Source organism: Cygnus atratus, chromosome 13 (genome assembly GCF_013377495.2).
Source record: "Cygnus atratus isolate AKBS03 ecotype Queensland, Australia chromosome 13, CAtr_DNAZoo_HiC_assembly, whole genome shotgun sequence".
NCBI lineage: Eukaryota > Metazoa > Chordata > Aves > Anseriformes > Anatidae > Cygnus > Cygnus atratus.
Genome location: NC_066374.1, coordinates 4131676 through 4275854, shown reverse-complemented (window position 1 = coordinate 4275854; position 144179 = coordinate 4131676). Strand labels below are relative to the sequence as shown.

At 42.5% G+C, this 144179-nt stretch overlaps 3 protein-coding genes across 5 annotated transcripts; 1 reads left to right on the top strand and 2 right to left on the bottom strand.

Moving 5' to 3' along the window:
• Nucleotides 1-42664: 42664 nt before the first annotated feature.
• Nucleotides 42665-86020, bottom strand: ABCB7 (ATP binding cassette subfamily B member 7). The gene is made up of 16 exons (XM_035541756.2): nucleotides 85838-86020; nucleotides 77075-77152; nucleotides 75385-75471; nucleotides 69446-69565; nucleotides 61731-61863; nucleotides 61021-61289; nucleotides 59749-59837; nucleotides 59579-59666; nucleotides 58466-58640; nucleotides 56335-56492; nucleotides 55634-55797; nucleotides 55343-55472; nucleotides 54725-54896; nucleotides 51100-51203; nucleotides 49401-49508; nucleotides 42665-46684 (listed from the first exon to the last, which is right to left on the bottom strand). Exons 1-16 carry the CDS (start codon nucleotides 86003-86005, stop codon nucleotides 46466-46468), a joined length of 2262 nt encoding a protein of 753 aa, XP_035397649.1. The 5' UTR covers nucleotides 86006-86020; the 3' UTR covers nucleotides 42665-46465.
• Nucleotides 86021-98494: 12474 nt separating this feature from the next.
• On the top strand, nucleotides 98495-114088 carry UPRT (uracil phosphoribosyltransferase homolog). The gene is made up of 7 exons (XM_035541598.1): nucleotides 98495-98879; nucleotides 104440-104482; nucleotides 108910-108979; nucleotides 110975-111037; nucleotides 111803-111964; nucleotides 112692-112790; nucleotides 113652-114088. The coding sequence occupies exons 1-7, from the start codon at nucleotides 98578-98580 to the stop codon at nucleotides 113756-113758; spliced, it is 846 nt and encodes a 281-aa protein (XP_035397491.1). The 5' UTR covers nucleotides 98495-98577; the 3' UTR covers nucleotides 113759-114088.
• Nucleotides 114089-115057: 969 nt separating this feature from the next.
• Nucleotides 115058-143448, bottom strand: ZDHHC15 (zinc finger DHHC-type palmitoyltransferase 15). 3 transcript variants are annotated; one of them, XM_035541595.2, is made up of 12 exons: nucleotides 143289-143448; nucleotides 140400-140426; nucleotides 137915-138009; nucleotides 136324-136444; nucleotides 135391-135460; nucleotides 134754-134786; nucleotides 133561-133681; nucleotides 131639-131771; nucleotides 130348-130474; nucleotides 128789-128898; nucleotides 122783-122866; nucleotides 115058-121449 (listed from the first exon to the last, which is right to left on the bottom strand). In XM_035541595.2, the coding sequence occupies exons 1-11, from the start codon at nucleotides 143404-143406 to the stop codon at nucleotides 122823-122825; spliced, it is 999 nt and encodes a 332-aa protein (XP_035397488.1). In that variant the 5' UTR covers nucleotides 143407-143448; the 3' UTR covers nucleotides 115058-121449; nucleotides 122783-122822. The 3 variants fall into 3 exon arrangements, with proteins under 3 accessions (XP_035397488.1, XP_035397489.1, XP_035397490.1); XM_035541596.2 differs by having other exon boundaries at nucleotides 137915-137931; XM_035541597.2 differs by lacking the exons at nucleotides 140400-140426; nucleotides 143289-143448 and adding an exon at nucleotides 138593-138664.
• Between the last annotated feature and the right edge of the window lie 731 nt (nucleotides 143449-144179).

Genomic DNA, 144179 nt, shown 5'->3' with positions numbered 1-144179 from the left:
CTGCTTTCCTCCTACAAACCCGTAGGGACAGCGAATTCCCAGAGCGAGGTCTGTCCCAGCTGCACTGGCGCCGCGCTGACAGTTGAGACGAGGACACTGCCAGAGCCCGCACGTCTGCAGCGTGCAGCCTGCTATTTGGAAAGCTGTCCGCCCCCTGAGGAACAGGCTGTGGGCTGGATTAATTGTGCAAACGATGAACTCGGGAGTCGGCTCTGCCTTCACAAAGGTCTCGGCAAGGTAAACGGAGGCCCCAAAGCGTTTGGGGTTTACCTGTCTAGGGGCGGGAGGTGGGACGATGGTGGCTGCTGATGCAGGAGGGCAGCGGTCTCGTTTCCAGGATCCCAACCAGAAGCGCCACAGCAGCCAAGATCTGTGCTAATTTCGTAAGTACCGACTGGAAGAAAACAACAGCGCGGTCTATAAAGGTCAAAGCCTGCACAATCGGACATTTTGCACGGGTGGAAGAGAGTTCTGCGACACCGCCAACAAAAGAAGAGTGACAGCAACGTGCACCAGCAGGAGCAAGATTTCAGTACCCGAGGTAAAAAGGAAAAATGCTACTCTGTGATCTGCATGTTTTGGGGAAGGTGTTCTCTACAGCAACTTCTATATTTGCACAAGTAACTTTTTTTTTAAAATACCCATTGTTTAGAGAAATCACCTGAAAACGTATTCTAGATTTCCAATATTGTACCTGCAACATTGGCAAATATAGGCTTTGGCAAAAATATACGCTCCAAACATCACCTTTGTGATTGGTTGAAGTCATTTACTCCAGTAACACTGTCATGCTGAGAAAATGATCTTTTGTCTATTACTGGTACATAGCTATTAAGCATTTTAGCGTGTAAGTACAACATTTTTCTTTAGTCCATAGCTCAGCTTAGGCAGAAATACGGTGTGAGGGGGGAAAAAAATAAAATTAAAATAAAAAATCAGCATTTAAGCTTGGATAGGAAGGTCAAAAAAAAATACAATCAGCAATGAAACAGTGTTTGCACCACTGAAAGAGAGGGAATCAAAAAAGTATTTAAGCAAGAGCACAAACGGCCACCCCATTCCAAAACCGACAAGGATGCCACCTCTACAGCACGTACCTCGGGTCACTTGCTGAATCCAAGTGCATGCAGTAAACAAGAAACAAGAACTTGCCCCAGCAATCCCCACACCTGGCAATGCTGCTGAAGTCATAAGGACCAAAGTATGGATTTCTTGATTCACATATTGTCCTTGTCAAGCAAAACTCTGTGCTTGTTTTTTCTTTAAAAAATATAAAGACACAAACTTGAAGAATCTGAGCAAAAAGACAGTTCAAGTGGACACCCACCCATAGCAATGCTCAGCAGGCAGAACGGGAGGGAAAAAGGAAAGGAGGAGGAGCCAGAGACATCCTTCCCTTTACTATTCTGAGGTGTAAAGACTTCTCCATCACGACAGATTTTTTTAAGAAGCTATCACACATTCATAACACTAATTGATTTTCATAGAGAAGAGAGCAGATGAGGTCTCTTTGGGAACTGCCTGCTACGTTTCTGCTTGAAAGGAGATCACTGCTGGTGTGCCTCGGCTCCTTCATAAAAAATTTAATTAACAATATCTCCAAGAAGGAAACCACAGTTAGGTCTCCAGCTATCGTGTGACGACCAGCACTCCGACGCACCATGGCAAATTAAGCCTAAGCAAACGATACCTGTCGCACGTCGAGCAGGTGGCACAGTCTCGTCTGGGTTGATTCTCAGGGAGGAGCAGGGCTGCGATGGGACGCAGGGACGGGCACGAAGGGACTGTGGGACACCTGCATCCGGCCTGGCACTGGCAGGCTGTGCTCCTAGCTGCCCCTTGCCGTGGCTACACATTTATCTGTGATCGGGTGGTGATGTCAGAAAGCAAGTGCCTAGCAAGCCATGATTCCAGCCAATGATCTTCACAGGAATTGCACTTCGGGAAGAGCAGAAGCCGTGTGCACGAGCCCTGTGCTCGGGGATGCAGGGCATGGCTCTGGGCACGGAGAGCCAGGCATCCACAGGAGCAGCAAGGCGCCGCATGCTGGTCCAGGAGCCCAGCGAGGAGAGGAGGGGAGAGGGGATTTCTCTTCCCCGCATCACAGTGGCCACCCTTACGGCCTTCCCCTCGAGGAGTGCTCATCCCTTGGGCAAGCTGGAAGCAGCAGGGGAGAGCTGAAAGCAGAAGCAGTCCGAGGCCCCGAACAGATCTCCAAAGTCACCCGGGTACCATCCATGCTCTGTTTGCAGCGCTTGTTCTGTTATCCTTTAAAACCCTTTACCATTGCAGACACGATACCAACATGCTCGATTTACTACCTATAACGTCAAAATTGAGGCTGTTCATCACCACCATTATCCAGGGGAAATGAGGCAAGTGCCAGGGATCATCGTGGAGCACCGGCACCAACAGCGGGGCAGGGTGGACCCCTGGCGAGCAGCAGGAGCCCCCGCCACGCGAAGGTGGCACCGCAAGTGCAGAACAAGCTTCCGAAAAGACCTGCTTCCTGCAGCCTCAGAAGCACGAGCAAGGTGCTCAGGAATATTTTGTTACTTCACGTAGCAATATCAATATATTTTTTTATTTTTTTGTTTAGCAGTGTTGAGGCTGGAGCCCGAGATGACGCTCTCCAGCCTCGGTGCTGAATCGAGCTGTAACAACTGCTTTGATTCACCTCGGAGGAAGCTGTATGTCACTCCTGGGTAAATTTATCCTTAAGAATGAGCTGCAGACTCCAGCTATGTTCAAGCTCTTCTGAAAGGAAGGCCGGGGGAGGGAAAGAACATCACAAATATACTAACCATCTACCTATCTCATCTCCGCGACAGCTGGCAGCATTAGCTTTTTCTTCAGTAGTTGAAAAAAAAAAAAGAAAAAAGAAAAAAAGCACTAATGGGATGCAAGAAGAACTATCGTTATATGTTAACATAAACACCACAGCTCTGTGTGAAAAGCCCTGTCAAACCAGCAGCCTGGATGAGCCGAGCTACTGAGGCTCTGCCGTCACCAGCAAAGCGACAATGCCACCACCAGCGAGTGCCACCGTTGTCCCACTGCTGGCGGGAGACCGGACCGATGTGTACCAGAGCCGTGTTTGGCTCGATGCACCTGTCATGGGCTCAGATGTGAAAAAATCCCCCAGGTCCCCACATTTCTGGAATAGGAACGTACAGTCTTGGAATAACAAACGCTTGAACACGTTTGCAGAAATGAACAAAACGAAGAAAAGATGACAACAAGTCATTCAGGATTTGAAAGTTAGATCAAGATGGTTTGGGCAGGAAGGTCAGAAACAAAACGAAACTGGTCTGTAACTGCTGTGATAGACATACCATCGATGCCACACTCAGTCACGTTTGTTGCTGTTTCCACAGGAATCCAAACTCGCTGTCCTAGCGCTGGAGGTCTGTTCAGTTTGCAGTACAGCACTGAGAAATCAACTGCCTGGATCTATTTTGGAATCTATTTACGCTGCTTTCCAAAGCGAACAATTGTTAATAACACATGGGTTTTATGGCTTGTACAAAAACTAAATGAGATTTTGCCTTGCAGTTGCTGACCACTGATCCCATGTGTGTCTGTAGGTTGGGGGACACCAAGAAGCAACTTCAAACGAAAAAAAAAACACAAAACAGAACATGTCTATTGACTATTTTCAAGGTACAGGAACATTTTTAAAAATATATATTGTGCAGATTACATGCCAGCTTATGTGCAACAGGCTTTAATTTCACCATTTTCATGCAATCAACAGTGTCTTGGTGATTTATTTTTTTAAACAAACACAAACTTGAAAATACCTGTATTTTAGTCATAAAAAAATTGAGTTCTGCCTAACAAGCAGCTATAGCAACTATTTCTCTGTCTTAATTTATTAAGCAGAGCTGTCCACTGGTAAGTAAGATATGCAGATCCAACTTAAAATATTTATGCTTGGTGCAATATATCCACGAATAAAAATCAGCAACGGACTGGGAAACCTTACTTTGGGAGGTACAGCAATGGCAGAGGTTAGCAAGGAACCTCCGACAGGTAGCACTAACGAGGAAGGGCTAAAAAAATCCCCCACTGCATGCAGAAAGGTCAGAGTCTGGCCTGCAAATAATCCAGAGTTTGAGGGGTTTGTCATTTAAACCGCATGCAAAAGCTTAGCAAAGATAAAATAATGTCATCCCCAAAAGGCCACCTGGCCAATATTTACAGGTGGTATAAAGTATTTTCCCTCTGTCTTGCTCTGAGAAAAGAAAGGTAATAAATAATACAAACCAATGAAACAAATAACAAAAACCCCACAACCACACACACAAAACAAACCAGGAAAAAAAATCAAAAAACCAACCACAACACTGCTGGGGGGGGAAGAACCATATGTTTTCCTGCAATGCTAAGGGATGGAAATCCATCGATTAAAGAGTTAAGAGACGCTCTAAAAGTAACTCACCCTGATATGCTGAGAATTTGCCGGGATCTCACCGAGAAAGGGTGCTTCTTGCACACCATATGTTCTGCAAATGCTTGTAACAACACAGAGGGGAGCTGGGGATGGAAATCCACCTTGGCTGCTGAGTTTCCCTGCTTCCTCCAAAACAAGAGCGGCCAGCGGACAAAAACAGTGCCGGGAGACTTCAAGACCCCGCAAAGCCCCCCGCAGGGGGGCAGCATTGGCTGAAGAAAGGGTGGAAGCACCAGGAGGGAGAGGACCTCAGCAGGAAGGGCCGGGGTGCTCCCACCCAACCCACCTGCCCCAGCTCCTGGGTCCTCCCAAAGGTCCTTGGTCACCTAAGACCTGACCTAAAGATACTGCCGGGCTCTCTTAGTTTGGTTGAGTTGAGTTAAGTTGGGTTGGGTTGTCTTCTCTCGCCCTTGCAACCAACCTCAGATGAGATGCTGACGAAGGCATGGCGGATGGATTTCTACGAAATCAACAAGTCAAGGCAAATCTAGAAATCTCTGTGGGTGCTAGCCTCCACACGCTACACGTAAAATGCCCAACCACCCCAGGCATTTCCCCTCCCTCCACTAATACCAGCAAACACCTAACTCCACCCAGGTGTTAGCACAGCACAGAGACATCTTCAACACCACTAGCTCCACGAAATTGCCTGTTCCAGACCAGCCAAGTGAATTTCTGGCTATGCAACAAGCTTAACACTTCTTATCCCCCATGCTTTTCTGCAAGCAAGACCTCCCTCGCTACTGAGCTAATAAATGCACTGACCAAGACACCTGGGAACCAGAAGAGAAGGAAAGCACTGACCAGGATTAGCACGTACTGCATCACGCGTCCGAGCCCTCCTGAACCTCTCCTCAAGTCGCTGCATCAGGAGTTCATTATCGATGAAAACCACACAGTGAACGCAATCATTTAATTTTATTGTTTATACTGCATGACAGTATCTGGATGAGATTGTAAACTAAAAGGCAAATTGCCTTCTTAAAATCTGTTAGAATTTAAGGGACTTAGAAGTTAATTTACATACCTTGTCTGTCCCAGCTTCCCCGTAAGAATTTAGAAATAATACTTTTTCCAACATAAAACCTTTGTTCTCTGCTGCAGCTATCTGGAAAAAAAATCTATACAAAATAGGAAAAACTCTCTGAATGTATTTATACAGATATCTTCGCAAAAATAGCCTGGAAAAATACAGGAACTCTGATGATCTTTTCTCAGTATTGCTTATTTTAAATGCTACTCGCAACACTGAGAGGTAAAAAAGCATTCTTACAAACAACAAATTTTGAAGGTGATGACATTCCTTTGCAAACACGAGCTGCTGCCAACAACTAGCCACATATTTTTTTCTTCCTCTTCACCATACCTACATTTTTAAGGAACACTCCTTTTAATTAGAGCAAGAACTCATGAAATGGGAGGCCACAGGACTGCATCCTAAAAACCATTTGCACAGTACATAAATGCTGCCTTTCTTGCTGACCAGAAAGCCGATCCTTTCGCTGTCTAAAAACCAAACAAAACATCTGACCCCACAAAGCCCAAACCAAATCCTTCTGCCTGTTCTCCCTCAGCATCCAGAAAGCAAGGTGGGCAGGAGGGGAGCACGATGAACTCAGTCTCCTGCTGTATGGCTCAGCCAGAGCAACTGGATGCCCATGCCAAAATCATTAGCTGCAATTAGTTACCACTGGCATTTGAAACATTTTTAGATAACTTGAGATGCAAAGATCCTGCAATGCATTTCTCACAGAGGTATACAAAAATATGGAGGACGTGAAAGCAAACATCCACTTGAATGTCAAAATGTTCGTTCCAGGATGCTCAAAGTGCTTTTCATGCTAAGTTATCACCTACAAACATAGGCAATATGACATTGGAGAGGTGGAACAGCTTGGGGGTAGGAAGAGGCTGGTTACTTAAAACTGGGCTCGTCTTTCCTTCCCAAATTTGATACTTTAGATTTTTAGAGCTAACGTATCCTTTGAGATGAGCCTCTGAAGCTAATGTCTCACTCTGCCATACATTCAGTACAAAATGAATTAAGAGATTAGTGCACACACTGAAGGTCATATAAATATCTACAAAGACTGGAAACAATTTTATACTGGAAAAAGAGAAAGATTAAACCTAAAAGAACATGAACATGCCACTGGAATATTGCTGCCGAAGAGTGAACCAACCCCACCACCCAAGAGCTACATTAGTTTAGGATTTAATTTAGGATCCCATGCCCTGCCGAATACCCATCACAACCTCAACATCATCAACCACTGCAGATCAGTGCTACAAGAGGGTTCCTTTGAACTCTTGGCCACGAACCGCCCGTGCGTGCCCAAGCACAAAGCGCCAAAGATGGGAAGTTTGGAAGCCGGAGGGCTGCAGAACGAACCGGCTGATCTCAGGCAGCGTGCGAAGCAATCCCCTCAGAGGTGAGGGAGGGCAGCCTGCAAACGTCTCCCCCAGCGCCGCCCCATGCTTGGTGGAGACAAAGCTGGTGGCCACTGAATGCCAGCATGCAGACCATTACGGCGAGATAATGCATGCACACAGCATGCACTCCGCACTCAAACTGTTTATCAGATTGTAACAGCACTGCGGCATCCAGGAGCGTGGATGTGCTGTTTTGTTCACATTTTAATGTGCCATCTTGCAGTAGATGCTTGCACAGCAGAGTAAATACAGTCTCTATATATACCCTGTGTGGGCGTCAGGGGTTATTTCTGACTGTCTTCATTACACTTCATTGCCAATTTAAATGCAAAAAAAATAAAAACCTCAACAATTCTCAGAGTGATTTCAGGCCGGTTTTTTTAATTATTTCCAGGACCTTTTCATTATGCAATTTCAAATTCTTATTGAAAGCTCTTCCTCTTACAAAGTTATCCTTGATGCATGTCAAGCAAACCAGACGCACTAAACCTTCTCCCCCTTCCTCTTTTGTTAATAAACACACATGAATAACATTCGCGATGTTTAGCCTCAAGAACAGTTTAATAATAATGCCGCATCTTGCTTTATATGGAGGGAGCTACAAAGGAAACTCAGAGGCTTAATAGGTACAAATATTGCGCTTCAATTGCAATAAATAAATAGTGCTGAACTGTAGAAACGTACCGACAGCAGCAATCTGAAAGATGTGGGTTCTGGTAACCCTCAAGCTAAAGCCGATTAGGTTTTGTTACATAGGTCCTTTGTGTATTTTTGTGCTGCTATACCAGTTAAATTGACCTCTACAGGAGCAGGCGCTGCTTTCATTGTTTAATGGCTTCACATTTTAAACCCAACTTAGGATACTCAGACGTAAAAAATAACACCAGACCCCCCTCTAGCCTTGCACACGCACTGTGCCTACCTGTGCACTGACACCAGCGCTGCTGCCACCCGAGCAGCTCCTCTACAGCAGCACAAGGATGAGAATGAGCCCAGTAAATAGGCCCCCGGCCTGCCACCAAAGACAGCCTCAAAGATGGAGAGATGGATGTATGGATGGAAGCACTCGGTGTGAGATCTGCTTGTGTGAAGACACCCGTATTTGCTGAGCGCTGCCTGACCGTAGGGAAACACCGTGAAGTAGCCAAAGGGAAGTTTTAGCCAAGTTCTAGGCACGTATATTTTTTTCTGGAGCTCCTAGGAAGCAGGATTAGTCAGTTTGGCTACAGGCTATAAAGCATAATTACTTATGTGAAATATGTTTAAATATGTAACTACAGTTGCTAATAGGAGAGCCCAGCACCATCGCTACAACGGGATTCCATGGACCAGCAGCTCAGACACGGGCACAAAGCTGAAGATCGTTCCCAAAGGAATCGCCTTGTCTTCAAAAAGAGACTTCAGAAATGAAACGGAGGCGGGCAAGGAAGGAGGGCAAAACGGTGCAGTTTTGGAACACGTGGTGTATCAGAAGAGAGAGTTTGGGTACTGCAATGAGAAAGGCAGCAGGGATCTGTTCACACAGCAACAGCCCAAGCCCTTCCTCCAGGAGATCCGGCAGCCAGTGGAAGGCAAACTTCCACTGGAGACATGAGAAAGCCGGAGCTGCAACCCCTGGAAAACTTGGGAGACACTGCTGAGCAGTAACAAACCTTCAAGATATTAAAATAAAAGAATGGTGCATTAAGCGATGTGGTAAATGCAATTTGTCATTTAGCACTGTGAATCTATGGATTTTAATGACAGGGTCTCATTTACATTTAACAATCAGTGTACTAGAACATTTCTTGGAAACTGGGGATATTTTCTTGTCTCAGTAGGAATATATAGAAATTTCTTCTTGATTAACAATGGAGTAAGGGAGTTCTGTGCTGAAACCTTAGGCCCTTGGTTTCTCTCAAGCTGGATGAATATCAACATACCAAAGTGCAATCCTGAAAAGGAAAGCTCTCAAAAATTCAGTTGTTTGTAATAATTATGTATTTAACAATTCTTCTTCAAGAATAATATTATAAGCCACCTTACATTTTATTCTTCATTTATACTACACATCTGCTTTAAAAAAAAAAAAAAAAAAAAAAAAACAGACCATTAACAACATATCTTGTTCTAAATGGTACGTTTTGGATGTGACTTTGAAATGCACTTACAGCAACTTAGGAGCATAAATCCCACTGATACTCAATGGTATTTGTGCCCTTAATGCCTGTAGCCATTACTGAAAACCTCATTCTTTCCCAGAGCTTTGGAATTATTCCAGAGGTCATACTCATAGAAAGAAATGGCAAGCGTCAGAAGGTATTTTATATTTTCCAGCAGTACTATGCAGCTTTAGGACCACAATCAAGAATACTAAACTTGTGTATTTAAAACCATAATGGGGAGTTTAAGAAGAAGGGAAAGACTCGAGTCAAATTGAGCCAGTAAATTTGGGGATAAGATTAATCTTTGTTGCACACAAACTGGCAAAAACGGGATTCTTTTAATTCTCTTGGCTCCTGGGGCTAGCTGCTTTTCCCAGGGACACCACCACCAGTGGCCCTGCTCTGGCACCTATGTACCCAAAACATCTTCTCCTACTCAGACAAGAACAACCAGCACTTCAGGCTTTAGTTAAGGCTGAACTAAACAGTTTAACTAGACCAAATGAAATGTCTGGTTTTTGGCAAATCCTAGCCAGCTTTCCTCAGGTGGAGGAAACCCCAGCATTGCCAACCACCGCCTCCTGGACAGACACTGCTGCCGTCGTCCTACGCTGCTCAAGCATGCGCATCCACCCCTGGGTGGACACGCTGGCGTGGATGTGGTTGGCTTCCTCGTCTGCCATCTCAGGTGGGAGAGGAACAGGTTAATCTCTGAGCAGCCGCGGGGAAGCCGGCTGAATCGTGTGAGTCAACACGAGCACGTGAGCCTCTCTGCTAGATTCACTGACCTCTGTGATGCTCATCGCCCTCGCCCCAACGTCCCTGGGAGCTGAGCACCTACAGCACCTTTGCAAAACTGGGCCACCAGACTCCTGCTCTCACTTCTACCTTCTGTGAAAAGGGGATTCAGAGATTTGTTAAAGAACCTTGCGAGCACCTAACAGGGCCACAGCCCTTGCTTTTACAGACAACGTGGCTGAAAGTTGATGAACACCAAGACTGTTTGGCACTTGTGTGGAGTTACACAGACATTTCATGTTTCTGTGTTAAATTTCTGCAGGTCACAAGAAGAATTTTTATGAAGCGAAGCACACAGGAGATTGTTCATGGCAGACTTGGAAGTGGTGCTGTTATTTTGTCATTAACAAGAAAGAGAAGACTAGAAAGTTTCCAGAACACAAAGTAAAACTCATGCTCCAAACATCTGCTTATAAATTGCTTACAATCAAGCTTTGTAAAAAGCTTTATCGTTTTTATTCCCTCCTCCCCCCTTTCATACCATCACTTTCGGCTTGCCAATTTCATTTCTGTAACATTTGTGCACACTTACTGGTTTGACTGCGTATTTGCTTGAACGAACGACAAACTCCGGGTAACTGCATAAGGAGAGCAGGGCCATAACGCACGTTACAGTGTGCAGTGTCCCAGGCTGTGCTCTGCAGAGGGGCACTGCCAGCAGCACCGCAGTCCTGCCGGAGCTTTGTGACCTTCCCTGCTCCCCAGCCTGCACGCAGCCACGGCCGGCACCTCGCCTGCTCCCACGTCCCCGCTCCCCACCACCATCTGCGTGTGGGAGACAGCCTCGGTGCCAGGAGCGCAGAGGCTACGAGGCAGGGGAAGTCAGAGAGACGGGCAAACAGTGCCCAGGCTTCCCTGCCAGGACAGACCCCGAACAGACACCCGGGCTCTCCTGGTAATGGAAGAGATGACCAGGCTGGGCTGACGGGTAGGAAACTGCAATGAGCCTTGGATGATTGCTGCTAGCATCACTCTGCCCTAAAAGCACCTAAAAAGCCCTAAAAGCCAGTGCAGCACTTGGCTTACCAGATGCCTGGACCCATACCACAATCCTCGAGACATCGTCACCACGGAGTGTCCCAGACTCTAGCCCAGCCAGTTTCCCTTTCCAGTCACCTACAAACAGAGATGGGCGCGTTCCCCCTGTACCTCCATCCCAGGCACGGCATCCAAAAGGCACTGCTGGACCAGCTTCCTGCCAGGAGGGATGGCAAGAAGAAAGGCAGTGCTTCAGCCCTGCAGGGCTGGGACCCGCTAGGGGGGTCCCTAACGAGGAACCAGGAACCCAGCACGCGCCCCGAAGCCCCCACAAACTTGTACATCTCTTAAGACTGCTGATCCAGCACTCAGCGAGCCGCGCGGCACTTCCATGCGGCCTTGAATCCTCCTCTAACAGCATGTTCTTGGTTGTGCCTGAGGTGCAGGCTGAGACTCCCCAGAGAAGGCACCTGAGTGGTCGAATCAGGACCTTGAACAGACTCACGGTAAATACCCTCGCTTGATCCTTAACTAGGTTCCAACTTTTTAACATCAGGCTTCAATAATCAGCTCAGGAGAAGCTGCAGAAGCAGATGCCAGGCCGCTAAGGACCCCTCCACGCACAACAACACCACAACGCTGCTTTTGCAGCCACATCGCCCAGCTAGCGCCCCGGGGGTGAGGCAGCCACACCAGTCTTATGGCAATTACGTGAGCAGAGCCCATAGCACACCCCATAGCTAAACCATGCTGCTCACTGCAACTCTAGGGCAGCACGGGAGGAGCCACCCTCACCAGAACACCTACTACCTACACCTGTGCACAAAGCCAGCTGTCTGCAGACTCCTCCCCTGAGCTAGAGAAGCACGCATCACATCTCCTCCACCCCTCATGCACCTACGCTGCAGACCCAGAGCTTTTGCACAAGAGACTTGAGAGCAGCCCATCAACCCTCCAGGTCTTCAGCGTCTTCCAAAGGCACGTCATTCACACCTTTAGTAAAACTTGCAAGGTTTTTCATCTCCCCAACTATTAACTGAGGTAGGTGAAAACCAGACTAAGGATTAAAGAGGGGTTTTTCAACAGCTCGGGAAGCCCTCAGTAAGCCACCACGACTTCCACGTACAGACAAGGACAGCAGCGGGGCAAGAAAGCGCCCTTTGTGTCTTGGCTTTTTGTGTTTGCTTCCTGTAGTTGTCTGCAGATGGACAAAACATCCATCTGGGATGGACGGGAATCAGCAAAGGCTGAAATTTTAACTCAAAATCTGAGCTTTAAATAGCAATTTTAAAAACTCTCCCATAATATTTTGCCTTCGTAAAAGCCAAACCAAATTTCTTAGATGCGAAAAATTTATAACCACTAAGAACAAAAGCTTTTACAAAAAAAAGAAAGAAAACATTCATCATGTTTTAGGACTAAATCTTCTAGATCATTTAATTATGCTACTAAGTACCCTGCAAGTGCATTTGCTGCTCTGATGGAGCCTGCCAGCAATCCAAGAGCAACTTCAACCCAAGTTGGCCACTAAATTTGTGACCTCGTCCCACTCAAGACCACTCCCAAGCCCGCTGTCCTGGTGTCATCATCCCCACGCCTCCCCCACAGTCACTTGTGGGGCAATCCAGAGCCGTGAGACTTCCCGTTAAATTCTGCAGCAATGGTTACCAGACAGTAATTTTGTGGACTACAAGCTAACGGAGAACAGAAACCCCGTTAACAATTTACATTGAGCTCCCATCAAGTGGCAGGCTGTGGTACTGCTGCTGACCCATCCTGACCCTTCAGGTCAGCCATTTGAAAACTAAAGGCCCCCCAGCATCTACCCTTGGATCTCACTTTGTTCATGTCATCTAAACTGTAAGCATCTTGTATGTATTTATCCAAAGCCCCTCTCCATTGAGCATCCATGAAGCTGTCTCTACATCCTTACTCTTACCATAATTAAGACTTCACAGAATCACAGAATCGTCTAGGTTGGAAGAGACCTCCAAGATCACCCAGTCCAACCTCTGTCCTAACACTAACAAGTCCTCCACTAAACCATATTACTAAGTTCAACATCTAAACGTCTCTTAAAGACCTCCAGGGATGGTGACTCCACCACCTCCCTGGGCAGCCCGTTCCAATGCCCAACAACCCTTTCGGTAAAGAAGTTCTTCCTAACATCCAACCTAAACCTCCCCTGGCGCAACTTTAGCCCCTTCCCCCTCGTCCTGCCACCGGGCACGTGGGAGAACAGACCAACCCCCACCTCACTACAGCCTCCTTTCAGGTACCTGTAGAGAGCGATGAGGTCTCCCCTGAGCCTCCCCTTCTCCAGGCTGAACAACCCCAGCTCCCTCAGCCGCTCCTCGTAAGACTTGTTCTCCAGACCCCTCACCAGCTTCGTTGCCCTTCTCTGGACTCTCTCGAGCACCTCCATGTCCTTCTCGTAGCGAGGGGCCCAAAACTGAACACAGTACTCGAGGTGCGGCCTCACCACAGCCGAGTACAGGGGGACAATCACCTCCCTAGACCTGCTGGCCACACTGTTTCTTATGCAAGCCAGGATGCTGTTGGCCTTCTTGGCCACCTGAGCACACTGCTGGCTCATATTCAGCCGACTATCAACCAGTACTTCCAGGTCCTTCTCTGCCAGGCAGCTTTCCAACTGCTCATCTCCCAGCCTGTAGCGCTGCTTGGGGTTGTTACGCCCCAGGTGCAGGACCCGGCACTTGGCCTTGTTGAACTTCATACAGTTGACCTCAGCCCATCGGTCCAGCCTATCCAGATCCTCCTGCAGAGCCTTCCTGCCCTCAAGCAGATCGACACACGCACTTAGCTTGGTGTCATCTGCAAACTTACTGAGGGTGCACTCGATCCCCTCGTCCAGGTCATCGATACAGATATTAAAGAGGACCGGCCCCAGCACTGAGCCCTGGGGGACTCCGCTAGTGACCGGCCTCCAACTGGATTTGGCTCCATTCACCACAACCCTTTGGGCCCGGCCATCCAGCCAGTTTTTAACCCAACGAAGCGTACGCCAGTCCAAGCCACGAGCAGCCAGTTTCTTGAGGAGAATGTTGTGGGAAACGGTATCAAAAGCCTTACTGAAGTCAAGGTAGACCACATCCACAGCCTTTCCCTCATCCACTAAGCATGTCACTTTGTCACAGAAGGAGATCAGGTTCGTCAAGCAGGACCTGCCTTTCATAAACCCATGCTGACTGGGCCTGATCGCCTGCTTGCCCTGTAAGTGCCGCGTGATGACACTCAAATTAATCTGCTTGTTGCTAACACCAGTTACTCTCAGCCTGTGAAGGCAAACGGGAAGATTTAAATGAAACAACCTAATTTTTTGTTTGATTCCAGTAAGAAGCCTGTTTTCTGTTCCTGCAAAATACAAACACTGGGTAGCCCTGGATATCTAAGGCCATCATGTTCTCAAGGCAAATGTGGAAAAAAAGCCCAAAGAAGTAACTCTGGGGTTTTGAAAAGATGTCAAGAATTCGACAGGAGATTTTGCCAGCCTCGAATAAAAATCCTGAAGATGGTTATTGGTAACACACAGGAACAGTGAACGACAAGAATCAGCAGTTCCTTTTATCCTACTGTCTGTGCCTACACATAAGAAATCATCCACCTAACCAACTTCAAATAGTTCCTCTTTCCAGCACGCACTGCAGGAAAAACAAAGCTGCCTTTGTAGAGATGAACCCCTGCGCCCCAAGGCAGCAGACCTCGCAAACCCCGTGATACCTGGAGCCTTCTCCTTAACCCAAGTCCCGTCTAAACCAACCAGGAAGGAACCTGCACAAACTGACACATCCAAAATAACTTTGTTCTATACAACATACCCTGAGTCAACCAAATACAAATTTAAACCAAAAAAATTACCGATACATAAAACGTAGTGTTTTGTTTGTTTTTTTTTCCCTGAAGCACTGTAAAATCCAAGGCCGCCTGTCGAACAGCATTACCCAACCCAGTCAAACGCTTTCTTTGGTCTGTGACCAAGACAAAGCCTTGTTCCCGTTTCTTCACCCAAATGCACTGGGTGCAGCAGTGCAGCGTATCCCGAGACCACACGAAGGCTACTTCCACGTAATCGAGGCTGACGGACATTTCTGTATTCACTGACACTACAGTCGCCTCTCATGCTGCTGCTTTAGCACCTTTTTGTGTGTTTAAAAGGAAGCATGTGCATAGGGTCCACAGGCATCCGGATTTGCTTTTTGATACACTTAATTCATTTGTTAGCGGTTTGATGCACACTTTCCAGAAGAAAACTCATGTATTTTTAAAAAGAAAGGAACTGCGCTTTTTTCTTACTTAAAAGTTTCTGACGTGTTTGATTAGATGGATAGTCAGTTCGGGACTTTGTATTGTCCAACAGTCCTTAACAACACAGTTGCCTTTCATGCATCATCATCTTGTAATGCAACAAATTTCACTTGAACTATCTTCCTCTGTGCACCAAGACATGTATGTTGCAATACAGAAACTCTGACATAAAAAAAAATTAGTAGTTCAACTATCTTATGACCTGGAAAACACGCTTCCTATGACAGACTCAAGGGGATATTCTTATCTTAGTTTACTGAGAATAAAGTTGGGAGGGATGCCATGTAACCCTACAGGCAGCATGCAGAGGACCACGGTCAGAGGTGTGAGAACCGACAGCCACAGTCCTCACATTTCCAAGTGGAAATGCAGTGAATAAAATGCTGAGACTCTAACCCGAATTAATATTCTACCTCAAATGACTGCAGAGGAGGTTTTGAAGGTGGACCCTGAACACCCAATAATCAGATGTAAAAAAAAAAAAAAAAAAACGAACAACCTAACATTTCTTACTAAAGAATACATCACCATAGTTTTTAATGCTTGTATTTCCATGTGCTTGATTTTTTTGAATTCTCTCCTGATAGAAAGCTGCCTCTCTTTGGTTTTGAGCTAATGGCATTTGCCAAGCTTCCTTTCCATCCTTAGCATCGCAGTTCCCCATTCCACACAGACACTGCTGGAAGAGCTCTTGTTCTCCTTCCCTTCTCACCCTCCCTGACAGACACCCCCTGTACGTGGCTGGACACGTGAACCAACCCAATTATTCGTCCCCTTCCCACCAGGGAATGCCCCCAGCACACGTGTACAGGCGTATTTATAATTCCTAGCACTCCGCCGGCAGTGCTCTCCTGGCCCAGTCCCCTCGGCAGATGGACACGTGCCCACACCTAGGAGTTTGGCCTGACAACCCTAAAGCTGCCAACACCGATTCCCCATACTGTCCACAGATGCTCACAGCCTTCTCGGGAAGGAAAACCAATGTTTTCAATAAAGCACGGTCTCTCCTCTGCAGGATACGGCTCTTCGCATATATCTGCTAACAACATCGCTGTATTTCTCCACCCCCTCCCCGGGTTTCTCCTTTTTGTCAAACTCTCCAGCATTTGTTCTGGATCTAATTAAAGTCCCTTATCACCATGGCGAGAGGGGGGCAAGGTCTAACAAAACAGCACTAATGAACTGATTGTTTTCTCCGGGCACATACGGCACTATAATCCCTAAGACTGGAACATATCTACACTTGGAAAAAAAAATCAAGTGAAGCTTGTGTTGTTTACATTTTTACAAGAGTTTAACTAGAAGCCCACGTAAAATTGGGTTAATCCACCAGCACCTAAGAACTTATTTTAATGGGAGATTTATGCTGGTTGGGACAGCAAACTTCATCCTTTTTCCTCCCCTGAGCATATGCACAAGTCTTGTGTCTACCATCTGACTCTTCTTCAAAGAGATGAGTTTCCCATAAACTTCATTAGTTAGATGCAGTTTTTATAGGTAATTCAGAACCTCTTCCCACCTTTCTGGGTTATTAAATCTATTAACATCCCAGGATATCGTTATGTAAGTACTGCTCATCTCCATTATGCAGCAGAATTAGAAGAGAGCTATTAGAACCGAGTTTGCCATGTTTCATCTCATCCTCTACGTGAACTCAGGCACCAGAAGCAAACTAACCTGCATGGGTTGTGGCTTTGATACTGAAGAGAGCGACAAGAAGGCAAAGAGAAGAGGAGGAGACCAAGCCCACGAGGAAGGTGAGGCTTACACATGTTTCAGGCGAGTGCTGTGAGGAAGGTACGGTGTTTTCTTGCCCTACGAGCACGAATTCTGCACTCCGCCCTCCATTTGTCTCCTTCATCTCTCCTTTCATTTTCAATCCAACTTCCAGTCACATCTGAGTTTTTTAATACCACCTACAGTCAACCTAGACCAACCCTTGGAAGGATCCCCTCCAAGAAATGTCTAGTTTAAACGCTTACAGAAACTGTTCTTCATATTTCTACTCCCTCTTAGTTTAGGTTCAACTGGCTCCCCAGATGCTTTTTGAAGAAACTGCTAAAACAGGTCATTTTTTGACAGGAAACCAGTCCTGGCCAACAGTAATCTTCAGAAAGATCTCTCCACCTTTTACTGGAATAGAAAGCTTCAGAAGAATAGCGTGAGCCTTTTAATTAAGTATGATAGCTCCTCTACGTCATATAAAAAGGAAGAAAAAGTTCTATGTGCAAAACTTTGAAAAATTGCCTCATTTTTTCAGCACTTAAGGAGTATGCAAACTGAAACATGCAGGGTATGCTTACCTTGTTGGCTGGTCCAAAAGGCTTCAGCTGATGCTGCATTGGAGCCACATGTCCCTGAAGGGGATGCCAGTGGCCACTGCCCCATCTCAGTAACAGAGGTAAGGACAGCATCTCTTTTCCCTAAATTTCTTCTCACTGTTCCAGGCCCACCCCTCCTGCCAGCCCGTTTGCTTCTCAGCTTTCTCTAGAGACACAGCCAACATTGTACATGCTGAAGGATCCTCCCCAGCCAAACCAGCCCCGTTAGATAGGTGTAACAGAGCATCCTCACAGGTCCGTCCCAAGGCACGAGGGGCCGCAAGCACTGCTCAGCAAGGAAGGCAGCAACCGTGTCACTGGCATAGGGCCTTCTGCCTCCCGTTCTTATTTTGTGTAGTAATCAAAATTTGAGGCTCAGATACAGGACAAAATAGAAGGTTTTATAAAAAACATCTATATACGAAAAGAGCCAAGGGATACCACACACAAAGAACACTAAAAATACGAGGAGTCAATTCTAGCAAAAGAGGAAATGTTTTTTCTAGAAGAACTAGAGAAGTGTTTTTAAAGCAGTGGTTGTTACAATGATCAGCACCAAGACACTTGGACTCCTTCAACACACACCACATGCTTCAACTAATTTTCACAACACTCCAGGGAAGCAAACACCTCCATATTAACAATCCCATTACACAAGCGGGGCGAGCAGGACAGAAAAACGGCGTCAGCACCCTACATCCAGTAGAGAAATGGCGTGTGTGAGTGTTGGTGTGAGGACTGAGCTCGGGCTTGCTTGGCTCAGACCACTACACAACACCTGCCTTGCATTTTCAGTGCACACCTACCTACGTTCACTGCTTCAGAGCGTGGCTTTGGATCCATCTTCTGTCCCTCCTGTTTGTTAAATGCTCAGCCTGCTTGGTCATCCTGCCCTCTGAACAATCACACATTTCCTAGTGTAAATGGGCTCCTCTGCTGCACACCCGGCCAAGCATTAAATGCTGCTAATGACGCTCGTCATGGGCTGTTTGTTCTCTGTCCTCTCTGCAGGAGAGGAGCATGTGCGCCGGTTGGGATGGTTTTTAATAAATACGTGTTTGCTCTCGGGGTGGCACAACAAGACCACAACCAACACGTGACTGATACAAACACAAATAGTGCATGCTGCTACGCGCTCATGCCGGGTGCCCAAGGTAAAGAAATGGTCCTGGCACCCAAACCAGAGCCAGTCTGGGACCTGTTTACATGACCTGGGTACCGCACCGCTGTCACACGCATACTGACCTCCATGAGATGGGACACAGCACCGCCCAAGGACTGCTACGGCGGGGCTCAGCACCAGCACGAGGATGGCCATGAAATTCGGAAGGCCATTCAATTACCAAACAGTGACTTTTTTCTGATCAAGTTCTCCCCGAATGCAAAGCTACTTAAGTCAACAAACGCCACACAATTATAACGTAGGCCTCTTGGCTTTGTTTAGCCAATGTAATTTGAATTCCAGGAATCCTTTGCTTGCAGGGACGCTGCATATACATTCAGAAAACAAACACAATATAACATGAACGTAGTACACAAGTTTGTGATGAGCATTGCTTGTCCCTGTCAACCGGCTGCGCTGATGAATAACACTTACGATGGATCACATCGCCCACTAACTATGACCGCAGCCTTCCCGTCTCCAAAAGCCACGTGCTTCTCCAATTAATTGCTCAGAACTAATTGTCAGATGTAATTTTCAACCAGCAATTTCTTCTTGCCTTCCTCCTCCTTAATACATTCCTTTCACACGCATTCCCTGCAGCACCTGACTCGCTCAGCAATCTTCCTCCTTCCTCACGCTCATGCATTATGTCCTAGACCTAATCTCTCCTTGCAGCTTCTGAGCAGAGCTCTTCCAGGCAGCTGACATTTAAATAACTTCTGTATTGACTTTCCTCTGCTGTACCTCGAGCCCTCCTTGTTTTCCTTGTGTTCATATTCCAATTCAGCTCCGCACAGCTATTGCAGAGGATATTGGAACGCAGCTTGACTGATAATCAATAAATACCTTTACCCTGCAGTTCCTCGGATGCAAGGCACAGGAGGAGATTCCCCTCTCCGCACATGCATACTGGCTATTTTGGATAAACTTACAAGGGCGGAAGAAGGTTCTTCCCAAACCTGGTTTCAGACACCGCTAAGCCTGTGAACTTTCCTTTAACTCGCATTAAACTGATACAACTTTTAATTAAAAAAGTAATTTTGAAAAATTGCTTGTGCGGTGTGTAAGGTGATGTTCAGACAGCATCACTGATCCCCAGAGTTGTGCAGCCTTGAGTTTAATAAACTGAATTTTCAAAAGTAAACACAGCTTGCATCAAGCACAAGCCCTTCTATTCCAGGCCAGCCTTCCTCGTGCACCCCTCCGCAGCGGGCAGAGGTGGCTTGCACCATGGGGGTTCAACCCGAGGGGTGCTGTCAGGGTGCTCAGCCCTCACCACTGCCCACTGCCTCCATCCCATGGGGATGCCAAGAAGCAGGAATTCACACCCAAGAGCATGTAACCCTGCCACCAGCTGGGTTAGCACACTCCAGCCTTCGATGGCTGTCGCTTGGTATTTATTTTGCCTCGTGCTTTATTTCCCGCAGCAGGCGATCTAGCAGAGGCAGAAGGCAAAGGGGAGAGCAAAACCAAAACAAAAACCAAACTGGGATATGTTGCTGTAGGCAGAAGCAAGCCAAAATCGTTCTCTGGTTTCCTTCTGCTTGCTTTTATAACTGTTCACCTGCTCTTGCTGGCAGAGGTTTTTTAATGGAACCGTTTGACTCATCTCCGACGTGTCAGGAGTTGGGACGTCGATGCTGACATCCCATTGTCCTGTACACGAGGCTCCGCAGCCCCTTGGCCGATGGTGAGCGCCTCCACACAACCAGGACAGGCGAGCCTCAAAAAGCAAACATGTTGAGAAGCAGCACGCACTGCGCTGATCCGAAACAGCAGGCATTTGGTTGTTAAGTCAATGTTATTAAATATAAATACAGCGTTTACCACTTTCATCTTTGCTTACTTGCATTGCTGCTACTGCAAAGCTTCCAAGGTCATTAGAAATGTCAAACGGGGATGGTGGCGTTACCTCCTCTTGCCTGTTCCACCAGGAAATTGTAGGGTTGCACGTGACTTCTTCCTGCCAGCAAAACCCCGTATAGTTCCTCATGTATTTCTTCAGTCAAAGAAAGCAGTTTCAAAGGTTTTGTTGTCCAGTGCAATAACACGAATACTTTAACGCTCAGCAACGCCCAGTGACGCATTTCATTCCTGTGTCCCTCAGCTCTAAGCACGACTTCTGCTTACCCAGTGAGACTGAGCTTTGCCAACACCTCATTTCATTAAACGGACATTCAGATTTGGTCTCAGTTCCACAAGATACTTAAGCATCTGCCCAAACACGATGTGTGCAAATACTTCAGTGAGGTCTGATTTTAGGCTATCTGGCAACAAACACAACAAACTCCAGAAGATACAACACTACTTCTTTATCTGAAGAGCTCTACTCTGCAGATAAGCCTTTCAGAGCTGTGCTAGTTTCAGCTGTAACAAGCTCTTCACACTTTTTGTAACTAATGGGCTCCACATATTCATCTCCAAAGAGATAAATTCCCTTCCTCCCTTTCCCTTTTAAATAAGCCAGGCAACATTACAAAAAATAACATCTGTGCCACAGTTATGCAAGAAGCAGCATGATCACCATTAAGCTGCGCACTACAAAAATAGCTGATTTTTTTTTTTTTTAATGAACAAAGGTTCACCTTTAAGCCTTGGGATCAGAGAGGTTTTCAGCCACCTCTGTTCCTTGCTTACACTAAACTACCTGCTGTGCTGCCCCTCCTTGTTGCCGTCGTGATGGGGAGTTCGAACACAGGTGGTACGAACAGCACGGACGGACCGATTCTGGATGGAAAGGGCTTAAACATACAGTAAGAAGAGGAAGAATCCCCAAAGTGTTGTTAGTACATGTATACATGTTATTGGAGTATGCAAACGGCATTATATATTTTCTTGCAACGCTTAGCAAGCCTTCTCTTTTCATAAATATAGGTCAGCAGAGCTAAACTCTGTTTTTGCCTCAACTCCCACTTTAAATGCATAAAGAATTAGATTTTTAGGGAGCAGAATGAAAGAAATGGTCTATTTCATGCTATTATGCACGCAGCCAAGGATCCCAAAGGGTTTGTTTGGGCTTTAAAAACAAAACAAAAAACCCTTGGCATTTGTCAGGTTAAAACCATTTTTCTTTGGTCTTTGCACAACCATCCTTCCCAGATTTGAATAAATAACATCAAACAAATTCCCCTGAATTCCATTACCATGGCATGCGCAGAAGTTGCTGAAGGACGCAGGGCAAGGCGGGGGCACATCTGATGGCAGAGGAGGAAGGGGGGCATCCTGCACCACCCCACGTCCCACCGCTGCCTCAGCACCCGTAACGCCGAAGCACGGAGCTGTCCAAGGAGCCGCGAAGATCGCGCTCAGCAGCTAAAACACCGCAGGGCATTGCTCTGCCCATAAACACCTTGGGGCATACTGAAAGGTACTGACTAGACCGTGAGCTACTCGGTAGTTTTGTGCCTCGGCTCTTCACGGACTCACACTTGCAAATTCACATGAGATTCCAGCTGGCTCCTCCAGCAAAGGGCCACGTCCCACCACATACGACCTAATACTGTGTCCTTAAATCCTTCTCCTCCCCACCACTGCACTCGCTGGTCCCTGGCTCTCCTGGCTGCCAAGGACCAGGTTGGGATGCCCCGAGGCGATGGCTGCACGTGGGTCTTCTGCTTCCTGCCACCACCGGGGCCAGCTGGGGCACCTGGGAAGCTCACCCACGGCCCCTCTGAAGTCGCCCAGATCCAGCCTTTGGGAGGGGAGAGGAAATCCTTTGCCATGAGCGTGCTGGCAGGTGGCACAGATGGAGGTGAGCACTGCAAACAAGGGAGGAAGGACAGATGTTGCTAACGGGGGAGAAAAACCTGATGGAGGGACTGGGATAGCACAGTTAACACGTTAATCAGAAATCGCTAATTCCATCCCTCCCTCCTACACGCCGGTAACCACCAAAGAGCCAACACGGCTGTCACAAACCAACAAGGTGCTCGCTGTGCCCAGTAGCCACCTCGCCTCCCGAGGGGCAAACCCAGCTCCAGGCCTGACGGCCACAAAGCATCGGGTCCTGGACCCACATGGCTATTAGCCTGGTGCTCTACACATGCACAAACCTCAAACCGAAGGTAAATCCAAGCTGCCAGCTCGCGCTACCTGACGGAGCGATGAATTCTGAGCCAACCAACTCAAGGCCATCAGAAAATTCACCCTTTCAAACCAGAGACCTCTTGTGAACACAGCGGGCTGCCCAGCCTGCTGCTCCCATGCAGAAAGGCTGGCGTTACAGCAGCTAAGACGAGGAAAGGGCCAGCTCAAACAGAGAAAGAAAGCAGGGAAAGAATTAGTCAAATTAAAGAAAGAAGCAGGCACAATAAACAAGAACGCTTTTGCTGCAGTACCGACTCCCCATCAGATGATGAGCTACCCAGACAAATACGACAATTAAGTCAGCGAAGGTTACTGGGTTAGGACAAATTATGCTTTCCGCAGGAGGTTTCAGCTGATGGTTTCTCCGCATTTGCCGTGCCCAACTGGGTTACCCACGTAGCTCCCCTGCTCCAGTTGAACTTGCAGACACCAGGGCCAGTGATGGTCCTAAACGCGCTCCGAACCCAGTGCTGCTCGTCAGCCCGCTGCGCTCTCACAGCGACGTCGAGCTGATGTATCTCAAAACCAATATATCACACCCACCCACAAAGGGTCCGTGACGAGCCGCCGCACGGACAGGTGATTTTGATGTAGTGGATATCCTTGGATAGACATAAACAAACCACAGGAAATTACCGCAAGTCGCTCCCTACAGAGGCAGCGGGGTCACGAAGATCGGGGTTTGCTTGTTTGCTTTAATATGAACTGAAAAATTGTGGTCAGCGGCAGGCTTTCCGTTCTCATGTTCCCAAAAATTCCACCCACCCCTCCACTCTAAAGGCACCTACTGAGCCAACCTGCTCATGCAATGTCTGAAAAATGTGTTTTTTCTTCAGAAAAGTATTCATAGCTAAAACAACCTCTCTCCCCACCAGTCTCGTTCACAGAACCAAGAAGAACCCAAATTATTCCACACCCTACAGGGGGAACACGGGTAATGCCCGGTCCGCGGAGCGCAGTCAGAGCCTGGGTCTGCAGCCAAAGAGTGGGAAATTGGGACCAGCGCAATGGATGGGAAAGAACTTTATATATATATATATATATATATATATACACATATATATATATATTTAAAAAAACTTATAGTTTCAGCTAAAATACTAAAAATTAAAGAAGAGCTTCAGTGGCACTTCTGAAGAATGAAAAAAAAGGCTTTGGAAGCTTTAGATTTGAAGCTTCACAAGCTTCTTATGAAAAATGCAAGCTTTGAAAAACTTGTGAAGATTTAATGTTCTTACTTTGGGCTCTCCTACTGCCAACGAACTATGGATGCTGTAACTAATAAAAAATAATTAATGTCAATAAACAGGCTTTTCAGAAGGCCTCAGCTTCTCTTCTCCATCAAAGACACGAGCCATTCATCGGTACGTTATGCTGGAAACAAAATCCATGGGGCCCCCCTCCTCCCTATGCCCGGTTCTTCTGCCCTAAGACTTGCCATCAAAACCTCTCCTGGATACTTCTAAGCGCAAGGAAAGCAATCAAGACTTGTTTTTCTCAGCATCCAGCTCCAAAGGCAGCCCCCACACCCCTAGAAAGGGTAAGGGTGTTTCGGGAGGCGTTAGAAATGGCTCAGTGCACGAAGCACGGTGGAACAGTGCCAGGCCTTGTGGTCCGGCGTACCACAGTCATACCAAAGGGCAAGAGCAGAAAAGCTGGGAAAGAAGATCAACCCGAAACCCTCTAGTGACACATCCACCCATGCTCTGAAGGCACGGCACAAACAAAATTTATTAAAAAAAGAGAGAGAGAGAAATACAGGATCAGTGAAAGGAAGCAATTAGGCAGCAGAATTTTCTATCACGGAAGGCTATCGAGACGAGAGCTTGGATAAATTAGGCTTTTTGTAATAAAAAAGAGTTCCCAGAGCTTTGTTAAAACCACACAGGACTGTGGGTGTGAGCCCGGGCTGCCGGGCACCAACCACCTCCTGCACCCAGCAGGGTGGGAAGGAAACCAAGCCCTGGCCCCGCGCTCACCCCGCCTGAGAGGGACGCCAGAACGCCTCCTGTATACAAGAAATTCTCCAGATTTAAAGTTTTAACATGAGCTAACAAACGCCAGGGATGAAAGAAATCCCGGGATGAAAGATCTCCATGACACCTGCTTTGAATAAAAAGGCACCACTGCAAAAATATCAGGGACCTGCTGGTCTGGAGCCTTTGCTCCACGCCATTCCCCAGACGTCAATTTGGGAGAGATGCGCACAAAAGCGGCGTTACACAGATTACACGCTATTCCCCGCAAACAAAATCCACCCGGCGCCGCTGCCTCGCTGCCCAAAGCACTGCTGAACCAAAGCCACCTCCTCCATGAGGGGACGTGGTTAGGGATTTAGGGATAAGGCACACAGCCGCGTTCATTGCTGCCTTGCGTGGCTCCTTCCAATGCCTTCGCTGCAGCTCGGCTTTACCGGACACCCCCAAAACCCTAAAAGCCAGGGCTGTGAAACCAACAACGCCAACACTTGGGCACAACAGTGGGGTGGTTTATCCCAAATTTGTGCATCCTTCAGACAAAATCCATGCCCAGCACATGGATGCTTAAACCAAGCAACTGCCTCTGGTGTTCCTAACCTCACCGCTCGGCTTACAGCACCGGGATGCAACCACTACGGGACGTCCACACCACGAGGGCACGCAGGAGCCTTCACCAAATGCACTTGGTTTTACACGACACGCCTTGTCTCCTCACTGACCACCTGCCCGGATGCCCAGGTAGCGATGACAAAGCCAACGCAAACTGCGCTAGCAGGACACAAAGACTCAGCACCAAAAGAAAGGCACAACCCTCGCCCAGGTGAGGAGGCAGGGTCTGGCACATCTCAGGTGGATTGCATCGAAATTATTTTGCTCCCAACTCTCCAAATATCTTTCTGTGAACGCCCTCACAGAGCAAAAAGTGCTGTTATTGAGAGACAACAGCGATTCTGCTGCATTTGATGTTCACTCCACCTGCCTCGCCAGGCCAAGCACAAAGCCGGCGACCACGGCGTCCACGCGGGACTCGGGCGAAGCCCAGAGCTCGCGCCGCTCTCCTCCCTGAGGAAAAGAGTATTTCCCAATGTTGCCTGTGACAGGGCACAAACTTTAAGGGGACCATTCGCTGGGGAAATCAGCGCGGCTGGAATGGAGCCGTTATTGCTCTGGCCACGACGGGCAAGGTGGGTTATCTGAGACGCACTGCTGCCCTACCCGCTGGTGATCGTGTCCTACACCTGGGCTGCCGGCCCGAGCCGCGCTCCTTTGTCTGGCAATACTTCCTCCCCAGGCCTCCTCCCAGTTTTGCAAACTCGTCCAAGTCTTTTCAACACAGAAAGGGAGAAGATACGCCAAAAACATCCACAAGACATCACCCCCTCAGAAGGAGGACTGGGGTCCAAAAGACCGCCCTACGCAGCCGCGCTCGCCGACAACCACCCGGCCACAATTTTCTCCCCTTTTCTATTCCCCCACCCCCCCATCCAAAAGACTTCTCACTGACCATCTGCAAGGGGAGACGGAGCTCTACTCCAAAAGACAGCAAGCACAAAAAAAAAAAGGAAAGACGAAAACGCCCAAAGGCCCCCCCGCGCCCCCTGAAGCAGAACGAGGGGCAGGGGGAGGGAGGGGAGACGCGGGCCGGAGGCTCCCCTTCGCTGCCCGCCTTTCATTTCTGCTGAGCACTCGGACTGGCTCCCTTTATTCGCAGCCGGATACGCGCTTTCAAAGATACTGTACTACTGTGTAGGCCGACCGGGGGACTCTCTTTTCTTCCCTTAGTTAGAGCTTTTGGGAAAATAATTATTCACCAGTACCGCCGTCGCAAACGGAGAGAGCCAAATCAATGCAGCTTTGTACGGGCCGCCGCCAGCGCAGAGCCCAGCGCCGGGGACCCGCAGGCACTGCCCAAGGCCCGTGGCACCGCTCCGCCCTGCGCCCACCCTCCCCGCGGGCTTCACGCGCTCCGACAGCGACATCCGAAAACACACAGCCAGGCTTTAGCCCCTTGAAAGAAAAAAAAATAATAATAATAATAGTAATAACCATCATAGCGTAAAGCGTTGGTGCAGAGCAGGTTTATTCACCAAACAGGTTGATTTATGTAGCGGACTCAAGGCGCATCCAAACCTACTACGGGCTTACATAATTGCCACCCGTTTCACGGGTCCAGTCCTTTTGTCAAATATTTATTTGCCAGAAGTGGTTCACCAGCAATCGCCGTTGCAGCCCCGTAGCTGCACGGCGCCCAGCGCGGGGTGCCAGCCAGCAGCTGGGGGCTGCCTTTGTGTTTTGGGGGGGCTGGGGGTGATGGGTTTTGGTTTATTTTTTTTTTCCTCCGTAATTTCTGTGGTGCTCTGCGAGCCGGCGGCCTGTGGGGCTGAGGATGGAAAGGAAAGGATGGGAAATGGAAAGGAGGGAAGGGAAAGGGAAGGGAAAGGAGGAGAAGGAAAGGGAAGGGATGGGGAAAGGAGGGGAAGGGATGGGGAAAGGAGGGGAAGGGAAGGGAAGGGAAGGGAAGGGAAGGGAAGGGAAGGGAAGGGAAGGGAAGGGAAGGGAAGGGGCCGGCCGGGCAGCTCGCCGCCCGGCCAGATGGCTCATTATCCTCCCGGCAGCCGCATTCAGGAGGGCTAGCAGACAATGAGGCGGGTTTCATCCTGCCCCCCGCTGCCCCCTTCCCCCCCGCGCCGGGGGCCGCTCCCCGGCCCTCCCTTCCCCGCAGGCCCCGCGCAGTGCGGGCAGGCCGCGGCGGCGGCGCCCCCGGCCCCCTCCTTCCCCCCCCTCCGCCCTCCTCCTCCTCCTCCTCCCCGGGGGTCTCTCCCCCTCCTCGCCCACCCCCCACCCCGGGACTCACCTCAGCGCCGGGCCCGCGAGGGAGGAGGCGGCGGCGGCTCCTCAGGGCCCGGCGGCGGCCGCGTCCCCCCCCGCCGCCCCTCTCAGCGCCGCTCCATGCGCGCAGGTGGAGGCGCCCGCCCCTTCCCTCCCCCTCCCTCCCCACCCTTCCCCTCCCCGCTCGGCCGCCGCCATTGTTCCCCCGGCCGCGGGGCCGCGCGGCGCGTCCCCGCGGCCCCTCACGGAGGGCTCGGGAGCGCGCGTGGCGGGCGGGGAAGGACAGGGCGGGACGGGACGGGACAGGGCGGCCTCACCTGGTGGTGTCCGTGCCGCCGCCGCCTCCTCCGGGCCCCGCTGCAGCCGCCGGGGCCCCGCCGGGGAGGGGCAGCATCGCCGCCCGCCGCCGCTCCGCACCGCGGCGGGGCCGCTGTGGAGAGGGAGAGGAGGGAGGAGAGGGAGGGAAGGAGGGAGATGGAGGGAGGGAGGGACCCGGCCCCGCCGCCCCCCCCCCGCACGCCCTCGCCGCCGCTGAGGGGAGCGGGCGGAGCGGGGAAGGCGGCGGCGCCCCGTCAGTGAGGGGGGAGAAAGTTTTGGCTGCCGATCATAAAGCCCCGGCTCCCCTCCCGTCAGGGGAGGAGAAAGTTAAAGGTGATAAAGGCACTGTAGAAATAAAGCAAGTTTTAAGCGCAGCTACGGGAAAGGGAGATGGGTGTGAGCCCGCCGGGTTGGGCACTGGGATGTGGGTGTAAGCATTTCTGGTACAAGCAGGCACCTGTGGCTTACACAAAATACCCTTTTTCCACCTGGGAAACAGGCCAAAAAGTTGCTTTAGGTTTAAGTCACAGTATCACCTGGATGTTATCCTGTGTAACATGCTCTAGGTGGTCCTGCTCTGCTCTTCTGAGGTCCCCTCCAACCTCAGCCACCTTGGGATTCCCTAAGTTAAAATATCAAGCACTGGCCTCGCTCCCAAGAGATGTGGCACACACGCAGGAATGAAGAGGAACAGTGCAGCTCCCCGCACTCAGCACCCTCCACCCCAACCCAGCCCCACATCCCGAGCAATAAACCCCTCTTGTTCCCCAGTAGCAGCAGTGCCCGGGCTGTGCCATGCTCTGTGTACAAACACACAGCTCGTTCGTGCTGCTCCTACTCAAAGCACCGTGCCCCGGTGTAAAGGAGGCAAGCAGTGAGCGATGGTACTAGGGCCAGGGAGCAAGCCCTAAGCCAAGCAGCAGCACCACCCCATCCTACTCACAGTGACGCCTCTCCCCTCCAGTATCAGCCCAGTGCTGTGGAAGGTGCAGAGGTCAGCCCCTGCAGCATTGCACATCTCTACTATAATACCATATTTAATTTCACCCCACGTTATTTTCTTGACAGAAAGATTAAAGTGATATAAGTGAGTAATTAGGGTAAGGTGAGACAGTGACGGTGCATCTGGCAGCACTCAGTAAAATAAACACACTTCAGATGGTGTTCATTACCTGCTTGGCACATTTCAAAATACCCCGAGCTCGGGGCAGGTTTTGCTCTCAGCCACACCTGGGGCAGTACCATTGGAGCTGTTACCTTCAGAAATGCCCCCAAAGGCACCCCACAGTGCCAGGATGAGGGTGGCTGGAAGCACTGAAGCACTGACATGCACCCACCAGCCCTCCCCAGCTCCTCTGAGAGCTTTGGGAAGGAAAGCACAGCAGTACTGTGCGCGGGGACATCCATCGGCAGTACCTAACCGCCTCCATAAGGTTAGATGCAAGGGTGGGAAGAGCCTTTGTGGAGATGGAAAGATACGTTCAATTAAACACACGTTGCACCTGGATCCAGTTTAGAAGACAACAATAGGTATTTAAGTGCCTTCCTTTCTTGAGAACACAAACATAAGGCTTGCTTATAGGTTATCATTGTAGCTGTGGCACAGTATGGCACAGTATAATGTCTTCAGTTTCCTGCATGCTACTCATTTACGATACTTTGTTTACAGAACTACCATAATATCAGTCCATCAGCAGCACAGAATTCTGCACAGCATCTTGGGCAATCTTAAAAATTAACAGTCTGTGCACTGTGATCTTTTTATGTACTGCCACAAACACGTGCAAAATGCGCTGGCTTGATGGAAGTGCAGATACCCACCTCGGCTGGTGGATATTAAATTTCCAGACTGTCAAATAAGAGACTTGCAGGTCTAAGAACAAGGTGCTAAGAAAACTCCTCTTGGCAGGAAGAGATCAACAAAACCCTGAGTGAGGAGAGATTGCAATGCCATCCACCGCCTCGCTCTGCCCTGCCACACACCCTCATTGCTTTCCTGACCTCCCCAATACAGTGCAGCTGCAACGTGCATTGCAATCATTCACTACAACCTGTAAGACGGAGCAGATCAGACACTTACATCTGTCCCATCCTCCCAGCTGTCTTCAGACAAAATCCTTGTGCCCAGGCACGTATGTATGCCTTCAGCCAACGCTTGCTTGTCTGCCTCCTAGGAAGCAGGAGTTAGAGTCCATGATAGCAGAACCCCAATTATGGTAACAGGCCAGATTCACACAACAGAGCCACAGCTTCTCCCCCGTGCGTGACCCACACGCCTGGTGGGGATCTGGAAGGAAGGAGAGAATGTGGGAGGGTGCGAACAGAGCGGAGAAGACGTGCTGCACCAGACCTACTCGTGCTGGGCGAGACAGCCCTAACATCGCAGCGCTTCCCAAACCACGTGGAGGCCCCCTGCACTGCATGGTGCCCACCACATCTGACAGACTCCAATGCTGCCAGCACCACAAGCAAGGCATCTGAGAGGTCTGTTATCCTGAGACAATTGTCTGAAAAAGTTCTGTTTTGGGGATGGAGCCAGGGAACTGCCTGATGAGGAGACAACATCAGATCTCCATCTACAAACTGCTGCATGAAGGAATGAATGATTTTTATGCCATTACGAGCAGAAAAGCAACTGGAACTGGAGGCACTCCATGCAGCAGGGCGCTTCAATTCAGGCAGGCGAGGGAGTCACCCTGTCTCCTCCTTTCCCTGGTCCTGACGTGTGATTCAAACCTGACTGTATGCTGTGGGAAACAATTCTGAGCCTGCAAACAGTGATTCACTCTTACTGAGGCTGAAGCAATTCCTGAAGAACAAAGCTGGGATTATGAACCGCCAGATACTGAATTTCTCCTTGACTGTCACACCTGGCAAGCCTTAGAGCTCTATCAAAAACCTCTGAAATGCTACCCTAAGCAGTCTCTCTCGTTACGTACTCCACCAGTTGCAGAAAGGCTCCCCCAACACTCCCCAGTCTTTTTGCATATCCCTTCCAGTGTGCTGTCTAAGAGGAGCTGGAGAAATGTGTTGCTATTTAGGCCATACCTTCTCTTCGCTCTGACTGGTGATGTTTCAGAAACACTGAGAAAAAAGAAACTCAAGGCTGTTGCTGACCTCTCCGGGCAAGGCAAATTTCTGCTGTGCTTGACAGAACTGTGGAAGGAAAGTGAGGAGGGTCCCAGATTAGTTGTCCAGTCTTCTCCATTCCTTGCTATGTTCCTTGTTCCATGAGCTAAACCTCTCCACCCCTAGAAAGCAAGCCTTCATTGCAACTCCCATCACAAGGCTAAAAAACACATCCATATTCAAGTCAGAAAGTTCCAGCAGATAAATATCCCATGGTGGAATACATTAAAACTGTTTCTAATAGGCTCTGATCCCTAAAATTAGTCCACACACATTTCTCTCTTTTTTTTTTCCCCCAAACATCCCTCCTGAAACTTCAACTTTAAATTTAAAATCTTTGTTCAAATTGTACATTTATCTTACCAGGCTTCCGTGGCCAAACACCTGATTATTGGTGGTTTCTGAACAGGAGGAAATAAAAGCATACATTTGTGCCTTGGCCAAGATGAATACTCTGCAGACAGAAGGCTCTGTGTTCTTTCATTTCCTTGGCAGGACTAACAACTTTGGCCATTTTAGGGGAGGCTACTGTATTAGCAGGAAAAGAAAAAAAAAAAAACAACCCAGCAACAACAAAAAAGGTTTAAGAATGGTCTGGTGTATTTGCAGTAAGCCAGAGCACACTGGCTAGACAAAAAAAAAAAGCACACTGGTTACAAAAAATCCAGAGAAGGCAAAAGGATCAGGATACATACAAAGAAAAAAGATGAAAGAGAGTGAATAACTCTGAATGCTCAATAACACTGAACAACAGTTTGAGACAGCACAACCAACTGCAGCAGCAGAGCTGTTGATCAATTCGCCTCTTGAATAGCCCCCAAGCTGAAACCCCCAATTCCACATCACCACCAGGGAGCCAGTCTCTTCTGCACTCCTACATCCTTTGGCCACTGATGAACGAATGGACGAACACGAGATACAGTGCATAGAAGTTGGCTCCTCTGGCTTAAAGCTTCTGGATTTCTGCACAGAATTTCTGCTCGTGCACCAAGCCCAACACACCCTGCGCTCACTGAACTTACTGCTCAGGCATCGATCCTTGTGCCAGCACGTCTGGAAAGAATCAGACTTGCTGGGGATTCACAATGGATTTGATCTACTCAGAGGCAGTAAATCTAGTGAACCAGATGATGCGGGTCGCCTCTGCTACGTGTGCTAGAGCAATGAACTGCAGATAGGCAGTAGATGCTCCTGGATATTCCACAGGCCAAACCTAGCCACTACTTTGGCCAAGCTGCCACACATCTAAAAATCCTGGATGAGCACAGCAGAGTTGAAAGAGCTGGCGAGAATTCTTTGCCAACAGATGGAAACAAAAATTTTATTTATCCTTGTCATCTTTCATGTTATGCTGTCGTCTCTGTTTGGGGTGGGCTGCATGGAAACAGAAGTTAAGTCCTGTTCATTTTTGTTGGAGTTGTCACGTAGTATTCTAATAAATAATTTGATTTCTTTAGGAAACATTAAGCTCCCTGTGCCTGGAGGCACCTCATACTTCACGCTCTTGCTTAAGTATAGAGGATGTTCCAGTAGTGAATGGATTCTTAACAGCGGAGCTCATGAAAATGGTTGCTCTTCTTGCAGACAGAGCAGCAATGCAACATGGCCACATAGGTCTTGCCATCCCAGTTGCTGCTTGGCCCATCTACAACAGCAAATCCAACCCAAGAGAAACTTGTAAAAGTGAATTCATCTTTCCAGCACGTGTCCTCTAAAACGAATATTCATGAAAATGCTCCCTTCCTCTGAACCTAACTAAACATCCTTCAACTGTTTTCCTGAAACACCAAAGGCTTAAGTTCCACGAGTCACCTTGCAGCTCATCTTTGCATCAGCCTAGAGAATCACTGAACTTAGCTCTCACCTCATTTAAGCCCCATCTAATTATGAAACTTAACTACAGTCAAACAACAGTTTTGCTGCATATGCAAGTCTCGTTATATTTTGATGTGGGGAGAGACAGGAGGAAAAACTTACTTTTTTTTTTTTTTAAATATTCAAGCACTTATACAGGACTTGAGTGATGTGTAAAAGATCGAGTCCTCTCCAATATATTTAAATTCAAAAAGCTTTTTCTTGTGTGTCTTGGATGCATCTACACCTACCTGAATTGGAAGGTATAAATCCTGGTGGGTTTCGTGCTTATTTTTCTTCAGGACCATAGTTTGTGAACTACAAGAACAGCAGTTTCATTAGCATGCATTAACCAGTGACTTGCGCATTACTGCTGCTGTCTCCAATCAAGGAATCATTTATGGAAAACAAGGGCACAGGGAACAAGATGCTTTCGCAGCTTTAAGATTATAAGCCCAAAGCTTTATACCCCTCTGTCTTATATTTTTATGTTAAAGTATCATGAGATATTACCATATTTTTCATTATTATTTGTGGCACTAAAAACTGCAGCACACAGTGCCAGATGGCTAATATTCAGAATAAAAATAATGCAAGGCCAATCTTAGAAAGACTCAATGAGAATGCGACAGCATGTATTCATCCTACTTTCCTAATGCACACAGCTAAAATATTAACAGACTTAAAATCTGTTTTTTCCAATTTGGAAGAACAGCATATTATAGAACTATATGTATGCATATATACAACTAAGTAAGCATGTATAAAAATTTACATGTCTTTCAATTTTATTTGTGTGTTTCAAGGATCTTAACACAATACATAAGCACATCTTCTTTCACCATTTGTAAGGTTATTTTGCCCAGTAAGGAAAACCAAATAGTTTTGAAATACATTAGTAATATAAGCAAAAACCTTTTCCCAGAGACTGCTATTAGTACTTTTTTTTTTTTTTAATATATAAACAGCTTGAGTCCTAAACTTAACCAGATGGAAACGTGCCTACAAAGAGTTGGCTCCAATTCAGAAGAGACTGACAGCCAATAGATGAGCCAATTTAGACCATCTTATGCCAAAATGGTCAATCATGTTATCTTATGTGTGACTCTACCCTGGCAGATGCCAACTCTATCCAAATGACTTTAAGCATCTTTTTGGAAGACAGGATTATTTTACACGCGCTTAAAAACATCACAATAATGCTTGATTTTTCTGGAAATATTCCACTTAGTTTCAGCATTTTCACAAGAGATTTTTATTAATTTATTTTAAGGATAAATCTTTTTTTTTTTTTATATACAGCCTCCTAGCAGAAAAGAAAATGCTTTCCAATCCAACAAAGACTGATTAAAAAACTAAACTGCAGTTCAGTGAGAGTCCCCTATTTATTTTAATATTAATAAAAGGGAGGGCTTACACCTGTACAAACCAATTTAGCTTCTCTCTCCAGGCAAAACATTTACTTTTGAAAACAAAAAGCCAACAGTCAGTGTAGATTAAGTGTGCTTCATGTTACCCTCATCATCTCCCCCCAAAATAAAGACTAAAGTTAAAATTAAAGGACATTTTTATAGTGAAAGTTTTTTTTTTTTTGTAACTCAATTTCTTAGGGAATTATTATTTTTACCTTCTAAGAAGGAATATTGAAGGTATGCTGCTAATCTGCCTCACACTGCAACAGGAAAGGATCTCTTCCTCTGTCTCCACTGTAACATTTACATTCCCCCTCTAGGGAATGTAGTGCTTGTATGCTTACTTTTTTCCTCTCCTTCTTGTACCTAATTTAAATAAAAATAGTAAAAGGGGGAAAAAGACTTATTCAGTCATTAGTCTGTCCTAACGGCATAGGACAGTTCAATTAATTCTCCAACGCATCACATAACCTGTATTTAAGCCCTGTATCTGCTTTCAGCTTGGTCTCTGTTTCAATTCGGTCTGATTTTTTGCTTCATGCTAAAGCCCTAGGAGGTCTCAGGTGATGAGATTTCTATCCATTAGATTGAAAGCTACAGAAACCAGTGTAAACACTTAGTAGATCATCATCTTTCACAGGACACTTTGCAAGGCCACATTTAAAAGAATTAATGTCTTCAAATCTATTGTTTCCCCAGAGAACAATGCAAGCTTTTCCTCCAAAGAGGAGGGCAGCCGTTCTGCTAGATAGCTTGTAGTTTGGGTGTCTTCCTGAAAATCATGTGCAAAGTTGCAATTTCATTTTCCATTTGTACAGCAGGTAATTGCACTGCCTGTGTGAAGTAACCTTACCTCATCTGGCAAAAGGGAGTCAAGGCAATTAATCTATAGGATTTTATACTGAGGTCTCAATTTCCAACCTTTATTCATAGAACCTTTTGTGATAACAGTGATAACTGAGACTTTGAGGTCCATGGACACTAAACATTTAGAAAGGTTTGGACATCTGCCGTATAGGGCAAATACACATTCTCAGTCGTTCCTGCTTCTCTTCAGAAACACAGCAGCAACACACAGAGCTCAGCTGCAGATATTGACTTTGCACTTGAGGCAACTCCAATTGTTGGAGGTTGTTCCAATTGTTGGAGTTGTTCAAGGTGTTTGGTCACCTTGAATGTACACACTCCCTGATCATGCAACCTACAGTCTGTGGCTGATGAAAAGTCCAGGGTATAGGTAACAGAACCCTGCTTGCATCATGCTCTTCCCTAACTAGTCCTAGCTAGTTTGTGGATTATAAACCTTCTAGTACCTTGGCAGCACATTGGGCTCCACTGTAGAATCATTTTAAGATGCTCCTCCTAATTCTTACGGTGCTATAGAACTCCTGGAACTTTTAGGAACAGGCCACGACATCAAAGAGCTCAATCTGCTGCACACTGATCACAAAGATCACTTTCCAATCTGCACCAGAGAACAGATTCAAGGTGACTCATTCAACAGGATCAATGATGCTCTGTCCCAGTCTGACCCAAGCCTGCTGAGAAGGTATGGAGCCCTTGGAAAGAACCACAAACTGCTGGAGAAGCTCTTCGGGAAAAAACAGAAAGCTCAATGATTTTCTTTTTTTAATCACTTGGGCTGATTTTGTTTTAAAATAATTAGTTCATTTCCTGTGTTTATGAACAGCTAGTCAATGGGTAAAGAGATATTAGTGAGCCACAACCAGGCTGATCACAGCTTTTTTTCCTGTTGCGGATTATAAACATCTGGTCAAACAACATCAAGAGGCTTAGAGAGTGCCAAGGGCTTCCTTCACATATTCACTATCTTTATCAATAGCTGTTGCCCACCTCTGTTGTATGATCTCTGACTCAAACTCTGGCGGTAACAGTTGGATGATTCAGCAAGTACACATTTTTTCTGAGGCCATGTTCTTTTTTTGCACCTATTTTAGAGAAGAGCACCATCTGAATTCACTTGGCTACATTGCCACTACCTGGTAAATCAATGCTTTCTGCAGCTTCTGTGCAGCTACTCCAACAGCTCTTCAAACAGGTTCAGTAATGACAACTTTAGAACAAGTGTGCATTAAAACAAGTTGATGTTGCCTTCAAAATAAATCATAGAGGAAGCCTTGTTCCACTGCCAGGAAGCATATACTTCAGTCACAGGGCATAACAAACTAATCTAGCAAAGAATCTTTTCTGGTAGAAAGTCACAGCTCTTCTACTTAATTGGCCACAGTTATGCATCTTGCAATTTCAGGACCTTCTACACGGAGATGGCATACGTGCACCTGTGAGCTTACATCTCTAACACTGCCCATTTCATTTTAAATCATCACCAAGTTGCTTTGAACAATGAAGCCATTAAGCCTGCCTTCACTTCCCATGTAGATAGCACTGGTCGTGTCAAAGCACTCAACTGCAAGGACTCCATGAAGTTCCTTTCCTCTTGTGTTCTCCACAAAATTCACAGGCTATTTTCACATCATTATCTCCTGCAGTCAGAGAGAAATAATCTGTTGAGTAACTACTTTTTAATCTGTCTCAAGCATTAAGAATGTGCTGTGGTCATTTACATAGAAATTCACCCAAATGACAACATGGGTCCAAGACCACGACTTTCTGCTCCCACTCTGGGACACAGCCACCCCATTTCCACAGCCACTTGCATCTCACTACAGCCAACAGGGACAAAAAACAAGTGCTTAACAGATGCCACACACAGTTCACAGATTGTCACAGCTTTCCAACATTCTCTAGTTGATTGTTATTACAAGATTTCCCGTAAGCCACCATCAAGCAATGCAGCCCCTTATTCTGCTCATCATGTTCTGACTGATGATGTGAGCTGTCAGACCAAACTCAAAGTTGTCAAACAGCTAAAATTGGCAGATTTAGTAAAATAACATTTCTTTGAGCAAAGTACTTAAGAGATGTATCCAGTGGAACGTAACGACTAAGCAAGTCTGGTCTAAATCAGAGATGGCTATTAGAGATGAGCTCGTATTTCCCCTGAATGAATTTCCACCAAGACTTGGATATTTGAGACTGAAAACATAGCCACTTGTAGGATTTGCTTTTCTAGACACCTATTAGAATCACATGGACACTTATTTGTGAGAACTGGACTGCTTTCCAGTAGACTAAACAGCTAGAAAGCTTGGGGCCTTAAATTAAAACAACGCAAAAAACACAAAATAATCAATATAAAACACTTTTTGTGAGCTTCTGGAGCTGATCGTCCATTGAGAAGTCGTGAGAACAGAAGGGAAATACAGCAAACAAGCCTTATTTGCATTTGACTTGCTGTAAATTACTTTTATGCTATTTATGCTAGGTAATCTTAATTTTGCAGTCTGCCTTCAATTGTTTCTTGTTTCTCCTTTCACTAACTGTGGTCTCTGTGTTTGTATTTAGTACACACGCATGCACACAGGGCTTGATGGTGAGGCATGACGGCCTTTTCTGTATGAATTCGGAGTCGAGAGTGTTACATGTGATCTGCATACACATCTACAAAAAGATATAAAATATTTTAAACATACCACTCCAGTGCGTACTGTACGCAAGGCGAGCACTACAGGCTGCAGTGCAGAGAAACACTTTCCAGATTGTGGCTGAGAGCTGTTGCATCATGGAAGCATCCAGCCAAGTCTGACCGAATTATGGTAACTCACGTGCAAACCTACAACATGAAATGCACAAGGGGAGCTTTAGAAATCTTACCCACAGCCACGTTTTGCTACAAAATATTTAGTGATTTGAGAATCTAACACCCATTGGAAATTCCAGCTGCTGATTCTGCTGGTAGCACAGCTCAGGCAAAATCAGGTGCTTTTAAAAACATCCTAATGTTTTGCATGCTGCTGGCATGTACAGGAATCCTCCTCTTTAGCAACAGGTAACTCTTGCCCATGCTGAGATTCAGCAGGTGAAGTTCCAGAATTGTACATTTGGTGCAGGAAGGCTTTGACAGGCTGCAGATTTCAAGCACCGAAAAATTCCAGGGGACTGACACGAAAGCACAAGGCTGATGGGAAATGAATTCTGAGAGACAAAAGGCACAGCACCCAAACGTGCAGTTCAACAGCCAGGCGTGCTCTTTGCAGCAGCGCTGAGCAGCAGCACAGGGTCCTATCAAGCACTGATTTTCGGTGGACATGACTTGCAAAGTCATCCTCTCCGCACTGAGAACTGTGTGTGCATAGCACTCTCTGCGAAGTTATCTCCGGCCATTTTGGAAGTCCTGCTACGTAACACGATCGCACACCGACGCTACTGAAAATTAAATGCCTGTAAAACCCAAATATTACATAAAACACCGGACAAGACAGCACCGAGAAAGCTGGTATCAGCTTTCTCATATTTCAGGCTACTTGCCCGCCCAAATTGGAGAAAAGCAGACACTGTGGCAGAGCTCGACAGCAGCATTTTGTAAAGCAAACCTCTCCCCACAAGAGAGCTGCTACACAAGAGGTCCAAAGGTGGCACAAGGGCCTTCATTGTGCAGCGCCCCATCCCACCAAGGTCACCTGGTAAGTTCCTTTGAAAGCCAGCACTCTTCCACAGCACACTAGGGAAAAAGCCCGGCTCTGAGAGAGGAACTGGTAATGTTTCCTCAGGCTTACAGACAGAAAATATTTTAGGGAGAATTACAGGAAAATCATAGTTGAGCTGGGGGGAAGGGGAGGGAGAAGAGACAACGCAGCAAAGTAAGGTAACGCTTAAGAAGAAGCTACAAGAAAAACTCCTGCAAGCAGCCACTGTTAGGTGAGGCCAAGATCGGCATTAAAATCTTGCAGTTAAGGGATTGATTTTAGAACTCTTTCTCCCCACCACTCCCCGATACCACCTGAATTTCTCTTCCTGTGCCATTTATATTTAAATACTGTGAAACATTGTAAAAAAAAAATCAATTGTACAACTTAGGGCCATCATTTATTTTTGCCCTAGAAACTTAAGGAACACTGTTTGCTATGGCGAGTGCCATTTTCAGTAACGTCCATTGCGGTCACCTATGGTGCGCACACAGCACACCACTGAACATGAATCGATGCCCTCCACACCCCCAAACGTAAACACCAGGTGTTCCACAATACAATTTTTCAGGTTCCTAATCTTTTAAAATTCTTCCCAGCCTCCACCTTAAACAAGTCTCAGATATATACACATGCTTTCTACTTCACAGATGCATGGAAGTCCAAATTCAACCATTTAAAAGTCTAAACTCTGCCAGGATATTTCTCTTGTTAATGCTACAGATATTTGTGACTGACACCTACTATGCAACCTCTGGGACAGCTAGACAAGTTCACTTGACATTCACCTACTTCATACATCAGCTTCCGGACATAGTAGTAATATATTACCTTCTTAGGTTTTAGTTGTTTTGCTTAACTTGCTACCATTTATTAAGCTGTTCCTTGGAACTTCTTTCCAGCAGAGACTACAGGATTGTCATAAGACTTGACCCGGTGCATATTTTTCTGGTCCAAACACCCCAAACCCATTACCCACCCAATCCCCGTACAAGCTTTGAAATAAACCCATGTGAACTTTGCACAGCGTAGTTGTAACAACTCCAGCCTAAAATACTTCTGTTTTGTGCTCTTTCCCCTCCCTTGTATCCTGTTAAATATCCTAGATTACTTGAATCACATAACAGCTAAACAGCATCAACATCCCCTTGCCCCTCATCACCTTTTACAAATTCTGCAAATGCTGTTTTTTTAAACCAGAAAACATTCCCTGGTTTTCATGGTAAATAGGCTCAACCTTCTTCAAAAGCCAGGACCTTTTTCAAATCACTGAAGAAATAAAGATTTTTACATCACTGTGTAAAAACATGAGCGTATATTAATAAAAACAATAAAATATTTCATTAAAAAAATCATCTTTTCAACCTCTACGTTTCGAAACATTTATTGGGGCTTGCACAAGGCCAGTAAAATCCTCAGATGACACTTGTAGAGCACTTTACAACGCATTCAAAGGACATAACACAAGCTGATATACGGTGTTCCAGCCTGTTTCTTCTTCTCCATAACGAAAGGGAAAAAATTCTCTTCTTCCCCCCCTACTCTCCAGGATAAGTCTGAGAGCTTTACAAGACACATTTTAAGTTGGTGTGATATAAACGCTTGACAATTTTATGAAGGGCTACAAAGCATTGAAAACTGGAAATGAAATGTGGGGGAGCTGAGAAGTCACATTAGTCTTTTAACATCAGGGATGCTATTTTAAATTCTGCCCTGAGACACAAGTAAAAATGCTTTTTTATTTTTTTTTCCACTACCATGCAGCTTAGTACAACTGGCACTTCTCATCTGAGAAAGACCCTGTGCTGAAACACCGAGTGCCTGTGGTCATGACTCCAGTGCAGCTGTAGGTTGTAGGGAACTTACACAGCAGCTCGGAGAAGTCATAGGCTGAATTATGCACACAAACCATGTCATACCAGTGGCTTGCCAGTGTGATCAGCAATACTGCATCTACAGAGGGTTGTAGTGGGGCTGAGCAGATGGCCCTGCAGACAGGCACTTTGTGACTGCACACACGTGTTTTGGGCTCCCTCCTGACGCATCCGCAGGAGGATATGCAGCAATACTTCCCCTCATGTACACAGCAACATCCAGCAACACTTCCAGGCATTTGGCCAGTGCTTTCCAGGGCCAACCAGGCCTGGCTAGAGAAAACTTTCTTACTTTAAGCGCCACTGATGGGCTCTGGCGGCATCCTGGTGGGAGACAAGACGGATGTGGGGACTGGAACAACCTTAGCCTGCAGACCTCTCCCTGGGGGATCTCTCAGAGTTTCTGTTGGGCTTCCAGGCTGCATAAAGCTCCAGTCTTTTCCCTGAGTTTAGTCTCAACATCTGTGGAAATTGATCAAAAGTCATATAACAGGGACTTTAAATATATTTTTCAGGCACTAACCACCTGAGGATTTTCTTAATAAGAAATCAGGTTTATGCACTAATGTAGCATCCGAATTCTAAAACCTCAGTTCTACAGGACACTAAGATAATGAAATTGTCAGTGGTGAAATTCTGGTTAAGACGACAACCATATGTTAGAGTACTGCCAAATCACTTCAGACAGCTTTTAATCACTATTTCAGAAAAATGTTCTGGCTTCTTCCAAGAAATATGACAAGCACATCAGCATGCAGTTACGAAAGCATCCGGCTGCCATCAGATCTCCTGTCCTGTGTGCTGGCCGAAACTGTAATTTCCAGCAGAAGTCAGGATGGAAGGTAAGGAAGAGTGTTTGGATGCTCTACTAACCAAAACACGTCACAAGAAATGTTTTACTGGGAAACAGTAGATAATCGATAGAATACTGAATTGTCACTTCTGCAACCATTGTGGGAACGCAGATGGGATGTTAAATGAGCATGGTAACCTCAAAATGATTCCTATTTATGTGAAGATTAGAAAATGCTAGATTTGTAATTACTGTTTTCCTTGATGCACACATGCAACTCAAATTAGCACAAATAGAAGTTATACGTATACATGAAGAAAAAACATACTCCCATTATAGCTCTTTCTCCTCAAAAATTAATGACTTTTTTGTCAGTAAGCATTTATGGAGTATTCCTGCACAGTACCACTGAAAGATTTAAAGAAAAGCAAATGAACCTTTAGAAACAACAGCTGGAAGTTCATCCAGTCATACTTGAAAACAGCAGCTTGCTCCTAGATCTCACGTCCTTCATTCCAGACACACAGCGCACTTTGTAAGACCATGCAGTGCTTGGTGACCGGAGCTTTGAAACAAAATGACAGCAGGACCAGCAGTTATTGTGGCTCAGATCAATGTGGTGCACAGTACATGAGAAGAACCATCAAAACTACATGTAAATAAAAACCATATCTTGCCTTCTCATTTGATAATGAGAAACTCGAGTTACAGCTGCACAAAATGATCTTCAGTCAGAAATCAGACCCAATGTCACATCAAGAGAAGGCTCAAGCAAATTCTTCAAACAGATCTACTTCTATTGTTCTCAGGTTCAGTGCTAAAGAGGTAAAACAGTTCACATTTATAAAAATACAGCATTTTCAAGTAAGAAACAGTCAAACTTCTTAACAACAGATTTTCATTCTCATCAGCATGATGCATCTAACGTGAGCGCTCTCCATATGGCTTTGCAGCTCAGTACACTGAAGTTTAAAAAGACATGGAAGTTGATGGGAAGAGAATCTGTGTGCACTACACAAACTTACCTTTCTAATTGATCATCTGCATTTTGGTTGCCTTACGCTAACCCACAGCCCTGTAATTTGTTAGGGATTTCACTGTCATTCCCAAACACTGCAAACAATTGCTTTTACTAGAAAAGTCAATTCAGAGCTCCCCTTGCTAGGTGGAGAAGCCATACTCCCTTAGCTGTTATTAAAATAATTTTAACAGGACACCCGTATCTATTCACAAAGATAAATCCTTTATTTAGTAATAATTATCTGTACACAGATGAACAAGAGGAATCAGGGTAAGAAGCCTTCCATCAAGCTGTTTACACAATATGATCTTAAGCTAGCTCTTCTTGTTGTTCTTGAACATTATCAGCTTACTGTACAATGTATATTTTACATTTCCATTCTGAAAAGAAATCTGCACATAATTTAAAATCTTAATTTTAAGAGATTTAGGTAACTACTAATCTATATAACAGCACTGCTGAGAATAAACTGATGGGTCATCTGCAAGTAGCAAGTTATAAACTTCCATTTGTAACAACCAGAACACCATCAACCTCTCCACCAACTAAGTAGTTTGCTAACCTAGAGGTTACAATAGGCAAAACGTGTTGTTTCCTATGCTTAGGAGATCTTGCATAGGAATTAAAACTAAATTCTGTAAGTTTACAGTTGACTATATACTGCAAGAAGCGGCCACTTTTTTATGTCTGTTTTTCACAAATACATTTCCTTTATAAAGAGAGCATAAAAAAAAGTGAATGGCTTTTTCCACTCAAAAAACGCAAACACATTTTATAATGGTACTAGATGACTTGACTTTTGCAAAATGACCAGCTAAAAGTCCAGGAAAATTTCCAGAATATGAAAAGCTGTTGTTTAGAATAAGTGGTGTTCCAGACTACAGAAAAACAGAATTACTAAAATTCACAGAGGTTATTAGAGTGAGTTCCAAAATATATCATTTTCCTCTAAAATTGTAAGACTTTATAAAGAGATGCCATACATACCATCTTAAGACTCGGTGTACTACAGTGACCAAGCCCTCGAGGACATGACTCTCACATCATTGTGTTTTAAATGTCTTCTGAAAATGGTGACATTTTGGAGTCACCGTACATAAAAACTCCAAACAAACAAAGAAGTCTGAGACAAAAAGTTTTACCTTCCAGCAGACAAAATAATCACCAAGCATTGCTACTACTTCTCCAAGATGCCTGCTCACAAACTAAACACATCACTCAGTATTTTATCACTGCGGCCATTTGACAGAATTGTGTGAGGCTGCTGACAGCAGAGGAGGCTCATTTGCTTATTTACAACTCTTCAGCTACGCATTGACTTTTTCTGCTTTTACAGGAAGTGTTTCACCATTTAAATTGCAAAGGTGACCAGGGGGAACTTATGCTATCATTAACCTTTTTGTTTTTCCATTTCTTGTGTGCTGCTGCTAAATTTATAATGGGAAAACATTTTTGTAACCTGTGCCTAAGAAGCAGATGGACAAGCACAAAAAACATTCACTCAAATAAAGCGACAAAGAAGCCAGAGTGTTTATCCAGCAACTCCACAACACAGCAAGTTATTAGACATCTCCAAAACCTCACTGTAACTCTTTAAAACAAATACTCTACTGTGTGACTGCCCTCCTTTTTTTTAGGAAATGTCTTTGTTAAGGATTAATAGCAGTCATCCTGTTTGCTTAAAGCTTCAGCGTGTGGGTTGGCACCAAAAATGATGGCAGAGACAGGTAATGGCCTTACAGCTACACCAAACCTTTTACAGGTTTAAACTTTGACCACTTCTGGTATTTAACATCTGAAAACAGTCTTTGACCCAAATCTGTAATACTCAAGACTCCTGGAGCATTTGCAGAATCCATCCCCAGTGATTAAAGACATCAACTTTGTATAATCATTTGTTAACCTGAAAACTTACCTTCACAATCAAGCATGGCATTAAAATGGCTTTTGGGTTTAGGTTGTTTAGAAGATAATGCTAGCTTCTGCATCAACTTCAGACAACTACTAGGATGTCTAAACCCTGCAATATGGGAAATTGTTCATCAAGAAAAAAACAAAAAACCTTTCCTCCATTTTCAGACTTGTGACATTTCTAAAGCTTGTGCCAAAGGGGAAAAAAATGTTCTTAATTGAAATACTATTTACAGCCTTTGTACATTATCCACTGTATGAAGCAGCAGAAAAATTATTTAATTCCAAAAACTAGTTCTTGAGGTGTGGAGGGGGATCAGAGAGAGACGATATGTTTTCTTTGTGGGTGTTTTTTTTTTAAAATCTATTTTTATTTTTTATTAGCCACAATATAGGAAAGGGAGACATTTCAACACTTGCATCAACCTTTTGCTAACTGTTTCTGGCAGTTGAGATAACTGCACCTTTATAATCAACAATACTGCTGTTAGAAACTAAAAAAAAAGAATTAGTAAAAATAAAAGGAAGATTGTAAGCTAAAGGAATTCTGAACTGTCACTACATCAGCAAGGCTTGTGGACTCCGAGGATGAAAATAAATGTCCTTGCATTTGATACAATTTTCAAGTAATTTTTAACTGGGGATTAATTACAATGGTGGGGGAAAAATCTGTTATAGACGGAAAATGAGTGACTAGCAGAAAAGATAAAGGTTTTAGTTCCTTTACGTTACTGTTCCTATATTTTGTTGCAGAGAAGGGTATAACAAAAGAATAAACACTATTTAGAAATAAGTTTCCAGAAGCACCAAATTCAGTGTTTTGCTAGTGCCCACACTAAAGAAATTTTGCACCTGATTTACTAGCATAATTACAGGGGTGTAATTATACTGGTATAAATTCCCAGGAAAAATCAAACAGTTGCTTTTCAACATCCAAGAGTAAGATTTTTTATTTTTATTTTTTAATTCCAAAATGAGGAATTATACTAGAGTAACTAGTGATAAATAGATATGGTAAATCTCCCTGAAAAGATAAGGCCTAAAAAAAATACAATCCCATTGTGTCTTCCAAATCACAAAGATTGAGGTTTCTGGGCACTGAAGACATTTTGACTATTGAAATCCGGAGATTCTTACAGCTACACTTTCAATATTATCCAGGTCATTTTCTCACACATTAATGACATAATAGAAATTCATGGAAGTTTTTATTGAATCTTAATTGCTCCCTAAGACCATCACTGAAACAGAAAGAAGTGACTGCATTCTGCTTTGACTACTATAGCAGATGTTGAAGATAAGGAATACTGAACTTGGACTTTTTTTTTAATTTAAGGAAAAGCTTCAGATTCTTAATATTTGCATGCAGCGTTTTGTATGTTTTCTGTAAATTTTCTGTAAAGTTGTACCAAATTTTTTCAATTCCAGATTTTTGCCAGCTCTTAAAAATATTGTATGTTCTTTTTTAAAAGAACACCAATACATTTCCAGATAGTCTGTTATGAAAGGTGTTTTGTAAGAGTGAGGTGGATTATTCGAATACTTAGCTTGCTACTAGAAACCTGCAATATTTTGTTGAAGCTTTTCTTCTTCTTCACATGGAAGAAAATTTTAAACCAGAACACCACTCCAGAATTTAAATTGCATCTTCCTCACTAGCAACTGAGCTCAAATTAGCCTAATTACAATTAAAACATGACATTTATCAATCAATAATGATGAGAAAATCTAAATCGAGGACAAGTCTGTTTACAATTTAATAATCCATCTCAAAGCAACTACCAAGAGAATTTACCAATGCCTAAAAATTGCCATAAAGTACACTCTTACTTGAGAAGTAAGTTTAAAGTTTTTGAAAAAACTCAGCTCTTGCAGATTGCCACTGAATATTGGAGATTTGCAAAGATGTAGAATTAAAACTCCTTTGGTTGAAATTATGTCCCTCTGAGAAACTGTAAAACCGCAAAACTGCAAGACCCAGGAAGTTTTTGAATGTTGACTTTAAAAAAAAAAAGAAAATACAAGAGCTGTGCTTCACTGTAACCTTGTGTGTATTGGAACCTGCTATAAGAGATTAATCCACGATCATACTTAGCACGAACAGTTTCCACAGCCTTTCACACTATTGATAATTTCTTCTTGTAGCTTCTTCCTTTCCTCCTCTTTGGACATCTGATTACTTTTCTCTCCCCAGTTTGGATCATTATGACTATTTAGTACTTTGCTGCTCTGTGTGTGCCACATCTCATAATAGAGATTGCTAGGACTTGCAAGAAGTTCTGCATGTCTACCACGTTCCACAACTTTACCCTGTAAAAGAAGGGAAGTTAAGTCAGTAAGCAATATCACCAGAGCTTTAGGAATATAAATGCTGCCAACATATGGGCCAAAGTTTCACAGTATGGATTACAACAATTCTTAGTTAGGAGAAGCTTAGAACAGCAATGGAAAGCTGAATATGTGGTGCACTGAATTGCATGTTATGTTGCATGCTGAAAACGAGGAGCTGTATTCTTCTAAAGCATAAGTAAACAAGAGCATAGATGCCTTGTGTCCACCTGGATAAAATTTAAAGCCCATCAACATGGAAAAGTTTACTATCTAAACTGGAAGTGCTATTTAAAATAAACAGAGGAGCGATGTGCTAAATTGCTACCACAAAAGTCACATGAATGTACCAAAACAAACACATATTTGCCTCTGCTTGGTAAGAAATATACTTAATCTACATTGAGAAACTAAAAGAGCATGCAAAGAGGGATTTGTACTAGATAAAGAAAATGCATTTAAAATAAAATCCTAAAAACAGCTAGTGTAAATTGTGGTTCTAGATGGGCGCTCGGTTACTTCTGCCATTATAAGTGCCATCATGAAAACTGAGCGAGCAGTTAGTTCACCTGTGTTCTTTGTTTTGAAGGGCAAAGCTGATTTATTGACTATCATGACGGAAATAGGAAGGAAGAGTTGGGGAGGAGAACTCAAATCCTACAGACAGTGAAACAGCACTACTCTTCAGAAAACCTGACTCACTCATCTTTTTAATTTGAGAGATACATTTGCATTTGCTGACTTCAAATTAAAATAATGTATTCATTCTCCAGCTATTCTTTCTTTTGGGAAAAGACAGCTACATGGATTTTGTATTAGTTCCAAATTCTGATTTACAATTAAATCTACCTCCTTGTGACAGCTGCTGATGAACATGCTGGGAAACAAAATTGGGTCTTGTCACTTTTATTACTAGTCGTGCTGGTAGAATATGAACAAATATACACTTGACCAACATTAACCGCAGAATTTATTTAAAAACTAAGTGGTTAATTTGGAGAGTTCACTGTAGTGGAGACTAAGCTTTTGACTGATGACTTTTTTTTTTTTTTAATAGCTCTTGAACAATCACCAGAAATTTAACTTCTCTGTTCAGCTTTATTAATGATATTGATCTTAATGCTGCAGTGTTTGTTTACATAAGAATTATTCAGATTTTATCTAGGCAAAGATGCTGAAATTGTTGTGCCGTATTTCTACTGCTAAGCAAAAAGAGCCACAATCATCTTGTCACCTCATTTAGCTGGTTGCTAACACAGCACTCATCAATCAAGCTGGGACAAGAGGCAACTTTCTGCTAAGCAAACGTCAAGGATGCCTCGCAAAACAGTCATCCACTAAAAAGTGCTGCACCGTGCTGCCTTACTGATCCACTTACTCTCTTACACTAAAATCATTCATGAAAGTGAGCACCCTAGCTGTTTTACAGTTTTGGATTGTGCTTTTATTTTTAATTCAAGTTACACTGTAACACAAAACACACTTTTAGTAAGCTGTGAAAAACTTGCATCGAAACAAAAAGTCACAGATTGCTTTATAACACGCTAAAAAACACTTGCAAGATGTTGTAACATGCAGTTACATAAAGGATACACCTTAGAAAATGATTTTTCAGCGAAAGTCAAAAAACAAGTAGAACAAAAGCAAATGAAAAAGAGCTGCAAAGTGAGTGTCCTCCACTACTTCAATTTGAGATTGATATGAAGCTGAAATTTGTACAGCAAAGGCAATCACGAATGTCATTATTTCGTAAGATATTGTTATATTTCTGTAAAATCATGTTCCATACTTCAAGAATAATTTATTTTAGATATGCACATTTTTGGTCACTAGATACACAACGGTCACAAGTATATACAGAGTAACTGAAATAAATGAATGCAGAGTTAAATTTAACATCTCTTATCAGTAGAGTAGAGCACTTCATTTTCAGCATAAGCAAACAAAAAGAGTAACTATGAAGTTACAATAAGGATATTTGTTTTAAATCTATACCCAGTCATGGGTAACAGAAGAAAATAGACTTAGGACAGACTGAATATGAGGGCTGAATTGTGATATTAGTAAATCAAATATTATAACTTCTCTTTTTTCTTAGAAGGGAAGTATACAGGAAGGGAGTAATTGCACATTTTCTACAGCTACAAAGAAAACGATGTTGAGATTTATAACAATGAGATTGGACAATCCTACAACAGTTTTATCTGCATGGAAACAGAATATGCTGGACTCTCTCTTGTCACTGAAAGAAAAAAAAACAATGGATGTTTCTGAAAAACAGACACTCAATGAGTAATGAGAATGAAGCATAAACTGGAGGAACACATTACGAAGCCAATCTGATGGGAACATGTAATAAATCAGATTAGAATCATGCAATGTTCTGCCAGTCCCAGAGCATCAAGCAAAATTTGTCATAATCCTTATAAACACCTGTAATTAAATGTACTATTCAAATGAAGTAAAAATACACACAATATACAAGAGTTGGACATGCAAGTTTCTACAACCGATAAACTGTTAGCTGCAAAGACCTACAGAAAACAAAGCTTGCGCTGGGTTTTTCTAACATAGTTCATCTCTACAGAAAGAGCTTTTAGTAGCTTGGCGGGGGTGTTAATATTTCAGAATGGGCACAGACTCTCTACAATGAGCACAGATTATGTAGAAACTACGCTTCACAGGGCAATAGCCTCACCTGATCCAGCACAATGATTTCATCTGCATCAACTACTGTCGACAACCTGTGGGCAATGAAAACTGACGTTCGGTGTTTCACCATGTCCCTCATAGCACTGAGAATATTCTGTAAGATTAAAACACAGACATGCTCTTAAACACTTATAGGTCGTATGAAAGAAATAAAAGGCTGCCTGGAAATATGCAAATTATTGGAAATGAGTGTTGAGAAATCTCTCTAATACTGCTATACTATCACAATAAGAAACAGATAGGTCTACAGGAAACAGAAGCAGCCCAAGCATGAAATATGAGGCCTCTGATAAAGTCTTCAAACAGGGGAGGAGGAAAAAAGAGCTTTCATTCATAGAAAAATGCAAATATCCCAAGGAAGAAGTATTACTTGATTTCAGAAAAACCTCCCTCTGTGTAGCCACGTTACAGAAGCAACACAAACAACAGTAAAGACAAAGAAGAAAAAAATGATTTTCCAATCAATGAAAGCTAAAGAAAAAACTCTCAATACCATGCCAACATGGAACACAAAGTTAAGCAATCCTGGGATTGATCCATCTGCTGCTTCCTTTGTGAGCACTTTGCCACCTTCCCAAACTGTATTCAGTCGCAAGCAGCACCAATTGGGAGTTGGTGCCCTCACTACAGTAAGTGAAGTGCCCACTTCATTTTCCTGCAAAATGTTTGTCTTTGTCAGAACACATTCCAATTACCTGACAGACTTTTGTGGAAATGTTTCATTTTCATTTGCTGTCTTTAAAGTGCAGCTCTGCTGTGAAGCTTTCAGCTTTGTTTATGATTCTTGCCATAAACACAGCAAAATGAAAGAGAGAAAGAATCAAGAAGGGTTCTGTAGAATAGTGCGTGTTATGAACGTTTCTGGTCCAATGAGGAAGCTGTACTATATTTTAATGAGGTACTTTATAGGTGTACTGTTTGTACTCTGATTTCTTTATACCTGGAAAATGAAAGCAATTTAGTGATTACAGGTCAATAAATTCACTCAATAATCTGCATAAGTGAACATAAACACAGCTCCAGCTCTCGTTTTTGATGACATTAGTTTGTGAAATTACTGCTGGTGCTGAGAGTTTTGTGTTTAAGCAAAGACGTAGTTATGAAGCCTGATGCAGTTACTGTGGTAGTGTCATGACATCTATGTCACAACACTCTGATGTTTCGGAGCCCTTCCTGTGAAATGAATACAAATTAATACCAGCACTGCAGGTTACGCCCACCTGATTTGCATCTCAGAAAGATGCTGTGCGATGAACAGGAGTTTTTCTGCTTTGCGTTATCTCACAATTATTTAAGACATTTTAAATGAATGCTAGATGTCATCTAAACATATTTTGAAGTGGACTGGAAAGCTTCACGCCCCATGGCCACACCCGGAATTTACAATGGTATCAGAGAAGCACGTTTAATGGTGAACAGGACCTCCAGAGTATAAAACAGAAGATACACCCAGAGACAGAGCTGCTATTCTTCACTATGTCTCAAGGTGGACAGAGACACATCTCTGGTCTGGCCTTTAGAAAAAGAGATTAACCATAGGATCTCTTAACAATCCCAGCAAAAGATATGATAACCATCTGGCAAAAAGAACAGAATTGTTTTCAGGAGGGAAAGAACAAGGAAAAAGCATCATAATCAGACATCATTACACCACTTAAGTTTTATATTTCTTTATCCCAATTTACCTCTTCCGTAATCGAATCTAAAGAAGATGTGGCTTCATCATAGAGAAAAATAAGTGGCTCCTTTAACATTGCTCTAGCAATTGCAACTCTTTGCTTTTCTCCTCCTAAATAGAGAGGGGTGAGGGAAGGAAGAGGAAAAAAGATGAAGTTACAATCATGACCTCCAGAATATTCTAAATTTAACAGTGGACAAGACTTTTTTGTTTTGTTTTTAATTTTTTCAATAAAGATCAAGTTCCTGCTCCTTGGTAAATCCAAAGTGATTCAAGATTGATTAGCATTTTAGACAGGGACAGAAAACTCTTTCATGCATGCCACAAGGCAAGAGCCTCATACACATAGCTGAGGATGACAATATACAGTAACTTACCCCACACAGCTCCAAGTATGAGCTCATTTGCCTGCTCTAAGCTATGCCCTGTGCAGTAACTGAACACACATAAATCCTCTTTCCCCTTACAAATAAACCATACTCTATCCATGCCTGCTGTATTCTACTTCATGCACCTTGAACGTGTTTTTTTTTTTTTCTTTCACGTCTCTCCTTGAAGTTCATCTAACTTTTCATTCCTCTCTGGCCCAGAGTAAAAGTGTCCATACCTAACAGCTTTAACAAACAAATTTCATTTAAGAATACAATTAATACAGTACTGAAAACCACCTTCCTTATGCAACGTACTGCCTGTTGGTTTTTGAGGTAAGCAAGTTTCAGACTAGTTTCCTTCCTTCACAATTCTTACAGACACTTACCCAAGAATAACTTAGGACAACGTTAACAGACAGGAAAACAGGTGCATTTCAGAACTTAAAATCTGATAAACATTTGGTATGCAATACAAACATTTCACATTCATGCACTTGTCCCCTCTTGTTTCATTCAAGACTGTGAAACATTCCATTTAACATCATTACATTCCTGTTAATGGTCCACACCTATCAGGAGAGAACATGCTTTAATAAACCATTTAAAAGGCTGATCATAATCACGCAGCTCAAATTTTAAACTGTCTCAGGCAGAACTCAGCAGCAATTAGAACTGCACAATTTACTCAGTCGATTTTAATACTCTCTCTCTCACTCCTTCAAAGCATGTTCAAAACTCACAGCTTGTCAATATCCATGTTTGAAAGACATACAATGATAACAAAATCCAAGGTCTTTCCTTACATCTGTAGCATACAGACTTGTTTCGTGTTCTTCCCCACTCACACTCAGGACTGCAGCATTTTAATTGTTTTGTTCACAAAGTCAGGGTTCGGGGTTGTTGTGGCTCTGTCTATTACGCATCTATTATAAAAAAACACTGCAACACATTCTACTTGAAAAAGCCTAAACTTCTATTTCAAGGTAAACAACAAGACATTCCAAACCTATTGTTGGTCAAATCCTCTTTCTAGCAATTACTACTTTTGGGAAACAGGCAGCACGAGAGAAATCTTTCATCATCATCATTGCCCTCTGCAGTGCAGCCAGTCCCTATTTTATCTTCCATTCGCTCACCCAGATTTGTGCTTCACATTTTATTCTCCTTCTAACATTCCTCTCTGCATTTCTCCCTTTCACAAATGCCCGTGCTTTCTCCTGCAGGTACATTCCGGGTACAGAACGTAACCTCTGATCCTGTTTGAAAGAGTCCAAGATTTCAGCAGCTGCATAGTAAGAAAAACCACACAGAGCTTGCTCTCTTTGCAACAGGCAGCATCTGCCTGAACGTGCAGCATTCCTGGACTCCCACCAGTCCCATGTCCTCTGAAGATCCAACGTTGTCCCCAAACAACCTCAGTACTTTGACATTTCCCAACTCACTGGGACAGACCTGTCTCCCCTGTAGGGCCATACCTTGTTCCCAATAGAGCAGACTCTGCTCTCCACTGCTCCATCCTACATGCAAATGAAAACTGATGACCCGTTCTTCAGTCTACCGACCAACAGTGTCTTATACACGGCGTCAGGGTGGAAGAAAATTAACCAGCTCTGCCACGCAGGCTTACAAGCTTGCTATAAGACCTTGTATTGAGGAGGAGTTGCTTAGAAAGACGTGTCCTACATGCCACCAGTGATACAGGGTCTCCCCAGGCAGTATGTGCTGAAGTCTCTTCATTGCTACTCCCTGCACACAGTTCAGCACTTATCAAAATCCTTCCAAACGTTTTAATTGAGCTCCCATTTATCTTAACAACTTTTAGTTTGTTGTACTAAAAAAAAAAAAGAACAAGTGAAAAACTGCCCCAGCACTACTCACATTGGCTAGCAATTATAAGCAAAAACATACAGTGCTTTGCTTTCTCAAAATGAGGCAACAGGAGATGGTTTTAATGAAGTTTGCAACTGCTTCTTATACTTCTTATAATACCCACCAAGGAGGCGAAACAAACCCATCAGTGAATTCAATGGGGAAGCCTCACAAAAATGATCATCCCATTTTATCTTGCATCACATATCTATTAAAAACTTTAAGGGCCAAACGAGGATAAAGACTTATTGATGATGATAATAAATAATAACAATGTCAGGTAATAATGGCATAATAATAATCACATACCCTTCAACATAAACAGTAATTTTGATTTTGTTTTATTCAATGTGCATTTCCTGTTACATTTATGTGATGGACATCGTTATTAGCTTTCTCTCAAAGCAACTGCAACCTAAGAAATTTGAAACTGAAAGCATTTTATTGGAATCTTGCTACTACCTAGAGGAGTTATACTTAAAGTCCATACATTTATAATCCTATGTCCTACAATAAAAAACAGAAGAACAGGGGACGTGATTTAGACATTCCCCAGCTTCCATGTGATCCCTCATCTTAGATTATCATTCCCTTAACTCTGCCACAGGAAGAATGTTTGCTTTCCTGCATCATCTTCCCTAAAAACACGGGTATGTAATTGTAATATTACAGACGCCTGGCGAGAAGAAGTAAACTGAAATTGTGTAAGAGCGGCCAAACCACGGCTAGCATGCCTAGCAAAGGCTGGCTAATGCTGTGATGCTGCTTTCTGGGGTAGGACAGTTATGCCACTTTACATGGTACGTACCCAGCTATGGAGGAATGCTGACAACCTACACTTCAGCACCAAGGCTGTGTTACATAAATCCATGGCTTGCAAACACATAGACACCACTTTTGCATTGTTTCTTAAAAATGGTAAGACAATTGCCCTTTTGTTATGAATAAGCTTTAAAACAACTATACTGCAACAGCAATATATCCCACAGCATTACTTACTATCAACTGCAAAAATAAGTACCTCACTGTCAGCTGCTATGAGTTTAGATTTAAAAACTCAAATTTGGAAGGTCTCCTACATGCAAAGCACACGAAGCTCCCAATTCTATTCACATGCATTCCACTACCCAAATACATTACAGGAAAGATCATTTTTATTTAGATGCATCTACATGCTTACATATTAATTCATTTAAAACTATCCCCTGAAAATGCATTCCTTCAAGTATCTTTAAGACTACAGTTGTCCAAACTTTGGATTTTTGTATCAATATTTAGCCCTGCGTTTATATTATAATGTAAATGAGCTAAAAGCAAGCTTGAGGAATAAATTATGCATTGAACTTGGAGGTAGCAGACGGGGTACAAGAGCATGTGTACCTAAGGGCCTACCTGAGAGCTTGAGGCCTCGTTCACCAACTTGAGTGTTGTAACCATTAGGCATTCGAAGAATAGCATCGTGGATTCCTGCCAACTTTGCTACGGCGTACACCTCTTCTGGTGTTGCGCTAATATTGCCATAGAGCAGATTGTAATAGATGGTGTTATGGAACAGAACAGCGTCCTGCATTCACGGAAAGAGCATTTGAAACAAGAAACTGTGAACAAAAAAACCTGTCCCCAGTCCACGAAAGAAATAAATACAGAGTAGTTTGCATTTTTCCACAAAGCCCAAAGGTAAAAGTATTACGGGAAATTTCATTTCCCAAAAACGGGCACATTTCATCGTGTCTTAAGTATATCATGCATACTTTCACCACTTTGCTAACTCATCATAGGTGGTAATCAAGTATAGAAGTACATCAGTTAATGAGAATCTGCCTCCAGCTTTAAGAGGCTTAAACACATTTGAGAAATTGGGTCCATGTAACGACACACACAAAAACTTTGTAATATTTCCAGAAAAAAAAAGCAGTGACTTTCAAAGGAAATAGACACCACCACTGAATTAGGACATTCTGAGAATTACCATTATTACAGATTATGTGGGGAGAATGAAACATGTTATACCTGAGGTACAACTCCTATTGCCTTTCTCAGACTTTCCAAACTGACATCTTGTATGTTCTGGCCAGCAACATAAATGTTTCCTTTCTGAGGTTCATAGAAACGAAACAATAATCTCACAATTGTGCTTTTCCTGAAATTGAAAAGGATTGAAGCTAATGTTACATTCCTGGTTCATCATTTACAATCTCCAAACACTGATGTCACATACAAGAATAATAATCAAAACAAGAACAAACATCTAAAAAACGCCAATCAATGATGCAGAATTTTGGATTTAGTCCATTTACCCACCCTGACCCACTACCTCCTACAATGGCCACTTTCTTTCCTGCAGGGACTTCAAAAGACACGCCAGCAAGGACTTTCTGCCCCTCAAGGTATTCAAAATGCACATTATCAAAGGCGATGGCAGCAGTCTGTGGTGTGATCTGCAGGGGTGGAGCCAGTTCTTTGTCCTATTAAAAGAAGAGTGCCACTTTACATGCTGCCCAGAAAGTAACTCAAGCAGTTCAACAAGCTAAACAGTCCATTTCCTAGCTCAGAAAAAGGCAAATAGACACTCCAGCTTGGATATGTTGAAAATAATTATAATCAGCCACACAAGTAAAATTGGGTTGTTCCTCCTTTTCCTCAAAGAAGGTAAAAATTTCTGTTGTAAACACTCTGCTTCACAACTTCTTCTGCAGTAATAAATTCTGCATCATTAATTACAAATAAAAATAAAAGCACAATGCATAGATACTTAAAATCTCAATACAAACACAGCTTCCATGAAGCAACTTTTGCTGTCACTAAAAGGTTCTGCAAGAAAAAAGCAGCTGCTATTGCACTAACTGCACTTAAAGAAGACGCAGGACAACATCCTTCTGCAACATCTTTCTTGAACAGAAACTACACCTGGAAGGTAACAAACACAGTGAAGTGATAGCACTGCTAGGAAACACCCCTATTAAGTAACCCCATGCTTTAAAGGAAAATAAGCTACTACTTACTTTGATTTTGGTATCTACACTGAGAAGCGTAAACAGTGTATTCATATCTATGAGTGCTTGTCTTGTCTCTCTGTATACTGTTCCCAGGAAGTTCAGGGGAAGAGACAGTTGGAACAGCAATCCATTCACCATTACTAGATCTCCAACAGACAGGCTGCCTTAAGACAAGAGAGATGAGAGAGAATAAGGAGGCTTGAAGGGCTGTCTTGTTAGGACGCAACAAAATAGCTTTTAAAAATAATCTAGTTTCTCATATCACATTTCTAAAACCAGATGTCTAAATGGTCAACATATACATTCCTACTGGATCAGATGTTATATAGGAAGGTGTCTGAAACAAGTGGCAATGTTGGTGTGAATTTCACCAGAAAAGCTAAAAATAGCACCTGGAAAGTAAGACCAGCAGCATTTCAGGAAATTCACAAAAAATATCAGATTATGAAGTGGTAAGTTCCACAGTGAGAAACAGAGTCTTATGTAAGTTAAAAGCACAAGGAGGAGAGGAACTAATACGTGAAAGCAAGCAATCAGGAAATACGGTCATTTTGAAGCTAAAGTAAAACTGCAGACAAAACCAAACTACGGAATTTGATCAAGAAATCAAATGACTATTACTGTATACAACAGAGCTGCCAAAGCACAGCGTGAAAACCTCTGGGCAACTTAATATCAAATACACTGATCAAGGAAGAATCATAGAATCGTTTAGGTTAGAAGGGACCTTAAAAGATCATCTAATTCCAACCCCTGCCATGGGCAGGGACACCTCCCACTAGATCAAGTTGCCCAGGGCCTCATCCAACATGACCTTGAACACCTCCAGGGATGGGGCATCCACAACTTCTCTGGGCAAGCTGTGCCAGTGCCTCACTGCCCTCAGAGTAAAGAATTTCCTCCTAACCTCTAATCTAAATCTCCCCTCTTCTAGTTTAAACAATTACCCCTTGTCCTGTCTTTATCTGCCCGAGTAAAAAGTTGCTCTCCATCCCTTTTATAAGCCCCCTTTAAATACTGAAGAGATGCAATGAGGTCTCCCCAGATCCTTCTCTTCTCCAGGCTGAACATCCCCACCTCTCTCAGCCTTTCTTCATAGAAGTGCTCCAGCCCTCTGATCAACTTCATGGCCCTCCTCTGGACCTGCTCTAACAGACCCACATCCTTCTTGTGCTGCGGGGCCCACACCTGGATGCAGTACTCCAAGTGGGGCTTCACATGGGCAGAGTAATTTAGGATATTAAGGATAAGCACTAGCTAAAGCTTAGCAGTCATGCTAGTTCAATTGAACAGACCCAGAGATGATTTAAAGCCATGCTTCTACCCTCCTGCTTAAAGGCTGTTCTAAATTTTCTGAGACAGCCATAAGCTGCACTTACTGACTTACCCATTCACAGTGGAGCTTTTCCCTTTCCTGGCATCTCTTAAAAAACAGAGCAGACGCAAGATAGACAACATGATGTAAAGGTCTACCCTACAAACACATCTGGATGCTAAGAGTGTTCAACGCATCATTGTTTTTACTCTAAAATCACGCGGTCCTTTAGCTGAGCCTCATTCTGATAATGCAGTCATCTACAATATTTGAAGCTTGTACTGCACCCTCCTAAACAAGCAAGTTTTCCTCTATGCAGTGAATTAGACCAATATAGGTAGAAAAACTCTAGCACATGGAACCAGAATCTTTTAATAAAGCACCTTTATTAATCTAAGGAATGTGAAGGACACTGCTAACAAAATTACATTTGTGTATACACTGGGGAAAAAGTTCTGGTTCTTGCCAACATGGGAAGGAAGAAGGGTAAAATGAAAGGACCCTTGTAGAAATTAAAAACTTTCCCCAAAGAAGCATTCATACTCATAGAAGTTCCTTCCAAAATCCGTCAACAGAAACTTGCCTAAGATGCATTTTCTTAGGAACTTTCTCTAACTGCTAAACTTTTAAAATGTCTTTAGCAAAATCGCCCTAGTTACTGCTATATTTATCATGGAACTAATAATGCTCCAGGAAACTCCAATACTCTCAGGAAAACACAGTTTTAAAATGAACTATCACATCAACCACAAGTTAATTAACACCTCTAGTATGGATTAAGGTAAAGGAGAATCAATTTTAGCTTATAGACAAATCAGTTACCTGCAACGATGCCCTGGCTAGCAAGCACCATGATGGCTGTTAAGCCAATGCTAAATATAGCACTTTGTCCAAAGTTGAGGAGAGCTAAAGTAGAGGTAGTCTTCAGAGAAGCATTTTCATATGTCTTCAAGAATCCATCATACCGTTGGGCCTCATATTTTTCATTATTGAAATACTACAGTAGACACAAAAATAATAAATGAGACATTCTCGATCATACCAGACTACGTATCTCACTAGTTACAAAATTCAGCATAAGCATACCACATGCACAGACACCCCCTGCCACCCTGCAACAAATCTAACAACTACAATGAAAGGAAGATAAAAAGATTAGTGTACAAAACCTTTATGAGCTAAGGTCACTCTACAAATGAGAAAATCCAGCACACCCCGCACCAGGAAAGGAGACAATACAGAGATCCCTGCCATCCTCATGTTCTACTAACACCGTCTCTCAGAGAGCTTCTACACAATTGATACCCAAGCCAAACATCAGCTGCTACTAAAAAGAAAAGTTTCTATTCTCCAGGTACTAGAGCATCCTTGTTACTGCAATGATGGCAAAGTCTCGAGAACAATAGTTCTCGTACAGTCTTTCTTCTTCTTTCCAGGTCTAGCTATCCAATTAATAGAAGCATAATATCAACATGAGCATGCTCAATTTCAAAACTGCACAGGAACTGTTCAGAGCAGCAGTAGAAAATTCAATAGAGACCTGATCTTTCATGCAAAAATTGCAATAGAGTGCTACAAAAAGTAACAGGTGAAGAAAACAGTACGCGTGGTCATTTGAGAAGACTGTATGCTGCAGGCTGACATTCAGAAGAAAGTTTTTGGAAACACATGCACAAGACTAAGTTTATACTTTGCAGAAACTGATGGTCAAGAAAATTCAGTCATGAAAATCTTAGTCTTCAGCAGCAAATAGGGTTTTTTTGAGCCCTGCTAACAACTTCTATGCTATTCTACCAGTATCACATAGCACTCTTCAAATGAATAATGTTTTTTAAAAATGCACTAATGCTCCAAATATGTAGCCCTATAAAAATAATCTTATGACTCATTTTACTTAGGCTGACAGAAATAAAACAACGGAAAGATCTCTCTTACCTTCACAGTCTCATAATTTAGTAGCGAATCAATTGCAGCATTACCTGCATCGTTATCTGCTTTGTTCATTTCTATTCGAAACTTAGTCCTGTAAAATGAAGGCTTAATACAGTCAAAAGTTCAGGCTGAGCAGCACTAAGCACTCTGACGAATCTGAGGGGATGGCTTACCTCCACTGTGTAATTCCTATTGTGAATGCTGCATATGCTCCCAGTGTCCCCAGGGTTACTAATGCAAACTCTGCACCACATTTGTAGTACTAGAAGATAAAAATTACAATGACTCATTTTTTAAAGTTAAATACTTTTAATTAATTTAGAAATATTTCTTCCACTGTGTCTCAAATTTTGATATCTCAGTCCCAGACACAAGAACTCTGAAGATCCCTCCCACAGTCCCTGCTCTGAACCACAGGTATAAACTCACAAGTAGCAAGGATAAGAGTATAGGTTAAAAAAATGAGATAAGCAAGAGCTAATGTATAACATGATACTAGAAAGTTATTTTTGCCATTATAAAATATAAATGTTGTCAGTGTTTGCGCATGGAAATATCTGTTTACGAGCTCTTTCAGTAGACTGATAGAAAGCTGAAGACAGCAGAAGAAATAAGTGGCCTTGAAAACAATTTATGAAGTGTTTTCTCTACTTCGGAGTATATCAGGAGAGAAAAGCCACAGGAAAAAAAAATCAGGCAAGTTGGCTGTTAGCCAGCTTAATTTGCAACTTCTAAAGGTTATATAAATTTAACCAAATATCATCAGTGTTTTTAACTTATTGTCACATTGAAGTGATTCAAAAAGAAGAGAATAAACAAAACAAGATTCTTACTTCTAATTTAAACTGTATAACCAACACCTAGATTTTAGCATGCAAATATCCAAACACCCCGATTTAAAAAGGCAGCAGGTGTGATTTATAACATGAAGTTTAAAATTGACCTCATCAAGCTTAAAACCTGCAAAGAGATGTTTTCCAGAAGATAACTTTCAATTTTAAATTACAGAGAAGAAAAGATCAGTATTCGGAAGGGAGCCAATAATCACTCCCTCCCCTACTCTCAACACACCAGTATGTAACATTTCTGGACATTTATATCCTGCCTTCTCAGTATGTGCCCAGATACATTAGACACTTTTGTGCTCAGTTTACTTTCCTGATTTCATTTTTTCAACAATTCTTTAGAAGAACATTAAAAACTCTCCACATAAACATCATTGGCTAGAGGCAGGCATTGAGCACGGAAATAATTTCAGATAAGGAGATTTGAACAACTAATATTTGAAAAGTACAAATTACTCTCCTTTACAGTCGCTTTTACAACCAACATGTAAATTCAATTCAACTCATTTTTCTTAACACTTTGCAGACTTTGGTAAAGGTAAATCAGTCTTTTAATCCTAAAGAAGACAATTCCAAGCCACAAACAGAATGAATACTTACCAGAATTCCACTGACAAGTGCCACTTCAAACATGGTAGGTCCCAGATTAAATACTAGTGCACTAAGAACGAAGCTGATACCTCTCGTTCCTCTGTCAATGGTTTTTGACAGAGCTCCAGTTTGCCTACTTAGATGGAATGCTAAATCCAGGTTATGAAGATGCAAAAACACATTCTTTGCTATCCTTCTGATTGAATTTTGCGCTACTTTCCCAAATACTGCATTTCTAGCTTCGTTAAACAATGCCGCCCCAGCTCTTGAGATGCCATCTAAAAAAGATGAAAAATTTACAAAATGAAAATAATTATGTTTACAAATTCCCTTCATGCATGAAGAGAATGTTAGACTCATTCTTTACATATTTTCAACATTCTTACTTCAAAGCTAATTTATATTTAACTGATTCAAAACTTTATGCTATTCTTCAGTTATAAACCACTGCATGTGTATATTAAATCGGTTTTATTTTCAGCTGGATATAACAAAGGGTAGGATTTATAATCAACAATTGTTTCTATAACCTCTTTTTTTTTTAAACCTGGAACATCAGAAGCAAGGTTACAGAACATTGGAAATAAGAGGTCAACACAGAAGCCACTCCAGAATAACTGTTCCAGATGCTAGGCGGTGCAAAGGTGGGAAGCTGTGCTATCCCACTACCTTGCTGAAGGAAGTTAACACCTGTCAACAGATTTGGGAATCCCACTTACAGCCAATGAGAACAGCAGTTGCCACAGTTGCAACAGTATTTGGTGCATCACTCAGGTTCAGCATGTTTCCCGATATCTGGTTGAGGTTGTCTACTGCATATTTGAACATGAAGGGAACCAGTATATTCATGGCCTAAAAGCAAAAGAACACTATTTACACACTGAAACATATCTATGCTACATGAGCATTTTTTCTGGAATAGCTGCACCGTTATACTTGGTTCTTAACCACTTAGTGCTGGTGGGATGGCTCTCAATTTCAAGTAGAATATTCTCCATACTATAAAGTCTTTAATCCTGGGACTGCGGGGTCATTTGTGTGTCCCACACACAAAAGATCGACTCCTGCCCTAAACAAACTGCAACAGCACTGTTTACTGAGGCAGAGTGCTCATTACGGTGGTGGCAAGATTGGGAAATTAATCAAGGAGCAGACGCTGCATGATGCATCCTCAGTGCCACTAAATTATGCTGCCATTACAGGGTGCTTGTTCTGTGCGGCAACACTTGGTAAGAACAACTACTAGTACTTGAAAACCAAGCTACCCACGTGCTGCTAACTCCAGGCCAACCAAGATACGTTAGACCAAAGCTCCAGTGAAATCCAAGGAATGAAGTTAATCCCCCCTTTGTCTCTTCTGACAGTTAATATTGCCTCAATATTTAAACAATGCTTTCCATTTGCAACATGACTATAAACATTCACGTGGTATCTACATTCATCCTAACATCTCCACTAACCCCAACAGTGACACAAAAGACTCCATAGTCTACAAGATGTTATGAATTGCTTTAACATGAGTTTTCAAACAATTATACCCACCCCTAACATGTGCTATGTCGCTACATATTTTTGTAAGATCACCACAACCCAATTGCATCTCCTCCAGCAGCGGTGTCTACCCTATATGTAAGAAACAAGACAGCTAAATACATAAACAGATCAACTTTAGGACTGCTTTTATTTGCCCTCATACAACTGTAGCATAAGAAAATACTGAAAGTCATAAGGAAAGTATAAAATCTTAAGTCTTGTTAATATTTCATTATTGCACCATTCATTTACAGCAACAATAAAAAAATGCTGTTACACTTAATTAACAGAATTCATTCATTCAAACTGCTTCTCAGATTTCAAAAATAACATATACAAGTTTCTTAGCAGTTGAACAAGCATCTTAAGACTTGAAATCTTACATTCATGGCAGATGTTAAATCTGTTTACAATCAATTGACCTCGTGTAAGGTTGTGGTTTTTTAGTGTGCTTTTTTTTTTTTGGTAATTATTTAGAAAAGAACACAGGCAGATGACAAATTATTTCACATGGTAAGAAAACAAAACCCAAAGCAGATTGACAAAGATATTTCAGTTCTCTCCACCAAATGTTTTGCATACCCACTTAGATCTCAACTGTTTTTAGGGACATCAGTCAGAGCTGAAAGTCCAGTCAAAATCTGTGTAAATTAACTAGAAAAAACTAGGCTTCAAGTGAAAAGAGTGGCAAAATCTTTTATAAATTCAGTCCAAAATCAAGCTGGAAGATAAAATTTCTAATAATTATAAGAACTATCTCAGAACCAAATATTCTCGGTGTTAAGAACTACTATAAGTAGTGGAATGCAAGTACTTAACTAAAAGAGTTTTTGGAAATACTTCTTCATACTAAAGGTTTAAAGAAAAAAATAGCTAATTTCTTGAATCTATTGTTTATTTTTTAAACTCTGTTTTAGACAAAGAGTTTCAAATGCAAATGAGGAAGGAATCCTTTCTCTTCTTCCCTTCTCTCTCTCCTCTCTCAAATACACTAAGCAGAAAAAAGTACAGAAAATTAAAAAAAGAACAACTAAAGTACAGCATAATCTATACAGCTCCTGAGAGGAGACAAATGAGATATAATAGCATCTAGGTGAGATTATTACTGGTTGGTTTGTGGTTGAAAAAAGAAAACAGCTGAAAGATCAGGTCCTATTTCAAATACACTGCTCTGAAATTTATCTAGTGCAAGCCTGAGTGTCACTCACCAATAGCTCTCTAAGAGACTAGAGTATTGAAAATCTCCATTATTAAAGTCAGATCTAACAAATACTATCAAAGCAGCAGTATACAATGACGACTGATAACTTCAATTATACAACAGAATAACAGGTTACTGTTATAACGTGCTTAAATGTTAAGCATGAAGCCCTACAAAGAACTGAGGATGCTATTAACAGAGATTTTCCATCTTTACAACACCGGAATCCAAATACCCACCCCCCCAGTCCACAGGAAAATGAAAAAAACAAAAAAACAAAAGCCTATTATTCCTTTCAGAGTTACTGAAACTCAATTTTTGGTGGCATTTTGTTCTTAATGAAGAAGAATATACTACCGTTTGCGTGATAGTGATGACCAACATGACAGAGTGCAGGTTTTCCTGGGAGAGACTACTCAGTGGAAAATAAGAGTATTATAATGCAGATTGTCTTGATTGGCTGCAGATTCTTACAAATCCCGCTGCAGGGATTTTACTCTTCAGTAAACTGTGTTACACTACAGGTAGTTTAAGATATATCTGTAGTTCTATTTCTAAAGTCCATTAAAAAAAAAGAGATGTATTCTTTAAACTGCAGTTTTCCACTCCCAATTAATTTAATTGATAACAGCCTACAACTTTGCAGAAACGTCTTCTTTCACATCAATATAATTCCACCCAGCAGAGTATTAAATGAAATTTAAAGCCTGGTCTCAGGTTATAGTTGTTCTGACTCTTGGAGGGTAAAGTCTGAATAATAGGCAGCCCAGTATTGCATTTCATTAGCAATCAACGCAGCCTGCTACTTTCTAGTCATAGGAAGAAAAAAAAAGTTAATCTTACAAAGTTTATAGCAAGACAGATGAGAGACCATTATTAGAAACAGGTCTTTCCTACTCAATTTGTAACATCCATGAGATCATGTTCCCATTAATGGAAACAAAATTTCAGCCTTCTGCACAAACTCCAGCTACCTCTTTTGTAGCTTGCTGACACAGAGCACAAAGCTTTAAGCACACCTAGGTACTGTGCAAAGCTACCATGCAAAGCAATCATCTTAGGCAGTATATCTATATATGGGTTTCCCTCCTCTTCCTAATGCCTGAAAGGCTGATAACAATTCCCATTAAAAAGACAATTTAAAAATAAATTTGTACATTTTCTATTTATAATTTTGAATTAATAGCTAATCCCTGCCTGAATTTACAGGATATCAAATACGGCACCCATGAAGTCATCCCAACTCAATAGTCCCCAATTAACAGCACGATATAGTGCAATACATCATCCTTACATGAGTTTAAACATTTTTATTTTTTAAATGACTGCACTGTTTTAAGCTGATAAAGCATCAACATCTCTATTCACTTATGGGACTGCACAATTTTTAGGGCAAACAGTCTTATCTTTCCTTTTGTTTTTCCCAGTATTTCTTGTTTAATAAAGATGATGAATGAGTGACAGGCTGAGCCCCAACATAATAAAACTGGTCTACAGTGAACTCTTCTTTTGACAATAATTCAATGAAAATCGTTGACCATTATCTCTGGGCCAATATAAAAAGTATAAATCCAACAACTCTATTTGTGGAAGCACGAACAGAGAACTCCATCCCTTACAGAGGTAAGATTGCTAACAAAAGCTAGAAAATGTGGTCCAAAAGAGAGGAAATGCCCATCTAGTTTTGTGCCTTCTTTGAATTCACTGACGATCTTAAACAAGTTCTTCAGTAGAAGAAAAAACAATTAAAATCTAGAACCACTTTTCACCTAAAACTTGCTAAAAAAAACTAACAGTCTCTAAGGTTTACTGTGATTTATCTAATTCCATGTAATCACCAAAAGGGCTCAAACAAAGACCATATGTACTTACTGTAAGTGATCGGATAGGCATCATTAAATGTTATCTGTATGCAAAGATACAGTACAATACTTGTCTATTTAGCCAAACAACTTACTCTCCTGAAACTTACAGAACTAGCAGTCAGTAGAAATGCAGATAGTCTGAAAGATTTCTCTGGCTTATGAATAACACATACTTGTTCTGTGACCAAGAGGCCAGAAAACATTGCAGACTCACAGAAGCGACAAGATTTTGTCACAGTCACATGTTTAATCCAGCTCCTCAGGAGCCATAGCACTTTTTCTTCTTGTGCCATGAAAGAAAGAGGGAAGAAGAAAAGGGTTTATTACACATATCCCAGAAGAGAAGACAAAAAAAGAGAGGGAATGTGGAAAAATTAAAAGCATACAAAACCTGTGCAGGCTAATCTATGCGTCTGAAAACATAGATAATGCCTTGCGTACGCCTCTCACCTGTCTTCCTGTTGCAACTTTCAGATGACACAAGTCTAGATAGGCAATAAATATTTAAGATAAAAATTTAAAGCATGTCATAATATAACAAGTCTTCCAAAGGAAAAAAAAGACCTTACCATCCCTGGAGCAGACTTCATTCTGTCAGCTCCCAGTCATAAAAAGCTATACAAACAGCTCACTTTGAAGGCTAACAATACTACTAGCAGTTATGTGTAGACAAAAAGGAACCAAAAATCACAGTAACTTGTTTAATGACAGGCAACTGGGCCCCACTAAAGGAGTCAAGACGGATTATAACTGCAGGCTCTTCAGTAGCTGCACACACACTCAGCTTTTGTTTTGAAATTGAGTTCTACTGAACTGGAAGACTGAAAGAGATAAGAAATAAGACAAATTATTTCACAAGCAGCAGGAAAAGGAGGTATGTTCTCCAGCTTCTTTGTGTTTTGTGGTTAAGCAAGACCAAATCAAACGCAGTGTGAACTTCCAGAATTTTTCCTGTGGCTGAGGATTTCATAAACCACCTCCCCTCTGTGGTTTCTCTGGCATTTTCTTACAAGAAAATTGAAGCCACGCTACAGCCTCTGTCTCGGAGAGCTGCTGTTTGGATCTTTTAACAGGAAACTTAACTTCATATATAGGTATAGAACCCCTAACTCCTTTGAGTAACTCAAAAGTAATTGACCAAAAGGCTTACAAAAGCATTTCTTACGGTGAAAGGTGACCAGTAGCAGGCATCATGACTACACAGTTCTCTGTGCAAAAGCCCTAAGAACAAGCAGCCTTTATACCAACTGCATTCTAAGGATGGAAACCCTTCAGATGCAGACAAGTTCACAGTGAACAAAGAAAGCAGGCCAGGACTGCAGCGAAGAGAAAGATACGCTGGCATTCCTGTGTTGACAACTGAATAGCAGCAAAACTCTAACTGCTTGTGTGGTCTATCAAGTACGTTGTAATTAACCTCACAAGCAGCCAGAACAAAGGCTCCCCAAATCGGACAACAAGGAATCTGTACAGGTTTATTCATGGTCCAGTCAAGTTACAGGTAAACTGATTCCTATTTCATTCCCTATAGGACAAAGTGACCTCTAGCTCACTCTGGACGAAGAGCACGTTCAGGGCTCAGAGATGTGACAGACTTACCAGCTCTGTACCAATCTACTGCACGTCACTCATGCCACAATAACTACACGCATACTTCATGTGTGTAAAATACGAAGCAGTTTATGAAAATTTACCCCAAAAGGAAGAGTGAATATTGCTTAGGTGATGAGGAATAACATGTTAGATTTAAGTTATTTTGTCTTTGAGATCTAATACAGCTTTGTTACGATAGAAAACCACAAAACAAAGAATGTTAGTAAAGGATCGCTAGAAGACATCCATGAAAATTTTCACACCAGCCTGTTACAATACACAACGAGCTCTCTACAGATGTATGTTTTCGCAATGAAATTCTTGTTTGCCCCCAAAAAAAACATTGTCACAAAACACTTCTGTTTTAACTGGCATCTCCTAAAACCTGAACACAAAGCTCAACAGGTTTTCTGCTGCCTCCTTCTGGGAAGCTGCTTTGGACACCAGGGCTTCCAGGCTATATTTGAAGTAGGAAACTGAACACTTAAGAGAGATCCAAACATCCAGTTTCTTCCCCAAAGAGCAATTAAATGTCTGATTTTCTGACATGGGACTGGGGAAAACATGCTGCTCTCCCAGCAGAGAATTTCAGTTGTATACCAAATGCCCTAGCTGGTGTTCTGACCACCTGTAGTTCAAATCCAACATGACATACCAAGCTACGAACCAAAAAGGCTAAAATGCCTAACTAACCTCTGCAGTGAGGAAGCATTACTACAAGAAACTCCACAGAACAATTATTTCCAAATCTGAAGAAACAGAAAACCTTAACTGGCTGACTACTGGGTGCTAAGTACCTACAAAGAGACTTCTGTGACTGAGAATAAAAAGTGCCACCACTGCCACAAAGGAAGTTACTTACTGCAGTGAAATAAGCTTTAGCAACATTATTAATGTCTCAGACTATGTGAGAAAGCAGGATTCATTAAAACAATCAAGAGGGGGAATCCCATGCCACCCCTCAAGCAAACCAGGTTTCTCTGGAGGTCTCAGGTGACACTGTGTATTAGCACACCCTGGTACAGACGGATGCTTAACAGGAGCCCCTAATAGAAAGCTATCTGCAAGAGTCATGCATCCTGGCCATCGATTTTCATTTGCACCCAAAAAGCTGCCTGGAACATTACTAGATTTCCTAAAAGCAAGGTACAGTGGTGCCACATGCAGGATCAGATTCTGGATTCACATTCGCTGTCACATTCAAATAACCCTACTAATTAGGAGAGTGGGGCTAAGAGGAGAGAAAAAATACTGCAAGCTTCTTTCAAAGCTGCCTTCAGATTACTATCTGTAATACTAGTAAGAGGCTTTAAAAAAAACTCAGTTAAGCAAATTTTCATATACATCTGGTAAGTGGGGTGTACTTGAAAGTAGACCACAAAACACCAACGAACCAACCATATAATCAAGTTAAATAGTACCATGAGGGTAACCACATGGCACGTAAAGCAAAACACTCTGAGCATCTGCATTTTGAGCAGATAGCTTCCCAGATAGGTTTCAATTGCAATCAAAAGCATCACTGTAATATTTTGTACAGGCATACAAAAAAAGGTGGAATTTTACTTGCAGAATATTGCATGTTTGTACATGTTGTCAACTGCATTATCAGCAACTTCCTGAACAGCAGCAGCAGCACAAACACAAATATCTACTGGAGACAGTACCAGCTACCACCTGATAGATTGCCTCTGCGAGAAAGAGCTGTACACCAAAAGATTGGCTCTTCCTCATCAGCTCAAATAAATAAGCACATTTCTCTTCCAAGTAAACTTCAGCCATGTAGGTGATAACAGAGTGTTTCTTCGCTTTCTTTTCATAACACGGCAATATTGCTGAAAACTGATAAGCTAGTTTCGTTGTACTTCCTTAAGTGCTAGAACTCATTGCTAAGTAGCACCTACTTTAGCTTATCCCAGCAAGATACTAATATTAGCCATGGTAAAAATTGCCATACAGAGGAAAGACAGTTGAGCCATATGTTTCAATGACACTTACAAAATTTACTCCCAATATTTTTTAATCAAATATTTTTTTTTCCAAAAGCAAAACATTTTTTGCACAAAGTTAACATTTGCTCTTCTAAATTATTTCTACAAGGATTGCACAAAATTTGAATTATAACCTCCATTGATCTGCAGAAAGCTTCTGTATGCTTATGTCCTTTTGAGAGCTAACAAACACTAATTCTGTTACAAGCAAGAGCATGAGTATTACAATGCCAGGAAGTATCTGTTCTTACCTTTGCACTTGCCAAGAAACCCAGAGATATGGCTACTCTGGCTCGCAGGTCTGGTCTGTCTTTGGGCCACACGTAAGACAACATTGCTCTGACAATCTTTTTGGCATCTATCTCCTTCAGCTATTGAAAAAGAACAAAGGTATCGCATTATAAAGAGATCCCAGAAGCAAAACAACAGTACAATTAAGAATGAATTTTATACATTTGTGTAGCTTTTGTATTTTGACAGGCAGACAGTTCTCCGTGTTTGAGCCTAGGACAACATATTAATATTTTGAACCGTAATTTTTTTTAGGTTTATAACCAGGATACCGTTAAAATAGATGAATTGTTCTTAACTCACGTGTCCTCAAGAGCGCAAGTATAACAAATGGAAAACAGAGAAAGACAATAAACCAGCTGAAATTGTTCACAAAACAAATAAACTGATCCTTCTTTTTATCTTCCCAAGATTCCTATACAGGATGCAAGGGCTTGGTATTACTTCTTCAGAAACTGATTTAATACAGCACAGAAACAACCAGAGGGAAAACAAGCAAAAAAATTAACAAAAAGCATAAGGCAAGAAAGAAGTCTGAAAGGTCGACAAAGTAGTCTGGAGAACATTCAGTGAGTCACAATAAAATGCAGTACTTAAAGAAAAATCACTAGCACTACAGGAACTTGTATGAACCTCAAACTAAACACTTATGCTGATACACAAATTGAACTGTATGTAAATTTGAGATCAGATTAATTGCTTGCATTACTATTCATTTAAGCATTTCCAACAACCATTTGTACAGGTTTTGGTCATCCTTTCACCTTGGCAGTGAAATTAGAAACATTCTCTATTTTTTCCCACATCATCTAGAACTCGTTTTCAGGAGCACAAAGGGTAGTCCTTCAATGGGTGCCCAACGAAGGCAGGACTACCAGCAGAAGAACTACTCCAGTTGCTTTCACTCATCTGCAAATGTCACCACTTTGTTTAACAGAACAGCCCTTGAATTTGGGTAATCAGCCTTTACCAGGCTTTTAAGATATACATGGCCACACATTAATGTAACTGGATATGTCTTTTTTTTTTTAATATAAAATCTTCATGATTTCTATTCTCCAAACCTCAAATATCCTTCTAAAGACCACCACCATTCAGATGAACCAAGTCTTCAGAAATACCTTTTTTTTTTTTTCCTCCATAGAGAGGTTATTTTATAGTTTGATGTATCACTTACACTTTATATATATTCCACTAAACTCCAAAGCTGATGACGGCAGCTGAAGCCTAAACAAAGCTAGCCAATCAAGAATAAAAGCACAGAGTACCAAAAACTTCTTGTTTTTTTTGTTGGATAACCTGGGGTTAACTTCAAAGACATGAAGGTTATCTAAAGCTGGAGGGAGGGCAGCAAGTAGCAGCTAATCTCTCTATTTCAGGCATTATTTTGTAACTGGGAAGGAAGAGGAAAGAAAATTCGGTCCACACTTTAAGATGACTTTTCATTACAGAAGTAGGTGGAAAGGGGGCATTTTACAATGTATTTTAATGCTTCCCTCACTAGTTTGTATATTTTACATTCTCATGCCTCAATTTTCAGAATAAAACCAATTAGAATAAAAATTCTCTCTTAAAGTCTAGTGTGAATGAGAAAGGAGAGCTCTGTGAAGAGGTATGATTGCTAAGGCAACCTGTGAAGCCAATCCTACAAATGTAAGCGTTTAAAAGCACTGGAAAATTCATCACATAGTGCCTAGTCATCACTTCAAAGAAAACCAACAGAAGACATTGAATATTGTCAACAACCAAAAACATATTTGAGCATTGCAAAGTATAAGCACATTTCAAATGACTTAAAAATGGATATATTGAAGATTTTTAAGTGAACAGAGGCTGCAAAATTATTTCTGTTGTCTCCTCTGTCTGAGGAGATGGAGCTATCTGCTGCAGCACACACACAACCCTTTCCACTTGAGCTAAGGATATGCATGAATAGCATTTCAAACATTTGGGAAATATCTTTGATCACCTCTTACAGACTAAAAAGGAAGGTAAAAGAAATGGTATCACACGAACACAAAAGATACTCGCACAACCAGAGTAGTTCTAATTATATGTTGCTACCGGATAGCTGGACTTTGTATAGAAAAGCTATTAAAAATAAAAAGTACGTTGACGGCAAACAAGGAATCCATTTCAGTTTCTGCATGGCTCTGAACAGCGACAGAAGTAAATCCGTTCAGAAAAAAAAGTCCGAAGGCAGCCAGTCATTTGCCAAAGGCCTTGCAAAGGGACAAGAAGAAATATCAAAGGAGATGCAAAATGCACACACATTACATCAAAGTTTACCATGAAATAAATGTTCCTGTTGTACAGAAACACAAGTCGAAAATTGAAAATTGTTTAACTATGCAAGTAATAAGATTAAGAATTAAAATAAGCAATCTATTTAATGGACTCAGGTCATTTTTTGATTTCTGTCGTATATAAAAAGGTCAAAAGTAAGTAATTTTAACCTTTTAAGTAGCAGTGATATGTTTTATATTTTCTTCCAAAGGCTTATTTCCAAAGAAATGGAAGGAAAAGTATTAGATTTATACTATAGCAGGTAGCAAAGAAAAGCCTTTTTTCCACCCTCCTTTTTAACACAGCATGTTTTTAAAACACTATGGAATACTGAAGGCAAAAGAACAAGCGCAGACTCTTCCTGTCCCTACCCATTCCAGATTCTGAACCTTCTAAAATACGTTTAAAAAGGAAAAAAAAAAAGGAAAAAAGAAGTAATCATTCCTGTCCACAATCTCCAAGATTACTGAGTATTGCAAAGCATTTACTGGGCTGGCCCTGTGACTTTATGGATAAAGTTTGCACTGGGAGGATGATCTATCAGCAGCATGATGGACGAAAAGTGGTAGTTTGACTTGCATTTAAGCTGTCATCGCTGATAAAGAAAAAAGACCCTGTCCTGGCTCCCTGTGTACTCACTCACGAAGCTGTATCATCCTCTGTATTGCGGCAGCACAAGCTGTCTCACACCTGCACGAGGTAATTCTGCGAACCACTAACAGCTTGCTTCCTCCTCTGCTTCTCCACCTCTCTGCAGCACTGACCTGCACAGCCCCAGCCCATTTCTCACACCACCTCTGGAGCTCATGAAACACCTTGATGAGCTGATTCAGTTTATGAAACTGGAAGGAAACTCTTCGGTGTTTGCTGCAGGGTTTCCGCTCATGGAAGAGTCAGATAATTCTGCAAATTCAGTAGCACGAGACAAAGTATGGCTGAGAACGCAGAACATGATTTATTTTCGTAAAGATTGTTTCAGTCCAGGGTATGCAACATGCTTTGAGTGAACCAGCAGAAGTTGCTGTTGTTACTGGGGGGGCACACACACACTGCTCTCTCCCCTTTGGACAAGTTACTTTTCAGCTGAATCAGTTCTCACTAGTTCACTGCCAGACCATACAGTCACAGCAAAACTCCAGGGTGAAGTAGGATTCTTTTTGGGGCTGCCAGATCAGCTTAAGTATGTGTCAGACTAGGGCCTGAATTTTTCTTCCAAAATCTGAGGAAAAAAAAAACACTACTTAGTACTAGCCATCCCTCCAAGGAGGGCAAGCAGTGACTAGCAAAGCAAATAGCAACCAGGTGAAATGGTGGTAGGGGCAGGCTAATTATCAGCACTCTATCATGACTATCAGTGTTTCCATAAGAAAGTAATGTACGAGTGCTTAGCAACCAGACAGACACCACCGCTTCTATTCCTGTCTATTCTGTTTACAGAAGTCTAACACACAAAAAAGAAATTGAAGATGGTAAAAGAACATTACTGTTTTCAGTTTCAGTCTCCAGCACATAGGCCACTGTTGCACGTAAAAATTATTCTGTAACAAAACAGATGTGTAATCTTCTCTTCCAGCTCCTTGCCAGATGAAGGTAACACCTACTGCCCTTCACACTCTTTGTTCAACCTTCACATTCAGTTCTGTCTCCCCTGGAGCTGCTACAGGAGGAGGAATTTAAAACATCAGGCCAAAATCACTTTCCAAAACAAACAGAATGGTTTGTCAAAAAAAATGGAAGAGAGATACAGGTGTAATATTGCTGATGTGTATCACCTACAGCTTTCCTAAAAGCGTAATTGCAGGGGAAAAAGTTCTTGTGGTAATGTGAGTGCCAGTACTTCTGAGCACTAAGTGCCAGTGCATACATGGAAGAACTGCACTTGTACCATCAGATTTCCTTCACTTTTGCCAAGAACCTCAGCTTCTGCATCCACTGTCACTCTGTTTTCCTCTCCTCACGCACGTGTCTCAGTGGCAAGTGGCATTTCAGTGAGCAGGGTTTTAAAGGAAGAGTAAAGACCCTGTAGCTTTTTTTGAAGACAGGTCAGTCTGTGATTTGCAGCTGCAGCATATGAGTGCGAGTTCGTTCTTTGTATATAAAAAGGATCTTTTCCACAGACAGGTGAAAAGATGAGGTTTTGACAGCAAACAGACAACATTCAGCTGATCAACATACCCATGGGAACAGAAATTGTAACAGGAAAAACCACAACAATAATTAAGCCCAACAGATGAGTGGCAACACAGGGGATAATGCCCCCCTTCCATTTAGAGGAAAAATATAATCCATAGTAATTGTATTTGATAACATATACAATTAGGGTAAGTAGGGTGATGAATAGCTTGCTAGCTTTTAAGTCTGTTTTGCCTAGGAAGTATTTGACAGAGCCTATATGTGTTGCAATGAGGGTCCTAAAATTACCCTGAAGTTACTGCTACATGCAGGACCAGTAATAGCACCAGCTGAAGATGTCTGACTCTCCTGCTTCCCTGCACCTTAGGCAGAAAAGATCACAGATGCCTGCTGAAACAATCTGGCTGCATTTAATATTATGCATTTCCCCCTTACTACAAAAGCATTACATCTGAGTAATGTCTCTCCTGACTTCTGCCTGTAGCATAAATGGGTTTGGATTAAATGAAGGGATAACTCTCAGACCAAGATTTAAGAGGAAATCCTAGGTGCAGTGCCCCTCTCCTTTACAGTTACAGGACAAAGGATGGTCAGCTCTGTTAGGCTGTGAGGAGCAGAGTGTCAGAGCAGGTGAGCAGGAATGAACCAGCCTGAAACACCTGGGATTTGCACTGAGACCTCAGTTTGTCATCAACGCAGCCTGTGCTAGTCCAAGGAAGATCCCACCGAAGATTGGCCGAGTTCTACTCCCCACGTGGCACTGTTCCGCAATACACAAAGCACCTGAAGAAGGTGCGAGTGAGAAAAGCACAGCAAGTGAAAAAATGGAGAGTTATATAACCCCAGCTCTTTGATTTTGTAATTTTAATAGCGCAAAGTTTACACCATGTTGTTTTAACCAAAAGCCCGCTTCTTTTCTACCTTTAATAGTTTGGTTTAATAAAAGATCGGCTTCTCTCCTTACATACCTATCATCACTATTTTAGCGCATGCGCTTCCTGAATGTAAATTCAGTCGAGTGTATCGGCTGCATCAGCATTAAATCAAAGTAAAAATACAGGCACACTTGAATTAGTTTTTTCCCCCCTCCTCAAGTGCAATTTCACCAACTAACGCACCAACTTGCACCCACAAGCTAATTTCTGCTATTCTGAATGCCAAGTCGCAGGCAAGTATCAGAGCACATTAAGTAACAATGGAACATACTTTCCATGAAAAAATCATTAACATAATGCACGCAAGTTACAAAGCAGTGTGTGACAGCAGCATTGTGTTTTAATAAAACTGAGGAACTTGAACAGTTATTGTAAATGTTTGGTAATCTAAGAGCTAGTAAGCTTACATTAACAGGTAAAGAGAATCTGCTGTGCTACAGCATTCACTTATCTACCAACAGGTTTTCAAAAATTGCTATGTGGGGTCTTTGGCTTTTTTTTTTTTTTTTTAATATAAAAGCAATACTAATTAAGAGATTTCTTACCCCTTCCTTTGGATCTGTGTGAAGCCCTCCACCTGCATGACCATGCCAACACATTCTCTTCTCTATCAGTTGCAACCTTGGGAAGATCTGTGTGAAAAAGAAAAGTTAATTTGCAAGAACCTCAGGAAACACGCATTTAAAAGCCAACAGAAAGAAGAACTACTGGTTCTTCTTACCCTCCAACTGTATCAGCTTGCATTAATAAAAGATATCACCTCAAAAACCTTGCCTTGCTTATGGAAACAATAATAAGAGAAGGACTGTACATCTAGCATTATAGCGAAGAGAATCTTCCAAGCATCCAGGAGGTAAAGACAACAGAGCTTTAAATATTTAAGTTAAAAGGACACCTACAACTGAAAAGCAGAATAAGGAAACAATAAAAAGAAATTAAAGTTTTGGAAGATAACTGTACTCGGATGTGTTAATAAATAAAATGGGACACACTTAAGCAATAATCCTCTTTCCACATAGAAAATATAACTTCACTGGGGGAGGTCAAAATAAACAAACCTGCTTCACACTTCCCTTTCCCGTTGGGATGCGAAAGGCTTACTGGCACGGTATGACAGACACACGTTTACCCACCCCAGAGCCCCCGCTGCAATCCAGAACAGCATGTACTGGAGCAGTCAGGAGAAGAACCTGATTTTTAAAAACAAGTACTCACTTGACTTACCACGTGAGCAAGATCTTCTGCTAAATAAATATGGACAAAATTTGGAATTTATCGATTCAGGTAGATGGACCAAAAATAACAATTCACTATTACTCATTCAAGTGCAATTTCAATTCACCTGCCACAAACAATGGGTGCATCAAAGCTCTTCAAAAGTGCCTGCATTTTGTTTAAAGGTTTTGCTACATTTTCCACTTCCATTTCAGTAAAAGTTATGTAAAAGCTCTTTATCAAACCATCAGATATAAAACCAAAAGAGCTCAGAGTTTCCCACGGCAAAATTTCGCTTTCCATATATTAAAGAATATCATCAGTGTTAATTTCACACAGACTCAATGACTCTCAAAAGATTTTAGCTTAAGTTCATTCATAAGTGGTTAGCTTAAGTCCACTCATAAATGTTTTTTTTTTAATAATAGTAATAAAAAAGACATACATTATAGTTTCATTCAAGCCAAGGGTACTAGTTAGAAATAAGTCATGATGAGTCCATGAACAGTAAAAAATAAATTCTCCCTATGTTTACATTAGTATTAAGGCAAGCAGACTTCATAGGAATAAGAGCCTGACAACCTGTCACTCAGAATGATGAGAATAAATTTGTAAAGTTTCTTGGTATTTCCCAACCTAAACAGCATTTTGAAGCAATAAAACCCTATGTACTCAAGGAAAACTCACAGCTTTCTACAAATTGGTACTTTCTATGTCTGGCACCATGAACTTACATAAAAATGTAAATTTTCTGCATTGATAAGAACTCTTCTTTATAATTGACTGTATCATCACTAGTTTTTAGAGATTCAAAAAGCCTTCTTGAGGGGTATATAAAAGTCTGAGTCTTCTAAGCAAAATTCACTCCTTTTCTAGAGTGAGAAACATAACTTGTCATTTAACTTGCTGTACTTCAATGTTGTAAAGAGTGAAATAAAAAGGGGGAAAAAAATGAAAGATGCTCCAAGAGCTTGATTTTCCCTCCCCCCACAAAAACCAGGAAGAAAAATTTCTACCTACCTCTGATGCCTCTAATAACGGTCTTGAATAACCTCCCACCAGACTCTGCCATGATCTTTGCTTGCAGATTGGTAAAATCTACAGAATAAAAAGGAGAAAAAGGTGGAAAATGGAACAATGCAGAACATGCAGCTCACGTGCAGAGAATATTCATCCAATTTATGTAAACAAGCATAACATGGGAACAAGGCAGACGGCTTTGTTTTTTGACAACTGACCACCAAAAAGGAAAACTGGTGGGGTGCAGGCGTAAACTATATCACATTCAACCATTAAAAATGCTAAATGACAATGAACCTTTCCCTTCCCTAAAGCCCCAGTGCCACCAGACATCAATTTTTTGTATCACAAAACCCCCAAAGTTTTCCTGCTCATCTTTATCTTCTCCCAGGTTGTCTTCTGATTTCTTTCAAATATCCTTTTGTTCTATTTTTCATAATGAATTGTTATTCTTACGCTCATAGGTTCTGCCACTTCCCATCCCTCCCAGCTCAGCCGGTACCCCGCCTGCCTGGCAGACCACGAGGCTAATCAAAGCTGCAGCTCCTCGCCGGCAGGCATCAGGACCATCAGAGAGTGCACCACGGCTGTCTGTGAGCGTCAGGCAGGCAGGATACAAGACACCAACACCCACATACCCATCAATGCATCTTTAATGGGCGTTCTGCGAGGCACCAACTATTGCATGCTTTACATGGCACATCAAAAGCAATTCGTTTTCTCTAACAGTGTCTAAGGTGCATTTATCTTCCCTAGGTGGGCTAGCTGGCAGTGCTTCCCCAATGGCAAACCAGGGGCCTCTCTTTCAGTTACAGTGATGGCTCCACATCCTTGACACATTCAATATTTAATCTTTTACTGCCCTGTTCCAGTATTGTGTAGCGTGAGCACGAACATGGAGCAAAATAGCAAAAGAACCGCTCATCACCCCAAGGCACAGGACAAATGTCCAAAAGGTGTTAAAAATAACAAAAACACCGTGATCACAAAGAAGGATATTTTTAACCTTGACAAACAGCAGCACCGCCACGTATTTTATACCTTGCCTTAAGATATTCCTTTGCTCTTGTCCTAAGCCGCACACCATAATTCATTTTTCAGAAAATGAAGACAGTTCCCCCAGAAGTCACCACTTAGGACATGCTCATTTCAAACGCTCCAGTTATGGGACAACACAGGCAGAGGAAGAGTAAACGTCAGCACTACATACTGCACGTTTAATAGAGTGCACTGGCCCGGGTCAGCTGTCCCGATGCCGCCAAGACCTCAGCTGAATTAAGGAGGTGCAGCTCCTCGCAGATAACCTCACAGCTTCAGTTTTATGTCAACAGGGTGGATTCCATCTAAATTAATGCACTCTCTGTATGAATGGTGACAGCTTCATAAACAAAAAATATAATGGAAAGGGACAAGGACTTCCAAGAGGCCTCGTTACATCCCAAGTTACTGCAAATTAATCTGTTATGAAGGCACAGTTACTTTGGATAAAAGCTCCCACCAACGCAAGAAGAGGATTAAGAATTCCTTGCAGCAACCACTACAGTGGCATCTGGGAACAACCCAGAGTCTAACAGTAAATTAAGCTGTACAACCAGCACAAAAGCAGCGGCACTCCCTAATTCAGGGGAGGCAATTATGTCACTACAGCTCCAACTGCCTCACCAGCCACAGGCAGAGACCAAACTACAACAACCTACAATTTATCATGGAACTGTGGTCCGGGGCGAGAGGCTCAGCACAGTTATTCAGCTCCTGCCTCCTACAGAGGAGCGTGCAGCATGCTGAAATCCTCGGTGCCTTTACGCCAACGTTTACACTTCAAGCACGTGACACTGATAAAAGACTGCTGAGACATCATGCCAAAGAGGTTTCGGGTCTGACGAACCAACTGCTCAATGCTTTGGCTTCTCCCAAGACAACACAGCTGGAACCTCTCCTGGGCAGTGTCATTCCCTCCTGCTCGGCTTCGCAAGAACAAGAATATATTGATCTTAAGTATTATAAAGGTTGAAGTGCAGGTATCTAACTCAGAATGTATTTGTTTTTGTTGTGTATTCCTAGCACATGAGAGCAGACAACCAATGCTCCAACAGTTATCGGAAAGAAACTATGTACTGTTCTTCAAGAACGTACTCATAGGACACAACAAAAATGTTTTACTAATAACTTAAATCCTTTGGCAAAACCCACATATCTCCTCCTGACTGAAGTACAAGAGAAAAATCCCAGAAACAAGTTCAATTGAAACACCCACAGACCCAGGCTCAATTACTGCATTAGACAGCCTATTTCGTTGACTGAACCTACAAACCCTCACAGGGCTAAGAGATGGACATAGCGAAAAGGACACATGATTTGCACAAGCTACACAGGGAAACTGAAGATTTTATTGTTGGTCTTGCGCCTGGAAGACTGGAGGTTTCCCTCTTCTCCCAAGCTCCTGTTAAAAACCAAGTCCCAGCAAAGAAACCAGGAATTAAACTCCGACGAGGCGAGCAGCTCACTGCACTGGTAAGGCTTCCAGCCATCACAGCACGACCAGAGAAACACCCACAGGAGCAGGACCGCCGCACTCCACACACCCCACAAGCAGACCTAGGACTCCACCGTCCCTCACTACAGCTCCTTCCCAACAGAGCTGGGCTCTAGGAGAGCCCTACTCGGACCTTACTGCAGCAGAACAAAGCACTAGTGGGCTCCTTTGCTGCAGCCTGAGTCCTGTTTATTTCAGAATTGAAGGAACTCCTCGGGGAACATTAATTCTGGCATTTCCTAACTTCTGAAGGGCTCACTCTGCACTGTTACGTTCTTCTAATGTATTTTCGGATGAACCTACGTACTCTCAAGGATGAAACAGATGTCTAGTGCTGATTGCACATGAAAGTCACATTGCTGAAGTGTCATGACTGTTGGTAGTAGTTTGTGTCAATAGTATTTCAACAACAGGGATTAAACACATTTGCACAAGGTCAAGTCCACACTTAGAAGCTTCTCTGTGTAGCACACAATGTAGCATTGGTGAAAGGTGAAAATAGGTGAAAATATCCTGGCAGGCAGAATACACTGCCCTTACAAATCTGCACCAAACCAAGCAATATAACCTTCACTGGAGTTATGTTTAACCACATGCAGGTGCTCTGTAGACAAATCCAGAACAAATGAAACCAAGAGCATCACAAAAAATACCTGAAGTTTCCCCATAACATCATCTGACTAATATACACTCACATTCAGGTTCTTCTTGTGAAGCCCACCCCAGTGGCAGAAAGGAAAACCCGCCCAGCACCACCCTGTGCAGCCCAAGGAACACCACAGCAACTTCCACTACAGCGAGTGCTGCTCACCCCGTGCCCCCCAACACTCCCCAGACGAATTTTGGATCCAGTTCCCATATTTCCATCTACTCTGCTTCATTATACAGCCTTCCTTGCAACAATTCTCAGTATAATTAGATGTCTGATGCTTTTATGGGTAGAAATATGGGACTGTTGATCTGCTCAGCAGCAATATTTCCCCTATAAAGGGAATTTGAAAATACAATGAATTTCAACTACTCAGTGTTACTAGGCATATATCTATGAGTAAAGAGACTAGTAAAAAGGTCTTATAACAAAGCCGAGGCTACTGAAAATTAATTTCTGGTCTTGCTATATATATATTTTAACTATGATATGCACCCCGCTCAACAGAGGATGGAGACAGTTGAGTAATACTTGCTGTACATCAAACTGGTCAGCTACACTACCAGAACATCTAGAGAAGTGAATTTAGCAACACACACAGACATGTGAAATGACATTCAGACAATGAGCAGCAGTATAATTTTACAAGACAGAGCAGGCTGCACATAAATTAGTAAATTTAACCGAAGTACCTGAAGCTTCTCTTACAACTACTTCCAGAGCAAGGGATATTATTAACTTATGCACAAGAACGTGCTTTATCACACACCATGTGGCAGCTGGAAGGCCAAGATAATGCAAGGAAAAAAAAGAAGAGGTCTGTTCTACCTTTTGCCGTTACACTTCACAATAACTTAAAAAGTCCTGCTTTTTATAACTGCTGAAGTCATCGCTGAAAGCAAGCTCTCGATGTATTTCTTATTTCTGTATGACTTATGCAGATTCATAGTAAAATAATTATCCTTATTTGAATACTGTTGGGCCTTTCCAGTGAAATGCTCTTTTCCCCCATTTAAGCTTTATTTAAATATAATTTCCCATTGCTTTTATTTTGGATGCAGGCAAACCAAACTATAAAAAACACCAACACAAAAAAAAAAGCAAAGATACCATAAAGCTTCCTAAAAGACACGAGAGTCACGTCTGGTTACTCCCCAAAGCTCGAAGGGCAGACTGCACCTGATACAGCCATCTTCTCCATCACTATCCAGCAGAGATCCTAAATTCACAATGAGCTTTGACACAATGAACCCCTGCCCACTGGGGCAGGGTGAAGTGAAGGAGCTATGTTTATGGAAATACAAACTGATCTCAACATCAAGAAACGGAATCTGATCACAGTTCCACAGTTTTTACAATACCCGTTGTACCCTTCCATAAATGCAGCTAGTTTCCTCTCCAGGATACAAATGTTACACGTCTTACTCCTCAGAAAAGCAAAGCTCATCAAACCACTGAAAAATGCACGTGTGAGGGGAGAAAGACATGGATTATCATCTGTAACACTACAGCATCCAAACAGCTCCACTATGCTTCAATCTCATTGCAGTAAGTGCCACAGAAAATACTTAATGCTGTCTGGCTCTTAAAAGGAAAACAAAAAACACACATCAGATGGATGCAAAGTAGAGTAGAAACATGATCAGATGATGCTGAAGTGTTTTAATTCTACCATTCTTAAAAAGAACGGTTAACTTTTCTTTATGATCCTATTTCTCCAGAACTTTTCCCTGCCTTTAATCATTTTTCTCACGAGTTAACGCCACGTCTACAGTGTTTACCAGTCTGAGCTGTGAAAGGCACAAACCTTGACGAACACGGCTGTGCTGCCACAGCCCTCTGCTATTTGTGTAGTTATACCAATAAAGGCAGAACTGCGGCCGTACGGTTTGTTTTACTCACAAAAAGTGATTTCACTGCGGCACTGAAAAGCACTGCGCTGCTGGTGTAACTGCCCCACAGCAGGTGCTCCTTCCTAGTAAAACACGTGGTATTTAGGAACGTTTGGGGGACGATGTGTCATTAAAGCCAGACATCAGAATCCCACAGGTGGCTGGGTCCTGCCAGTCTTCCCTCTCATGGGATATTAAGAGGCTGGATCACGAGCATTTTTTCCCACACTTACTGCCCTCTGTTCTACTCAATCAGCTAGCGCAAGATCTAATCCATGCCTGATCCCTGGAACAGAGCAATAAATGTCACACAAGAGCTCTTGCACACACTAAAGAACATAAAACAAGGCGTGTAATGGAAACAACTGAATAAAAACCAGAAGAATGTGCTGAGCATCTCTTGCTTTCTTTGCTGTTACTCCAGTATGCATGATTATAATTACAAAAGCCCCAAACTACAGTAAAATCTTTAAGTAACGCCGCAGTAACTAAAGAGAGTAAATTGTAAGTGGCCATAAAAACGTCCCTACGCTAACCGAGGCTGTCGTCACGCAGCAGCCTGGAGATGTTCACAAGAACACATGCTGTATCCATTGCTTTCATTAAGCCTTAAACCCAAGTGACTGTGAAACATGCAGCTTAAGATCACAGCAAACAAACTTAAGTTGTTTCAAATGCAAAAAATTAAAGCTCTGGTTCTTTCAGTTTTTAATAATAGGAAAGCTTTCAGAACAAGCCCATTAAAAAGACTTACAGTTATCATTAGGGTCTAAACACAGCAAAACAATTAAATAGCTGGTACTCTCACAGGATGCATTGACTTGCTCCCAGAAGTTTTTACATGCTGAATTCCCTCATTGATAAAAGCCAATGGCTTTTTGCTCTGACCTACAACCTGTTCAAGCTCACAGCCAACTTTTGGCAGTCACCTCAAGAAATTCCATGCCTGCACCAACAGAACTCGCTGAAAAAGAAAAAAAAAATGGGATCACAGGACAGCGCATCTTCCTTTGTCAGCAGATTAATAAAAGGTTAAGAAGCGTTGCCAGCTAGCCGCCACGTGTTGAAGGGCATCATAATCTAGAACTCTAGAGCACGCAGCTGGAGCCTCCTGCTAGATAATGATCAAACAAATCGATCTGGATTGCACACCACACAAAATGTGCTGCCTTTTTGTCATAATGGGGCACAAAGAGCACCCCAATAGAGCTTCAGTGGGCACCCCAATAGAGCTTGATGCAGAAGCAAAGTAAAAAATTAATCACCAGACTGTGTATTAAAAAGAAAAAATAAATAAATAAATGCCTAATTTACCACGTTTTAACACAGAAACGCAAAGGTCAAATAGCTGAATGCATCAATACACTGCAGATATAGCCTGAGCTTCCTCATTCAGAAAACCCAGTGCAAATCAACATTTCTTAGGAGAAACTGACATTTTCACATGAAAATATTCAAAAGGAAAATAGGATTAAAATAAATATATGTATCACCACGCTTACATTGTTGGTTATTCACTAGACATTTGAAATAAAATACTTGGTCTACATCACCTTCAACTCTCAGCTTCTTGTCTTCCATGAGTTTCAATACTAAAAGCCCTAACAATTTACTACTTCAGTCCTGCTCATCTCTTCTTCCAAGTAACAGGAACTTGATTGTCGCCCGTGACAGAATTCTGCCTGTCAGGGGCAATTAAGACAAGTGACGATGAAAAGCCAGTCATAAAGAGCAGTACACTTGGAAGAAGAAAAAAAGGCTTGATGTTATTATCAAATAGAAATAATAGCTGAGAGTTTATGGAAAGTTCATTCGTACAATCTTTGAGATACACTTCCTTCTCTCCATTTGAAAAATGCAAATAAATTAGTGAAAGCTGGACCCATTCAGTTTGAGACATGCACTCAATTCTCTACTTGTAACCAAAAAAAATCATTCACTGGAACACGTTACAGCCTTCTGCTGCTGACAGCAAGAATTCTGGTTTGTACAGCAGTTACAACTGGTCGTCTAGAGCATGAATTTATAACATCCACAGACGACTGTGGCAATTTTTAATGCAACAATACAGTCAAACACGTGTAGTCAAACACTCTGGCACTGCAGCACAAAAGACGGCGTGTTTTTACTGGTACTAGCACAACAGAGCCACGCTTTCACTCAGGAAGTTACTATTAAGGTCCAAACAAAGAGGATGGAAATTGTTTAGATTCAGAGGATGATCTGATGCTCAGATTTAACCTATTTCCTGTGCTGGTAGCAAGCTACAGACTGCTTTACGTTTTTAAATTTATACTATTAGAAGCGTGTGGGCAGTAATGCTGTTCCCACGTTGACGAACAGATGGAGATAAGAAAGGAAAAAGGGGGATAACACAGAGTCGACTGCTCAAAAATATAGAAAAGGGGAAAAAAAAGCACATGAACTCAAACTGCGTGCATTCCATCATCTGCAAATGAGCAGTTAACTACGAAACGACTTCCTCCGTGGATCTTGTAGTCCCAGGTTTAAATGCTGAAACTACTTTAAAAGGTAGCTGACCACAACACCAATGTAAAACTCAAAAGCAACACTTTACGTTTCCAATTCAACATTACCAGCAACTTCCCTACGCAAAGAGGCTTAGCATGGGAACAGCTGATCTCAAACAGGCAAGCTGCACAACATCTGTCAAGGAGAGGCAGTAAAACACAAAGCTTTAGGAAGTCAGCTGGAGGAAGGAAGCCCTTCCACAGCTGGAGGCTCTCGGGATCTAACAGCAAGGAGGAGTGTGGGCTGGGGACCAGGTATGTCCCAGCATGATCAGCTGCTGGCAGTCCCAAAAAACCTGCTGCCCAATATCCAGACCGCTCTGTGAAACCCAATTAGGTAAGAAAGACAAAAGAAAGCACAATAACTCAGCTCTGATTATAAGACTCTACCAGCCACAATACTCGAACAATCTTTTCTACGATGGAAGTCTAGTTTTCTACTACCACAAGAAGAATGGGTTAACGGGCAGGTCTAACAACAAAGCCAAAAGATGCAGTCCCTCTAAAGACTTTGCTCTGAAAAGTGGTCAGTCACTAACCCTCAGCCCAGACAGATCAGGATGGCCCAGAAGAATCAATGCTGAGAAGTGGCTAACACAACCCTTACTTTAAGGCCCAAACGCACACTGTGCAGCTAAGTCAAAAGCCAGGCAGGGGAACCTGCAGCTTCTCAAACACACAGCAATTCCACATGGTTCAGGGCAGTTCAGGTGCCGAAGAACAGCACTGGGACACGTTATGCAGATGCATCCCAAAAGGCCAGAAGAAGTTTAACAGCACCCTCGGGGTCCTTCCTTCCTCTACGTACGGGCAAAATCAGCTGTCAGCACAGCCCTCTCCAACACAGCCCACCCACCCACGAACTTCCTGAGTGCCTGTCCACAAAAACCCGACCCAAGCCCCCAGGGACGCAGAACCCCCGGTCAGACAGGAGCACAGCAGCAGACTCCCAGCCTGATGCCAAAACCCACCCAGGACCACCTCGCCACCTCCTTCAGAGCCCCCCACAGCCTCTCGGTGTCCTCCTCAGCCCCACACCGGCGCCCTCACCTTCCCCCTCAGCCCCCTATAACCCCTCAGCGCCCCCCTCAGCCCCTCAGCGCCCCTCAGCCCCTCAGCGCCCCCCCCGGCCCCCCACCGCCCGCCTTCCCCACGCACCTCGCCGCTCCCCGGGGCTCCCCGGGCCCGCTGCCGCCCTCTCCCCTCCGCCCAGCCGTGCGAGCAGGCGGCAGCGGACGGAGGCCGCAGCAAGGCGAGGGCGAGGAGCAGGCGCCGCCGGCGGCAGGCGGCCGCCACCAGGCTCGGCGCGGCGCCTAGCAGCGCCATCTTGGGCGGGAGGGAGCGCAAGGGCTTGTGGGGCGGTGGAGGACCGAGGGGAGGGGGAGGAGGGAGGGGCGGGTCGCCATGGCAACGCGCGGCCTGCTCCGGCCTGGCGCTGTGAAGGGCGCCGGGACAGGTTGGGCACAAACGTGGCTCCTGCGGGGAATGGCCTCACAAATCGTTGTTAAACCTCACAACGAGATAACTTATTATTGTACTTAGCTAAATGGAAACGAGGAGAGAACAGCAGGCTACAGATGCTATACAGAGTCATTTATAAAACATGTTACATACGTTCCACGAGACACTAAAATAGATGGAAAACCTGCATTTGGTCATTCAATTCGTGCTTCCTTCAGCACAGCCCAGCACTAGGTTTTGTCTAATATAGTTTTAAAGTTCTCAAGCAGGCACTAATTGCATAAGAAACATACACACTCACAGAATCACACAATCACAGAATTGTCTAGGTTGGAAGAGACCTCCAAGATCACCGAGTCCATCCTCTGACCTAACACTAACAAGGCCTCCACTAAACCATATCACTAAGTGCAACATCTAAAAGTCTCTTAAAGACCTCCAGGGATGGTGACTCAACCACTTCCCTGGGCAGCCCATTCCAATGCCCAACAACCCTTTCGGTAAAGAAGTTCTTCCTAATATCCAACCTAAACCTCCCCTGCCGCAACTTCAGCCCATTCCCCCTCGTCTTGCCACCAGGCACGTGGGAGAACAGACCAACCCCCACCTCGCTACAGCCTCCTTTCAGGTACCTGTAGAGAGCGATAAGGTTACCCCTGAGCCTCCCCTTCTCCAGGCTGAACAACCCCAGCTCCCTCAGCCGCCCCTCGTAAGACTTGTTCTCCAGACCCCTCACCAGCTTCGTTGCCCTTCTCTGGACTCTCTCGAGCACCTCCATGTCCTTCTTGTAGCGAGGGGCCCAAAACTGAACACAGTACTCGAGGTGCGGCCTCACCAGAGCCGAGTACAGGGGGACAATCACCTCCCTAGACCTGCTGGCCACACTGTTTCTTATGCAAGCCAGGATGCTGTTGGCCTTCTTGGCCACCTGAGCACACTGCTGGCTCATATTCAGCCGACTATCAACCAGTACTTCCAGGTCCTTCTCGGCCAGGCAGCTTTCCAACCACTCATCTCCCAGCCTGTAGCTCTGCTTGGGGTTGTTGTGCCCCAGGTGCAGGACCCGGCACTTGGCCTTGCTCAACTTCATACAGTTGGCCTCAGCCCATCGGTCCAGCCTATCCAGATCCTCCTGCAGAGCCTTCCTACCCTCAAGCAGATCGACACACGCACCTAACTTGGTGTCGTCTGCAAACTTACTGAGGGTGCACTCGATCCCCTCATCCAGATCATCAATAAAGATACTAAAGAGGACTGGCCCCAGTACTGAGCCCTGCGGGACTCCGCTAGTGACCGGCCTCCAACTGGATTTGGCTCCATTCACCACAACCCTTTGGGCCCGGCCATCCAGCCAGTTTTTAACCCAGCGAAGCGTACGCCAGTCCAAGCCACGAGCAGCCAGTTTCTTGAGGAGAATGTTGTGGGAAACGGTATCAAAAGCCTTACTGAAGTCAAGGTAGACCACATCCACAGCCTTTCCCTCATCCACTAAGCGTGTCACTTTGTCATAGAAGGAGATCAGGTTCGTCAAGCAGGACCTGCCTTTCATAAACCCATGCTGACTGGGCCTGATCGCCTGGTTGCCCTGTAAGTGCCGCGTGATGACCCTCAAGTTAATCTGCTCCATGAGCTTCCCTGGCACTGAGGTCAAACTAACAGGCCTATAGTTCCCCGGGTCTACCTTACTCCTCTCATATAACACGAATGGGAAAGTTCAGTCTTGTGACTTAATACTGAAAATGAAGTTCTATTATTCACTTAACGCTAAAAATAAATAAATAAATAAATAAATAAAACACACACACAAAAAAAAGAAAACACCAGAAGACTGGTGAAGAGGAGATTCATTTTCAAAAAGAGATTAAAAGTGCTAAATACTTTCAGCTTGGCTTACAGATAACTGACAGTAGACTAATATCCCATGCCGTAAATGTTTAAGAGGATGAGAAATTATTGACGATACAAGGAAGGAGTACTGGAAGTAAAAGGATCAAATTAAATATAGGAAAGTTAAAGATAACTATCTGTCAAATAATTGTCATAATGGAAATGTGACAGGCAAAAAAACCAAACACATAATGTGATAGTCAATAGCCCCTCATTTATGATATTTAGAATTAAAATGGCTAAGATGTGAGAAGGCAATCTGAACTGAAAAATCTGGCATATATATAAACGTATGTAACTAGCTATACATATAAGATGAGTATATTACTTGATAGAAAACTGTATAATTAATATTTTTAATATTCTATTTTTATGAACTAAACCTGCAGATTTATAACTTCCATTTTATGTGGTAATGCATTTTTTTTCTCTACTTTTAAGGCTAGTAAGGTACTTAACATATTTGAAAGTATTTTCCCTGCATGTTTTTTTGCCTTTACCTCCTCTTCCTCATTTTACGACTCTCCAAGGCTGTTAGTTTTGATTTCCTCCCCCTACTGTTTTACTGTTTTTACCAGTTCTGGTCTTCCAACTCTGATTCTCTGAAACCAGTAATGACTACTTCTATCTGCACAAGGCACTCACTGCACAAACCCTGAGAGAGACAGAAAGAAGAGGCCATATACTTTAGTGATGGGAAACATCTCAAAGTAATCTAACCAGGATAACAAAACTCATGATGTAGATGCAGAAAGCTAACTGAAGAGTTTTTATACACTTAAATTGTTCAAAGTAGCTTGCTATGAAAAAAATATGCATGTGTTTTTTTTCGTAGATTTAGCTATAGAAGCAGAAGATTTCCTTGTATAACTCAGACAAAAATCGATGCCTGGTCCAGAGTTTGCAGTCAGAATAAATGACAGAAAAAGCTCGGTAGAAGAAATAGAAGCTACAAGAATGGTAATAACTCACCACAGAGGAGATTTGTGAATAGAATGGCTGAAGTTTTTCTACACTACTTCCCAAAGCACCATAAAATATTATGTTGCTAATATTAAAATTCTAAAATAATAAATGCTAAAATACTGCTGCAAACTAATATCACACTAATCTGAGAGGTGTACTTGTGTATACTCTGTAGTATGGCCACCAGTCTTTCCATGAATGGTGTAGACAGCAAACCAGGTCTTGAGAACACTTTCACTATACCCTAACATGCTGTACAGCTATATCAGGGATGTCTCAGTATCCCTAACAGCACACTGAAGATAAAACAAATGAAGACACCGCTGACATACTGGGTGTTGGCATGAAGACTAATTTGTTAATGTTTTCTCAACACTTTGAAAGCATCATCTGGCTAATAAATAAGTACTCACATAAGTGAGTACTTAGGTTTTTCCTGCAAGAATCATACATCAGGGCATAGTGCAGACCCACAAAAACTCCACTGTGGAAGTATTATATACCTCATAAAAATCTAGGCATTTCAGAAGCAATAAACCAGAATTAATTTATTTATTTCAAAATAGATGAACAGGAGGGGAAATATAGTCAGAATGGACGAAAAATGACATTTGCAGATGGATGCGAACTGTGAAATACAGTGAGGGAATGAACTGCAATAAAACAAGGTTTTATAAGAAGCTATAAAATTGGTTCAGATGATTCTCACAGGTATATTGATTCAGACCTTCTGAAGCACCTGTTGTTATCCCAGAATCCTCAAAGCCAAAGTTGATATCATTCCTTATAAGCTCATTCTCATCCTGGACGTGTTTGATTATGACTGTGTTTAATCCTGATCAAGAAATAGTAACAAGCCACATGCTTATTTATAGTCTTGGAAAAAGCAGAGTTGGCAATATGCGTGCTTATATGAAAAGAGTTTCACTGTGTGAAGAATGAATCCAAATGGTGGAAATATCGCTAATAGGTAGGCTATAGGGTTGCGACTTCTTTCTGCTGACATACCAGAAGAACAATTAAGAAATCCCATTTATTGTACAGGCAGAAGATAGCTCCAGCTTACTGCATCCAAGGAGAAAAGCATTTCTAAAGATAGTATTAAGGTGCATTAAACCCTAAGGGGAGTGTTAAAACAAGTTAAGAATCCAAAGTTACGAATCATGGGAAATTCTTGGGAAGGAAAGGTCTGAAAGAAAAGCTGGGGACAGCTTGGATACATATGTCCCAACTGAAGATACCCTTTTGGTGAAAGCTAAACCCAGGACAAGCATTTCACTTATGGATCTCAGCCACAAAGCTATGACACCATCTGTCATCTGGATAGCTGGAGGAAGCAGAGAAAAGCTCAGAGCTGATCTAAAGCATAGCTAGATAAAAGCATGTTCTTAATATATTGCTTCCTGCCTGCCTCTAAATATAGGAACTGTGTTGTTAATATATGGACTTCCATATGCAGTTTCTTCCTTCATTTTTACCTTCTCTTCATATTGCCTTAGGGATGGTTTCAATGTATTTGGTAAACAGTAAGGTGGTTCCCAGGTATGGGCACAATATGATGGTCCTCAAGTCCGTCTTATTGCACAGTGCCTGGTGCAACTTCCAACTCTTACAGGCAGCTACAACACTATGGGCACATCTCTATGAAGCTTCACAAAGCAGTTTTGGAGCTGGTAATAGGTGTTGATGTGGAAGAGATGTCTCTCTGTGATTAAATTCAGTGGAAGCTCATTAGCATTCAGCAAGGCAATTGAGATGGTGCCTGCACACTGAGGGATCACAGCAAATTTGAACCAATTGAGAATTAGTGAAACTGCAGAGGGTATAACTCATTATTTACAACTGGACTGCTCTAGCAATTTTGTATAATGAACTATTGCACTAATAATGAGTGGACTTATTCTTTCAGACAAAAGATGCACCTTTCGTCATATGCCTGACCATCTTTCAGTTTTGCAGTCTTAAACTGACACACTTTTGCTCTTTGTTCAGGTTCGCCCTGGAGAAACCTCAAAACTTCCAGTTACTTCTGATGTGTGGCCATTCTTTAAGCATTCCAGTCCCTCAATAAAAAGAAACCTAAACTACACTGCAGCAGGATATTAAAGCTCTCTTGCATTATGCCCTCAAATCTCTGAGTTCTCTGTTTCCTAAGGGTGGCAGCTCTGGCCTCATTTAGATCCTTGCAGCTTTGACAGCTTGGCACACGTACATGAAATGTCTTAGCCATGTAAGTGGAATAAAACTATCTGTAAAAATCCGTCAAGGCTACGCTCGCAGGAGATTTGCACTACGGCAGAGAAGTACTTGAAGTGGAATACGCGTGGTGGTGAAATCCTGAGATTTACATATAAAATATCAGAATCGTGAATATGCACAAGTGCAGTGGTTAAGCTTATGGCTTACAATCAAAACACTGGAGTCAGCTACACTCTCTCAGTTATGTACAGGGAACTGTTAACAAATGGCAGTTAGAATTTAAAACCTTTAATAAAGTCTAAATAATAAAACAGGTTTCAGATATTTTTTCCTCTTTAAAGGTGTTTAATACAATTACAACATTGGAATGAACTTCACTTATATTGACAAGTACTTATTTCTTCCAGCTGTAATAAAGCGGGACACAATTTCATAAAGACTATTTCTTGAGCTAAGATGTGTAATTATTAAATGGTCCTATAAAATGGACGGAATCAACACTGAATGCTAAATAATCCACATGCCAAGGGGAGACTGACACCTGTATTTCAAATGGGAACATTGACGATTCCACTTACAGCATGCATCAGACTAAATGAAAGTGTCCCCAGAGTTGTGGAAATCAAACTGAAACCAGAAGTCAGGCTAGAGGTTATAGAAAAGTGACAATATCCTACTCAGTCGTAATTTGTAATCAACAATATGAGAAGGTAAAGAACACAAAGAGGGGAGTGCTTCACTGAAGTATATTAAGAGAAAATTAATGGGAAGAAATCTGAGAAAAAAAGGGAAAATAGGACAAGTTTGTGAGGGGAAGAAAAGAGAAACCTTCCCTCAGACTGATATAAAATTAGTTTTGACAAATATAATGTGTTGAAAGGCGCAGTCCTGATTTGGAGATAGTTACTGTTACACTTATTTCTTGAAAAATATTAACTCCTATTATTCCTAAGACCTTACCTTTAAGGGCAGAGCAGCTACACACACATTTGAGGTGCAGTGCGAATTACATTTTGCAGACAAATAACGAGTGTAAATGAACTATATACTGAAATGTATGATTTCATTACAAAAGTGTCTTTTAGGCTTTCTTCTTAAAAATATGTTTCTGTTAACCTCACTACACAGACTGAAGCACAAAAATGGATTTTCCACTGTGACTTCTCCTGTGTTTTTTAATGGCAAACAGCTTACATGTTATATTAGTATATTGTTGGCTATTTTACAAGTTATTTAAAACGTATCATATTATTTGTATTACAAATATCACAGGGCTACAGAACTATCCAACATCCTAACTAGAATGCCAACCACTGAAAAAGATTGTTTAACTTCTCATTTTATATCCACAAACACCCTAATTACCAGTGACTAATGATTTGAAGTATTTCCATTTTTGTTGATTCAAACACTTGAACAGAGCTGGATAGCGTTAACGCTATGCTAAGCATATATCTCTTGAAAAATTGCACCCCATTACAATGTCTCGAAGACCGGCGAGGAAAAAATAACCCAACCAAAATTAGTAATTAAAAAAAATCCACATCTCAATGAAATATTATGAAGTCACACCGATAGCATATACAATATCATATATAATCAGCAGCATGGCATTTCTTTAATATTATGGGGCTGATGATGGTTTCAGCTTGCTAAGAGGCAATGAAGAATAATTTGATGACTCACTCATGTTTCTGAGGATTTCTTGAGCTTTAAATGCCTCAAGCATTAACAGCTTCACTATGCTGTTAATAAAGAGGCTTACAAAGTAATACTGTGAATTTTCCTCAAATAAGGATAGTTTGTTTACGCTTTCCTTCTGTTGTTCTTCAATAGTTTTGTTTTTTTTTTTTTAAATAAGTAATATAGAACAGCTAATTATTTAAACATACACTGAGGATCAGCATCAATATATGAACATTATATACTGTATGAACCTAAAAATAAATTCTCCTGTTTGTTAGTACTGAAAGCAGTGACTAGAGCAGATGGCTAGTCTACAGTGTTAAATGAAAAAATGGAAAATAACACTCCATTTACTCTTAAATGATAGAACATGAAAATAATTTTTTTCATATCAGCACATTTTCCAATAGAGCCTCACTGAGAAAGGAATTGCAAATGTATGTAATGCAATGCATTGAAAAGTAATCAGAGCATTCATTTAACAGCAAACACTGAATTCATTACCAGCTTGATAAGAGACTCAGTCCTGCAACACATGCTAACATAACTGTATCTTTAAAGATATAATCTGCAACTGTGTTTTTGTATCAGCATGAGAGAGGATTTTTAAGCACAGATCTACAGGGAGGGGAAAAACACTCATTAAAGCTCTTGCATGAATTAGTCTCACCAGAAGGCAAATTCTTGTAATTGTCGCAGGGAATTTAATAGGGCTGTGGTGTCTATGGAATGCTGTATGAAAGCTGCTAATAAAGATCGAGGAGCGAATTAATTCATGCATTTAGCCAACAGCCAGCAGTGCTCGTTTGATGAGTACTAAGATGCTCTAATCCTTGCAGCTTCTGGGAAATAGCAGGGGCACCTTCACACCCCTCAGCATATCCCATGTTAGGGGATTTCCAGGTGCTAAAGGTATGTCTGGCAAAGGCTATGGGGAATTCCAGCATTTCAGAGAGAAGGCATTCAACTGATGCAAGCAAAAGCTGCCTATCAGAAAGGTCCACTGGGACCTACAGACACCTGAGGTAACTGACTACAAACGCTGATGGTTTATTTCCTCTTGAACATACCTAATGGCTTAAAAAAGGAAGATGTTATCTTTGCTGTTTGTGTAGTCAGGATAAAATCAGACCTAAACTCATCAGGATGAACCCCATCACAGAACTATCCAGTAGATGGCAGTTAACAAGTTTTGTGGAGCCACAAACCTATCTGTTCTGTCAATAGAACAGTTCCTTATAGCTCAAGGAAAGAGCTCCTGAACAGCTTAGGGCAGAAGCAATATCCTGTATTTACACGAAGTCACAGTGGGAATGTCTGCAGGTTTTACATACATCAGTTAAGCTTGTGTTCAGCACGATCAGCGGCCCTGTTTGTGCGGAGGGCTGCGGAGGGCAGGATCACCAGCATGACCTACGAGGTGAGGATGGGGCTTGTCCAAGCCATAGGGAGAGAAGGCTGAGGGATGATGCAATTGCTGTCTTCAAGTAGAGAGTTTCCTATTTCTCAAGAAAGTGATATTTCCCTTCCATTTTTTATCTTTAGCAGGGAACATAGAAATACAAAATACTTTTATATTTTATGCCCCATCAAATCCTTTCCTATCGCTTTGATACCAAGTCCAACATCAGCACATGCAGAGTTGCACGCACAAACCAGTTGTCATTAAACTGACCACATAAATTCAAGATAGGAACAACAGAAGTACACTTCCTATACAAGTATGATAATCACTGAGAAGAAAACATATACTTTCAGTCTACACTACACACTTTGTCTTTCTGTACTAAGAAATGACTTTCAGAGACTAAGGGCAGTATTGGAGAAAATATTTAGAAGTATTGTTGCTGGTTTTGCCTATACCATAAATGAATTTGTCTTCTCAGCTCTCCCCATCTCTGTGTTATCTTTCTTCCCCTGCATTTAATATATTTTCTTGTCCCCAGGGGACTGGAAGTATTAACTTTAAATACGAAGCAGATAGTTAAAGTCTGATATATTGACATTAATTACTGGCCATGCAGTGTCACCTAATTAACAGTTTGAATTTTAGAAGTTTCAGTGCTTGGTTAAAAATAAGCATTCAGAGAACTGTAACTAGGATACAGTACAATTTACATGTGTTTGAAATTTAAGTCTTGACAGTTAACAAACCTAAAGTCAAAGAAAAAAAATACACCAAACTTGACCTGACTGTATGAATGTCAAGAAGATGGAATGTAATACGTCATCTTATTAATCCCATAAAACAATCCTTTTATAAATAATACTATGCCTGGTGTACAACTCCTGATTTTCCCGGAAAATGGATAGAGCTTGGTTCTGCTTCAATGTCTAGACACATGCTGATTAAGTTAGGCTTCCGATTAAATAATCTCTGACTTCTACTAACATATGGCCTGGATAGCACCATGTTATAACATGTCCCTCCCCACCTACGAGAAGTCAACTGTTTTTCCTCTGACCTTCATTAGGCAGGGCTGGCACAGCACTGGGATCTTAGAAGATGCTTCCTCAGACAGCAGTGGTACAGGCACGTGAGATTCTGGCCTAGAGGAGGCAGCAATGGGATTAGCATCAAAAGCTCGGCCAACAGTATGTTCTTGAAGGAAAAACCTTAGACATGAACCCAGTTGTGTATTTTCTCCCTTATGTGACACACTTTTTGAAGTCAGTAATGAACTTCTCACTGAATTCAGTGTAAGTGTGATTGCTCTTTAACTGTTACAGGTATTGTAGTTCACTTGCATTCTGGTACCAACTCAAGGTCCCTCCTAGGAAGGAGGGAATGCCAAATGGGTCAGGTGTTTTAATAAACTATTATTAGTCCCTGTCTTAACAAGTTTATACATATTAATTTAGAGATAAAACGGGCATAGTGAAAAGGACAAATGTTTAAGGTGTTAGAAATTTAGTTAGCATACGTCTGCTGGAAAGCTGCCATGATGCTCTGATAGGACACCAGCACAGAACCTGCCATCCTCTGAGCTTTATGGCACTAAAACGGGTTCCAGCACTCTGTGTCAGACACCTGTGCTGGTATTGGAGTTTCTGCAGTTATGATGCCCATATTTTCAGACTAGTGGTCTGTCCTCCCAACTAGCTCTTGCCCATATCCTCATTCCACAAGTTATCATCTTCATAGTCTGTAGTTTCCCAACAGATACACTCTTTAGTTAAGTAATAAAGCACGAAAGTGTTAAAATTTGCCTCCAAGCATATTGCAAAATGCTTCTTACTCTGGCTCACCTTTTGTTTAGTGTCTCTGTGTTTTGCTAGCCTAGATGGTCTGCTACTTGACACTTCAGCAGCAATTCCTCTCAGTTTGATGGCAAATAGTCAAACCAGAGCGCAGGAAATATTGCCATTTTTTTCGGTTTTGTCTCTAGAACAGCTGCTACAGATAAATTCTTCCCTCCTCTTCCCCTGTCAAACAGAATAAAAAAATTACATAAATTTCCCAAATATATATATATATATATCAAATGACAAAAGAGGATGAATTGTTTCTGAAGCCTCACTTCTGGTAAAAAAAAAAAAAAAAGAAAGAAAGATTCACATAAATCTAACAATTGGGCCTTTGTATTCAGGAGAAATTCACAGCTACAGATTCAGACTTGGCTAAATCATACCTCTTCTGTGAACCTGCAGCTATCCATTTCTACAATAGCTTCCAGTTTCCCATCCCTCAGTTTGTCTTTCAGCTTGTTATCTCTCTGGGGTGTTGCTCATCTTTAATAAAGTCAAGAGTCTTGCAGTCACCTCCTAGTGAACTGAACAGAGACTAATACTCCAATTCCCACAACTGAAAGTTTTGTCTGTAATTTAAGATTAGGTTCCGTTTTCATACTGAATTTTGCTGATATTCAGAGAAATGCATTTGTAGGTACATTAGGCAAAAGTGAATATACATAAATGTTTATTGCAGCAGATGGCTACACAGACTGCTGCAGTCATTCCACCTTCTCATCAGTTTTGTCTTCTGTTCTCTCTCTGCTACATTTTAAAGTAAGCCACAATCCCACAGTAAGTTCTTGTTAAGTGTTGTTTTAACTCTGCAGAGTTCCTGCAGGTTTGGTTCTCAGTTAAATAGATTGACAAGTTAATTAAGATGTGCCAAGGCTTTGATTTTTTTTTAAAATCCTCTTCTCCTAACAGACATCTGCCTACAAAATTACTGATATACATCCCTTAATTATTGCAGAATCAAAATGTGCAAGTCAAATGAGGGATGTGTGTTTGTGCCTCTTTGTTTAAGGCTCTGCCAGCACTTCCATTACCAGCGCCACTGTCAGGAGTTCACAAATTCATTGTTTAGAAAGCATCCTGCCTGAAACTTTGCACGTGAAACATGAGCACAGCTGTTTTTTGCCCTACTGAAAAGTAGTTTACTAAGCCTAGGCTGAGTGTTTATAGACGAAATGATGAAAACCGTCATTTCTGTGTCAGCTTAGTTCAGAATTCCTCATAATTTTCCTCACTTATAGGAGGTCATAGGCAGCATATAGGGCAGGTGAGGAAACTATTTGCTTATATCAGGAAAAGTGCAGCCAGCAGGACCAGGGAGGTGATCGTCCCCCTGTACTCTGCTCTAGTGAGGCTGCACCTTGAGTGCTGTATTTGGCTTTGGGCCCCTCAGTACAAGAAGGATATCGAGGCCCTGGAACGTGTCCAGAGAAGGGCTACGAAGCTGGTGAAGGGCCTGGAACACAAGTCCTGTGAGGAGTGGCTGAGGGCACTGGGGGTGTTTGGTCTGGAGAAGAGGAGGCTCAGGGGAGACCTTATTGCCCTCTGCAAGTACTTGAAAGGAAGGTGTGGGGAGCTGGGGGTCGACCTCTTCTCACAGGTAACTAGTGATAGGATTAGAGGGAATGGCCCCAAGTTGCGCCAGAGGAGGTTCAGGTTGGAAATTAGGAGAAATTTCTTCTCAGAAAGAGCAGTCAGGCATTGGGACGGGTTGCCCGGGGAGGTGGTGGCGTCACCATCCGTGGGGGTGTTCAAGGAAAGGCTGGACGTGGTGCTTAGGGACATGGTTTAGTGGGTGACATTGGTGGTAGGGGCACGGTTGGACCAGATGATCTTGGAGGGCTTTCCCAACCCTAATGATTCTGTGATTCTACAGTTCTATGAAAGCACACTACATCGTATGATATTTCATGATCTTCAGCATGGTGCAGCACCTGTGTAACGATGTGAAGCAGCAGAAGCTAAACCAGAGTTTACTCCAGTGCATTTGGGGTTAAAATCACCAAATAGCCCTTTAACACGCTCCAAACAGGCCAGCTGGGACACCCCCGAGGCAAAAGCAGGGCTGCCGAGGGGCAGAGGAGCCCCAGCCCCACTCCAGGGGCAGCCATCACCCCACAGCTACCCAACCCGAGGGCCGGGCAGCGGCGTGGGGCCTCCTCGGGCCCCACACGGGGCTGGAGAGACGAGATCGTGAAGGGAAAGAACCGTGAGGAAGCCATGACGTGAGGACGGCGGGCGGCTGAGGGGTAGCCTCCCCGGACGGACTCCCCATTCGCCTCAGCCGAGGCCACGCCGCCACCAGCGCCCCCCCGCGCCGCTCCCCGCCGCTTGAGCGGCAGCGCGGGCGTCCATTAGGGCGGCGGCGCTACCCCACGGCCCGCCCTTCGGCGGCGCAAGCCGGGGGCCGGCGCTGAGCACGCGTGGCTGCCGGTGGGGCCGGGGCCCGGCGCATGGAGGCGATGCCGTGCCGCAACCAGCGCCTCGGCCCCGCGTCCGGCCCGCAGGACGAGCAGCAGCCGCCGGTGGTGTTGGCGGCGGCGGCGGCGGCCGGCTGCTCGCGGTTGATCCGCTTCGCGGAACCCGATGAGGGCGGCGAGAGCAGCCCCAGCCCGGATAGCAGCAGCAGCAGCAGCAATAACAACGGCGGGGTGCTGGTGGAAGTGCGCAGCCCCGCGGCGGAGATCGGGGCGCAGCTGAAGCTGCTGCCGATGAACGACCAGATCCGGGAGCTGCAGACCATCATCAGGGACAAGTGAGCGCCGGGAGGCCGCGCGGCGGGGCCTGGCGAGAAACCGGCGGGCGGCGGGGAGCGAGCGAGGGAGGGACGGGCGGCTCCGGCCGCGCTGAGGCGCTGGGGGGCGCTCAGAGGAATGGGGCGGGCTGAGGGGGGGTGTTGGGGGGCTGAGGGGGGGTGGAGGGGACTGAGAGGGGTGGTGGGGGGCTGAGGGACGCGGCCCCGGGTGGGGAGGGGAGCGGGACCTGAGGGGAGCCCCCCTCACCGGCAGCCCCTGACAGAGACACTGTAAAGTCAGAGAATGGCTCGGGTTGGAAGGGACCTCAAAAACCATCTAGTTCTAGTCATGGAGAGCGCCCAGATTGGATCCGGGAGTGATACAGCGCGGAGGAGGGTTTTGCTGAGGGGCCCTTACCTCCTTATGACGCTGCCCTTTCTGAAGGCGCTGTTTTCCACGCTTGTCGCTTTCTGTCACCAAAAGTCAGTGCTGCCACCACACCTGGTGGGACGCGGAGCTGTCATCCCGCTTCTGCAGCTCTTAGGGGCAAAAATCTGCGTGAGATTGGGCCCTGCTGCTGAGCACCTCCGACACGAGGTGCTTAAGGCACAGGGAAACAGCAGGTCTCGCATCGCACCTCATGTCAGGAGCTCTCCTCCCACCCATCCTGTTGGTGTCCGATTGTTCTGCACGTGGAAGGTGATACTACAGCGTGTTAAATTGAGCGTGCAATGTAACACAAATGTATGTAGAGGGCATCCATTAAAAGCACAATTTGCATCCTGTGATGCGAGAAGCCCCAGCAGATACAGAGGTGGGGAACAGTTTGTCAGTGGAGTGTTCCAGGTTCCCAATAAACCCTTCCTGTCCTGCAACACACGGGCTTCCAACATCTGCAGTAACCAATTTGATTCTTCCCCTTATTTTTCCTCTGTTCTATCTGCATAGGCTGTGTTTTGGTATTTCCCAGCTCTTGAGTACTTAACTTTGCAACTGTAATACCACTAATGTATTTTTATGTAGAACTAATCATCAAAGACAATACCTATGTTAATTGTGCTGGCTTAGATGTGCCTTGTTACCTTAAATTAGGGATTTTTGACTCTTCAAAGTGTTGTGGAAAAAGCTGATCTCATTGCAGGCAGGAGCACACGGAGCTAGTGCTGGCTTGCTGCAAGGAGGGCAGTTGTGGCAAGACCACACAAAAGATCTCTGCAGGTAAGAATGTCTTCTGGCAGTCTTCCTGCAGAGCAGAAAGGGAAGTTTTACGTGGGCCATGCAGAGAGACAGTGAGGCAATCCAAACTCTGCTTGTTGCATGGCCTACAGAAGGGTTTAAGGTTAGTGAAAAGGAAATAACATATGGCTTTGATATCTAGGTAAATACTAGCAATGTAGTTACTGTACCCACCTAGGTATTTTTATTATTGTTGCAAGTAAATTTTTAAGTCTTGCAAATATATTGAACAAGTTTCTGGGTGTATTGAATTTAACCAGAAAACAGCAGCTGATATTTTAACTCTGAGATTTTTTTTTTTTTTTTATTAGAGTTGCATCAGGCCATTGCACAAGACTCTAGTAAGGCGAGGTGTAGAGTAAGCCTTGGAAATAATGAATCGCTCCTAGCAGCTGCAGTGCCAGCGCACCACGCTTTATTCTGAACGTGGCACTGCTCTAGAAGTGGGGATGTAGCCGTCACTTCCAAGCTCCCTTCCTGCCCAGCGAGGAAAGCTGGACAGCAGACTGCTCAGAAAGGCTTTGTGTGTAACAACGGCAAGGAAACACAGTTTTTATATTCTGGCTCAGAAAGGCAGCAGCATTTCAGTGAAGGAAAGGCCTCAGATGGGCCTACTTTAATGCCCGTTGTCCAGAAAGATGGTAAAATGTGTGCTCAGCTGCACAGGTGTGAGTATTTCTTATGCAAGGGTTAGAAACTGTTGTAGTAACCTTTCCTTGAACATGTGTGTATTCTGCCTTACGAGGACTCTGTCCAACTGTGCCATTCCAACCAAGTGCTAAAAGAAGCTCCTCATAAGAAGTTTCATAGTTATGAATAAGGCGCTATGGCTAAGAGGAGTTAATGGTCAAAAAATCTGATTTAAACTGACAAAAGGCTGTGTTCATATTGTTCATACAATGGAGAAGAGGGAAAAGCTGTGTCACTACAGGGCGGTTAGATACCATCAGTGTAGCTCTGTTTCTGGATTAGAAAAGAACAGGCAGTCCCACAGCTGGGCAAGTTCAAGGGGGGCATTGGGATTACTTAATGCTCATGAACACAGATGTTCCAGGTACAGCAATCATGGAAAGGGCAGAAATTACAAAGCAAGCTGCTGGGAGAAACACCAAAAGGAGGAGAAAACAGTCAGTTTGGGGCTATTCCTGTGCAGTGAGGAAGGGATAGTCATTCTTAGTGCGGTGCAAGCTCGAATCAGGCATGTTTACATCAGCCTAAGGGTGGATAGGCTGGATGCAGAAGACCTTAGGAACTCTGTGTTGCCCATACAATGAGCCGCACAGAAAAGTGGAAAGGAATTCAGGATCCAGAGGAATGCAACACAGCCTTTCAATTGGAATAACTGTCCAGTAAAAAACAAGACAAAAACCACCTTCACGTTGCTGGTCTCATGTCCTGTGGCAGGTTCAGAGATGGCTAACTGAATCAGTGGTGAGCATTTCATAGGCTAAAATTACAGTTTATATACTTAGTTTCATTTTATGTAGCTGTAACTGCAGTTAATGAGGTCTGCGAGCCAGAATTAGGGAGGCAGAGAGGTGGCCTCGGCTTGTGTGTGTGGGTGCACGTGTTTTGCCCTGGCTCGCTCAGTTCTGGAGCCCTGGCTGTGCCAAATGGGTGGGCAGGTGCCTGCTAACACTGTCGGGCGTGAATTCTGAGTCCTCTCTTAAACTGATGAGTTTAAGTACAGAGTGCCCGGGAGCAAACAGTCAGAGCCTCTTCTGAGGAGGGTGTGACCTCGCAGTGGTGTCTGGCCTGCACAGGTTGGAACCAGCGATCTGGAAGCTGAAATGAATAGTGTGGCAATGTGCAGCCCAGAGCGCTGGTTTCTGCGGGAGGAAATTCATTAGCTCAGATGGGTAGTGCCATTTGAACTCCCAATTTAACAACAGACGTGATTTAAATGTAGGTATTTAAGGGTTGTTGTGTCTTTTATGTGAGATCATTGCGCTGTGTTCTGCTGCGGCTTCTTATTCCCCAGGGAACGGAGCGAACAGCACAGCAGTGCAGACAGCAGAGCAGCAGGACGCGCAGTCCTGACTGCTATACAGAGTGCGATGATTCAACAGTGTGCCACTCAGCCATGATGAGCAGAGATGGCTTTGCTGCAGGCAGGCAGGTTGGGATCCCTTTCACTTAGCACCCCTCATACAGGCACTGAAATACCGAGTACTTACACACACGGCTCTGGTTCTCCCTCAGAGGGAGGATGTGCTCCTGTTCTCAGCTGCATCGCTGCCCATTAATGGCACCAGGTTCCAGTGCCTACACTTCTTATAAAGGTCTTTTATGAACTCTGTTTGGGGAAGCAGCTTTTTTCCAGCCTTGCCTTCACAGCACCCTGCTGTCTCTGGAGGAGTTCTCTTGCAAGGTGAACGGGAGAAACAGGAATTACCAAAGTGTGTCAGGCCACGACCTGCCTCCAGCCTTGGCAGTGGTTGGAACCAGTCCCAGTTACTTTATTAAGAAGTTTGTAGTCTGCTGTAGATCATTACTTTGTATCCTTGTATCTGATTTTTAAGGTGAACAGTTCCAGCGTTTTCACATAAACCTTTTTTTCTGGCCCCTAGAAATTAATTTTCTCGTGATGTGGGGCTTGAAATCTGGTCACAGCTTTCCAGCTGAAGGTGTGCACAAGATCTGTCATTTTCAGTATTATTATTATTTGTCTCTAATTTTTATGCATGCCACCACTATTGTCCTCCATCCCCTTAAAAACCAGACAGAACTGACCAAGGGTGTTCTGTGAACAGTGTGTAAAAACATCAGCCTCCCTGTGTGAGGACAGAGTAGTTCATTTAAAGCCTCGTAATCTGTATTAATAGCCCACAGTATTCACTCTAAACTTTTATTGCTTTGCAATCAAAACCAGAGTCGTGACGTGGTCAGGTTTGTCTTACCCCCTTTCATGAAATATGGGTAAGTTTTCTGACATGCTACGCTCTAGTCTGGAAAAACCTAAGAATACACCACCTACACACTGTGCTACTTGCTGTCATTTTTTTTATATTTGCACACACCACAGTTGGGAATACAAATCCCTTTAAAAATCTTAACAAAATCAGTTTGTGTGATTGCAAGCTTGTTTCTTGGTTATTTGATGGGGCTTTCTTCAGTTCTGGTTTTCTGATTAACATCAAAGTAGCAGAACATTAAGAATATCCTGTCATTGCTAGAAAGAGCAAAAAACAAACAGCATTTTGAATAACAAATACTGTAGTGCTAGCACAAGGAAAGAAATCAGATTAGGCTGCCAGTCTTTTAAAACCTCATTTTCTTAATGTGGCAAGGTTATACTAGTAGTACAGGGAGTAGGCAGACAAACATTCTGACTTCCACTCTTGTAAATAGAAGATGTTGCAGAACCTTGGGGATTAAGTGCAAAACTATGGGGTATTTGAAGAGACATCCAGAGTATCATAGCTTGAAGATGAGAGAGGGGTGTGCCTAGTGTGATTAACAGAAAGTTTCACTAAAAGTGACCTGCCTGTGATGGTGATTCCTTGCCAGAGGATTTTTAAGGCTAACATGCTGGAAATATCGTCTCCTTAGCTGGAAGTTTGTCCTACTTCTGTGTGGTGAGAGTTGGTCTTGACCCGGCAAGCCAGGTGTTCCAACCTGGCTTTATGACTGCAGCTGTCAACGTGGCATGTTCGCACAGCATGGAGCAGGAAGAGGTGAGCTTACCCTTCCTGTCTTCTGGACGGGCCACCAGCCAGCAGTTGTGGTAGCAAAAAGTTCCACCTAAGCCAGTAAGCCAGGAGAGAGGGGTTTTCATAGCGCTGCTTGCTTATCCCTAATCATTTTAGGCTCAGGCTCACTAGGCTTATCACACTGTGAATGAGTTTCAGATAAGATACGATATCCTGCTTGTCAGGTGCGTTGGGTCAGTCTCAGCGCTTGGGATCTGCTTCATCATTGTCCTGTGGTTTGATTGACTTAAGAACGGGCAAAGCAAAGCTCTCCTGCTTGCAGCTGTAGAGAACCTACCAGGCTGGCACAGGTCAGAGCTGCTGAGGTGTTTTGGAAGCGAGCTGGCATGGTGGTACAATGGAAAGCCTACAGAATATCCTGCTGGTGTTTTCGTGCTTCAATTGCTACGTGTGCAATGCAGCGACATGGCCAGTGGTAAGAGGTAAAGCCTCGCGTGAGCTCACTGCACCTCAGGCTTCTCCACCCGGTACAAAACACACACGGTAGGATCTCTGGGGGATAAAGTTGGAACGTGGCAGGAGACCTTTCTCCAAACTGCCTCTGGAAAATATTGTCCTTCGTGTAACATTATAATTAAGCAATGTTCTTAATTGTTCCCCAATTTAAAAGAGAAATTGTTACCTTTTTCAGGACAGCCAGTAGAGGAGACTTCGTATTTTCTGCTGATCGTCTGGTAGGTGAAGAATTTCTTCTTCTTGATGTTCTGCTGTGTAATTCTTTTATAAAATGGTCTTGTGAGCTACAATGTTAGTGTGAGGGCAACTTTTCTAAACAAAGGAAATTGCTGTTTGACAGCAACTTTCTGTATAGGGATTCTGTTCTTTGTTACAGTGTTTTCATCTCAAAGGGTTCCAGAAACTAAGTTACTATCAAATACTTCAGTACAGTGAGAGTAGCAACATGAGAATGCGATTTAAAAACAGATGCACAGAGGCTGTAGATAATTTAGTGTTAGTTTGAAACAGTACTTTTGATCTTGTCAACAATTTCTTACAGTCTAGATGTCAACGACTGATTGCGTGCAGAGCACCTCCTGACACTTGTGTGGTAGATGAGCAGCTCTGGGTGCATCCACCCTGGGAACGGGCTTTTAACCATGTGGTAGTTGCTAGCAGGGACAAAGCAATTTGAAACTTTCACACATTCTGGTAAGTCAGGACAAAGGCTGGTGGGAATGCAGCAGTTATCTCATGTAAATTAAATGCTTAAGAAGCCCACAACACTTGCTACCACACATGTACTGGATACGCCCTTGTATTCAAGAGGGTGTTTCCTATTTGCGACTCCAGATTCGTTACTGAGGAAAGCCTTTCCTTCTCCCTCTAACAAATATCAGTCCAGAGAGCATTCAGTCACGGGCGCTGTTTGCTAAACCAGCCAGGTGTCCTGTGATGAGCCCAGTCTTAATCCATGCCTGATGCAGGCTTGCTCAGGGCTTACATACGACCCCGACCTGACGTGTGACTGCAGTGCTTTTTATCTCTGCAGCTTGTTCCACTTTCCCCGCTGCTTTTCCCTTTTCGAGAATGTTTCTGCCACTTCTGTTCTCCAGGATCAGTGAAAGCCTGAGCCAACAACACTCATCACTGTTACTATTGGGTCAAGTTACCGACTGCAGTGTCCCTCTTTGCCTTCATAAGGGACAGGCAGAAAGCCACAGTCCCACCTTCTTTCTGTGCCAGCAGTGCTCAGCAGACGTAACGTCCTTCACAGTGCTGGCCAAGTGGGAACAGCACAGGAAGCATCCACAGCCTGTGCTAAACCAGCTCAACTGTGGGTTGTTCTTCCTGTTTTTTTTTTTTTTTTGTGGTTTCAGCTTTTCACATGCTTAAATGTGTAGATGAGATTCAGACAGCCAACATCAGCAACCCCACATACTTACAGGGTGCAGGTCTCCAGTCCAGAGTCAGGCCCCTTCCTGAACAGCACTCCTCTCTGGTTAATATTTGTATTTTACCTTGTAGCAGCTTCCTGTCTTTTCAGGAGCATTCCTTCCTATCAATTTCTTTGAACTAAAGCAAAGCAATAAAGATTCCTGTTCTGTACTTTAAAAATGAGATTAATGGCTATCCTGTTACAGACAGGAGAACCCTTACAGGTCCCAGCTGTACTTTATCACCATTAATTAGTGTGATGGGCCTCCCCCATGTACCTTCTCATTCTGTTTGGAGGTGGTCTGCTGGTCTGCTTTTCATTTTGTAAGAGGAACATTACGAGAAACAGTGTGTGACTATCCCATTTTCTGTATGGTATCACAGTTGCGCATGGGACTCGGGCTCTAGTAGATGTACAAACACTGTTAAGACTTGCTGTGTGTTTTTCATCTGACTAGCAGACAGCTGATTAATGACAGGATGCAGTCTGAAAACGAGAAACAAACGCATGGAGTTGTAGAGTAGCAAAATCTCGTTGCAGAGAGAAAATGAGAATGGAGTTAAGCTTGGTACTAGTTTGGCAGTTTAGTGGCAAGTATCTTGTAAGGTCACAATAGGAAGAAGGTTCAAGGAGGGATTTGATGAATTGATAGTGGCAGTCTGGCAGTTTGTTTCTCACAGAAGGGGATGACAAAAGAAATATTCAAAGATATTTGTGGAAGAAGGGAGTTAAGAGGTGGTAAAGGTTAGCAGAACGTTCCTGAAAAGCGACTGCTGATGGTGTGGTCCTGCAGCTGCAAGATGGGGGGGGGCTGAAATCATGAATAAGACAACAAACCATCTTGTGTCTGGGAAGGAGAAGAGGCAGGCGTGGGAAGTAAGCCTCTAGCACAAGAAAGGCTTGATCATTACGACTCGTGGTAGTAGATATCTGAACAGATAGACCAGAAGGTGCTAGGGAGAGCAAGCTGAGAACCACCAGCAGAGAACTCTGCAAAAGGCTCACGGTGAGGCCTCGTACACGTGCTGCCCTGCACACGAAAGGAGACTTTCACTGATGGCACCTTGCAGCTTTTCTGCAGAATTAGTGAGGAGCTCACCAAGCCCCAGGCATTTGTACTGAGACAGCCTGAGAATTATTTTAGGGAGTCCTGCTTGGTAGGCAGCACTGGATAAATTGGGTTCAGTCAAGCTGCTTGCAGCTGGGTGGGCACTACAGCAGCTTGTTGTGTGCTCAGAGCCTGGGTGAGTGACAGGAAGAGGGGACATCTCCCAGAGAGACACCAGGCATCGTGTGCCTTGAGTTCGGGCAAGGACCAAGCACAGTTGCCTTGCAGCCTGGACTCAGGCAGGGGTTTGTCATCTACACAGCACTGTCATGCAGCCTCAGCCAACAAGTAGGGTGAAGATAACGTTGGTCACTCTGGAATTTAGAATAGAAAAGTTGGAAGGGACTTTCAAAGATCATCTAGTCCAAGTGATTTTCTAAAAATTAATTTTTAATCTATTTACATTCTAGTTTATTGGCATTTCATTGCTTCACCTCTTTCCAAACTGCAGGCAGGCACAAGAGTTGTGACATGCAGCCACTCAGGATTACAGTTATCTGCTCAGGTGTCGCTAGAAGGGCTCTCCCTTTTCAAGGTTTGTCTGCTCAGAGACACGCCATCCCTAACTGCACCTCAGCTGGCTTCCTTAGTGATTGCACCTCTTGTAAACGAGAGTGCTGGCAGCTGCTTTCTCTAGGTGCCTCTATCCCAATTTCTCTGTTCATGGACCCTGAAGGACTGGTCCAACCTGATTTCTTCAGTGGTATTTGAGACTGGTAAGGAGACTTGATCCATGTGTTTAATTGGCTGAGAAAGGGTAGGGTCACTAACATCTTAACATCCTCAAAACACTTACGTGGTAGTTAGCTACAACTCCTCAGACTCGTATTAGCGGTGGCTTTTCCTAGCAGTGCTAACACACCTCGTGCTACTGAAGGTTCAAAGCAAACAGCATTTCCCTTGCTTACTGCAGAGGCAACCTTAAACATGTAACTGTAATAAGTGAGCACACTGACGATATAATTTTGCATATCAGCGTTAAATGCATAACCTAAAACTTCAGAGAAGTCTGCGAGCCATGACAGTTTAACTAGGCCTGCTAGAACTTAACATTGTTAGCTCCCTCCCGCCTCCCAAAACCTTGTCAAAGAGGGACTTTTAGTTTACTAACTCCTAATGCAGTCTGTATGCATGCTAGGAACTGGGGCAGGATGGAAGAACAGAAAAACCTTCCAGGCTGCCCTGCTTCTGGAATGTCTGAAGTGAGCTCAGTCCCAGGAGCAGTCACCTCATTTCTGCCATTATACAGTGACTTTTGCTTAATAGGTTTCATCTTTGGCTTGGCAGTAGCTTTCCTTGAGCAGTCCTGGCCTTTGAATCTTTGGCTCACCAGCAGAGAGAATTTTGTATATCTGCAATACCCAGAGCATCTTTCCTGGGCAGTCATTCTGGGCTGAGATGAATGCATTTCGTACCTTCACCTGGGGTACAGCACAGGTTTCCTGCCCTTTGGAGAGATGTGTGACACGCCAGCCACATCTCCAGGAGCGATGTCCCCACTGCAGCTGGGCCATCTGCACCCTGTGAACACGCAGGGGCTGAGCAGAGTGTGTGGAGCAATCAGAGCTGCCAGGTGCCAGAAGAAGGGGGTGATAAAGAGACTTGTAGATCCACTGACACGTCTTTGGGCGCTGGGTGGTGTGTTTACAGCGCTGCAGCTCCTGCAGCTGTTCTGGGCAGCCCTGCTGCAGCTTCTTCTTGGAAATACAGATGTTAAAACAGGCCTTAGGGCCTAGCTGATGGGGAACTGAAAGAAGGGGAATTTTCCTTTTTTCTCACTGATATTTTCTGTCAGCAACATAAACCATGGGTGGTTCACTTGTTGAGAAACATTTGTCTCTGATGGCTTTATCTGCCAGATAGAAGTTAAGCCAGCTTTATAAAGGCATTATAGATGTACCCCTGCCCCCCTTCTGTTTTTTATTGCCTTCATTTGATGTGTGGACAAAACATACACATTGCTCTATAAAAGGCCTTTAAGGTCTATCCCTAACTACTAGTAAAAGGATGTTCTTGGCTGTTAGGTGTTCACCTAGTACTTGCAGAAACTCCTAACATTTAGTATCTTATCTGGCTAGATAACAAACCCCTTTAAGCTGCTTTCTCTGGTTCTACAGATCAGACTTGTGGTTGAAGAGGGACTGAACCAACTGCCATACACGGAATGCACGGTGACCACTCCAACAGGTACGTGGGAAACTACTCCGCCAGGTAGGACTAGAAGTGGAAGCTGAATTAATATAACAATGTGGAACTGTTACAAGAGGCTGGAACAACTTAACATTCAGGCTAGAGTACAGAGTTAAGGTCCCCTCAAGGGATTAAAAAAAAAAAAGCTAAAAGATGTGTGATGACAGGACTGAGCAGAACACAGTCATAGAGTTGTCACCTTACAATGGTTTTAAATTGGTCTTGCAAAACTGTGATAAAAACTTTATCAGTGTACGTGCAAGATCAACTTACTTGCCCCTATCACACCATCGAATTAAAACCGATGACATTTCACATACCCGTTACAGAAAAAAGTGCTCAGCACAAGGAGTTTTGTCATGCCAGCGTAAATCTGCCTCTGTTGCAACCATGAGTGGTGGTAAGCAGGAAATAAAAAGTGGCTGTGTTGACGTTAGAGGAAACCCACTGCAGTACTTCTGGTTTGCTCCTACTAACCTTAAAAGATATGTAAGGTTGCATGGGTTACTCAGAGGTAGTATAGTTGCTGCTCAGTGCATCAGCCAAGTCTGGGGAACCTCAAGCACACCCAGGGCACCTGCAGTACCCCTGCAGGACAGGCACCAGCTGAGTCCTCCTCCCCTTGAGGATTTTGCTGGCATTTTCTGCAGCCTGAGAGCAGCTCTGTACATCCTCTCATTCACTCTACCCCTCTGCCCTTCACCGTAAATCATATGTATGTCGTTACCCTACTTTTAGTTACAGAAAAGATGGCCTGAAAACACTCGGTTCTGAAGCTAGGTAGAGTTTAGGAAGGTGCTCAGGCGCCACAGTCACCTACCTTTGCTCGCTTTTAACTAAAACAGCAGCTACTTCTTGAGGCCTGGCTTCACATCAGTCCCAGGTCAGTTGGTGAGGGGTGGTTTGATGGCTGTCGGCTGTCTGCGTTACCCAGTTTGTCTGGCAGGTCCCCTGCGAGTAATGCCCTCCTGAAGCTCTGCAGTTGTTTCTTAGTGAGCTACTCGCCTGCCTGTGGGGAACGAGTGCCTTGGGCCTGGCCCTCTGGGCACACGTTGCTGTGGTGCACAGGCTGTTGTCTGCTGTTACTGCTAGCCCTGCTGTCAGAGCGTCAGCCCTTTCACCCTTACCCGAGCCCAAGGAGGGAGCTAAAATGGCCTTAGATGCACTCATCCAACAGGAAGCGTGCCCTGAGAACGCAGACACTTACCTACCAATTGTTGCTTATTTATACTTAACTCTTTCCCTCTGAGCATTTGCAAGCTGCCATCAGCACAGACGATTTGTACTTTCAGAAGCAGAATGTCCCTCAAGGCCAGCAATGAAATGCCCTGTCGGCTCTCCTTTAAAAGGAGCCTTTGGACTTTTTTCAGCCAGGCAGGAGAATATGAAAAGCCCATAAAAACACTGCCACATATTCTTCCCTGCAGTGGTACTGGGCAAGTTCAGGTTAGATCTGAAGAACTACGAGTGGGCTTACCTTGCTTTCATAACCTTGAACTCGCAGTAACGGCGATCTCTCTTTCGTACACATACCCTTGCCCACTTCTGTTCTTCAGTGATCAGGAGCGCAATTAGAGTAGCATCATATTTTGGTTATGCCTCTTCACCTGCAGCACTGGAGTGCATTTACTTGGTTACTTAGGGCACGTGCCATTTATCTTTATTTTGGAGAACATCCTTCATCTAAAATAACGACCTGAATGTTTGAGTTATAAAACATACAGACAGGATCACACCTGTGCCGCTCTTCTGAAGTAACCATTACGAGTAAGTTCTTTCATGGTTCTGGTCCCGTTCCCATAGTTTGTTTGAGGAGTGCAGGATGTGGCGTGCAGGTGGGGCCATGCCACCTGCTGAGACATGCCGAGCTCAGCACCGGTCCCTGGGTCTGCGGGGGAATCTTGTTTCCATTCACACCAGGATCACTTAAAACAGGATGGGACAGAGGGGAGCGATCCTTGCCACTGACCCTTGCTTTCTTTCCTTTTCTAGGATACAAGTATGAAGGAGTGAAATTTGAAAAGGGAAACTGCGGAGTCAGCATAATGAGAAGCGGTAGGCAGTTTTTGGTTGTTGAATGGGTGTGAATTAAATGCTTTTGAAACCAGTAACCAGCTTCCTTCTGAAAACGTGCAACAAACTTCCCTACAGCAAAGGTTTCCCCCCAGACTGCTAGCTGACATTCTGTAATCAAGGATACCTAAGAAAGAATGGCAAGTAATACATTTCTTCAACATCTCAGCAGACAAATAGGAGCAGCAGACTTCATCTGACCTCTTCTTTAACAACCATTAACTCTGAGAGGCCAGGCCAACTCTCCTTCCTCGTTTGCCACTAGTTTTTCCTCCTCAAAGATAGCTCTCCAAATAAACCGTGCTCAGTGGTGCTAGAGGAAGTACTCTTTTGTCCAAAACTATGTCAAGCTTTTTATGATATAAAATCCAGTGGCTCCGCAGATTCCTGTACTATGTTTTTTACCACGGTGTGGCTATGCAGAGCTCAAAGTTTTTTTTCAAACCACATATGATTTATGATATTATTTGTTTTGATATTTCTACTTCTCTCCTTTGAAAACCTGCGTAGCACTAGAACCTGGGAACACAAATACCTGGGAGCCAAATGACAGAGTAGGCTTGTTTTTCTGTCTAAACAGAGATAACGAAAATAGCTTAAGGTCTTTTTAAAATTTGAAAGCAAGAAAAAAAAAGCTCCTTTTGAGAACTATTCATCAACACAGTATTGGGACAGTCTATTTAATTGTAACGTCTTGTTGTTGTGCCCTTTCTTATCACGTAATATTTTTTTTTTGCTCATTTTGAGGCGAAGCAATGGAACAAGGTTTACGGGATTGCTGTAGATCGATCCGCATAGGAAAAATCCTGATACAGAGCGATGAGGAGACTCAAAGAGCAAAAGTATACTATGCTAAGTTTCCCCCGGACATTTACAGGAGAAAAGTTCTTCTTATGTACCCAATACTAAGTAAGTGTCTGTATTATTTACGGTGACTGTTCTGTATTTAAATTAAAGTTTCTGCATTTCAGGGGCTTTTGTTAGATTTTGGCTTGATTTAGGCGACATAGTAGGGACTTGATCAGGCTGCGCCAGAATATACATCAGTCAGCCCACATCAGCATGAATGCAGAGCACATCTCTTGGGTTTGGCTGCACCTGTGAGAAAGGTAGATGCATTCAAGTCCAATGGCAAAATTAAAAAAAAATGAACTTATATGAGAAAAGACTTCAAATAGTATTTTCACTATTAAAAGACTTTTTGAGGAATAATCCTAAAGTAAATTATTTTAAAGTTAAATGCAATTAAAACCACAAAATATATCAATGTGCTAAGGACTTTGTCAGGATGAAGGAAATTTTTCAGCCTAAGATGTAATTCTGGTTCTGCACATGGAGCTCTTAATTGCTAACTTATTATTTTAGATGAGTTTTCTTGCCTCAGGGCTTTAATAAAATCCACTGACTTCAGTGTTTAAAACCTGGCAGAGTCGGCTATTTGGGTGTAAAGATTAAATTCCTTCTTCAGGAGACAAACATTTTCAATAATTAACACTTGCTGAGGTGACAGTCGACCAGTGGGGACAGGACAGTATCGTCGTTCAGCCCCACACCAGGATTGGTGCAGGTAGCCCCAGCTGGCTTAGGAAGAGTTCTTCCAGCAGGAAAACAAAAATCTCACTTTTTCCCCTTTTAGGTACTGGTAATACTGTAATTGAGGCTGTCAAAGTTCTTATAGAACACGGTGTGCAACCAAGTGTCATTATCCTGCTAAGCCTATTCTCCACACCGCACGGTAAGTCGAGGGGCTGTGGGGGGGGCAGAGGTGCTCGCACCTCTGTCGTTCAGTGGGGAAGGCTTCTGGCAGTCCCGTGCTCCAGGCAGCTGTGAAGAGCTCCTGCCTTGCGAATAAGGACACCAGCAGCACTCTGCTCAGGAAGGATTTTTTTCCCCTCTGAATTTTGAAACTGAGAGCGAACACTGGCATGTGTGGCATGGGCAGGGGAGAAGGCTAGCAGAACGAAAAGGGCCTGTTACCCCTAACGGCACAACTGCAACTGGTAAAGCCTTCCTATAAGCAGGAATAGGTAAAGAAAATACTTCAACGGCGCACAGAGCACTGTAAGTCTTCCCTGTTGCTCCAAAGCACAGCAGCCCAAGGTCAGCCACCAACTAACACCAGTTCTACAGATAGCATGATGTAAAATAAGCTACAGAACTGGACTGTCTGCACGTTAAAGATCTTTAAATTTAAAAGATGACCCTAAAAAGGAATATCTGTTTCTCTAAGTAGGAAAATGGATCTTGTGGGTTTTAAAAATTGGCCATGGCAGAAATCACTATCAAAAAATCAACCATGCTGTAGAGAGTTATTCCTGGCAGTCTGTAACCAAAATAATGATTGGATTAATTAGTGAATAGGTTAGTTTGGGAAGTTAAATGTATGGTGGAGAAAAGAAAAATCCCAGTAAGAAAACCCAATCCACTGAATTCTGGAAGTTTTCCCTCGCATGCAGGCAGATAAGCCAGAAATGAGGCAGAAGAACAGAGGCAGGCTCACCTACAGAGTTCTGCTTACCTTGATGTAACACGTGGCGCTGAAATACAGCTGCGGTGCGGCATTGATTTCTTTGAGTTCTCTTCTCTCTCTCCAAAGGTGCCAAATCGATCATCCAGGAATTCCCAGAGATCACAATTTTAACTACAGAAGTTCATCCTGTTGCGCCAACACACTTTGGACAGAAGTATTTTGGAACGGACTGACGCACTTGGAACAAAGCGATATGACTGTATGATAGTACAAATGAGGTTTTTTCTACATTTTATTATTATTTGTAGCAGAGTTGGTTGAGGGCATGTTTAAAAAATCTTTTTGGCCAAAGGCGGAAATACTTGACCTAGATTACTTCTGGTTGGTTACTGCCTGAACACTGAACCAAGCGCAGTAACAAAGCACTCTGAATCATTGCAAAGTCAAGCATTTTCATGTTGTACTCGTATAAACTGCTACACTCTCTGCTTTAATTTATTTATTCTTCCATAGCCTGTTTTGTGGCTGCTTGCAAAAGCGAAATAAAACAACTAAATCATGAAGGTGTGTCCTTCATTTCTAGTGCTGACGTTGACATCGCTCCACGTTAGGCAGCACAGCCACTCTTACTAATTCCAGTACAACAGGTGCACTCGGTAGCAGCCACACTGCATGCCTGGCACAATTTGCAGTCTTGGGATGGTGGCCAAGAACTAAAGATACAACTCTCTGAATTTTGCTCTAAATAGATTATTTTCAAATGGTAGAACATCTGCAGTTATCTTGATCTGTAGTACTGAAGAAAGAATCTTCCTGTTGCAGTGTATGTGCCCTAATGGGGTGGGAATTGAGAATGGGAGAAGTGCTCTCTACAGAAATTCTGCTCACACTGTGGTTGAGTTTTGCCTCTTAAAGCTTCCATGGATGAATCAGTATCACTGACCATTGTAAAGAAAAGTAAATGGCAAAAAGCTGGGCTCAAATTCTAGCTCTGTTCACAGAGCAGCAGGGCTTAAAGTCAAAAGCCCTGCTCCTCATTAAAGCTCTGGTCCTCATTAATTCACACCCTTCCAAAACAGCCAATGCAGTGATTGTATGAATCAGACCAGGCATAAATCTATGGCCAAATACTTGCTTTCTTTGTCTTTATCATATGTGCCAGTAAGGACACAATACGCAAACTAGCTCGTATCTTACCTTACTCTAACTTTTGGAGAATTAACATACAAAGACAACGTAGTCCATTATTACTTTTTAAATATTCTAAAAAGTGGGGGATTACACACTGTCATCGCAGGCTTGTTACCTCTTTGTCAAAGGGCTGGAATGTAAGGCCTGGGCTGCTCCAACCAATGCCTTGTAAGACAAGGGGGCAGGATTTAATTAACCTATTTTTTTGGTACAGATGAAGAACCTTCCCCACTCTAGACAGTAATTCCAATTAATTAAGGTTCTGTAAGGTTTCCAGAAAGAGAGTATTTTCCCTTGTCATGGGCTAAATCATAGGAAATAATCACTCACAAGTATAACAAATTAACCAAAAATGGTTTTAATGCAGTCCTTGCCTGCAGTACAGTATAAACTGTGCAGGCTTTCTAGTATAAACCATAATAGAAAATGACAAAAGCAGAATGTACAGTATATCCAGCTGTAGAAACCATACAAACACTCGGAAAATGCTAGTGAAACATACACAAAGCATTCATATTAAAGACAATGTTTGTCAGACAATTAAAAACAAGTATCCAAAGCTTTTGTAAAAACCCATTTGATATCAAAAGTCTCAATGCTGGCAACAGCATTAAACTCCTGAACCCTACTAAACATCCCAAATGCTGTCAGCGGACCGTTTGCAATGTTCCCTGGAAAACATTTACTTCCTATTAAATTAAGGGATAAGAAATTAGTATTAAACAACCCAACACTGAGTGTCATGTCCGCTGCCGAACAGAATAGTGTTGACTGTATGCAAAGTTTGCAGACTCAAGATACGTATAAATACCAACACCAGGCCATCCTGGTTTCCTAAAAAGCAACTGAATATAATAATAAATGAAATTTATGTTACTATTTTGAATAATTTAGTAGTTATTGGCACAGAGCCCACTAAGCCAGTCTTCCTTGATATGAGAAGCTCTTTATACTACAGTGGTTTACAGTGAAAGTTCTGACCCAGTTGGAGAGGTAGCATATCGGCTCCCAAGCGGAGCTTCCTAATCCCAAACCAGCCTGATTCTCAGCTGAAATCAACAGCTGGGACAGGTGGAATAATTTATAGCAACCTGATCCTTTCTGTTTTATGTTACTAGCAAGAGGGAAGCCACGATAGAAGCTCCCAGCTCCTAACAATGCAATCTGGAATTACTGGGGATAGCTCGAGTCTACATGATCAATGAGCACAACAGAAGTTATACATTAACGTAATTATTGCAAAAGAGGAATGCCTGCGCATGGAGTTAATTCAGAACAGCACCACACGTTCCACCTACCTCTTCACACAATCTCTGAGTCAGAAATATCTTATCTCCTCCTCCGTGGAGGCCACGTCTGCACCCGCCCAGGTTCGTTACATCAGCAGGATGCCAGGTGTCTATACGAGAACCTCCTGCTTGTACACATCCTGGATCCTCCAGGAACAGGCACGACAAAGAAAACAAACCAACATTTTCAAGAATCCACTGGATTTTTGTGTCTCTTATAAATTTAGGAAAATGGTGATCTGAGGAGGTGCAGCACACAACCCTAATTCAGAACGGAGATGGGGAGGAAGAAGTGTTTTTTTTCCTCTCTCCAGGCTTCGCATGGGATTTAGCCCCAATGAAAAGTTTAAGTCTACTGAGTATTGAAATAGCAGAAACTCCATCAGGTAAAACACCTTTGTGTTATATAAGCTGTTTGATATCAGCATTTGATGCAATCAGGTGTCTTTGTTGCTTTTTTTTTTTTTTTAAGCACAATTGGAATAAGAAGCAAGGATAATCCCCTTGTACTTTTTTTCCTTAACATAAACCTTTTTTTTTTTCTGAACAGTAGCTGTTTTCCATTAAAGCTTTACACACGCTGCTGTAAATCTTAACCTTATACAGAAAAAAATAAATCAAGCAGCATGAAGGCGTAACCAGCTTATATGCTCATATTAGAAAAGTAAACTTACGTTGTACTTCACAAGGTTTACATTTCAAACTGAAGCTAGAACATGAAGAAATAAGATTTATAGGAAAGAGAAAAGCAATGCAGGAAGGTGGATCCCACTGCCCTGAACAAAGCAAGCTGAGCCCGAACGATGAAAATCACAAAGCGATACCTGACAAACATTAAGATTAATTACAAACAAAATACATGGCCCAACTGGTTAAAATGACACCTACTCATCTTGTTAGTATCCAAAGAAAACAGCACAAACAGCTGAAAGCTGATATATTGGAGCTATGCGTTCGGGAGGAAGAGCATAAAGGGAGATGGAGAAAGGACAGTTAAGAATAAAACTGCAACAGTGGGTATGGTCTCAGTGTTAATTACCAGAAAAGGAACTAACGCATTAAGCAGGAAGAGTACATAATAATGCCACAACCTGGAAACGCTCGTCACTGCCAAACTGTTTGACAGACCATTACTTTTAATGACAGAAGCCACCCTACCATGAGTACGCTTTAATTGATGGCTTCGGAACAGGTTTATTTTTACACGTGTTCTGTAACAAAACAGAAGCTGATAGAATTGGAAAAATATCAATAAAATCCAGGTATGTTCAAGTACTATGGATTGATTTCAAAAATTTGTACCATTAGAGTCACTGAAATGAAAATGTGACTCTAAGTTAATTAATTCTGGCCTAACAAACAAGGTCAACAGCACCTCCTTAGCCTGCTAATTCAACACGTTCAGGAACGAGCTAGCTATGCAAACAGCAAATCTGTTCTGCTGGCTTAGCGACTACGCTGGAGGCAGCTGGTCCCTGAATACATCCCCACACATCTTCCTCTACATCTAACTACGGGGAGGAAAAGGTTAAGTTCTATTTTTCCCTGACGCTTTACATTCATACTATGTTACAGACTTCATGCATCGAGTTTTGTAACTACTACTAAGTTGTGCTTTCAGTCCACGTCAGCATACAGAATATAAAAAGTACAGTTTCAGATTTTGCTGAATCACATCTCTGGTTTGTTCCAGGAAGTAAACATTCATTGCTATAGTGCTATTAAAAAGCTTCCTGGCCTCCATCAGCTACAGCACACTACATGCACTAGTACAGGCCTACGAAAACACAGTACTGCTCCTTGCTTAAAGGAATACAATCTTCTTCTACTCCAAAACCACAGGGTACCAATTCAGCAAGAGAAAAAAAATTGCAGTGCAGTGATGCTTATTAAAGTCCTAATTCCTTGGACAACACTCACTGGCCAGGGACAGGACTTAGTGTAATACAATCCACAGAGACATCAATGTGATGTCTGCTCTAAGGGAACTGTACCTGAATGTACGTGGGAGAGACGGGGAGAGGAGAGGAGGTGGCTGTTACTGGTAAATTATTTTGGAGCATTAGCCTCAGAGAACAGGGATATCTACCCTGCAGACTGCACCAGTGGATTTTACCCCTTAAAGGGGTAAAATTTTATTTGCATGTTAAAAAATCTAAAATGCACTCAGCTGAATACTTTACCTGTTTTGTTACCTGCAGCAGTGATTACAGGCAGCCTGAGGAATTTGTGTTCCAGTGCATTTACCTGGTATATTTGACAGAACCTCACGCATCCTGCATTTACCACATTCTTTGTATACAATTTTCTTTCAGAAGCTAAGCAAACAAAAAGCCAATTTAAAAAGTAAACAGGAGCCCAGCCATAGGTAGCAGTGGGTGCAATGAAAATGACTGCTTTTATGCTGCCCAGATCTCTAGTTAACAGTCTTCTTAAAGGCCAAAAATGCCAGCTGAAAACACTGTGTTCTCCTTAGTAGGTCATCTGGAATGATGTCTGAAGCATCAGCTGCACTAATGCGCTGAGCAGAAAGATCTAGTAGCAGTATGTGGAGGAACACTAAGCTTCCCCAGGGAGACTCAGCTGTTCATTTACAGGCTGCCCTGAAGAACACAGGCTCATTGTGGCTTCAGCAGCCACCCCCCAGACTCTGCATTCCTGGGCACCATCACCTGCACGGCAGCTTTCTGCACTCGGCTTTAACCCAGGGAGGCAGAGGAACCTGCCCAACTATTCTGCTGCACTCGAATTCAGCATACACAGTCCAAATACTAGGCTGTAGGAAGGGCATCTCCTCCAACTCAGCAGAAGAAAACAAAATGGAGTTTGTTCAGTCACTCAGATACACCAGGATTTGTCCGCTTCAGTATTTGTTTCATGTCTCACTCTGAAGCTTTCAGAATCTGACAGGTGTGAATGTTGACTTATGGCTCTGCAGCTATCAAATTATTTATCATTTCCACCTGCACAAGAGTTTGTTCTAGCTAAGCGAGGCTGAGCAGCTTTTAAGAAAAGGAAAATTTGCCATTACTAACCACAAGAAAAATTACTTAATATGAGTATGTTAACGAAAGGTGTCAAAGCATCATTTAAGCACCTGGAAACCTTTTAAAGCTGCTTCTAAGTCTGAGCTGGAAAGCTGCATTATCATAAAGACATCTGTTTTAATAATAATTAGAAGACAAAATAGATTTTACTGGCTAAGGAACAACGCTGCAGCTAGACAGCAGGCAGGGATCTGCCTCTAGATCTTCTAGGCAGCTCTTCTGCTGCTGTTTGGCAGAGAAACAACCCTGCAAGGATGGCATGGCTGTGAACAGAACCAAATGCAGAACAGACACAAGAACCTGCTCAGAAACTCTTGTAAATCCACTTGGCTTCAAACACAGCTTTGACGTTCCTGTCTTAAAAACACATTTCAGTTGACAGGATGGAAAGTAGAGTTGGCGATTTATCCTCCTGCTTTTATAAACAAGGAATTTAACAGTTTAAAGGCACAAATACACAAGTAATGGTGCTAAATTCCTATACATTTCCTGCTCTGTTTAACTGCCACCTTCCCCTCTAGAATACATTTTGCCAGCCAAGAAGTGACCAATTCTACTGCCACCTTTGACAGCTTAAGATCCAGCACAGGATTTCTATTAGAAATGAAGGTTTAGATTTAATAGGAAAAATAGTTTTGTTGGTCGACAGCTGTCAGATGAGAGAGCCACCCACCAGAAGTGGTAACATTCAAAGAGCCTTCGGCAACAGCCAGAGGAGGAAGGAGAGTAACCTACACTGCGACTGGGAGAACCCGCCCCAATTCCCAAGACCTCAACTTCAGCAATAACAACACATTCTACAGAGTCTACCGCCTCTTCTAAACCTAAGTATAGAGTTTGATGTATAAAATATCTGTCCAAAGGGCACGGTTTATACCAGGTAGTTAAACTTCTACTCTTATGGACAAAAATCTCTGCAAGAGTCTCTTCTATCTCACTAACACATTTCCGCTGGTAACAGCAGCAGAGTAAATAGAGGAGAAAAGACAAGTATGTAGCCAAGGCCTTTGTCACCAAACAGATACTTACCAGGTAATTTCTCCTGACAACTGCTTCTGTAGTCAAAGTCAATACAAATGGGCTGATGAACAAACAAAATCAGGATAGAAAACACTAACAAATGATCTTAGACGCAGTATACTAACACATTAAACATGTACCTAATTCAAACATGAGATGGAGTTGCCAGGTCTGAATCATGCAGATAAAAGAACGACTTGGATCTAGAAAAATGCATGTCATCCTGCCAGCAAATTTTCAGTTCTATTCCACAGAATAAAAACAGCAATACATTCCTTTGACTGCCAATGGAGTAAAATAAAGAAAAAAAAACCATAATCACCTCTCGGTGCTGAAACACGTTCAAAATACCAGTCAATACATTTACTGAGGAAGAAGTTTGAAATAATCAAGTTCACCAAATGTCTCTTCAGCATTATGGGATTAAAACCACTGCTGTGGAGTGTAAACTCCAAACACTACTGTTGGAGCTAAACATTCAGTGCACATTTCTAACTCGTGTTTCAAATTTACTTCTTCCTTTCTTACTCCACGAACACAAAAATTTCCATCAAACACTGATCCAGGAATGAGTTGATAATGCTCTAATTACCATGCAAACTGTCATTTTAGCCCTAGTAATTAATGCACATTGTAATGTCTAAAACATCCATTTGCATTTTAGGTACCTGCAAGTAGGATTGGGCTTAAAGGGCACAGTAACTCAAAATCTAATGTAATTACACTTTCCTAGAAAAAAAAGCATCTATGGCCACAATATTCTTGAATCTTGATACTGGCAATGTGAATATTTTGTTTTCGTACACACTTGCATATGTATATATACATGTTCAGCACTTTGTCTTTCAACAAACATATATCCAACTATCAATTTAGTGCCAAATTTAAATGAGTCTGTCTCTCATTGAGTTAAACTGACTCAGAACTTTAAGCACATTAGAAAATGCCACTTGTCAGAGAAGGTTAGAGAATCAGTCTCAATATAAATACCATCCCCAAGAATATTATGGCTTGGAAGAATTTTGAGAACTCAAGTCCCTGATGTTTGCAAAATGAAAAGGCCTTTGGAAATGCACTCGTATCAATACTTTTTACCTCTTTTGAATAAAAAATATATATTATCTATAAAATAAAGAGAGCAGGCCAAAGAAGATTGGCCAGAATCACTCTGTAAAACTGTTCTGTTCACTCCATAACTTAAACTTATAAAGCCTTGAAACATCTGGATAGCGGGATTTCTGGAGAAGCACTCTAGAATGCAGATTCCAATCAGATGATACTTCATGATGTTTTCTCATCTTGAAGATCCACTTATTTTCTGCCCCTCACAACTGAAGTCCATGCAAAGAAAAGGGATGTTAACTCCTGAGAGGAAAGCTGAAATTCAAATAAAGAAAAATGTGTAACTATAAAAGCACTGATCTGATCAGAAATATATGTCTAGTCTTGACTTTGAGCATCATTTTAAAGCCATGCAGAGTAACAGGGAAAGTGCTTCTTTTTCACCCCCTCAGTGGAATGGCAGTACGTAGTCCTCATTGACTAAGGTTTTTCTGAGGTTTTTCTTCTCAGTGGCAGAAAATGGGATCACACATACAATATGCAAGAAGCCCATTTATAAAAACTTCGAGTTGCTCACAGTGCTTTAACTCTCAACACAGAGTTAGTCAACATCCAGAGCAAGCAGAGAGGCGAGTTCTATCTAATTACTCCACCTTCTGCACGTAGGACAGCAGAAGATGCTCCTTGAATCTTGGGCAACAATACCGCACTGTGAAAAGGCTTCGTGGAGACCAAAGAGGACACCACGTGCAGCTGATTGAAAGAATATACGTGCAGGATACCTCCCCCCTGTTACGAAAGTCAGGACAAATTATCAACCAGTGAACGTTCTGGTAGCAGCAAACCGTATCATCTGTTGTTGCCCCCAAGTTTCTTCAGAATGAAAGAAAACTAAATAAGAGCAATGGGTGATGTGGGTATTACCAGCTACTTCCATTTACTCACAAGTGCATAGAGCACAGTGTGGCTGTTCTCACCCTCAGTTGCTTTCAAGACCTTATCTCCACCATCCCTCACCTTTCACAAGCCACGGAACAGACTTTTGTTCTTGTAATTAAACAACGTAGGGGCAAGAATCATTCCTGCCACATTCAGCAGAGGAGCTGCCGGGGTTGTATCCTCCCCTAATAAACAGCGTTTTTGGCTCTTGTGTAAACCATGCAAACGTCCAGCCCAGGGCTACTAGAGAGACACTATTTTCTTTTAGGTTCTCTTAAACAATGTATTTCTGGACAAGATGGAGAAATATTGGTGAAATACTGCCATGCTCAGTTGCATCAACATGACATTCTGGTGAAAGGGTCTTTGCCCTTCTGTGAGGAACAGGTTGCCCACATAAGCTGTGGATGCCCCATCCCTGGCAGTGCCCAAGGCCAGGCTGGATGGGGCTTTGGGCAACCTGATCTAGTGGGAGGTGTCCCTGCCCATGGCAAAGGGTTGGAATTAGATTATCTTTAAGGTCCCTTCCAACCCAAACCATTCTATGATTCTATCACAGCCCCGCCACTCTAAAGCCTTTGACATGTTAAATGACTGCCCAAGTGTCAAGTGAGATACGCCACTGTTAAAGTCAAAACCTGTCCAAGATTACCTACCAAATTGTCTGCAGAATGGCTGTTCTGAAGATAACCAAGAAAGATATACTGACCTTTCTGAACAAGCTTTGTACTGCCACCATTTTCAAACCGCTATGTCTCCCTTTCTATGGCAAGGGATGAAGCTTCAGTGGAATCTATACAAGGAAAAACAAAGTAGTTAGAGATAAGTGAATCTGTTTTTCTCACTAAGAATGTATTTTTCACTAAGTATGGCAGCGTGTCTTTAAGAATCATTCCAAACAAAAATAGACAACCACTTGTCAGAGCTAACTTAACAGCAGTATTTTAACTGAGATTACTCTATTATTGGCTTCATCTATTTCATAACCGTGTCACAAACTGTAAAGCCACTATGACAAATAAAGATCTTTCAGTTTTAATGGAACATTTCAGACCCTTCTGATTAGAAAATTATACTGGTTTACTTATATTGTGTGAGATGTAATCTAAAAACTCTAAGCTTAGAGCTTCATTTGCTGATGCCTTGCAAACAAGAAAAGCAGTGGTGAGAACACAAGCAAGAGTAAAACATCATCATTTGGGTCTACAATGAACTCTCCCCAAACCCTTCTGTCAGAAGGGAGTGAGGGCACCAGAGCTTACTGAACCAGGAAATCACATTTGCTGAATACATTTGCATTAGTACAGCAGAGGTAGAAATACATAATATATTAATATATGGAATATATCATCATTCACGATAGTTTATTCCTAACATTTTCACTTGCAAAATAAAAACATCATGTTTCTATAAATACACACAGTCCAAACCCTGGAAAACTGAAAGCAGTGCAGGTCAGATGTAAGCCAGAGGTACGCAGAACAGAAATTTCTACTTTAAACCTATAAGGTTGAGGCAATTGGGCCTGTTTAATGTGGTGAAGAGGAAGCTCAGGGTCAACCTAATAGCGGTCTACAATTACTTGCAGACTGTTTAAAACAACTAGTTTATCAACTGGTCTGAAAGCAGCTCATACCTCATGTTTACTGGAAATAGCATCCTTCTAATTGTAGGTGACAATCACTTTTTGTTCTAACTGTAGAACTGTGTTATTACAGCCACTAATGCATGAGAACCTCAAAAGCAGTCTATATGCATAGATCTATCTTCACAGCCTGCCTGAGAGGAATATTATCATACTGCACTTCTCGCCACCTGCAAAACACAGTTAAGTGAAACAAACTGTCCTATCAAAAAAAGGAAACAGAAAGACACCCAACAAAAAAAAATCTGCAGCAGCTGTAGGATGAAGATTCAATTCCCTAATGTAACTTATAGAGTTGTTCTCATGCCTGTTAAAAACAGGATTTCAAAACTGTATTGTTCTGTAGACATCTTAACTGACCTGGCGCTGTTCAGTTTTAAAATCCAGAGCTCACTGTTATACACGATGGTCAAAATGCAAGAGTGGCATCAAGCAGTGTCAAAAATCAACTTGGCACAGAACCTTCTTAAGGTAAAGGAAGAAAAACAAACAGCAAACACTTCCCCCTTACCAGTCAACAATACGTACACAATAAATAAATTTGCCTAGGCCTTTTGTTTCTTTATTATGCATATGAGGAACCACTGCTATTTCCATATTTATTAGCATAGACATCTATTTTATCATGCAAAATCTATTTATTCAGATGGGAAGTTCCAGGCAACAGCCTTTTATACTGCATACCTTTAGAAAAAAATAAGTTTGAAGTGCCAAAGGGAACTGGTAAAAGGATATATAGATCTGCTACCCTGGGACATGTGTCTCGCTGAAATTTCACTACCAACTTCTTATGGAATATCTTTTTTTCAAGTAATTCATTTAGCAGCTGCAGGTCTGATCCACATACAAAACCATATTGGTTTTACTAAATATATTTGCCAATGCATTTGGTTAAACTGATGCGGATTCCTGCACAGGTACCCCTCTGTCGTTTGAAAACTGATTAGAACGCAGTCAGTGACGCAAGGTTTAGCACTGCTTTAACTTAATCCTTCTTCTGCCAGATGCAATTTAAACATTTATATCACGCCTGAAATCCAGAGATGCAAATCTAGTGTTTTGTCTCAGTTTACTGGATTGCACAATACACCATTGTACTGTCTGAGCAATCTCTGCTCAGCTTCCAGCATCTAAGTAGCTTTTTTAATTTCTCGATGGATAGAAATTTAATCCCTACAATCACAACAGATGACTTCTCTACTCAAAGGACCGCTACACCAAATTAGCTGGTATCGCAGGACATGATGCTCCTTTAATTAGACTCCTACCAATCTGAATTGAAATTCCAAACACATGCCTTCAGACACCTGAAGCTTCATCACATCAACAGAGATCACCAACTTCCACCTATTTCTCAGGATATGCTGGTTTCTGCTGGAAAGATGTTACTTAGTGCAGATGACAAATTTTTGAAGATGAGAACAATTGAGGAAAGATTTGATTCATACTGAAGCCTTTTGTACAAGTTAAAATGAAACATATTATTAAATTATTAATCAATCTAAGAAATCAGATGTTGCTATGAATGTATACAAATGGCTGTCCTACCCTAGGCTCCATGAGACAAAGAGCACAAGCATTCACAGTACCGACACATCCGCAACCAACGCGTCAAATGCATTATAGATGAATTCTTTGAAAAAACTGATAACCTTATAAAAGCTGCCAGCATGTGATTTGGGGTAGCTCGCTGGCTAGACAGATTAAACAGATGCCTGTGAATAAGGGATGAGTATTAATAAATCTGAAAAAAAAAATCACTTTACCATGACTTTGGAAGCAAATGTTTTCAGTCTCTGGCTAAGAAATGAAACAAAAGGTTCCCCACAATAATTTTTTGCCCCTAAGTGAAACATTAAAAGCCTTAGCAAGTCAGAAGATATATATAAACCAAAAATCCAACCAGTAAGGGCACACACATTTAAATATCTGTATCACAGAAAAAAAGGACAACCTTATGGATAAGATGACTGAGAAGGTGGCCTGGACACTCTTGGGACCCCAGACGAAGCTACCTCACCTCCTTGCTGTCAGTTGGGTTTGTCCTCTCCTCGTGACTCTCCAAATCCCCTTAATGACTGATGAGGAGAGCCCTCGTTACTATGCCCTGCTACATAACACAGGTGCATGAGCAATTGCAGGTGAAACTCCAGGAGGAGAGAGACCCCGCTTAAATACAACAGGGCAGTTATTACTCTGATCTTGATGCAGCTGGCAGTGCCATCTCCTAAGACTGCAGGATTGAAATACCTGCCTTTCTGTGCTTACTCAGCTCCAGCTTTGTCTATGGGTGATTAATGTCCAGGTGATGTCTCCCCCAACATCTTTTACATTACTCAAAATGATAAAGAGACGTTTGTTATCTGCACAGGCACAATGGTACAGTGACAAGTTTAGAAAAAATGCTCCAAGAGATAGATTTATCATGTATCAGAAAACTACTTTAAAATATTTTACATGCGTTGTTATTGAATCAGTTGTGACCCTACCTGGTGGTCATGGAGTGAAGACTCAGGCATCCCTTGTCTGCCACAGAGCTTTTTGATGAAAGCTCTTGCGCATCCCTGCGCTTGTGAAACTAGATCATTGACAGAGATGAAAGCTGCATTACAACTGGGAGCCACGCTGGTCTGCAGCACCGGCCACAGCAACATCCAGGGAAGGGCACTAGCTTCCTCCCCTCCCAGCCACACACACTCCCCCCCTAATCCCCTTGAGGGATTTTATCTTGCAAAATTCAGATGTTCAGACTGAGAGGTGACAGGAGGATTTCGCTGTTTGTAAGAAGAATAAGGGAAGTGGATTCCTCTCAATGTTTGCACTAGCAGCTGAATTCCAGCTCCAAATCACTTATTTGTAGACACACAAGACACATTGTCCTTACCTAGGGCATTGTTTTATTTCTTGTTCCCATCTTTACTTCACACTCTCTACAGAAAGAAAACAAAAAAACCTTCTCCAGTTGTGGCCGAGGTCCATAGACTAACAGCTAGCCATCCCCTCATGGAATGTGCTCAGCCTGTTTTCGCACTTTTGTGTTTACCTGTGCACAGCCTCAGTTTGGCTTTTGTAAAACAGAAAGATGTTCTATTCTACCGTTGTTACAGCTTTACAGGTTCTTGGATTAAAATTACAAACGTTTTTTTCACCAAGAAAGACTAGTAAAGGCCATTTATTTCATAAGCACTACAAACTGTGGGACTTCATGTAAGCTCCAGATTCAGATTCTGGGATCCGACTTGGCCAAAATTCATGTCACTGTCAAACATTTTCATACTTTACGAATTAATTTTTTATTCAGAGAATTTTTGTACTTCGGAAAAGTTGGAAGAACTTCAGATTGATTCCTAAAGGAGTTATTTTAAGCATCATAAGCAATACACAGAGATGCCATATTTTGTTATTTTTACAGTCAATTTGTGTTACCTTATCACTGCCAAAATATATAGAACAAAACAGGAGGAACAGATAGTTTTCTACCCACACAAACACTAACTAATTAAAGCAGTTAATCTGAAGTAAAGCTGAAATGAGCCTCTTTAGCCCTATTCACAAAATCCTGGAGAGTACACTTTCCCAGCAGTACATGCAGCATGCCTTGGAAAAAACATAGGCTGTTTATTTTGCAGTGGAACAAATGGTTGCAAGTAAGACCTAACCAGAGACTGAAGAGCAAATACTGTGCTGCTCAGATTAAAGAGCTCATTGCACGGTATTTCACACACCTATACAAAAATTCACGTGGAAAGTTCTTGTTTTCCCTTTTAACCAAGACAACTGCCTTTCTCATGGGTTTCCAAACATATGTTGTGCACCTATCATTAAAATGTATGCCATGAGAGGGGACATGATTGGCAAAGTTTCTGAAAACCGTTCTGTAGCAATAAAGAAAGCGACTATGGAAACCAAGTCTCTGAACAATAAAGCAGTGGTATTTTGTTCTCCAAGTATACTTGCTTGATCCATTAATTACAGCAACCTTAGAATTAAACATGCTTTCACCATTCTGTAGAAGTGAAAAGAACAGGGAGCTTATGACGTTTCTTTCAAGAGAATCTAATTGTCTTTCCTATAGCATGTAGAAATGTTGCTGTCAGTTTTACTGTTACTATAAATGTGGATGACATCCTTGGTCTACAGAAAACAAAACAAAACAAAAAAATATGAACTCTTGCTTAACTTAGCAGCAGGATTTCTGAATCCTGGTGACATGATAAATATGAACCCTGACATTAACCCTGATATTCTGCTACATACTGTATTCTCCAACGACCAAAGCCTGGTGATAAATATGTAAGAAAAAAACCCTCACATTCGAGCAGAGAATAGTAGTAGTAACAAACCATTAAACTAATTTTGGATGCATCTCACAAAAATCAAAGAATGGATATACATATAAAGTCCTTTTTCTAATAGAACATCCATAGCATAAAAAATACGTTATCATTTCAGAAACTGATTAAATCTATTGTACAAACATGCCAGTTCACCCAGAAATGCTCTCAGCATATATATTTTATAAAGATTAGATAGCACATAGATAGGTACTGTCTAATCTGTAAGTGTTATAACATCAAAACCAGATGAACTTTTATCCTCTTGTACTAAAACTGAACAAAGTATAAAGTAGCTTCCTAAATGTAACACTACATTCAGGTGCTTGCATGCACATTTTCAAACTCTCAGAGGATAAATGCATGTAAAAACCTCTTAGTCTTTTTATTTTTGTAGGCACAGCTTTATGTCTCCAGTAACTATGTTGCACACAACAGCGTATATATATAAATACATTCAGTTTGTGGAAATTTCAATTTCTTTCTGCAACTTGTAACAACCTCTCAGTCCATTTATTTGCAAGTATAAAGCTACTACTAAAAAAAAACAAACACAAATAAACCACACACCTGATTTCAAAGTAGGGCTTATTTATAGTGTGTGTTCATTAATCAAGTCAGAGCTGCCTAGTGATTTAGCCAACGCACTTTTTTTTTAAATTTGATTAGCTCTCATAATTCAGGAATTAGTCACTGTAGCTCAAGACACAACTAATTTCCTTTAGGGCTACCTTACCATGAGGCTCTTCATCTATTCCATCATCTTCCCACTGCTCTTCATTTGCTAGGAGAGGATTCTGAGCTTCACACAAAGCTCTCATTGGGAAAAAGTGTCCATCACCCTGGCTGCATACAAAAATATAAAAATGCTGTAAAGAAGTAGCGAGTGATTCTGAAGGATTATTATTTCTACACATGTTCTTTCTGCCTCTGCAAACAAAGTTTTCTTATGCCTGAATATCCAATGTTTACTTAATATGCTTTAAAGTTTTGAAAAATACTGTGTTTATTTTTTGTGGCAGCTGATACTAAATTTTACTAGTTTCAAACCTGAATTCCTTCAAGCTCTTTGGAGAATAAAATTAAAACCTATGTCCTGAATGAAGAAATTTCTAGCAGAATTTAAACGTGTAACTTGATCAAGACATTTGGACACAACAGAAAAAAAAAAAAACTTACGGACAGCTAGAAGTGAGAGGGAACTAAGGAAAATATTTATGTAGAAAGAGCAATTTTACCTGTTTTTATCTATACCATAGACTCTTCAGAGCAGAAATTATACTTAAGTGTTTGAATGATGCCCAATAGGAAATGGTCCCAATCTTAGTTAAATGTTACTGAAAGACAAGACCAACTTTCCTGTGACCTAAACCTGTAAATAACATGGGAAAAAAAAATACCCCATGCAAAAAATCTAAAACTGGAAAAGCTGTTTTTCCTTTACTCTACCAAATATAAATGTGTTTGTGTGTCTGGATATCAAACAAATTACTGAAATTCATGTAAAATAAACTAACAAGGTTAAAAACAGGATGTTACAGATTGGTCTGCCCCATATTTCAATTCGTAACATCCAGCAGCCTATACAGAGGAACTGTAAATTAGCTGAAGTACCTTTCTCTTCTGATAATTTATCCTTACCCAAGGAAAATAACCTGGGTGTTCTCCCTAGGATTACTACACGCCCTGTTAACGTGCCTCTGACTAGCATTCTGTGCTGCCTTTCATTAACAGAAAGACTTCCTGTGCTAATCTTTTCCCTTGGACTATTCTTAGAAGCAGAAAACAGATGGCACTTGGGATGCAACTGGGTCTTAGATCTTATACACCACTACTCGAAAAAGTTTCAAGTTGCTGTGCTATGAAGTTATTTTAAATTGTGTGCAATAACTAAAGGAATTTAATTGGAGTATACTTTACTGCTGGTCGACTAAGTGCCAAAATGACACCTTCCCCTAAATTAAATAGCATAAATCGTTTCAGCCACAGGAGTCTGAGGATGAAGAAATCTGCATTTTTGCAGTGAACACCCATCCACACGTTGCCAGGAGTCTAAAAAGAAAGTTCAAACACCCTGTGCAGTGTGTTTACCTGACAGAAAGCTTTCACTTCCAGACTTCTTGTGTACAGGATTAACACAGATGCTGCTTGCTGGTGCATTTACAGCGATGTACAATAGCAGGCAGCCAAGCCACACAGTAATAGACATAACACGTGAGGCCATACGAGAGATTTAGAAGTCAGTCCCTTTAGTTAATTCTATCAGCTTTTAGCACTGACTTGATTATTACTTACCTAGAGGCAATAGGCAGCAACCACAGCTTTTTTTCTTCTCCAAACACTTGTTGAAGATTCTTTACAAAGCCAAGATTGAATCCGTTTTTATCTGGGCCATTTTGAAACACTGGAGCTGAGAAAGCCTCTACATACAGATGCAATTTCAGTGAAAAAATGAAAATCAATGCCAAATACACAAACAGGACTGTGCATGTTGTAGCCATCTAAGGACAACATTGTTTGTCAGATTATTAGCTAGCATTACAAAGACACAAAGTGTGAAAATAATAGGTTTTTTATTTTGCAAGCCTGTAATGACTTTCAAACTGAAGGTAGGAATTTGGTCTTGGAAAATTAACTACATGGAATAATCAAACTCAACTAAAATCAGTCCGTTTAATCTACAAAAGAGAGTTAGAAGATCTTTGCATGAAATTTGTTGAAATAAAGTGGGTAGAAATTTCTAAATCAAAAATCTGCAGAATTAAGTACGTCTGTCTTCAATGCATACTGCAGAAGTGGGACTGGAGACTTAAATTGCCTCATTCGTTAATGATATAATGAACAAACATATGCAGATAGGCCCTCTGTTATGGTGAGAAATAAAATTAAAAAAGAAAGAGAGGGGAGGAGAACCTCAAGTACACTAGAAACAATTTTATCTACCTTCTAAGCTGCTGCAGAGGTCTGATGTTTTGGGCTAGATGAGCTTCAGTGCCCCTTGAAATGAGTTTTAAAGTTAATAATTATACAAAATCTGAGTATTTGCTCAAACTCTTGACACTGTTTTGTTATAGAACTTTATCCAAAAATCTTTAAAAATTGAACAGCTTATCTGAGGAAAGAAAAAGAGATCACTCCATAAAATCATATTGCTTCAGATTTTGATTTCAATGGCTTAATTTTACAGTCCTAATTTCTTTGCCTTTGTCACTGAAGATGGACATTGTTTCTCCCAGCCTCACTAGCCTTAGGATGCACTCCAGCATATGAGCATAAACAACCATTATTCCTGAAAAGCTGCACCCATTTCACAGCAAATGTAGTTACACATATGCATAACATTTGTATAATTGGACTCTTACACTTTAAAGCTCTAGTTTCCCTAACAAAGCTTTTGTCACCTCAGTTAATAAATGCAGCTCATTTGCAGCAAGAAACTTCTGCAGCACTGTGCCAAGACCTTAAATCCTCCTCCCCTCACAAGCCAGCATGAACATACAGTAGAACACGAATGTATTTTTTCCCCTTTCCTGTTACAGCACTGCTTAATGGAGTGTCTCACCTAAGGAAGACACAAGAGCCTTACCTAAAGTAGATCTGTTTCTACTGACAAGCCAACAATGGTAGCCAAACAGAAACATAAGGCTTACAAAGAACATAACCGCCACAAAGAGAAGGAAAAGGACGTGAAATTTGGAACGTCCATTAGTCAGTTCTCCCTAGAAAGAGAAGAAACACAGAGCAACTGATAAGAACAAATAAAAGCTGATAATTCTTTCTTCCTAGAGAAGAAAGATATCCTCTAGAATACTTATTTTGAGTTATCAAACTATTATACAAAAAGTTGCATCTTACTATAAAAAGCAAGAAAAGACAAAGAAGTGATCTGATTCATTTCCCCTCCCATAACCAAAGCTGAAGGAGTGGTATGCTACTAACTTTCTACATGTGACAGAGCCAGTAAAATCACACCGTCTTCCCACATGGGCACAAGACTGTCCTGTGTCCACAGGGAAACAGGCAGGCACAAGCTCTTGAATTCCTCCTTGTAAGTATACATCTACAGATGGGCTGTGGGGACCCCAAAGCAAAAAAAAAATACCTCTAAGCATTTGTACACCATACATACGCAAGCAGAGAGTTAAAGTCTCTGTGCCTTTCTTAGCATAAAAAATAATTCCTGCCAGTGTCTCATGAATATCTCAGGAGGCATTTTATGTAGGTGATTAGACATTTAAAAAAAAAAAAAAAAGGAATTAATAAGTTAATGCACAGCAAAATTAAGTTACTTAAACTCTGTCATTTAGAGTTGACAGCACAGGGGACATTAAAGAAAAAAGACCAGAGACATAAGGTCTCCCTTAGCTTACTGGAGTTGCCAGGTGGCATTGCTTGCACATAAATGATCATTGGTAACTGAATAAGAAGCATGATTTATTTCCATCAACTTTTAAATCAAGAAAGGAGTCACATGAGGATTAGAAATTGAACAAGTTTTTTTGACATTGTTCAGTAAATATGTACAGATCAGTGCTAGGCTGTTATGCTTTGATATCAGAACAGAGAAGGGAGCTGATACTCTTCAAAACATGAAGCTGCTGGAAACCATCAGTTAGAGTGAACAATATGGTGGCAACCCCAGGTTCTGCAGTCTACACCTTCCTTTACTTGCTCTATCGCTATGGGCAAGGGACCTAATCCTTAAGACCGGAATATAGACAAAGGTAAAAGAAATATGCCCAGGCAGTTCAGGAAACAACATAAAAGAAAAACACCCACCCACAATTAATGGTTTCCTGTAATAAGACAGAATTACGTAGGAGGCATTCTTGCAACCACTTTAAAGGCATCAAATGTTGACAGCTAAGAATTTCTACCTAGAAGACAACTATTTCCATAATCAGTAGAAGTTGGTTGTTGTTGGCTTTTTACACCCCCCATCCACCCCCCCCCCCCCAATAAGGAGGTCTGACCAGCCAATAACAGCTATATTTTGATGTGGGATAATTAACCACATTTATGTCTAAGAGGCTAACCTAACTCAAGCTGTGTTTATCCCTGTGCAACACCTCTGACCCTGGCAATAGGGCTGATGATATACCCTAATGTATATTGAAAAAATCACCAGAACATTTTAGTAAACTGCAATCCTGGGCTCTCTTTCAGTGAAGTGTATCTTCTTTGGAATGACATTTGAGTTTTCTAAGCTAATAAACTTGTGATAAATTCAAAAGAATCTGAGATACACATGTTCATATACATTTGTACAAGAAAGAACTTCTTTTCCAGAAGCTATCCCTACGATTTGAAATTCCCAAAGTCTATTTCCTCCTCACTGTGTGCAGTTCAGACATATTGGGAGTTACACTCAAATACGGGCTCAAAAAAAACCCACACCTTATGGAACAAACACAAACCCTCCACTGACTGAAAGGAAACAAGTACCTAGAGTGCCTAAATCCCACTAGCTCAGAAGATACAAAAAAGTAACCAGATTCCATGACTTACTGTCCAATACTTAATGAAATACTTGAAGACTGTTGCAGCAATATACAAGCAATACAACAAAGAATAGGCTAAGAAGAGTAGGAAGAACTTGTAGTTAGAGAATCCAATGCAGTTATTCACCCTAGAGAACAAAAGCAAAGTTAAAATCAGGATATGTGCAGCACACTTATAACACAGTAACTACTACATTGTGGGGGAGGTTATTAATCCTCTTCATTATAGAATGAAATTTCATCAATAAACAGCTCCCCTTAGTGGTCTAAATGAAATATAACTGAAGTCTTTTTGCTTTTCACTTGAAGACTTGTTCTGCTAAGTACAAAAACACAGTTCGTGTTTTCGAGAGCTGTTTTAAAGTTGGTACCGCTGGTAAATTTGTTACAGAGGCAGATCCTAATTGCTCCTGTCTGTTTCTGGTCTGCAGAGGTAATCGGATCTAGGATTTCTGTTTTACTTCTATTCATTAGCACAGCTCAGAAACCAGATTCACCACTTGTTTGATTACATATAAAACAAATCAAACAAATTTGATTCTAATTCTCCATGCACAGGGCAACTCTAAAAATAAACAAGGGAGTGCAGAAAAAAACATAGACATTTCTTTCATAACTCATGTTTGAAAATCCCCCTAAATTTAGGAATGCCACGGGTGTTCAGGTGGGGAAGTGTCTGTGTTGCTTTTGATTTCTGAGATCTTCCTTTTTAAAAAAGGAGAACTCTAAGAGAATTAGTGGCAGCAATTCTCAAAAGGAATAAAGCTTAATGTTTCCATGCACCATTCTACACAAAGTATCTTTGACCACACACAGGTGGCAGGCTTCATTTCACAAACAAATTGCATGCAAATATTACTATTGAAAGCAACCACCAACTGCATGCTCAAAGTACTACATAACCAAAATTAAGGGGTAAGTTGAAGTCCATTTACAATTTGAGTAATAGTCACAGTGAATTAGCAGATGGATTTTAAATTCCATCTATAAAACAGCTTTTTGCATGTAGTTAATAGAACAAACATGAATGACCTGTCTTTCAAAAATAAAAATGCTTCAGGCGATTTCAAAGTGTAATTATTTTATAAATCTCCCAATATGGTCTAAACTGAAAGAGGCATACAGACACTATTCTATGGAATAAATACATCTAAACAGTCTCCTTTTTCAGAAAATTACAAACCAGTATCTAGGACATACCATGGACAGTGATGATCCATTTTTAGCACACATCTGCAAAAGGACAAAAAAGAAAAGTGGAAGACTTATATTTGGTACATAATTGGCAACTGCAGATCAGTAGCAGAAGCCCCCCCTTTTTTTGAGCAGATTTCCATGTGACACAAGCTCAAGATGATACTCTTGTTGAATTTTTTTAAGGTAGGTATAATTTTAAGATAGAACATCTATTACTTTTTCAAGATCTGCCAATGTCTTTGGTATTCTGCAAGATAAAAAAAAAATGGTTCCTGCCCTAGAGCACTTAAAATTTTTGCAAAACACCACTTGTAAAGGCCTACTATATTAAAAAGTAGAAATTGCACTTTATTTAACCAGCTACAGACTATCAGTTAATCTTTCATCAGACAGCAAGCTTTCTATCAACTTAACACTCACAGATTGGTAGGTGTGGGAACTGCAAACACTTCAGGGCCACAAAGAGCAGAATGCAAACCTTCATGCTGTCACACATGTACATATGCTGTTGGCTGCAGCTGGAACAGAGGTACTTGCGTACCTTTACATCAAAGTATGCAAAAAGATATGTGAAGAATCGGCACATTCACGTAACTTAGTGGGTACGTTCATTTCAGTGACAAACAATCCATTAACTTACATAGCACAAACAGAACAATGGTGACAGCGATCTGGTTTTATTAGCTGGCATCTATCACAGAATCGAATACCTGCAATTAAAGACACGTTAATAGCAAATAATAGAGGTGTTGGTCTTTTTTTTTTTTTTTTTGCATATTCGTTAATATTCTGCTCATTTTCAAACTATCTATATTCTTTTCCTTTATCTTTGTAAAAGATGAGTCCATTTGCAGCTGAGATTTGCTGCCAGGTCATAATCAGATAAGGAGTGCTCACAGTTATTCTAGAGACTTGCAGATGCAGGGAACTCTCCTCACTGTGAAGCATGCGATCAGCATAAAACCACTAAAACGGAACTGTACACTTCCTTCTGGCTTCCACATTTACTCAGACTTTCAATACATTCCGTGTTGATAATTGGCTATACAGCAGCTCCTTACTTCAGAATTCTTTGGCTTGTCTGACAGAAACGAACAGGCCAGAACTTCCAGTCTGAAAATGGATTTCCTTTACGCTTGGAAAGGAATGCAGTATGCATTTACTCACAGAACAATTCAGTGAACAGATTTTTGGACCTTGTGCCCTGCATCTCTAAGCTACACTCTTTTTTAAGTAAAAACCACTGCAGATTTTGGTATATTATTATTATTACTACTGCGACTATTAAACTCAGACAATGTAAGTATGCTGTTGAACTCTAAGTACAAAGGCTAACATATTGCTACTCAGAGCCAGAACTTGGTACTCCACTGAAGATGAACCAGGTGTTAAAGGCTTTTTTTTTGGTTTTCCCAAACATAAAACCTGACAGAAAAGATATGAAAATTCTTAGTACAAAAGCTATGCAGTGTATGCAGTGGCATCAGGATGTACTATAATCTGGATTGCCAGCATATGCTACTTTAGCCTGCTTGATTAGATTTAGAGAAACAAAACTCTCTGCTTAGCTGACCTCCATTCCCCGTTCTTGTGTACACTGGCAACTTCCTGGCAATTTCGGCAAGAATCTGCCTCTGCACTTCTGGCCTTTCTTCATTTTCATAGCGTTCTTTGTCAGCATAGGACATATGGTACTAGAAGCAGAAGTCATGAGAGAACCAGTTACTCATGGGTAGAGGAGAGAATTTTTGAAATCTAGCCAAGTTTGGAAACATTTTTATCTCACACTCCTTCTAACAGGATTAATCTAACAGGAAAATGTATTGGTTAAGGAGATAAAGTGAGAGAGTAAGTGCTGGACAGGCAGAATACTACACAGTACATCAGGAAAAAAAGCAGAAGTGAAATTAAGATCACAAAGCAACATACTCTAATTGCTACTACTGTTGCTGCTTTAGACTTTTTCACAAATAGCATTAATAACAGTGATAATGACATTTCAAGCACTTTCCTTGTGAGCAAGAACCTGTCCCCCAGCTATATTTTTCTAACACTGGAATTAGTTATTTATAAACTCATATTCTTGTAATTTGGATTAGATTATGGCCATGAATATTTCAAGAGCCACACACCATCATCCTCTTCTATTGCTCTAAACACAGTGTTTTATTGGTATTTTATAAAGAGTAACACAAAATGCAAAATAATTCAATCTGACCACCACGAAAAAGTAAATATTTGGCAGAAAAACAACAGAAACAAATGTCTGCCTGACTGTCTTGCGCTCTAAATCATACTCTTGCCCTAAAATAAGCTACCTACGTCAAAAAACAATACCATATCCTTAGCTAAAGTATAACTTCCGAAATAATGTGCTTTTGTCATCGTGCACCCGTTTCTCTTCACTGTAGTATATTCTTGTATTTATCTTTTACGATGCTATTGACCAGGGAAGTAACAAGTACTGGTGTTACTGGAGCTAACCATCACCTAGCATATGCTATGCACATAGCCACAGTCCTCAGTGTCGCAGCCATGTAACATCAGAATTTCATCATGTTTAAAAGTAAAATGATTCTTCTATTCCTCACTGTCACAAGAACAAGCCTGACAAATGGGACAAGCTTAACTGCTATAAAGAAGCCTACTCCAACTAGCAAAGGGTTACAGGCAGTGCTGAGCCTTGGAGGCACACAGAATGTTCCCACCACAACAATCCAGCTGTGGAGATCAAGAAACCCCACTGCCATTAAAAATGCACCCGTTTCTACTTGTGCTGTGACATCTTCAAGGAAGACAGAAAAATAAAGCCATAGTTCCTTACTCACAGGACTCCAGTATGGCTAGGTTAAGCAAGGTTCTCAGGATTTCACTTCCAACTTGTTAAAAGTTTAGAGATCAAAGCCGCTATAAGTATGTAAGTTAATAATCATAAATCCTATTATTCTCAACATTAAAAATCCTACTTGTTCCTGGAACACCTAAAAAGTGTAGCTTTATACTTAACACCATGCCTGATTTAAATCATGCTCTTTGGGGAGTCAAAGGATTCTCAGAACAGTAAACTACTCAGTTTTTATGGATAACTCTAGGTTATCTTTTTTGAATTTTCATTAGTATCCCTGCTTCACTCTACAATTAATGCAAAGTGTTTGGATTCTTACCTTTTTGCCTGGCTGCACTGGGAGAGTAAAAATAGACTTCCAATATGTCCACACAAAGAGCACAAAGAGAACATGGAATATTATAAGATAGGCCACTAAAAAAAAAAAACAAAAAAACAAAAAACAAAAACAAGAGCAGAACAATAATTTCTTAAGGAAAAGTTTCATTTACAATGGGCACAATTCCAATCTTTCACAACAATGACAAAAAAAAAAGAGGAAAAAAGGAAAGTTTATATTTCAACCAGTATTACAGCACAGCTAAACCTTAGGGCCAAGAGGTCAGTAGAACTTGAGGGCCCTGTGGCTGCAGTGAGGGGATACCTATCTCACAAACCTCCCCATCTCCACCCAGCCCACTTGTATGGGTAGAGAAGCACACAGCTATGAGAGATGTCAACCCACAGGGCAGGCGACAACACTGCCACTGGGCATGGCAGGATTCCTGCCTCTTTTCCACGTCCTGGGCATGGGCAAAGCAGAACTGGCTGGTGCTGAGCAGCATGAAGGCTAAATACTGCGATACTCCAGCATCTCCAAGCTTTGGGTTCCGTTGCTACTGAATGCACTTATACTCATAGTACCATGTTATCCCTGTACTGCTCATCCATGCAATGCATTTTTCACCACTTACTATATTTGAAAGAAATAGCATGCTCCAGCAGAGCTTTACATTACCAGAGAAGTCAAATGTCTCATTCAACATCTTTTGGCCTGCCACAGTTGGTACGATAAGATAAAACAGGAAAACACCCCTCAAAATAAGGAAAACAGGTCTTGTGATTACTAAGAAAGAATTGTAATCCACTGGACACAACATGGCCACATGAAATCCGGCATGCCTCAGAGTAACATTATTTCAATATACAAAGCCTTTGGGCATGCGCAAGCCATATCGTGGTTCAGAAAGGACAATTATCCTTCAGCTACACGAACTATTTATTTCTTTAATAGTGAAGACTCAGTAAGACATCTCAAACAGTTTTATTTAAACACACTATGTAATTACAGTAATATCTTCATTTTCCGTGTTTCTTTTAAACTTTAAATTCAAAAAACTAAGATTCAAGTAACTACTACTAGTGGAAAGAGAAATCTAAAATCCAAACAATTCCTAACTTTGCAGATTAACTGTGTGAAAATGCTTTGAGAGTTTCTGAAGAGATGGCACACCTCACAAAGTACACCTCACAGGAATGTGATGGGCTGTGGGACTGATCACGTGAATCAATGATAATTCATTACTGTGCTCTTAAGTTTCAGATGTAATCCCCATGCTACGTGTAGATGGAGCGCAATCATTTTTAAATCAGTATTTAAGGGGAAAAATCTTTCAACTGTTTAATTTAATTGATAAAGCAAAACAGCATATATTACAGGAAGCTGACCTAGAGATGCATGAAAATATTTGGCAACTAGTAACTTTTTTTTGCTAAACAATCATTAACATCACACTCTCTGTAGTTCTTCTGTAAGAGTTTCAAGTACTAGGACAGCCCTCAAGTGGAAGGAGAATTTACTTAATGCAGGAATCCAGAGGATCCTTCAAGTGTTAGCTGGCACTGTTCTCCACGGAACAGTTTGCCATCCAAAAACGGCAACACCTTCTGCTACGCTTCATAACCATGCCAAAGGAAATGGAGGTAAGAGGCCATAGGTATGAGCCAAACGCCTAATGCCAAAGATAGCAGATGAATACTAAAATGGCCACTAACTCCTTACCCTTAGAACATACCGTGGCCTCCAATGATGCAGCACTGGAAAAGGTCTCAACAAGCGATCTTGCTGCTCTGCCCAAGGTGTTCGGTGACCACCCGGCACTGCCTCAGGGCTTTCAGAGCAATGCCGGTCTCAGCACGACCACGTGCACCTGAGAAACGCTGAGGTCGAGCAATAATGGCACAGAAACTTTTGCTCCAACTCCTCTGTGGCAGTAACTCAGTTACTATGTTCCTACTGATGTATGGTTATCGGCTAACTGAAACCAGCAACATTTGTTTTTGCAAAAGCCTCCCTATACAACGCATAAGAAATAGCTTTCACTGGAAGATTAAATAAAACAAGGAAAAAAAAAAGGCAAGCCACAGAACAGAATTGATCTTTTTTGTTTAGCTTGTAAAAGCAGCTCTGGAAACCTAAAATAGAAAGGAAGAAGAGATGTGTGGGCATATAGGGACAGATGTGTACAGTTTTATTTATTTTTTTATATATTTTTTTGAAGGAGATCATGGCCTTTTCATGTTGTTGTTCATATACTGCAACTAAACCGGGGTATTTCCCAATATATCCAAAAGTTACAGCATTTCTAACAACGCATCATGTATATACATCCTGATGATGTGTAATTACAGGAGGGAAACACTGCAAGAATATGTAAGTTGAAAAAAAAAAATTACCGGACTGTATTTTTGGTATTTTAATTAAAACATTCATGAATCTTTTTACACAAGCACTTAACATCACATTATAAATTAAACATACATACCTTTTTCCACAGGGTTGCTGAGAGTCACTGAAAAAGAAAAAAAACCATATGCTTACAGAGCAAATAGTATTCCCAGTAAGGTTTGTGCCAAATGACATTTCTAACTACAAATACTTGGGTTTATTTTTTTCAAAAAAAAGTTCAAATTCAACACAGCGGACTAAAAAATCCTACAGTTTAGCATTCAAAGTATCCATAAGAATTGTTTACTCACAAATGACATCCACAAGATGTTCAATCACTGCTACTTATGCTGTACTTTCCCTTGTTATAAAACACACGTATATTTGTATATTAAAAGTATCACAAACAAAGAAACAAATCCACTGGTGACAGTTCTATTGCCCTAATACTGCCAAGATTATCTAGCAACTGCCCAAGTAGCATCTGTATGGGTGTACTTATAAGCCTGCTTTCCACTGATCTCTCAGTGGTCTTGATCCTCCACAGTAAGCCATGCCCTAATTCATTTCTCCATCAGCATAAATAAAAATTAGCTATTGTCTTGGCTTTGCTTTGTCAGACAAAGGATACGTGGTAACAACACAACGGTTTTCACAGCTCCTACTCGAAGAGTTTTTATAACCCCTCCTTGCCTGACTATAACCCTAACAGTCCCTACTAACAAAGCTACCTTGAGCAAGCAGCAACGCCTGCACTGCTCTGCGTCTACTCATCCTGACTACTTTTAAAGTCAGTGAAAGTCATCATCCAAGTTTAACAGAAAAGATAAGGATAGTGGCTGCAGCTCACCTCCCAGAGTCACAGTGATCTTAGAGAAACAAGATTGTATTGTTAAATGACTCGAAGATTTTCACCTACCTGTGATGACCCTTTTTTTTTTTTTTTTTTTACACTGATGGGAAATAAATGATTGAGATCGCAGCTTTTCACTTCTAGCCTGCAGCCAGCACCTGCAGAGGCTCTACCCCTCAAGACTCACTCTGTCATCCTACTTGAAAACAAATAACCTTGGAAAAGGTAAATCAGAGTAGGAACTAATAGAAGTAGATGTCCTCAAAACCATGCTAATAAACAACTTTGATCTGCAATCTTTGTGATACAAAAATGTAAATGAAAAGAGACTAAATATTTGTTGTGCCTCTGTGTACTCAATTACAGATGAGCAAGACCATCAGGAAACTTTCACTTTTTCCTTTCATTTGTTGCAAATCAACCTACAAAGAGCACATCAGCTTTTCACAAATACTGCTCTATTCCCTCCCGAAGTTCACACCATACTTGCTGCAGAGCTCTCCTAAATTTACCTGAGAAAAGAGCAAACTCCGAAGCAAAGATTACACAGAAGTTTTATCCCAGGACACGAGGTCATTGTGCCCACTGTGGCAGCAACCACCAAGCAACCACGAAGCCACAGCCTGCTCTGGAGTGTCAGCTGTTGGCTGTACCAGTCACCGAGTGTTTAAATCCCAGCACCATGAGGCATCTCAGGACATCACCTCTCACTGTTTTCAACCCTCAGCAGTATGCGCTACTAAAGATGAAGATCAGGAATTAAAACAGAGTGTCTACAATTTGCATGCCTGCAACAGCTAAAATGGCAATACACAATGGGAATCTGAAGGAAAAAAGAAAAGCCACCAGAGAAACCCTTACAAAATTTCCTTATGTTGGGAATTTGGGCAGGAGGGAATGTCCTGAGCACTGATTTTCAGGTAACTGCATATGCCAATAGTTAAGGTTCAAATCCTATAACTCAATTTACTCATTTTGACTTTTGTATAGATAACCTCTTCCACATGCAAATAAAATACCTGAGAGAGAAGGGTGAGGCAAAAAAAGCAGACAGTTGTGGGTAAAGCAGTGATTTTAAGCTGTGAGCTTAGGCAATGAGCTGGGCTCCTGCCAGTCTAAGGCGTATTTTCAGAATAACACAATCCCAATCCAAATCCCACTTAATTCAGCAGTCTTGTCTAATGGCTGCACTGAGACTTGGAATTAAGCAGTGTTAAATATTACTGTATTTACACAGTGTTTCAGGAGTATATCCTAATTTTTTTTTTGTCACGTGGTTTAGTCAACGGTTGTAGAGCTACTGGATATTGCCATGTGTTTTGGAGAAATTGCTCCATGTGAATTCCCAAAAGAAAACGTCCCCAGTTTTAGAGACGGAGTAAAATGTCATTGAGTACTTGGAGTTCTTAGCTGCAAATTAAACCAGATCAAAGCTTTTCTTTTTTGTCCCCATGGAGAAGAAACAATAGCTCTTACTGCACCACCACCCCTGTGGTCACCTCCTTTCAGTTTGCTGTGCCATGCTAGAAGGCGACACAGAGACAGCCCAAGGTGCCCTTCTGAGAGCCTCTGTCCCACTACCTGACTTTGCTCTGCCCAAGAGGCGCCACCTGCTTCTCCCCACAGCCTCCCAAGCTCCCAGCTTTTGCCTCCACCTCTGCCAGACCCTCCTAGGGAAGGCTTTTTGCACCCACACCGCGCCAGGACGTAATAAACAGGATAAAGTTCACAACTTATTATGTGGCTTCATGGCTACGTTAAGCTACAAATTCACCAGCTGCGACCTAAAACTTTATGTCTAAACGTGCTGTTTTCTGTGTTAACGCACCAACTTGGTGAGCGTTCCCCAAGCAACCCTTCCCGAAACACGGGGAACAAACCGCAGCGCCCAGCATCCCCCTGCCTCGCTCCCTGCTTCCCCCGGAGGCCGCAGCGCTACCGGGCGGCGGCGGCAGCTCCCGGCGGACAGGCGACAAGGAGCGGGGGGTTTCCACACACAGACAGACAGACACACAGACACACACCGGGCCCGGAGCTGACAGCCCAGCTTGGCAAGGCTCGGCCCCCCCTCGAAGGCCGGGGCCCGCTGAGGGCCGCTCCCTCTCCGCCCTGCCCGCCCCCGGCGCGGCTCACCCAGGCACAGCTCGCAGACGTAGGCGTAGTAGGACCAGAGGACGACGAGGGCGATGATGAGGACGGGCAGCCAGGCGAAGGCCCGCTGGCAGCACCGCAGCCCCCGCGACAAGGCCATGTTCCCCGCCTGAGCAGCCTGGGCGGGCGGCACCGGGCGCTGAGGCACAAGGCGCCCCCTGGCGGCACGGCTGAGGAGTGAGGGGAGCGCCGGTAACGGCCGGGCCCGAGCCTCGGGGCGCTGAGGGACGCGGGCGCTGTTGGTGCAGTTACACGAGTCGCTGCACACAGCCTTTTTTTGCCCTAGTTTAAGGCCAGACGAGGAGCCCAGACTGCGATGTCTGCGCACCCGCGCTGAGATGTCCTCGCCCCTGCCAGCAATGCTGCAAGGAGAGCCCCGGGAAGCACAACAGCCTTTTCTAGAATCACAGAAGTATTCAGTTTGGAAAAGACCCTTAACATCAAGCCCAGCCATCAGCTAACTACCAAGTCCAACGCTACACCATGTCCCTAAGCACCACATCCACACACCTCTGAAAGGGGACTCCACCGCCTCCCAGGGCGGCGCCTTCCGATGCCCAACAACCCTCTCTGGGAAGAAATTCTTCCTCATATTCAATCTAAACCTCCCCTGGTGCAACCTGAGGCCGTTGCCTCATGTCCTATAGCTTGTCACCTGAGAAAAGAGACCGGCACCCTCCTGCTGCAGTCACCTGTCAGGCAGTTGTAGAGAGCAATAAGGTGTCCCCCCAGCCTCCTCTGCCCCAGGCTAAACTCCTCCAGTTCCCTCAGCAGCTCCTCGTACACCTTGTTTTCTTCACACGGCATCCCTGTGGCACTTCATAGGCCTCATACGCTCAGGCGTCGTTCCTCTGTGTTGTGGTGGATGAGTCC

Excerpts from the sequence above, each read along its gene's own strand:
- ABCB7 (XM_035541756.2), bottom strand. The coding sequence starts at position 86,005 with ATGGCGCTGCTAGGCGCCGCGCCGAGCCTGGTGGCGGCCGCCTGCCGC. Across the intron at positions 61,290-61,730 it reads AACTGCTGTTCTCATTGGCT|ATGGCATCTCAAGAGCTGGG; the intron begins GTAAGTGGGATT and ends CATCTTTTTTAG. Across the intron at positions 55,473-55,633 it reads GTAGGAGGTAGTGGGTCAGG|GAAAAGCACAATTGTGAGAT; the intron begins GTGGGTAAATGG and ends TTTCAATTTCAG.
- UPRT (XM_035541598.1), top strand. The coding sequence starts at position 98,578 with ATGGAGGCGATGCCGTGCCGCAACCAGCGCCTCGGCCCCGCGTCCGGC. Across the intron at positions 98,880-104,439 it reads CAGACCATCATCAGGGACAA|GACAGCCAGTAGAGGAGACT; the intron begins GTGAGCGCCGGG and ends TACCTTTTTCAG. Across the intron at positions 108,980-110,974 it reads CACGGTGACCACTCCAACAG|GATACAAGTATGAAGGAGTG; the intron begins GTACGTGGGAAA and ends TTCCTTTTCTAG.
- ZDHHC15 (XM_035541595.2), bottom strand. The coding sequence starts at position 143,406 with ATGGCCTTGTCGCGGGGGCTGCGGTGCTGCCAGCGGGCCTTCGCCTGG. Across the intron at positions 140,427-143,288 it reads CGTCTGCGAGCTGTGCCTGG|TGACTCTCAGCAACCCTGTG; the intron begins GTGAGCCGCGCC and ends TTTCTTTTTCAG. Across the intron at positions 134,787-135,390 it reads CATTGTTCTGTTTGTGCTAT|ATGTGTGCTAAAAATGGATC; the intron begins GTAAGTTAATGG and ends GTCCTTTTGCAG.